General features: G+C 39.2%; 14 protein-coding genes across 18 annotated transcripts; 6 read left to right on the top strand and 8 right to left on the bottom strand.

Moving 5' to 3' along the window:
- The first annotated feature begins 31,582 nt into the window (after positions 1 to 31,582).
- LOC106094684 (actin-related protein 2/3 complex subunit 4) lies at positions 31,583 to 32,504 on the top strand. The gene has a single exon (XM_013261918.2). The coding sequence runs from the start codon at positions 31,717 to 31,719 to the stop codon at positions 32,221 to 32,223; it is 507 nt and encodes a 168-aa protein (XP_013117372.1). The 5' UTR covers positions 31,583 to 31,716; the 3' UTR covers positions 32,224 to 32,504.
- Positions 32,505 to 33,846: 1,342 nt separating this feature from the next.
- Positions 33,847 to 36,199, bottom strand: LOC106094683 (telomerase Cajal body protein 1 homolog). The gene is made up of 6 exons (XM_013261917.2): positions 35,981 to 36,199; positions 35,206 to 35,913; positions 34,977 to 35,142; positions 34,731 to 34,919; positions 34,233 to 34,665; positions 33,847 to 34,168 (listed from the first exon to the last, which is right to left on the bottom strand). Exons 1-6 carry the CDS (start codon positions 36,018 to 36,020, stop codon positions 33,968 to 33,970), a joined length of 1,737 nt encoding a protein of 578 aa, XP_013117371.2. The 5' UTR covers positions 36,021 to 36,199; the 3' UTR covers positions 33,847 to 33,967.
- Positions 36,200 to 36,914: 715 nt separating this feature from the next.
- LOC106094687 (G patch domain-containing protein 11) lies at positions 36,915 to 38,609 on the top strand. The gene is made up of 3 exons (XM_013261920.2): positions 36,915 to 37,021; positions 37,077 to 37,562; positions 37,618 to 38,609. Exons 1-3 carry the CDS (start codon positions 36,978 to 36,980, stop codon positions 37,922 to 37,924), a joined length of 837 nt encoding a protein of 278 aa, XP_013117374.1. The 5' UTR covers positions 36,915 to 36,977; the 3' UTR covers positions 37,925 to 38,609.
- Positions 38,610 to 38,637: 28 nt separating this feature from the next.
- On the bottom strand, positions 38,638 to 40,613 carry LOC106094685 (serine/threonine-protein kinase 16). Its single transcript, XM_013261919.2, has 4 exons — positions 40,380 to 40,613; positions 39,705 to 40,299; positions 39,512 to 39,646; positions 38,638 to 38,848 (listed from the first exon to the last, which is right to left on the bottom strand). Exons 1-4 carry the CDS (start codon positions 40,487 to 40,489, stop codon positions 38,732 to 38,734), a joined length of 957 nt encoding a protein of 318 aa, XP_013117373.1. The 5' UTR covers positions 40,490 to 40,613; the 3' UTR covers positions 38,638 to 38,731.
- Positions 40,614 to 40,743: 130 nt separating this feature from the next.
- On the top strand, positions 40,744 to 41,895 carry LOC106094675 (uncharacterized). The gene has a single exon (XM_013261906.2). The coding sequence runs from the start codon at positions 40,783 to 40,785 to the stop codon at positions 41,731 to 41,733; it is 951 nt and encodes a 316-aa protein (XP_013117360.1). The 5' UTR covers positions 40,744 to 40,782; the 3' UTR covers positions 41,734 to 41,895.
- Positions 41,896 to 43,581: 1,686 nt separating this feature from the next.
- On the bottom strand, positions 43,582 to 50,086 carry LOC106094679 (structure-specific endonuclease subunit SLX1 homolog). Its single transcript, XM_013261909.2, has 4 exons — positions 49,999 to 50,086; positions 45,107 to 45,374; positions 44,843 to 45,037; positions 43,582 to 44,777 (listed from the first exon to the last, which is right to left on the bottom strand). Exons 2-4 carry the CDS (start codon positions 45,362 to 45,364, stop codon positions 44,328 to 44,330), a joined length of 903 nt encoding a protein of 300 aa, XP_013117363.1. The 5' UTR covers positions 45,365 to 45,374; positions 49,999 to 50,086; the 3' UTR covers positions 43,582 to 44,327.
- On the bottom strand, positions 45,501 to 50,109 carry LOC106094680 (mediator of RNA polymerase II transcription subunit 31). Of its 2 annotated transcripts, XM_013261910.2 has the most exons (4): positions 49,999 to 50,082; positions 49,443 to 49,756; positions 49,040 to 49,129; positions 45,501 to 46,190 (listed from the first exon to the last, which is right to left on the bottom strand). In XM_013261910.2, exons 2-4 carry the CDS (start codon positions 49,468 to 49,470, stop codon positions 45,664 to 45,666), a joined length of 645 nt encoding a protein of 214 aa, XP_013117364.1. In that variant the 5' UTR covers positions 49,471 to 49,756; positions 49,999 to 50,082; the 3' UTR covers positions 45,501 to 45,663. The 2 variants fall into 2 exon arrangements, with proteins under 2 accessions (XP_013117364.1, XP_013117366.1); XM_013261912.2 differs by lacking the exon at positions 49,443 to 49,756 and having other exon boundaries at positions 49,999 to 50,109.
- Positions 50,110 to 50,959: 850 nt separating this feature from the next.
- On the top strand, positions 50,960 to 52,142 carry LOC106094678 (lymphokine-activated killer T-cell-originated protein kinase). Its single transcript, XM_013261908.2, has one exon. It carries the CDS (start codon positions 51,036 to 51,038, stop codon positions 52,047 to 52,049), a length of 1,014 nt encoding a protein of 337 aa, XP_013117362.2. The 5' UTR covers positions 50,960 to 51,035; the 3' UTR covers positions 52,050 to 52,142.
- Positions 52,143 to 52,474: 332 nt separating this feature from the next.
- LOC106094676 (activating signal cointegrator 1 complex subunit 2) lies at positions 52,475 to 55,323 on the bottom strand. Its single transcript, XM_013261907.2, has 6 exons — positions 55,199 to 55,323; positions 55,055 to 55,138; positions 54,842 to 54,999; positions 54,021 to 54,779; positions 53,803 to 53,943; positions 52,475 to 53,652 (listed from the first exon to the last, which is right to left on the bottom strand). Exons 1-6 carry the CDS (start codon positions 55,229 to 55,231, stop codon positions 52,611 to 52,613), a joined length of 2,217 nt encoding a protein of 738 aa, XP_013117361.1. The 5' UTR covers positions 55,232 to 55,323; the 3' UTR covers positions 52,475 to 52,610.
- A 1,200-nt stretch (positions 55,324 to 56,523) lies between these two features.
- On the top strand, positions 56,524 to 64,894 carry LOC106094681 (transcription initiation factor TFIID subunit 11). 3 transcript variants are annotated; one of them, XM_013261915.2, is made up of 5 exons: positions 56,524 to 56,850; positions 57,457 to 57,785; positions 57,855 to 58,091; positions 58,350 to 59,094; positions 63,680 to 64,894. In XM_013261915.2, the coding sequence occupies exons 1-5, from the start codon at positions 56,670 to 56,672 to the stop codon at positions 63,733 to 63,735; spliced, it is 1,548 nt and encodes a 515-aa protein (XP_013117369.2). In that variant the 5' UTR covers positions 56,524 to 56,669; the 3' UTR covers positions 63,736 to 64,894. The 3 variants fall into 3 exon arrangements, with proteins under 3 accessions (XP_013117369.2, XP_013117368.2, XP_013117367.2); XM_013261914.2 differs by having other exon boundaries at positions 57,855 to 58,118; XM_013261913.2 differs by having other exon boundaries at positions 57,855 to 59,094.
- Positions 64,895 to 64,905: 11 nt separating this feature from the next.
- Positions 64,906 to 67,631, bottom strand: LOC106094682 (uncharacterized). Of its 2 annotated transcripts, XM_013261916.2 has the most exons (4): positions 67,554 to 67,631; positions 66,425 to 66,619; positions 65,968 to 66,370; positions 64,906 to 65,903 (listed from the first exon to the last, which is right to left on the bottom strand). In XM_013261916.2, exons 2-4 carry the CDS (start codon positions 66,596 to 66,598, stop codon positions 65,086 to 65,088), a joined length of 1,395 nt encoding a protein of 464 aa, XP_013117370.2. In that variant the 5' UTR covers positions 66,599 to 66,619; positions 67,554 to 67,631; the 3' UTR covers positions 64,906 to 65,085. The 2 variants fall into 2 exon arrangements, with proteins under 2 accessions (XP_013117370.2, XP_059218275.1); XM_059362292.1 differs by lacking the exon at positions 67,554 to 67,631 and having other exon boundaries at positions 64,914 to 65,903; positions 66,425 to 67,126.
- Positions 67,632 to 67,960: 329 nt separating this feature from the next.
- Positions 67,961 to 101,324, top strand: LOC106084792 (mitochondrial glutamate carrier 1). Its single transcript, XM_013248714.2, has 6 exons — positions 67,961 to 68,195; positions 84,260 to 84,301; positions 94,473 to 94,607; positions 94,681 to 95,166; positions 100,591 to 100,731; positions 100,794 to 101,324. The coding sequence occupies exons 2-6, from the start codon at positions 84,261 to 84,263 to the stop codon at positions 100,936 to 100,938; spliced, it is 948 nt and encodes a 315-aa protein (XP_013104168.1). The 5' UTR covers positions 67,961 to 68,195; position 84,260; the 3' UTR covers positions 100,939 to 101,324.
- A 6,748-nt stretch (positions 101,325 to 108,072) lies between these two features.
- Positions 108,073 to 113,224, bottom strand: LOC106084794 (solute carrier family 35 member F6). Its single transcript, XM_013248717.2, has 5 exons — positions 112,992 to 113,224; positions 112,845 to 112,905; positions 112,674 to 112,760; positions 112,434 to 112,587; positions 108,073 to 109,143 (listed from the first exon to the last, which is right to left on the bottom strand). Exons 1-5 carry the CDS (start codon positions 113,051 to 113,053, stop codon positions 108,347 to 108,349), a joined length of 1,161 nt encoding a protein of 386 aa, XP_013104171.2. The 5' UTR covers positions 113,054 to 113,224; the 3' UTR covers positions 108,073 to 108,346.
- A 3,187-nt stretch (positions 113,225 to 116,411) lies between these two features.
- Positions 116,412 to 117,096, bottom strand: LOC106084781 (uncharacterized). Its single transcript, XM_013248698.2, has 3 exons — positions 116,828 to 117,096; positions 116,598 to 116,760; positions 116,412 to 116,534 (listed from the first exon to the last, which is right to left on the bottom strand). Exons 1-3 carry the CDS (start codon positions 117,094 to 117,096, stop codon positions 116,412 to 116,414), a joined length of 555 nt encoding a protein of 184 aa, XP_013104152.1.
- Positions 117,097 to 134,833: the final 17,737 nt, after the last annotated feature.

The following is a 134,833-nucleotide window of genomic DNA, read 5'->3' as shown; positions in this document are numbered from 1 at the left end:
TGTCCAAGATCACACCTAAATATTTAACATTGTCAGATGTGGAAATCATCTTATTGAGGAAACGTGGTGCGTTAAATTGGCCTACCTTCGTCTTTCTCGTGAACAGGCATATTTCAGTCTTCTCTGGGTTAACATTGAGACCTCTGGGTCTACCCCAGTCATATGATATATACAAGACACTTTCGGCCCTTCTCCATATCTCGTTTGGATCTTTACCCCTTAGAAGTACTATAACATCGTATGCGTAACAGACTGGTTCAAATCCCTCCTCAATCAGCAGCCGTAATAGGTCATTTATGGTGGTCACCCATAGGGGTGACTATGAATGGACTATGAATTTTACTCGGAGGGTTTAATGTCATTTAAGTTTGAATGTTAGATGTACTCCACTCTTAAAAGACTTTATTTCAGCCCAATATTCTCATGATGTCAAATTTAGGTGTGTTTTCGGGGGTGGGGTGGTGCCCCAGACACTGAAAAAAGATCACCCTGAAAAAATATCAGCATCTTGCTCTTCTCTCAAATATCATTTATTTATACCCCAAATTACCATTGATTTAAGGAGAGTTAATAGGATGAGGCAAACACTGGACCCCAAAAAATTGGTTATAAAATTTGTTTTCTTATCTCAAATATCTTTTATTTAAACCACATATTGGCATGGCCGGTAAAGAGGGAAAGCGGTAGACCCCCAGAAAATTGGTCATGAAAGTGGGTATCAATTTCGAGCTCTACTCCCCAATACCTTTCATTTGAGCCCCACATCGACATGGTCGGTAAATATGCCCGATTTAAGGGTATTTTGGGAAGTGGGGATATCCCCCAAACCTTTTGCACTGAAAATATATCAGCATCTCTATTCTCATATACCGATACATCATTTATTTGAACCCCATATTGCCATTGGCCTCGAAATTGGATTTCAAATTCGTTTTCTAATCTCACATACCTTTCATTTAAACCCCTTATTGCAAAAGTCAGCAAATATTTCCGGTTTGGGGTATGGACCCTAAAAGCTATCAGAATCGAGCTCTACTGTAGCTCATGGCGAGCTAATACGTTCTACTTGGGGGTTTTTATGATGTTGGGACGTCCCCTAGACAGTTGGTCTCGAATGTTGATATCAGATTTGTGGTCTACTCCCAAATACCTTTCATTTGCGCCCCATATTTCCACAGTCGGCAAACATGACCGGTTTGGGGGATGAGTCGGCCACTCAGTGACTGGGCCTTGAAAATATTTATCAGATTCGTGGCCTACTCTAATATACCTCTTATTTGAACCCCATATTGCAATGGTCAGCAAATACTTCCTATAAGAGTGGTGTTATGGGGGTGGGGTGGCCCCATAGAAACTTTTCCCGAATATTGATATCAGATTCGTGCTTAACCAAAGGCCTTTAATTTGAGCTCCATATTGATATGGTCGTAACTTTGTCCTCTTTGGGCATGTTTTTGTGGTGGGACGGCCCCCCAAACACTTGGTCCCACATTTGGATATCAGATTCGTATTCTACACTCAAATAGATTTTATTTAAGCCCCATATTGCCATGGTCAGTAAATATGTCCGATGGGGGATGTTTTGGGGGTTGTGGTGGTCCCCCAAGCACTCAGTCCGACAATTGAATATCAGATTCATTTTCTAATCTTAAATACCTTTCATTTGAGTCCCATATTGTCGTGATTGGTCTTTAGATATATTTGGAAGCTTTGGGGGTGGGGCGGTTCCCCTAGGTACCCCATTCGCAATTTGGGCATGTTTTTGAGGAGGGGCGGCCCCCCCAAACACTTGGTCCCACATTTGGATATCAGATTCATATTCTACACTCAAATAGCTTTTATTTAAGCCCTATAGTGCCATGGTCAGTAAATAAGTCCTGTTTGGGGGTGTTTTGGGAAGGGGCTGGAGCCCTTGGTCCCACATTTGGATATCAGATTCGTATTCTACTCGCTAATACCTTTCATTTGAGTCCCATATTGCCATTGTTGGTAAATATATCCGATTGAGGGATGTTTTGGGGGTTGGGGTGGGCCCCCAAGCACTCAGTCCGACAATTGGATATCAGATACATTTTCTAATCTGAAATACCTTTCATTTGAGTCCCATATTGTCGTGATTGGTCTATATATATATTTTGTAGGTTTGGGGTGGGGCGGTCCCCTTAGGTACCCCATCCGAAATTTGGATACCGAATTTTTGTTTTTAGGTTACTATAAGGGAGCACACAAAAATTTCGCTTAAATCCCGCCACCCATCTCCGAGATCTGACGTTTCTGAAAATTAGGGTCAGGGGGAGGGTCCGCCCCCCCTTCAGATATCAAAAAATTTAGTACCCAGTGAAAATTTCAAGAAAATCGGTTCAGCCGTTTTTGAGTATATGAGGAACACACAAACAAACAATTCGACAAAATCTGGAAAAATCTGAATGTATTGGGTTGCCCAAAAAGTAATTGCGGATTTTTCATATAGTCGGCGTTGACAAATTTTTTCACAGCTTGTGACTCTGTAATTGCATTCTTTCTTCTGTCAGTTATCAGCTGTTAATTTAAGATTGCTTTAGAAAAAAAGTGTAAAAAAAGTATATTTGATTAAAGTTCATTCTAAGTTTTATTAAAAATGCATTTACTTTCTTTTAAAAAATCCGCAATTATTTTTTGGGCAACCCAATATAACATAATCCAAGATTGAAACTGTTAACTCTTCAATTAGATCGCTGGTCTATAGAGCCAAATATATTTCAAGAAGTCTTTTTTTCCATTCTCTGCAAGGCCAATTTAAATATTTTTAATATTTTCGGTCGTTTCTCAAGTTTTTTATGTCGAATTTCTAAAACAAACCACCTTATCTACATGAAATATAAATTACACTAAGATTTTATGAGCCAATCGCTTAAGCGAGTTAATTTTAAAACTTGTTATCTATAGAAAACAATTGCTTTCCTATTGATTGTTCTTCTCGGCTTACATAAATCAATTTATTGACAACTTTTAAAGTAACTATGACCGGTGCAATTAAAACGTGCGATTAGTAGCCCCAATAGTGGTCCAATGAAAATTGTTATGGTTTAAATGTAATTTTTTCAAGAGTTAAACAATTCAATTAAACTCCGACTGAATCTTAAATTCTCTTCACATGCTCCCTTTGACATCATGTCTTCAAATATGGTAAATTTTTGGCGATCGCTAAAATCGTAATTTATGAATAAATTTTGCCCAACCATGGGTTTAAAACAAAATCCAGCTTTGGGGTTTTAGCGACAAAATCGGAACTTTGATTAACATGGGGCAAAAAATTTAAGTAAGCCTTAAAAACCCGTAACTACTTGGTAGGCAGTGATGCCAACTATTTACCAACAAAAAGCGTTACGAAAATCGTAAAAAGGAGTAAATTTTGTTGTTGTTGTTGTTGTTGTTGTAGCAGTTTATTGTGTTCTATCTTTCGTCTGCTTGATTCTGTTGAGTGTCAAGACCCAGGAACTCTGCGACTAGGATGGGGTGTGTCCAGAGGGATCTGGGTCTGAGTCGAGTGGGTCTGGCCGGGCAGTTAAACAGGTGACGTGTATCGTGCGGTCCCTGGTTACAATCGGGACATACATCTTGCACGTCGGCATCAATCCTAACTCTGTGGGAATTGAGGCGGCTGCATCTGCTGGATCGCAATTAAGCCAGAACTACTCTGGTTTGCCGGGGAAGGTCGATTTCTTCTTGTGCAATGGGTGGCGGTCGTTCTCCAAGGACTATATTCACCCGGTAGATATTTACCGCATCTGCTACCGTGTCTGCATGAATGTTGTCTATACCGCTTGATCTAGAGGTTCTCTCTTGTAGCGCTGAACCTCACGCTCTAGATCATGTAGATCTACCTTAAGGCTTCTAGGCGGTGGATACCTATCCGCAAGATGATGAATTGGATGGTCTTTGCGATAACAGCGCAAAAGGTATTACTAAGACAGCATGTAGTTATGTCTTCGCACTGGTAGGATCTTTGTCTCCTGAAGGAGGTGGTCCACATGAGAAAGGAGGAGACAGACCCTCACAGTTAGGAGGGCGGCATTCTGACAGATCTGAATATTATTCCACTGCGTGTCACAAAGCTGACGAGAATACACTGGCGCTGCATAACTTGACCGGCCAATTGTACGTGGTCAACAAGGTTTTTTTGTTGTTGTGCTGCCAGCAAGTGACTTGAGGACCTTGTTTCTACTTTTGACTTTGAAAAGCCGTCAAATGTGACGCCAAGAATTTTGGGACACTTAATGGTCGGAATCATTTCTCCATCGACCATCCCAGTCAGCTCAGTATTGACCTCACGCGTATTTGTAGTGAACAATGTGGCCTCACGCATTCCGTGGCAGATATCTTCAGATTTCTTGCAGCGAAATATGAGGCAAGTTCGTTGAGGTAGACGTTCAACCTATCGCAGATGTCAACAATGGGTTGGGGGCCTGATGCCTTGATCGTACAATCGTCCACATATGATACGACCTCTATGCCGTCTGGAGGGTCATCGTCTGCGAGTACCACTGCCTGCGCCGGGAAATTAGGCCGTACTTGGGGTATTCGACCGGCTGGTATATACCGATGATACCGAAAGCTATACTGACCTCCTTCTAACTTCATTTCAGTAATAGCCTCGTCTTCTCACGATCTGGATCTCCCCATAGGATTTTCACCATCTTACCAACCGTTTTCCTTGTTCCACAGGGTACATGCGCATTCGTAGTCCACGCCCTTAACTCGGACTGCGTCGACCCGAAAGGCTTCGGGTTAACCAAGTTTATGACGGCACTTCTCTGACCTTCACTGCCAATTCTTTTGATTTTTCATTCCACCTTATTCCGCTATGGCCCTTCGCCTAAATGATGTGGAGCGTGCCATCCTCAGAGAAGGAGTTAATCTCCTTCCTACTCTCCAAGACTTATCGTTGTTATTGCCCTTATGGCCATTTTACTGTTCGTAAAGATGCTCACACTCGACGTCCTCGAGTTAGCACCACACCACCTCAGCCATTCCCTGATCGCCCGAATATCCACCTGCAGGACCGTATTATGGTCAGGCAGTCTAAAACAGATCTCAGACCCTGGGTTCTCAATATAGACTTCCAGGCCCACTCTGTTCTCTAGCTTTGATCTATCCTTGTAACATGATCTTCCAGATGACAATACTAGGGTTCCGTCAGTCCAAGTCTGTGCAACTGGCAGCAGTGCCTCGCACTCGACCTCAACTGTCGTCCCAGGTACCCGATCGGAAACCTCTTCCCTTCCTTCCAGGTTTCCTATCGTCGCCTCGATTATACCGCTATGGTATAATCTCCCATCCTCAAGCCATTCTCCCATCGCTTTAAGTCTCATACCCGCAGTGGCTTAATCTGTATGTCAATGGGCCGGATATCTATAATAGTCTGCAGTGCCCTAGTGGGCGTGGTCCTCATCGCTCCGCCTATCCCAACACAACATTTTCTTGAACCTGTTGTATTATCCGCACTTTTTTTCATAGCAGTCCACCAAACTACTGAGGCGTAAGTAAGTATTGGTCTAATAACGCTATTGTAAAGCCAGTGGACTATCCTCGGATTCAGGCACTGTTGCGAGCCTATGCAGACGGGCTACATAGTGCCCAACATCTGTGAGCCTTCTCAGTACGCTCCTGAATGTAACACTTCCAATTATGTTTCCTATCCAAGATCACTCCTAAGTATTTGGTCTTGTCAGATATCGAAATCGTTTTGTTGGGGAAGCGTGGTGCATCAAATTGACCCACCTTCCTCTTCCTCGTGAACAGGCATATTTCAGTCTTCTCTGGGTTAACATTGAGACCCCTGGGCTTAGCCCAGTCATATTACATATGCAAGATTTTTCGATCCTTCTGCATAGCTGGTTCGGATCCTAACCCCTAAGGAGTATTATAACATCGTCTGCATAGCAGACGGGTTCAACTCCCTCCTCAGTTAGCATCCGTAATAGGTTATTTGTGGTCACCCCAAGTAGTGGCGATAAAATGCCCCCTGTGGCGTGCCCTGTGCCACTTTCTCTCTTATATTTATATCAAGGGACTAGCAATTTATCTACTTATTCCTTAGCATATGATTTATCCAGTCTCTAAGGACCCGGTACTGGTCTAAGGATTCGATCAGTGTGTCAGTCCGAACATTGTTAAACACCCCTTCAATGTCAATGCATACCGCCAGTGTGTACGTCTTGGCATCGAAGGATTATTCTTTTTTATGCACAACCTCGTGCAGGGCAGTCTCCAACGACCTTCCCTTGACATAGCCATGCTGTTTGTATTTGCACAGTTCGCTGGATGTCCTACTCTTTATCGTAGTATCCACAATACGTTCCACGGTTTTGAGTAGAAAGAACGTAAAGATTATAGGTCTGTAGGCCTTTGGTGTGCCATAACTTGCCGGGCTTGGGTACAAATACCACGCTTTTGGAGTATATGCAAGTCTTAGGCACGCTGTGAAAATACAGGCCGGATGGGACGCCAGATAGTCCGCCACCTTCTGTAGCAACGACGGAAACCAATCTGGGATCTTGACGTCTTGAGCCTCTAGAGGGCGCAATTCTTATCTGCTTTGGCAGAAATTTTGCATGACGTATAATTTTAAGATTTCCAACAACTGTGCCAAGTATGGTTCAAATCGGTCCATAACCTGATATAGCTGTCATATAAACCGATCTGGGATCTTCAATTTTTGAGCCTCTAGAGGGCGCAATTCTTATCCGATTTGGCTGAAATATAAACCGATCGTGGATCTTGACTTCTTGAGCCTCTAGAAGATGCAATTATTATCCGATTTAACTGAAATTTTGTGCAACAGCTTGTCCCATGACCTTTAATATACTTGGCAAATATCGTCTGAATCGGTCTAAACAGCTCTCGTATAACCGATACCCCGATTTTACTTTCTAAAATCGGGCGCAATTCTTAATGCAGGTCCTCGGTCGAATACCATCGTAAGCACTGAATAATTGATAGTTGATGTGGTTCACTCCAGAAACTTTGTTCTGGGTCATCCATGGTTCCTGAATTAAGACATGAATCTTGCTCTTGCTGATTTTCTCCATCAGAGCATGAGTAGCTCTGTCGCTCCGGTAGAGGTTCATCTGGATGACCTCAATCATTGGTCCTCCATTAGATGGACTTCTTGGGAGTTGGTGATGGTCTCATCGTCTGCTGCATTTTCTTTGGGCTGCTTTGAGTTTTCCGTCACTGCTGATTTCTAATAATTATATTATCGGTTTATATAATATTATCGGTTTATATAATTCTAATAATTATATAAACCGATCGGGGATCTTGACTTCTTGATCCACTAGAGGGCGCAATCTTTATTCGATTTGGCTGAAATTTAGCATGACATGTTTTGTTATGATTTCCAATAATTGTGTCGGGTATGGTTCAAACCGGTCCATAACCTGATATAGATGCCATATAAGCCGATCGGGGAGCTTGATTTCTTGAGCCTCTAGAGGGCGCAATTATTATCCGATTTAGCTGAATTTTTGTACAACGCAATCGCTCTATAGCCTGATATAGCTCTTATATAAACCGATCTCCCGATGGTGTTTTGTTATGACTCCCAACTACTTTGCAATGTATGATGTAAATCAGCCAATAATCTGATATAGCTCCCATATAAACCGATGTCCCGATTACATTTCTTGAGCTTCTAGAGGGCGCAATTTCGCTTATCCAATTTGGTTGATTGGCATATGTCGACAATTTTGCCAATGTGCTTTTGGTATGACTTTCAACAACTGTTCAAAGTATGGTCAAAATCATTTGATAACCTGATATAACTGCCATATAAAGCGATCTGCCAATTTGTCATTTGGATGTGGTGTTTTTCTATGACTTCAAACAGCCATGACAAGTACGATCCCTATCGGTCATTCAAAGAACTTGGCAAATGCAATCCATGGTGGAGGGCATATAAGATTCGGCCCGGCCGAACTTGGCACGCTTTTACTTGTTGTTATAAAAGTCATTAAGACAGCCCTCAGACATTATATTCATAATGCATATTATGGACATAAAGACTGAGAGCTGTAATTGCTAAAAGTAGTCTTGAGTGTTCCTTGCTAAAGTCAATAACGTTTACTTACGAAGTGAGTCAGTATGTCTCATTCAAGGTAATTATAGCCACCTTTGACACCTCATTTAAATGTATTTAGAATCTGGTATTACCCGTGATCTCAACTTTGTTATTCTTATTCATAGACAGGTAAAGATACAAGAAATCTGACGAAATTTGATTTTTATCGAAACTTAGTCAAAATTACATTTTCATAGAAATTTAGATTTTCATTGGAAATTAAGTCCAAATCGGATTTTTATAATGAGAAATTTAATATTTTTTAAATGGTTTTTAATCAAAAAAAAAATCTCAAATTTGAAATTTTCACAGTAAATATGGTAAAATTTATATTTCATAAAAAAAAATCTAAATTTAATTTTTATAGATTTTTAGACCTACCACCGAAGGATGGGGGAATATTCATTTTGTCATTCCGTTTGCAACACATATGTACTTTGCGACCCTATATATAAAGTATATATATTCCGGATCTTCGTAAAAATCTAAGACAATCTAGCCATGCCCGTCCGTCCGTCGGTTTGTTAAAATAACGCTACAGGCTTTAAACATTAAGATAATTAGCTGTAACTTTGCACAGATTCCATTTTTGTCCATAGGCAGATTAAGTTCGAAGATGGGTTGTATCGACCTTTATCTTAATATACACTCATATATAGAACGATCTTCCAAATTAAGGTTTTAGGTTAATTAAGGCCACATGTATTATCCGATTTCGCTGAAATTTGGCACAATGCTTTGCGTTACGCTCCGCAACACTCGTACTGAGTATGGTAAAGATCAGGCTACATTTGGATATAGCTGCCATATAGACTGACCTCCCGATTTAGGGGCTTGGGTCCAAAAAAGGCGCATTTATCACCTGATTTCGCTTAAATATGGCACAAGGATCTACGTTTGGCTTTCCGACATCCGTTCTCTATATTGTTCAGATCGGGCTATATTTAGATATAGCTGCCATAAATACCGATCTTCCGATTTAAGGTATTAGGCCCATAAAAGGAGCATTTATTACCCGATTTTGCTGGAATTTTGCACAGTAGACTGTGTTAGATCCTTCAACATCTGTATACAATATAGCCCCCATCGACTTTTACCTTTCCTTACAGGTTGTTAATTTGTTTTTTTTTTATAGAAAAATGTTGACCAAATTTAAATTGTTCATAATACAATAAATTAGCAAAATTTAAATTTTAACAAAAATGTCTCTAAATTCGGGTTTTATAGAAAAATTTATTTTCTATTGCAAAACTTCTTCCGTTGTAGTTTACATATTCGCGGGCTCAAATTCCAGTTCCGATGTCATTGTTAAAAGTGCATTGTGGAAAGTAAATAAATCAAATAAAAACAAGTTAAAGCGGCCTGGCCGAATCTTTTATACCATTCACCATGGATCGCATGATAATGAAGTACTTTCAAAAATAAGGAGATTGGTTTATAAGGAAGCTGAAGGCTGTTAGTAGTCATAACAAAACACAACGTGCGAACTTCAATCAAATCGAATAATAACATAATTGAGCCTTCTAGAGTCTTAAAAAGCTAAATCGAGAAATTACTTTTTATGGGAGCTACGTCAGGTTCATAACGCTCAGGAAGGCCGACATAAACACTTCGTAAAAAAATTAAAATCAAATCGAAAAATAGCGGCCTCTGTTAGCTCAAATTTGAAGATCGGTTTATATGGGAGCAATTTCAGGTTATAGATTGATTTGGCCCATACCTGACAGTTGTTGGTCAAAGTCAAAACAGGAATCATTTAGCTAGATTGGTGTACAATTGCGCCTTCTAGGGGTTAAAGGATCCTAAGACAGAAGCTATATCCAAACATGGACAAATCTGGTCCACTTACAATTCCAATTGACCTACATAAAATTTCAAAGTGGCTCGCTTCAGCTGTTCGAGAGACAAACAGACGGACAGACAGGACTAGATAGACATAAAATGTCCTGAGAATCAAGAATCCGTATATACTCCATAGGATCATATACCAATATTTCGCGGTGTTACAAAAGAAATGACGAAGTTAGTTATTCAATGATGATAGGTATAAGAAGTAAAAGCGTGCTAAGTTCGGCCGGGTCGAATCTTGGGAACCCACCGCCATAATTCTATTCTACATACCAAAATTCTGTCAAACCAGCGAAAATTAAAGCTTCTAGGAACCGAACAAGGATAATCGGGAAACCGGTTTATAAGAGAGCTATATCAGGATATAGACTGATTGATTGATGAACCAAACTTGGCACAGTTGTTGGAAGTCGTAACAGAACACCGCATGCCAAATTTCAGTCTAATCGTACAAAAATTGCGGCTTTTCAAGACTCAAGAAGTCAAATCGGCAGATTGGTTTATGTGGAAGCTATTGACAGATTTGGACCGTATTTGGCACAGTTATTGGAAGTCATAGAACACTATATGCAAAATTTCAGCCAAATTGGGTAAAAATCGCGGCTTGTCAAATCGGTTTATTTGGGAGCTATATTATGTTCTTGACCGATTTAAACCGTACGTGTCACAGTTGTTGGGAGTCATAACAGAACACCATATACAAATTTTCAGCGAAATCGGATGAAAATTGGGGCTTCAAGGTGTTAAAGAAATCAAATCTGGAGATCGGTTTATCAGGTTATAGGCCGATTTGAACCGTACTTGGCACAGTTGTTGGAAGTTGTAACAGAACACTTTGTTCAAAATTCCAGCCAAATCGAAGAAAAATTGTGGCTTGTAAGTGGTCAAGAAGTCGAATCGGGCGATCGGTTTATATGGGAGCTATATCAAGTTATAGATCGATTTGGACTGTACTTAACACAGTTGTTGGAAGTTGTAACAGAACACTTTGTGCAAAATTTCAGCCACATCTGACAAAAAAATGCGGCTTCCAGTGGCTCGAAGAAGTCAAATCGGGACATCGGTTTATATGGGAGCTATATCAGGTTATAGGCCGATATTGGCCGTACCTCGCACAATTGTTGGAAGTCGTAACAGAACACCGCATGCCAAATTTCAGTCAAATCGTATAAAAATTGCGGCTTTTAAGGGCTCAAGAAGTCAAATCGGGAGATCGGTTTATATGGGAGCTATATCAGGTTATAGGCCGATTTGAACCGTACTTGGCACAGTTGTTGGAAGTCATAAGAGAACACTATGTGCAAAATTAAAAAAAAAAATTGTGGCTTCCAGGTACTCAAGAAGTCAAATCGGGAGAACGGTTTATATGGGAGCCATATCCAAATCTGAACTCATATGGCCCATTTGCAATCCCCAACGACCTACATCAATTAGAAGTATTGGTACAAAATTTCAAGCGGCTAGCTTTACGCGTTCAACCACTAACGTGATTTCGGCAGACGGACGGACGGACATGGCTAGATCGATTCAGAATGTCGAGACGATGGGGTCTTAGACGAATGTTTCGAGGTGTTACAAACAGAATTACTAGATTAGTATACCCCCATCCAATGGTGTTGGGTATAAAAAACCATAACTGAACTGAATACAATATTCAATTCATATCGTCTTATAATATGTTTGTTTGATGTGTAGGGTTTACTATTTTAACATTGTAAAAACACACACAAAATTAAAACAATTATTTAATAAGCTAGGAAAAATGTTCACTAAGTTGTTGTATAGTAGTTTAAACCGCCGTCATTACTGGATTGTGACGGTCAAGGTTGAGATTTAAACTTAGCTAACATTAACTACTACTCTATTTTGATATTTTGTGTGTAGTTAAACACAAGTTTGTGCCATTAACTAAACTGGTCTTAATAACATTATTCGCTGCCTTGCAATATTATTGCTATGCTCATCCCGAGAAAGTGCTAGTGCGGTGTGCATGGGTGTATAATTGTTATGAATAATTTAAAATTTTCCTAGCAGGCCGCGTCGTCAAGAAATCTGAAGTTGAAGACATATAGCCGATAGCCCATACAAATCGTTGATGACATTTTCATATAGTTATCGCGAAAATCATGCATGACATTTTAAGCGACATTGTGAACGAACATGTCATCATGTTTCATGATAATTCAAGTGACAGGTCTGTTACGATGTCCCTAAGAGAGCGTCCGTTTTTCGAAGAAAAAAACAAATAAAATTTTAAATTTCTTTATAAAAAAAAAATTTGCTGACTTGTTCGAGGACAAGGTTAGTGAATTTGTCAACATTCAAATTTTATAATAGACAATTCGTTAGACACCTCAGCAGATATGCCATGTCGGTGACAAAATTCAAATCGTCTTAAAGAAGTAATTGAGAACATTGTCATGGTCAACATTTGGACTACTGGGTTGTGCTATTCTAAGAAATTAAAATTTTTTTTTGATGAATTCCTATAACATTAAATAGCATTTATCGACAATAAGGTGGAAAGAAAAGGAAGGGTGATTTATATCTGCTTAGCCCCCATCGCAAGAATTTTTAACCTTCTTTTAAATTCTTACACCCACTATTATGGACTACATACATTTTTTCCTTTGCCACAGATTAAAGTGAGCGAGAGTCTATCTGTCGGTTCTTGAAAATACATTATAGCGGTCGAGCTGAAACTTGACACGAACGCACCTACCTTAGATGTCCGTTTTGTTGGGCAACAGTCAGTCGAATATCCCAGGTGAATCCCCATTTCAGTTAAAGCAGTGGAACTCGCAAGAATGATGGGATTCATCACATGCATCTTAATAACTTTAAAATCAGGGCACTGAATCTGGAAAAAAATCAGGGCACTGAATCCAAAGGGGATGGTTAACTAACATACGCGGATTTTATGGCTAGAGCACTTAAAGCACGGGGGTCACCCTAGCATGACTCTGAACGCCTGGGTTCAAATCCTAGCGAGAACATTAGAAAAAATTCTGCGGTGGTTATAACCTTCAAATGCTGGCAACATTTATAAAGTACTATGCCATGCATAGAAGCCATGTAAAAACTTCTCCCCAAAGTGGTGTCACACTGCAGCATTCCGCTGCCGTGGATTCCGTTCGGATTCCGCTATAAAAATAGCATTTTTTTATCCGATTTCGATCAAATTTGGCACAGCGCGATCTGGAAGACCCGTCCATCTATTTGTTGATATGGTCCATATCGGACCATATTTGGACATAGCTGCCATACAGACCGATCTTTCGATATAGAGTATTGAGCTCATAAGAGGAGTGCATTTTTCACCCGATTTCGACAGAATTTGGCCCAGTGAGTTTTGATAATACTCTAAACCTTTTTGTTCAATATCGTCCAGATCGGACCATATTTGGATATATTGGGTTGCCCAAAAAAGTAATTGTCGGTAATATAGTAGTAATATAGTCGTCGTTGAAAAATTTTTTCAACGGCTTGTGACTCTGTAATTGCATTCTTTCTTCTGTCAGTTATCAGCTGTTACTTTTAGCTTGCTTTAGAAAAAAGTGCGCGAAATTTTGTTTACATTTGTTTGTTTGGCGTCAATTTTAATATGGGTACCACATGTATTGAAAGAAATTCATTTAACAAACCGAATCAACGCTTGTGATATGCACCTTAAACGAAATGAATTCGATCCGTTTTTAAAACGAATCATAACTGGAGATGAAAAATGGATTGTTTACAACAACGTTAGTCGAAAACGATCATGGTCTAAGCATGGTGAACCAGCTCAAACCTCTTCAAAGGCTGATATCCACCAAAAGAAGGTTATGCTGTCTGTTTGGTGGGATTGGAAGGGTGTGGTATATTTTGAGCTGCTTCCAAGGAACCAAACGATTAATTCGGATGTTTACTGTCAACAATTGGACAAATTGAATACAGCCATCAAGGAGAAGCGACCAGAATTGGTCAATCGTAAAGGTGTCATATTCCACCAGGACAACGCTAGACCGCACACATCTTTGGTCACTCGCCAAAAACTGAGTGAGCTTGGCTGGGAACTTTTGATGCATCCACATATAGCCCTGACCTTGCACCATCAGACTACCATTTATTTCGATCTTTGCGGAACTCCTTAAATGGTAAAACTTTTGGCAACGATGAGGCTATAAAATCGCACTTGGTTCAGTTTTTTGCAGATAAAGGCCAGAAGTTCTATGAGCGTGAAATACTAAATTTGCCAGGAAGATGGCAAAAGGTTATCGAACAAAATGGCAATTATATATTTGATTAAAGTTCATTCTAAGTTTTATTAAAAATGAATTTACTTTCTTTTAAAAATCCGCAATTACTTTTTAGGCAATCCAATAGCTGCCATATAGACCAATCTCCTGATATAGAGTATTGAGGAGCATTTTTCATCCGATTTTGATGAAATTTGAAACATCGATTTTGATAGACCTCTACACCTTTGCGTCGAACACCGTCCAGATCGGAGTATATTTGAATATAGCTGCCATATAGACTGATATCCCGATATAGAGTAATGAGCCCATAAAAGGCCCATCAGATTTGGATGAAATTTGAAACAGTGCGTTTTGGTACCCCTCTAAACCTTTTTTGTTCAATATCGTCCAGATCGAACCATATTTGGCTATAGCTGTCATATAGACCGACCTCCCGATATAGAGTTCCCCCTACCCATTCCACATTTGACAGGAATGGGTAGGGGGAACTCACTGCGCCAAATTACATCGAATTCGGGTATTAAATCGGGAGATCGAGCGGTCGGTCTATATGGCAGCTATATCTAAATATAGTCATTGAACTCCGTAAATAATTAAACACCAATGAGCAAACAAATAATTATAATAATAATCTTCTTTTCCTCATCCCATCAGTTCTGTTCCAGAAATGTTCGTGAGAATTACTTGTATTTTTTTATTATATTGTATTTACTACTCAAACAGTATGAATCCGTGCGTAATAATTTTTTTTATAATCTTTGTTTTTGTGACGCACCAATGCTTTTTGCTTTGTTATGGTTAATAATCAGATTGAAATTGTGACGACATTTTCCACAGTCTAAATACATTTGGGAGTGGATGATGTTGTAACAAATAAAAACAAGTAAGAGCGTGCTAAGTTCGGCCGGGCTGAATCTTGTATACCCTCCACCATGGATCGCATTTGTCGAGTTCTTTGCGCTGTGTCTCTTTTCAGGCAAACAAAGAATAATGGATAAGAATTGTTATGCTGTTTATCAAGTTATAGTCCTATTCGGACCATTAATGAATTGAATGTTGAAGACTAAAGTAGAAGTCATTGGGTAATATTTCAGCTCATTCGGATAAGAATTGCGCCTTATAGGGGGTCAAGAAGCATAATCGGGAGATCGGTTTATATGGGAGCTGTATCAAGCTATAGATGGTAACGTATGTTGAAGGCCATGGGAGAAGCCATTGTACAAAATTTCTGCCAAATCAGATGAGAATTGCGCCCTCTAGAGGCTCAAGAAGTCAAGATCCCAGATCGGTTTATATGGCAGCGATATCAGGTTATGTACTGATTTGCGTCATACTAAGCACAGTTATTGAAAGTCATAACAAAACAAATTTCAGCCAAATGGGATAGGAATTGCGCACTCTAGCGGCTCAAGAAGTCAAGATCCAAGATCGGTTCATATGGCAGCTATACCAGGTTATGAACCGATCTGAACCATACTTAACACAGTTGTTGGAAGTAATACCAAAACACTAGGTGCAAAATTTCAGTCAAATCGGACGAGAATTGCGCCCTCTAGAGGCTGCAAAATTTCAGGCGAATCGGACGAGAATTGCACCCTCTAAAAGCTGAAGAAGTCAAGACCCCAGATCGGTTTCTATGGCAGCTATATCAGTTTATCAACCGATTTGAACCATACTTAGCACTGTTGTTGGAAGTGATACCAAAACACTAGGTGCAAAATTTCAGTCAAATCGGACGAGAATTGCGCCCTCTAGAGGCTTAAGAAGTCAAGACCCAAGATCGGTTTTTATGGCAGCTATATCAAAACATGGACCGATATGGCCCATTTACATTCCCAACCGACCTACACTAATAAAAAGTATTTGTGTAAAATTCAAGCGCCTAGCTTTAATCCTTCGAAAGTTAGCGTGCTTTCGACAGACAGGCGGATGGACGGACGTACATGGCTAGATCGACTTAAAATGACATGACGATCAAGAATATATATACGTTAATGGGTCTTAGACGCACATTTCAAGGTGTTACAAACAGAATGACGAAATTAGTATACCCCCATCCCATGGTGAAGGGTATAAAAAACATACGTCGTAACCACGAGAGACAGCAAATCTTCCGTTGACTAAGGTATTTTCAAACTTATCATGTCTATCTGATGTATTTTAATAATAACTTATTGATAAGATTGATTTTATCAGCACTTTTCGAGGAATTTTATCTCTCTCCTTCATTTTTATTTTGAAATATCAACGGTCAAGGCAGATATTTTCTCAGTGTATTGAAAAACACATATTAAATTAACTTGAAAACCAAGAATTATTTCCTATTAAACAAGTCTTTCTATTCGTATGTCAGTAATAAATAAAACAATAAATGATTGTGAGATTGGATGTAGCCCCTATGAGTTATATCTGTATCATTTGTATATCCGACAGCATGAAATGGGGCGTATAATACTATAGAAATGTCTACTCTAGACTTTATCTCCTCGAAAAATAAAAATGTTACAAACGGACTTGATTTCCTGAGACCACACAGGTTAGGTTTAAGTCACTTAGACGTTTTCGTCGTAGTGATACCACAGGAACAGAAGAAGGAAGCTCCTACCGTTGAACCGAACCATCCAGATCGCTTGCGATGGTTCACATCCGCTAAATCAGACTGGTTCTCAAAGAAATGAGAAACTAAAGTAGAACTCCTTTTGACTGTCAGTGCAGAACACGCACACAGAAGGTGTTCTATAGTCACTTCTTCCTCGTTGTCCTCACAGCTTCTGCAAAAGTCGTTACTGGCAACCTTCAGTCTGTCAGCATGTTTTCTGATTAGACAGTGACCTGTCATGACGGACACAATGACTGAGCAAAGCGATAGACCTCTGCAAGTCCAGATTAGGCCACGTAGTTTTGGAATGCTCACAGCCCCCTCTTTGTGACCATATATCATTCGTTGTCCTTCGGGCCTGGTCCTAAAAATGTAGCTTACATGTCACTAGAGGCATGCCCACAGATTCCAGTGTCCCTGGAATCAAGCTCGTCCGCTTTACAACTCCCTGGGATAACTCTGTGGCCCGGCACCCAGAACAGGTGAATTTTGAACTGTTCAGCCATCTCGTTGAGAGATCTGCGACAGTCGAGGGCGGTTTTTGTGTTCAGAAATACGTTTCCCAGCGACAGTCGGGGCGGTTTTTGTGTTCAGAAATACGTTCTCCAGGAATTTAATGGCTGTCTGAGAATATTTTTATGCCAATCGTCGTTTAGAAATTATATTTTATCCACTCCACCACCTCCTAAATTTCAAGAATCTCCGCTTGATACACACTGCAGTGGTCGGGTAACCTTTTCGATATGACCAGTTCTAGATCTGTAGAGTACACTCCAAGCCGACTTGGTCGTCTAGTTTGGAACCATCCGTATAGAAGTATATATAACTTCTATTACCAGGGATAGGGTAGTTCCAATCAGTTCTAACAAGAATAATGATACAGGACCTTCTTGCAAAAAAGCGGCTCAGATAGCGTGTAATCCACACTGCCTGGAACATCGGGCATTGTATCAAGGATAACACAGTGTTCGTAGCCGCCACATGACCAAAGGGAAAGCTCCCTTAGCCTCACGGCAGTGGTCGCAGCAATTTGTCTAGCCACAATGTCCAGAGCCATTAGAGGTAGCATTAAATTCAGTGCATCAGATGGTATCATCCTCAGTGCGGCTGCGATGCACAAACAAGCTATCCTTTGGATCCGGTTGACTGGCAACTGCAGTATATACCCAATGCATGACGCGCGGTCTAAACCACTAACTTTTGCCAATGGCTGTCTTTTTCTGCACTTTCCAAAATGTTGGATTTGAAGTTCATTTTCCTGTCCAGCAAAACACCCAAGCACTGTAGGCAACTTGTATCTACTGCTGAAAAGAACAACTTCTGTCTTGCACGGATTTACACCTGGACCACTTTCCGTACCCCACTTCGCTGTTGCACGTAGAGCTTCCTAAAGTATATCCCTTAGAGTTTTGGCAAACTTCCCCTAACCGGAATTGCCACGTCATCAGCCTACGCGACTACTTTTCTTCCGGAGACAATAATATATTAGGAGACAGTACACCTCCTTGAGATCCACAGATCCCAAGCCTGTCGTAATGCATCTTTTAGTAAGTAAGTTATTAATAAACATTCTTACGGTATAGTTGATGCCTAGAAACTTCAACCTCTTCATGGTTGACATCGGTTTTACATTCAGTGTCAAGAAATGCTACCATTGTATATTCCTTGACAACGAGAGAACCTTTTATGTAGCGGACTAGAACGTGAAAGGCTGTTTCAGTGGATTTGCCAAAAAAATGCTACCATTGTATATTCCTTGACAACGAGAGAACCTTTTACGTAGCGGACTAGAACGTAAAAGGCAGTTTCAGTGGATTTGCCTTTACTATATGCACGCTGCTGCCGCGACAGACGATCTCCAGGGATCTTTGCCTTAAGATATGTTTCTATCTACCTCTTCAGCATAAATAATGACAAACTCATAGGACAAAAATATTTCGCCTTCGTTTGGTAAGGTTTTCCTGCTTTCGGAATTGGTGTTTTTTTCCAACTGAGAATTCAAGAGTTATTGGATTTGACCAATGTTAAAGCTAATGTTTTACCTGTTTTACTCCCACTTATGGCCCGGCCGACACGGGATAACTGTGAGCACCACACAGGCTGAAACTTTGAGCTGCGACTTGTGTGGTGACCATCGTTACCACGGGAAGCTTGGCTGAAAGCTACCGGGCGCGCCCACAGGTTGCGGATGGTGGAAAGCCCCGTTTTTTTCGGAGTAGCTGCAGGTGCGTCCGCGGGGAGTCAGCGATTTTCGGGAGCAGAGTCTCAGTGAGGAGTCAGGTGGCACTGGCTCTTAATTAAATACTGAGTGCCAATGATACTCGCACAAAACCTCTGCGGTTGAGGCGCTATGACAGTAACCCGCCCCCGGAAAACTATGAGAACTACTATGAGAAACAAAGGAATAGTCAAAACGGACCTCCCCCCCCAACGCTGACTACCCACGCAAACGAAAACAGGACCATGATTTGCTGTTTTCACCTGGAATCTCCGCACTCTTTATAGAGAAGGTGCAGTATACGCGCTGGCGGATGTTTTAGAGAAGTACAAGACAGATATTACCGCCTTACAGAAAGTGCGATGGGAATGGCGTCACTACCACACCAAACGGTGATGAACTATACTATGGCTGTCATAACACGAGGCATGAATTTGGCTGTGGATTTGTGGTTAGTCGAAGACTGAAACACCTTGTCTTCAGCTTTACTCCGATGGATATAAGGCTATCCCCAATCTGCATAAAAGCCAAATTCTTCAACATCAGCCTTATTTGTGCCCATGCCCCGACGGAAGACAAGGACGAGCAGACCAAGGATATTTTCTACGAGCGCCTAGAGAGAGAATATGATCGCTGCCCCGCCCATGATATTAATATCGTTCTGGGAGATTTTAATGCGAAGATAGTGAAGGAATACATCCGTGGTCCAACAGTCGGAAAGTTAAGCCTCTACGAGATAACTTTCAGTAATGGCTTGAGGCTGATAGATTTCGCAGCGTCAAAAACATGGTAGTTAGTAGCACCAGATTTTAACATAAAAATTTTTCACAAAGCCACATGGCAGTCACCTGATTAAAACATGAGGGACCAAATTGATCACGTTGTGATAGGTGGAAGGAATTCATCCAGCGTGTTAGATGTACGATCGATCCGTGGAGCGAATATAAATTCGGATCATTACCATGTTGGCGGCGAAGAGGATACCGCAGAACCAATCAATGAGATGATATAGAATGTTTACCTCCTAGTCAGAATGAGGTCCAAGTAGCAGTGACCCGACTGAAGAACAACAAGGCAGCAGGAGCCGACGGGTTACCCACTGAACTATTTAAGACTGGAGGCGACACGCTGATAAGGCGTATGCATCAACTTATCTGCGCAATCTGGCTAGAAGAACGCATACCCGATGATTGGAACCTCAGTATACTATGTCCCGTACACAAGAAAGAAGACAAGACGGAATGTGCCAACTACAGAGGAATAAGTCTCCTCCCCATCGCATACAAGATACTCTCGAGCGTACTGTGTGAAAGATTAAAACCTAAAGTCAATGAGATAATTGGGCCCTATCAAAGCGGCTTTAGATTTGGTAAATCCACCCTGAAAAAGACCCGAGAAGGACAAATCAACACCTACCATCTCTTTGTTGACTACAAAGCCGACTTCGATACTCCTTTAGGTACAAAGGTATTTCAAGCCATGTCTGAATTTAATAAGACTCTTCAGGATGACATTTGCTGATACGCGTTCCTCAATAAGAAAAGGAAAGAATCTCTCCGAACCATTTAATACCAAACGAGGTTTCAGACAAGAAGACAGCCTATATTAAAGAGATAACACTTTAATATCCTGCTGCAGAAGATTATACGAGATGCAGATGTGTATGGATATGGCACACTAATCACAAGGCAACACATGCTACTAGCCTATGCCGACGACATCGACACTATAGGTCGGTGACCGGAAGTAGTAACTGCAACCTTTGAAAGAATCGAATGAGAGTCAGTCAAAATGGGTCTGGCAGCAAATGGAGACAAGACGAATTGGATGCTTTCAACTCCCAAAACGCCTTGTACAACCGAGCAGATAAAGAAAATGGAGAAAGTTGGGAACCACAACTTTGAGATAGTCAGCAACTTTGTTTACCTCGGCACCGCCGTAACTGAAACGAGTGACACCAGTTTTGAGATAAAGCGAAGAATAATACTGGTAAAAGATGCCACTTTGGATTATGTTAGCTGTTTAGAAACAAGGCTACCTCTCGACTGACGAAGATTACACTATACAAGACACTGACTCTACCCGTGTTGTTATATGGTTCTGAGGCATGGATACTTGTGAAAGCAGATGAGGCAGTGCTTGGAGTATTTGAGAGAAAGGTTCTTCGTAAAATATATGGACCAGTTTGCATTAATGGAGAATATAGGCGACGTATGAACCACGAGTTCATGAGCTGTACGACGACAATAGCATAGTTACACGCATTAAAATACAACGGCTGTGTTGGCTAGGTCATGTTGTCAGAATGGATGAAGAAGCTCCAGCAAAGAAGTCACCAGCAATATTTGGTTGCTGTTTTACTTTCCTGGATTTTTTCACAGCGAATAATCTGTGGAGATGGTTGGGCCTAGATTTTGAAATTCTCTTTCAATTTGACTTTCTTTTAAATTTTTTAAAAGTTTTTTAGAGTTCAGATGTCGCCTTATTAAAATTTCGTTTATCTTCAGATGATTGACTTATCTGCTACTGCTTTTTTGCTTTTCTTTTTTTTAGGCTTTTTTTCTAAACTGTGGTGGGATATTTTGGGTGATTGTTAAAGCTTCTTTCTGGCGTGGAGTTCCATGAGGCTTGTTGTATAGTGCAGGTTAGGTGCTCTACCGCTTCTGTTATTTCTTCAGCAGTTTTTAATGAAAGTTTAGGGTTAATAGTAGTGCTGATTTGGTGTCGGAAATGTTGCCAGCTAGTTTTTTTGTTATTGACGTGCAAGATGTATGTCCCGATTGTGACCAGGGACCACACGATACACGTCACATGTTTAACTGCCCAGCCAGACCCACTCGACTCTGACCAAGATCACTCTGGACGCACTCCATCTTGGTCGCAGAGTTTCTGGATCTGTACACTCTACAGAATCAAGCAGACGAAAGATATAAAACAACAAACTGCTACAACAACCTCACAAGTATCGCCGGGATTTGAACTTAACCGTTCGGCGTCAAAGGCGGACATGCTTATCTCTCAGCTAAGGTTATATTTGGATTATTTTAAGGAAAGCTTGTGAATTACTGTGTCTTTAACAAGTTGTTGTCTATCTATTCTCATTTTCAAAGGGTAGCATTATTCGTTCAAACTCTTGCGCTATTGTTGCGATCCTCGTCATGCTCCTGTAGGTGAGCAAGCTCGTTTCGATCCAAAGGACCGATCACCGCGGGACCAAGTTGGCCATTGGTTATTTAAAGGCGCCAACAACTCACCTTGTCATATCGAGCATCAGAGGCACTCAGTATTTGTTCAAGAGCCGGTGCCGCCCGACCTCTCACTGAGACTCTCCGCTCGATACCGCTGATTGTCCCGGACTGCTGTTGCAGCTACTACGTATGGATCATTCCACTATACGCAACCGGTGGACGCGCCCGGTAGCTCGCAGCTAAGCTTCTCGTCCCAGCAGTGAACACCACACAGATCGGACCTCAATGATCCAGCCTGTGTGGTCCTCATAGCAAACCCGTGTCGTGCTGTCGTGATTTCGACAGGCAGAAATGTATTCTTTATAGGTTTGCTGATCGATATTTCGAGATGTTGCAAACAGAATGTCTCCATGCTCCACGGTGGTGAGTATAAAAATGGGAACATCACTTTTGGAAAGTATACATAAATCTTAAAAATAAATGTATTAAACTTAAAATTTTAACGTAGGAAATTGTATATATCTGGCCCTTGACAAAAGCATTGAAATCTATTCCGGAAAATCTGCAAATAGTCGACTTCATGTTCTTCTATTAAATTGATAATACGTACTTTCTTCGGTTTCATAATTGTATGGCTTGATTTTCGAAGTTATCAATGAACTTTGTTCGTAATCGCAGTAGCACAACTAACGTAAGAACAATCCAATACCTAAGGTGATTAGGTGGTAGAAGTCGTCGGTTGTTGGCATTTCCAACAGAAGCCATTTGATAAGGTCCATCATAAAAAAGGCCAATAATCAGTAGTAGGCAAAAAATACTATGCAAATATTTTACAAATGAAGGCCATGGCCTGCCGTGAAACGTACCAAGGGGTTTAGGATTTTAGTTCGTTAGATGTCGTCAAGTTCCAAGAACTCAGTAGTTATCAGTTGAAGAATTATTTTAATCTAATAGAATTCTGGAACAAACTAAGGCGGTATTTTTCACATTTCTATGCATTTCTATGAATATGCGTCGAATATATCGGAGTCATGCAGCAGTTGACATTAAAAGCGTGCCAAATATAAATTAATGCTTGATTAAATAACCAAATAGGATTGTACGAACAATCCATTAGAGAATAAAAAGGGGCAGGAACACTATCTTTATATCAATTAGTGCTATAAAAGGCTATAAAAACACATTGGAGGATAGGTGTATTGTCTAAAATGAATGAAATTTTTTCTAAAGACCAAATTTCAAAGAAATTTTTTCTAAAGACAAAATTTCAATGAAATTTTTTTTAAGGACAAAATTTAAATTTTTTCTAGGGACGAAATTTCTGTGAAATTTTTTCTAAAGACGAAATTTCTGTGAAATTTTTTCTAAAGACAAAATTTCAATGAAATTCAATTTTTCAATGAAATTTTTTCTAAAGACAAAATTTGAATGAAATTTTTTTTAAAGACAAAATTTTAGTGAAGTTTTTTCTAAAGACAAAATTTTTATGAAATATTTTCTAAAGACGAAATTTCTGTGAAATTTTTTCTAAAGACGAAATTTCCATGAAATTTATTCTAAAGACGAAATTTTCAATGAAATTTTTTCTAAAGACGAAATTTCATTGAAATTTTTTCTAAAGACAAAATTTTCATGAAATTTTTTCTAAAGACAAAATTTTCATGAAATTTTTTCTAAAGACAAAATTTCAATGAAATTTTTTCTAAAGACAAAATTTTCATGAAATTTTTTCTAAAGACAAAATTTCAATGAAATTTTTTCTAAAGACAAAATTTCAATGAAATTTTTTTAAAACAAAATTTCCAGGAAATTTTTTCTAAAGACAAAATTTCAATGAAATTTTTCTAAAGACAAAATTTCAATGAAATTTTTCTAAAGACAAAATTTCAATGAAATTTTTTCTAAAGGCAAAATTTCAATGAAATTTTTTCTAAAGACGAAATTTCCATGAAATTTTTTCTAAAGACAAAATTTTCATGAAATTTTTTCTAAAGACAAAATTTCAATGAAATGTTTTCTAAAGACAAAATTTCAATAAAATTTTTTCTAAACACAAAATTTCAATGAAATTTTTTCTAAACACAAAATTTCAATGAAATTTTTTCTAAACACAAAATTTCAATGAAATTTTTTCTAAACACAAAATTTCAATGAAATTTTTTCTAAAGACAAAATTTCAGTGAAATTATTTCTAAAAAATTTCAACGAAATTTTTTCTAAAGACAAAATTTCAATGAAATTTTTTCTAATGACCAAATTTTTTCTAAAGACAAAATTTCAATAAAATTTCAATGAAATTTTTTCTAAGGACAAAATTTCTTTGAATTTTTTCTAAAGACAAAATTTCTATGAATTTTTTCTAAAGACAAAATTTCAATGAAATTTTTGTAAAGACAAAATTTCAATGAAATTTTTGTAAAGACAAAATTTCAATGAAATTTTTCTAAAGACAAAATTTCAAAAAAAAATTTTCTAAAGACAAATTTAAAATTTTTTCTTAAGACGAAATTTCTGTGAAATTTTTTCTAAAGACGAAATTTCCATGAAATTTTTTCTAAAGACAAAAATTTCAATTGCATTTTTTCTAAAAATAAAAGTTCCATAAAATTTTTCTAAAGACAAAATTTCCAGGAAATTTTTTCTAAAGACAAAAATTTCAATGAAATTTTTTCTTAAGGCGAAATTTCAATGAAATTTTTTTAAGGACGAAATTTTAATGAAATTTTTTCTAAAGGCAAAATTTCAATGAAATTTTTTCTAAAGACGAAATTTCAATAAAATTTTTTCAAAAGACAAAATTTCAATGATATATTTTCTAAAACAAAATTTCAAATGAATTGATATTTTTGCAATAAAATTTAAGCGACCTTCAAGACATAAAATATTTATGAATAATCATTAGCGGATATCTTGGAAATTCCGACTACGCATATTGCTAAGTAGATTTAAAATATAATTGCGTTGCGCAATTACGAAGTTCTCTTTCTATCAATTTGACTAGTTCAAACCATATGCACATAATCCTATTAACATACGTTTTGTCTATCTACCAATTTTTTTAACTAATTTTGCAATATTTTCAAATATGCAAAACCAATTAAAATTTTTGAAGTATTTCCAGTTCCAGTTCAACAATAGTTGAATGTTTAACGTCTTTAAATATAAATAAAACTTGTGATATTGGGTTGCCCAAAAAGTAATTGCGGATTTTTTAAAAGAAAGTAAATGCATTTTTAATAAAACTTAGAATGAACTTTAATCAAATATACTTTTTTTACACTTTTTTTCTAAAGCAAGCTAAAAGTAACAGCTGATAACTGACAGAAGAAAGAATGCAATTACAGAGTCACGAGCTGTGAAAAAATTTGTCAACGCCGACTATATGATAAATCCTCAATTACTTTTTGGGCAACCCAATATAAGTTCACTTGCTGGGTAACAAAATGTGTATCCTTGAATATTTGTTGTACACGAAAAAGAAAAGAAATTTCGTCTGAATTATGTTAAATGTTTTAAAAGATTGCGTTGAAATTAAATTTTTGTAAAAAACTAGCAGAAGGGCTGAGCTGCACCTTTTATGCAATGCATTTTTAGTATAAATATACTAAATCTATTCTATTGTTCAAAAGCTTTTGCATAACATTTCTCGGACCTATGAGTCCGTCTTTGGATTAACATCGAGTATCTTTGACTCCCCTCAATGCAAAATATATTCCGATCAGCACAATATGGAACTCAAATGAAAGGTATTTCAGAGTAGAAAACGAATCTGATATACACTTTTGGGGAAAAGTGTTTGTGGGACCGCCCACTCCAAAAATGAGTAGAGCACGAATCCGCTATTCACTTCTGGAACCAGTTATCTGGGGCCGCCCACCCCCAACACGGAACTTATTTACCTACCATGACAATATGGGCGTCAAAAGAAAGATATTTGAGAGTAGAGCTCGAGTCTGCTGACCTTTTTTTCCGAGCCAAGACTCTGGAATCCGCTTACCCCCAAAGCACCCCCCAGCTCAGACATACTTATGTAGCGAACATGGCAATATCGACCTGAAATGAAAAGTATTTAGGAATAGAGCACGATTTTTAAATCACCTTTAGGCGCCAAGTGTCTGGAAAGGAATATTTAAAACCCTGGATGGCTGTGGGCATCACAGGGGTTGAAACTCTGAGCTCAGATCGCACAACTCTGTGTGTTGGTGGAAAGGAGTATCAAGGCAGAGCACATGATAAAGGAGAGGAAGAAGCTCTGGACAGTAAAATTAATTGAATCCGGTTGATATGCAAACCTGGATCGGTTGGCATATTATCCAACAAGCGAATGAAGGCAGTACCCTCAACCAAATGGCTTTAAGAATTATAAATTTACTGTTCTCTATACACACGAAATGGCGAAAAGTTGGAATAGCATCTATACCAACGGCAAAAAATCAAACAACTTGTATACTTCTTCTCACATTACGGGTCTATCAATTAACAGTGCCCTCCATGATGTGATGGGTTACATGGGAGGGAATTTAGGGAAAGGCGATTCAACTTTGACTCCTCAGGGCGGAGTCACACATTCTGTGGTTCGTAGTTATGAATGGGAAAGAAAGAGTGAAAGTTGTTGCCGATTGGGTTAGGTTAGATTGAAAAGAGGGTGCAAATATTAATCCGCCCCATGCCACTATGGACATACAAATGCAAATTGCAAATTTTGCCATGAACATTCCATTAAGAAACTGGGGCAAACTTCTTACAAATCAATGAGTGCTGTCCGATTCAATTTTAAACTCAATGATAGGGGGCCTCCTTTTTATAGCCCAAACGGCGTGCCCCAGAGCAGCACCTCTTTGGGAAGAAGTTTTTACATGGCAAAGTACCTCACAAATGTCGCCAGCATTAGGAGGAGATAACCACCGCTAAAAAAAATTTCCGATGTACCTGCCAGCATTCGAACCCAGCGTCAGCATCATAGGCGGACATGCTTACCTCTGCGCTACATTGAACTCCACTACGGATATACACTTAAACCAGTAATCGGCCTGTTGTGTGCTCTAAAAACTAAAAAGTAACCTCGAAAAAGAAAATTTTAAGTTAGGAATTCGGTGCTTCTTGCAAAATTGTTTTCCATACCACTCCCGTAAGTTAGTTCATGTCTGGTATTGTGTCCCCACCTAAGTACCGGTGTATGTTAGCCGCGAAAGCCAGCCAATGACATAAGAAATCCTTCAACGTCTCATCAACTTTCCCACATGCTATCACTTGCCGCACCGATTTTGCATAAGTCAGCTCATAGTCCTATGTGTCCCGTTAGGACACCAAAAGCTATACTGACCTCCTTCTTACTTCCTTTCAGTAATAGCGTCGTCTTCTTGTTATCCGGATCACCCCATAGGATTTTCGCCGTTCTACCGACTGTTTCGCTGCTCCAGTTTGTCTCCCACACCCTTAAATCGGACTGCTTTGACCGGAAAGGCTTCGGGTTAACCATTTTTATTGACGGCAGTTCTCTGGCCTTCGCTGCCAAATCGTTTCCCCTTACATCCCCCCTTACACCGTTATGGCCCGGCACCTAAACGATGCGGATTGTGCCATCCTCAGACAAGGCCTTAATCTTCTTCTTAGTTAGAAATGGAACCCCGATTGGGCGATGTATAGTACCCCGAGGGAAGTTTTTGGCACTTACTCGGTTTTATTGCTTAACATTTGTAAATTCAATGTACGGCAGTTAGAGTGAAAGAGTCTATAAGCCCCTCGGAGGTCGGACTACATAATTGCCCTTCGGTTAGAACATAGTTTTTATAGACGAGACACTAGCCGATCAGACGATCTATGTGGAAACTTAAGTGAAACTCTGTATTAGAGTCATCTAAGGTCAAAGCTTTTTAGGGAGTGCAAGAAACCACAATGTTCAAGGATGTGTGGTGATCACAGCAATGCCGTGCCGGGAAATAGGTTGGTGTACGCGTGTAATTTTTTTCAGGCATAGGTCTTGGCGATTCCGCAGGCATTGGTGACGATATCCGATGCGAGAAGGTTTCCCGATCAGACTTTTATGATTTACGTGAACAGTCGGGCGCTCAAAGCTTAAGCGTCGAGCTAGGTGAGTTCGAGACTAATTAGTAAGAAAGTTGGGAAAGTTGTCAAGCACCACTAAGTCCTTGGTTATCATGCAGTGGCAGGGAACGAAGCGACCTACGAATAGGCCAAGTATGGATTGTAAATGCATACTACTATGGATTGTAGATGTGCGCCGATTGTTTTACTGATTCAGTGAATCCTCCCATATGCGAGCTTCTTGGTAGGGTGGACGCTTTCTAAAGGGTGATTTTTTTGAGGTTAGGATTTTCATGCATTAGTATTTGACAGATCACGTGGGATTTCAGACATGGTGTCAAAGAGAAAGATGCTCAGTATGCTTTGACATTTCATCATGAATAGACTTACTAACGAGCAACGCTTGCAAATCATTGAATTTTATTACCAAAATCAGTGTTCGGTTCGAAATGTGTTCATTCACCGTAACGTTGCGTCCAACAGCATCTTTGAAAAAATACGGTCCAATGATTCCACCAGCGTACACACCACACCAAACAGTGCATTTTTCGGGATGCATGGGCAGTTCTTGAACGGCTTCTGGTTGCTCTTCACTCCAAATGCGGCAATTTTGCTTATTTACGTAGCCATTCAACCAGAAATGAGCTGAACAAAATTTGAACACATTTCGAACCGAACACTGATTTTGGTAATAAAATTCAATGATTTGCAAGCGTTGCTCGTTAGTAAGTCTATTCATGATGAAATGTCAAAGCATACTGAGCATCTTTCTCTTTGACACCATGTATGAAATCCCACGTGATCTGTCAAATACTAATGCATGAAAATCCTAACCTCAAAAAAATCACCCTTTACGATAACCTCGCGAATGGGACCTTTGGTTACGTTAATGCTCCCACCAGACACTTACCCCTCTCTCCATTCTGGGCCACTGCATAAGCCTCAAATAGCTTTCACATATGAGATCTCCACTCTGGTCAGCCTGATTTCCTTCGTTTTTATACCATCCACCATAAGAGAGGGGGTATACTAATTTCGTCATACCGTTTATAACACCTCGAAATATGCATCTAAGATCCCATAAAGTATATAAATTCTTGATCATCATGACAATTTAAGTCGATCTAGCCATGTCCGTCCGTCTGTCTGTCGAAAGCACGCTAATTTTCGAAGAAGAAAAGCTAGGCGCTTGAACTTTTGTACAAATACTGATTATTAGGTCGGTTGGGCAAATGGAATAAATCGGTCCTTTTTTTGATATAGCTGCCTTATAAACCGATCTTGGTTCTTGAGCTTCTAGAGGTCGCAATTCTTATCCGATTTGGCTGAAGTTTGGCACGTGGTGTTTTGGTATGACTTGAAAAAATTATGCTCAGTATAGTTCAAATCGGTTTATAACCTGATATAGCTGCCATATAAACCGATCCCCCGATTATATTTCTTGAGCTTCTAGAGAGCTAAATTCTTATCCGATTTTGGCTGAAATATTGCAACTATCGTTTTGGTATAACCTTCAACAACTGTGCCAAGTATGGTCTAAATTAGTCCATAACCTGATATAGCCGCCATATAAACGGATCTCACGATTAGATTTCTTGAGCTTCTAGAGTGCTCAATTCTTATCCGATTTGGCTAAAATATTGCACATATCGTTTTGGTATGACTTTCGAAAACTGTTCCAAGTATGGTCTAAATCGCTTAATAAGCTGATATAGCTGCCTTATAAACGGATCTCCAAATTTGATTTTCTGAGCCTCTGGAGGCCGCAATTTTTATCCGATTTGTCTGAAATTTTGGAGTAGGTGTTTTTCTATGACTTCTACAGCCATGACAAGTACGATCCATATCGGTCAATAACTTGATATAACTCATATATATTTGAAAAAAGTCATTCAAAGAACTTGACAAATACGATCCTTGGTGGAGAGTAGAAAAGATTCGGCCCGGCCAAACTTAGCACGTGCTCTTTTGTACTTTTTTTTTCTTCCCCGTCTGTTCTTTTTTCGCACTACTGATGTGCACCATACTTGTACTATAGTAAATCACTATCTGTATGTCTATTCTTCCCGGCACGGGGGGTTGTAACTTTCCTCTCCGGTCTAGGTGGTGTTCATGGTTATCATTAGAAGCTCTACTAATAGCTACGGGGCGCATTAACAGGTTGCAGATAGTGGAATGGTCCATACGCCATACGGAATAACTGTAATTGTAGGCGTGGGTAATCATCGGTATCGGGTGGAGAGTCTCCGTAAAAGGCCGGGCGGCACCAGCACTGAGTGCCTATGATGCTCGACATGACAAATCGAGTTATTGGCGCTTATAAATAACCAATGGCCATAGCGTTCCTGCGGCGGTGCGTCTTATGGACCGGAACGAAATTGCTCATCTAAGTGAGCTTGCCAAGGATTGCTACCTTTACTAACCAATGTCTACTACAAAGAATACTATCTGTTTTCTTCATCTTCTTTTTGTCCTCTCTTTTTTAGAGCAAACGCAATGCTCGAAAGGTTGTCGTTGTTGTTGTAGCAGTGTGTTGTAAATGAGGCGGCAGCCCTCGCCAATGAAGGAATCTATCGGATCATTCCGGTGCGTACAACCGGATGCCATGGGATTGATGCACCAAAGGTATTTGAGTCAAGCAGCAAATAACCAAGGTTGCTAGTCGCATGCCCTTCAACCTAACCTAATCTAGAGCTGGCAAACTATAGATAATTGCACCATTCGATATTTTCAAAATATCTAATAATGAATATCGAAACTATCGTTAATTTTCCATCACCTATATTCACCTATCGCCTATTTTAGTTCAATTTTGCAAAAACTTGAAATTTGCCGATAGTGTCTTTAGGAAAAATATCAATTGATATTCACACAAAATATAAAATATTGACGGTATCGATAGTGCCATCGAAATTTTGCCAGATCTAACCTAATTTTACTTCCTGATTTTATTGAATATTCTTATTTCAATTGGATTATGTAGAAAGTTTGCATATATATTTATGTAAGTATTGGTATTTCTATTTGTGATTGTATTCTTAGTAATGTGTTTTTAGCCGCAACTTAAATAAATTAAAAAAAAATGTGCATCTGATTAACACATGTTTACCAAATTTCTTCCAAATCGGGAGTGTGCAATATAAAGTGTTGTTTTCTAAAGTATACGAACAAAGCTTATTTCATGCTACATGCGGACATCATTTATCTTATCGATACATTTTCCAATTTCAAAATTAAGTTGAACGATTTTAGCATAAAAAATTGATCCGAAAAGTCGTACAATTTATCATGCATTGTCAACAAACCATTAAGCCGCCGTCCGAATATGTTAAAAACGCCCAAAATTCTACATCGGCTTTGCACTCTGCTCGCAAAATTGGTAAACACCTTTGGCAGTGATTAAGTGATTCATTTTTCATAAATATTATTAAATTCTTGATAGAACATAAGATTTATCTAATATTTAATTAACCACTATGGCTGCCACTTTAAAACCATACCTTACCGCTGTACGCCACTCCCTTACAGCAGCGATGTGCTTACAAGACTTCCCCTCCCAAGTGGTGGAACGTCACAATAAACCTGAAGTGGAAGTATGTTCCAGTAAGGAATTGGTTCTAACACACATTGTCATTTCCCGCAACGAACGAGAACGTGTTTTCATCGAGCCCTCCATCAATTCAGTACGCGTCAGCATTGCTGTCAAGCAAGCCGATGAAATAGAAAAGATCCTTTGTCACAAATTCACCCGATTTATGATGCGCCGTGCTGAATCATTTATCATTTTAAGGCGCAAACCCATCGAAGGGTATGACATTAGTTTCCTAATAACTAACTTCCATACAGAACAAATGTATAAGCATAAGTTGGTAGACTTTGTCATTAGCTTCATGGAGGAAATAGATAAAGAGATCAGTGAAATGAAGTTGGCCGTAAACGCTAGAGCTCGTACTTGCGCTGAGGAATTCTTAAAAAGATTCTGAACTAACATCGAAGAGATAAAGCAACCTTACCACCAGTCCGTATTATATATGAATATGTGTAGATGGGTGGAGGTTGAAAGAGCATTCATCAACACAAGTATTCCATTAGCATATGTTTGTTTTGTGTGTTTCAGTTTTCTTTTTTCATAAATTTTATATTCTTTTTTTTTAATGTAAATGTACAAGACAATTTTTAAAAATTTCTTCTGCTAAAATAAAATTAAATAAATTGTTTCCTTACTTTTTCGATATTTATGAATTAAGTAAAGAGATAAAAAGTTCGAATTGGTTTTTGGATTAATAGGAAAGCATTTTTCTGGGATCATATTGGAAGATTTTAAAAATTCCCTGATTCAATAAAAAATAATAAAGCCAATTACATTAAAAATCAAATAGAAAAGCATTTTTCTGGGTTCATATTGGAAAAGATTTTTAAAATTCCCCGATTCAATAAAAATAATAAAGCCGATTACATTAAAAATCAAACATGACAAACATGTCTTGTGAACTATAAAGAGGTGTCGCTTTCCAGCACACCGTTCGAACTAGGTTATAACCCGGCACTCGATAACTACGAGCACCACTCTGATTGTTATTTTGATTTATGTGCTATTAATCGTTATCATAAGAAGCTTAGCTGAGAGCTACCCGTGTCGTCCACAGTTTGCGGATATTGGAATGCTCTATGAGTATACACAGTAGCATCAGCTGCAGTCGCAGACAATCGGCGGTATATGGTATCCAATAAGTGAGTGTCCATTATGCTCGATATGGCAAGGCGAGTTATTGGCGCCTTTAAATAACCAAAGCTCATCGCAGCGGTGGGTCCTAAGAACTAAAACGACTTTGATCACATAAAAGAATCTTTACAAGGATCGCTTTTAAAAAAGGAGAATGCCTATTACTGAGCTCGAACTTCAATGGAACATCACTCATTTATATTAAAGAAGTCTGCCTATTGTTCCAGTTTGCCCCTGTTTCTTAGTGAAACGTTCATGGACAAAATTTTCATGTTATGGAAAAATATGCAAATTTCCACGTCAAAGACGAGAAGCATACATTTTCAGAAAAAAATTAAGACCTTATATTGTTAAAAGAACTAAATAGATTGAAGATTATAGACGCTAAACTTTTATTATCTAAATATACAAGGGCTCCAAGACTTGCAGAACAAAAAAGGTTCAAATTATTGCGAGAACATAAATAAACTAGCCGTGGTTATGCCTTACACATCTTACATCGTGTATCGGAGATTACCAAATACACTTAGGTTAGGTTAGGTTGAAAAGAGGGAGCAGATATTAATCCGCTCCATGCCACTATGGACATTTACCTAAGCCAGTAGGTGTATACCTAATACACTTAGTGTTTAAGTTAATACCTTGTGGTACAAAGCTTCTTGAGTTTTGCTGCTTAAATGAAATTTTGATAACTTATTCGCGATAGACAACTTTTGACAATAGAAGATATTCTGTTTAGCGGCGAAATGGCAAATGAAACCATGAACAGACCCGCACATATTTATAAAACATATGTCAATAGGAACTTGTCCGAGGAAATGATAGGGCGTATTATTGAGCAAAAAATTGAGTCGGGTAACAAAATGCTTCTATATTCAACGCATAACTAAAACTTTCAGTTTTATAAATTAAATTTTAAATAACATCGAGTTATAAAACTAAATATTAAGTGCCTATCCAAAGACACAACTTTTCCTTTTCAATAATTAATTAATAATAAATGGTTAGACTGCAGGCTTTGAAGGTCCAAACCATAGAAACAATACAGAATTTTCATAACTTATTACCTTTTCAATTGCATTATCGCTTGATTTTCTTAAATTGCCGTCTATATCGTTGAAGTGAAATTGACCTGAACTTGTTGATAGGATGGGTAAAGAAGGATGAAAACTTACTCCATTACAACAATCGGAATGTAAAGGTATCTAAATGTGTGTAATAAAAGAAAAAATGAACAAATTTGTGGAATTCTTTTAAATCTTAACCCACCTGTAGATTTTCTTCATTCATGTTGCCATCTGTGTCCCATATTCGTAACAAACCTTTGGTATCCCCACTTATAAGCCACTTGTGCATAGGGCTCAAATCAAAATATATTCTTTGATTTGTCGACACATTTCTTTTAAATGTCGTCACTGGCTGCTGATAATTACGCATATCCCACTTTAGTATCCTGTCGTCTCTCCTTGCTCCGCTAAACAAATACCAGCTATCTGTGTTGTATGATGAATACTTGAGCCACGTTATACCTCCCGTATGGTCACCCAAAACGAAAAGTGGACCCAATTTAGGTGCTCGCAAATCATAATGATAAATATGACTGTTCCAAGAACCGGTGGTAACACAATTATCATTTTGATTGGTAAAAGCAAAACATGAGACAGTTTGTTTCACAGGCACTGTGGTATATTCACGCCCAGGGCTTTGCAAAAATAGTAGAAATGTCAAAATGTCATGTCATGAAATCATAATACTGGTAATGCTTACATGTTGGTGTCAAATATCTTTATATTTTTCTTATAACCACCTACGACTTTTTGTCCATCATTGCTAAAGGCTATGGAAATTGCAGCTTCGACTTCATCAACATCATCATAGCCTCGATAGGAACAACGCAACTCTCCGGTAAATGCATCCCACATTTGGATGGGTTCATGCTGTCTGGTGGCCAACCAGCTATAAAAGAAGCGAAACATCATTAAACTCATTCGACCATATGACAAATTTACTCACCAACATGTGGCCGGATCTGTGCTATTCATAAAGGGATACCATGAACAATCATAAACCATACCACCTTCTTTTACATGTACCGCTGTACTGAGGGCACTTAATTCTCGGTTTGTGTCTATTTCTTGCATAGTATACAAATCCGTGGGCAATTCTATGACATGCATTCCTATGGAAGGTAAATATTGCGATAGCACATTTTAAGCCCAAAGTACTTTTTTGTTTTGCTTACCATCCATATGAATTGGCACCAATAAACATGTGCCATCTGGAGACCACAAACAACCCTTTGTATAACACTGTTTTTGGTCGTTGGATTTCCACAATCTCCTACCCAATTCTATAAAAGGATTTCTAAAAAATTGACTCTCATCTGGCATAGTTTCCAAAGGATCTTCTTCAATGTAAGATTCTTCCTGAATTTCTTCCTTTTCATTTGCAGCATCATTTTCTACCTCCATTGGGGCTTCAGTAGTCAAGTTTTGCTTGCCGGGCTGCAAATGCGAAAACATTTGTCTTTCAATATTTTCAACACTAGAATCCTTCAATGTACTCTCATCTGCCGTTTGTTCGTCTTCAACTGGTATAATGCTTTCCTCTTCTTCGTCATTGCCCCTGCTATCATTACTCTTATTTGTAGTTTCAGTATCATTTTTATCTGTCTCCTGTGTACTAATGGACTTGTTGAAGTGACCACTTGTATTACTTAGCTCACGGAGAAGTGAATCACTTCGTAAATGTCTCCCTTTTTGTTGTTTAAGTAATTCTTTTTCCTCTTGGTCCATTGTTATACTTAATTTGGGCACGGTTATATTTGTGCTGGCCTCCTCCTCTAAAGTATCGTTTTCTGTGGGCAAAGTAAGGTCCAAGCTGCAAATCTTGGCGTTGTTATTAAGAACTGAAGCGTCTTCCTCGCCAGCAGAAAATAACGAAAGCGAGGCTGCGAATGTGTGGAATTGTATATTTAAAACAGTATTTCATTAGCAAATAATTATGGAATCACTTACATCTATATTCTGCCGTATTTAATCGATCACTGCAATCCATGCTTATATCTAGAAGCCTTTTTCAATAAATAAACCGAATTCGCAAACACCGGCAATCAAAACAGCGCAAGAAATGCAGCTAGTGTTGCCATTTCTTTTGATGTGCAGAACTTTGTATTAGGCCGTATCTGAAATTAGTGCATAACATTTAAATAAAATAGAAAAATTTTAAATATTAGAATTTTGATTTTACTGCTTGAAAGTTCTTGTTATCTACTATATTTTTTATTCATTATTATTTTTAAATAGAAAACGATGTGATGTTTATATCTGGCCGAAACAACTGCTGTGTTTTATTTACCGGTTCAGCGGATTCGCTAGCTTATAGATAAATAAAACGCTCCTCCTGCTAATGCTTCATACTTTGCGAAAATATGGGTTTTCAAAGGTGAAAAACAAACATCATACCAGCCATTCATGGCGAAACAATTAAAGGTGGTCTCATTTGTACAACAACCACAAATCATATGGCGCAATCTGCCGTCTTGTCATCAAGCTGATCGTACTTTTGCCAACACACGCAAAGAAATTTGTGTGCGTGTGCGTACATTAGCAGAGAATATGCGAGAAAGATTTTAACAACAAAGAGAATGCAAACAAAATCTGTCATCTTAATACCGTCAAGCCTGGCCAGCTGTTAACAGCTGTTCGCGTGAGACCTCCTTATTAAATCGGGGTTGCCAGCCATTCAAGGCGCACACGTGCACAAACACGCACACAAATTTCTTTGAGTGGTTGGTAAAACGTCGATCAGTTGATGGCAAGATGGCGGATTGCACCAAAATCAACTCACGACACGTATACGATAGAATCACCACGTCTCTTTGTAGAAACGGTCAGTTCAGCTGATTCTTTAAGACGTTACGTCTGCGTCAACAATAATTCTGTAGTTATTGGTACATGGTAGGCATTTTGTTTAATTTTAATATAAACAAATTTAGAAGCATAACTGTCCATCATGTCTGATGATGATGATTACATGTCTGATAAATTTTTAACCGCGTAAGTGATATAGTTACCTCAAACGATCAGAAAAGAATAAGAGATTTATTTGTAGAGTTGCTGATGTTCGTCCCAGTTTAATAAACAATCGCGCAAAGAAGCGCGAATTGACCATTGTGGCCAAACAAAAGGATAACACAAAAAAACAACGAGAGACTAGGAACATATCTTCTGCAGTTGTAAACAATGAAAAACTACAGGAAGCTTTAAGTAAGCCTTTAGAGTCGGATAACAAAGGCTTCAAATTGTTAGCTAAAATGGGATACACGCCAGGACAGGCGCTTGGTAAAGTTGTAAATAATAGTAATAACACAACAGACCTATCCGATCAATGTAGAATCGTAGAACCGATAGGAATAACCATCAAATCTGATCGTCAAGGTTTGGGTAGAGAAACTGCTCTTAAAGAACTTTTGCAAAGAAAATCAGAACTACGCAGACAACGGCTTGAAAAGGAAAGAGGAGGTGAAACGTCCATAGAGGAGTTTCGAAGAAGAACAACTCAAAAAGTGGAAGAAAGATTTGTAGCACAATCGTTAAGGTATGATCAGACTACATATTGTAAATACAAATTTCACTATAGCTTGCCATTTCAGTCGCTGTCAAAAGGTGTGTCAAAATTTAGATTTGGATACAGACATGCCCGAACCAGCTATGTCGTGGTTTTGGCCCCAAAAACCTAAAGGTGCCAATGATGACGCAGCAGAAGAGCCAAATACTAAACAAACAGACGAGGAATACGACGATGAGGAAGAAGACGACTTTAGTAATGTTGAAAAGTTGGAAATGTTGACAAATTATATTCGCACTTCATATAATTTTTGCTTTTGGTGTGGAATACGATATGAAAATCTAAATGATCTTAATGACAATTGTCCAGGACCTGGAAAAGATGATCACTAATCAAAAAAAAAAAAAAACTACGAGTTAAGCAATCACCGTAGCTCAAAGGCTAGAGGAGAAAAACTTTTCAGCGGTGGTCATTCCTTCCTGGCACTGGCGACACTTGTAGTCAGCCGTGTAAACTTCTCTAGAAAGTGTTGTCGCTCTGCGGCAAAACCTTTTTATTGCCGAGTTCGAATGGCTTGCTCCTGATCAATATGCTTAAACTTGTATGGGATAGCAACCATTAATATTAGAGAAGTTCCGTAATGAAATTATCATGGGCAAATTAATTACTTGCACGAGTTAAGAAATATGTTCCTAATCTCATTATCGAAATTGCTTGAGGTTTTTTTGTGTAATATTCCCTTTAACCATTTTTAGGGTTTTGTTCAAAACATTTTGTTTAAGCAGTTTGAACCCCATTCACTAAAAAATTCTATTATACATATATATCTATCTATCTAAGATCACAGGAGAAGACAATATAATCACCATTGCAGTCGGGGGTATGTACAGGCTCATTCTATTAGAAACGGAGGTTCTGCTTGATTATAAAATATAACTCTTTTGTTAATTAATGAGCAATCTTATGCATAGTCATAAAAATTTGTTTATTTGTTACAACATATAAGTTTTCCGTATATAAATAAAAAATGAGAAATAATTTTGAATAAAATAATAATGTTAACTTTAATATCATAAATTTAACTAAGCTTTTGAATAGTTAAATATATAATGTAAACTTAGTAAACGGAATATTCCTTGAAAAGGTGTATGTATGCATTTAATGGAGATAATAACACATGTGCCAGCTATTGGAATGTGCTAAACACGACCTTCAAGCTTTTGTATCAGATCGTGGCATTTCTCAATCACACTATAAATAAATGGTCTCTCCATGGGGTCCATACGCAGCATGTAGTTAATAAGTTCATGCATATCCTAAAAGAAAATAAAAAATGGTATTTAAAATTGATTTGCTAAAATATTAGAAAAGTAAAACTTAGACTTTGCTTCACTTTCGCCTCAAGAAAACTAAGGTTTTTAATTTAAGCAAGCAAAATGACAAAATTTATTGCTCTGATGAGAGCTACCGGGTCCACAGGTTGCGGATAATAGAATGCTCCGTGGGTAAACAGGGTATCAAACAATTGCTGTCGCGTGGAATCAGCGGAATCCAGTGGAGAGTCTCAGTGAAAGGTCGTGGGAAACTGGCCCTAGCTTAAATATTTAGTGCCTATGATACTCGATATGACAAATAAGTTCTACCGATCGCTACCTACACATGTATGCGGTTACTACACCAACGACAAATTTTATTTCTTACGAAAACTTTTGATATTTTGGCCTTTTACCTGCGATAAAATCTCGAATTGTTTCTAGAGTATGAAAGGGAAGTAAAACCAAGAATACTCAGTTTTCTGCTTTAACAAACTATCTTAAAAATATGCAAATAATGTTTCTCTTTAAAAAATTGTTTAAATAAGAATTATTATAAGTAAATTGAAAATTTACCGTCTAGGTTATCTAAAATAGGATAGTCTCCTCCTAGACTTGACTAGACTAGAGCGCGACTTGTTGCCAATATAACCTTAAGTTACTCACCTGTGAATATATTGAACTTTCAGGAATGTTAATGTTACCACTTAGTACCGCCAATGCTACACTATCACCTTTTTCATAAATAGGATCAAATGGACAGTGGAAAAAACACATAGCATACAATACACAACCCAGGCTCTGAAAATAGAATAAGAAAATATAAATAGACATACTTTTATATATACACATGCCATACCCATATATCGCTCCTTTCGTCCACAGTACAATACGATTTTACGCTAAATAGCTCCGGAGCCCTGTAAACAATGGAACTGCGTTCCTCAGCCTCATCCTGTAGTCGTTGAGCTTCGCTTTGACCGCAAATTTGCAGACGAGCCTGTGTCATCGAACCTAAATCGACGATGATTGGTTCAAAGGAATCTGACAAGCATATATTCGCAGTCTTCAGATCACGGTGGGCCAAAGGCACTGGTTTAGCATCATGAATCGCCCTTAGGCCCTCACAGATTCCAAGAAATATTTGCATTATTTGCGACTCTGGCATATGGTCCTGCCTTTTCGCTCGCATTTGCAGGTGGTCGTGCAAAGAGCCATTCTTGTAGTATGGCAATACAATGTATAAAGAACTCGTTGTGTTTATCACAATATCTGCTGATCCCTTTAGCTCGTAGTCAATAACTTTAATAACATTTTCCGAATCTATGCGACGGCAATTTTCAATTTCCCTTAGGGCTATGTTCTGGTCGTCAATGCTGTGACATGTAATTCGTTTTACAGCATACAACTTTCTCGTTATATTATTTTCGGCGAGATCTATCAAGCTGAAACCACTGCAAAGGAAAAATAATTTATTATCCAAAAATGTCTGTGATATTCTCATCCGATAAGATTTTTGTCTTTCCCCACTTACCCTTGCGCCAGTCTGTCTTTTATTGTATATTTGGTCCCACTTATTGTTAATGTCTCTTTTGAGCAGAAGCATCCACGTTTTATTATTAAAGCCCATCCTAAACTATTCATATTTTATTTAATTAATGTACAAATTAAGGGTTACTTATTTTTCTTTTTTTTTTATTCTGCAAATGTTGTTTTTTGTTGTTGTGAAAGGTAGAAAGTGAAATCAGTGCCAACAGCCACCGTAGTGGGGGAAGAAACAGCTGTTATTTATATTCCATGCGATTATAACTGTGAACGCGACGTATCATTTATCATCATCACAATACGATCCTCGACTAATTATAGTTTATTCTATTCACTAGCTTCGTTGGCGTCGTTGTTTGTTTACACTTTAATTTACTTTTGTTAAAAAAAAAATGTCTTTAAGAACCTGCGCTTACAGGAATTGCGATAATTTTGTTAGTGATTTTGATAGAAATTGTCGCAGCAAGCCAGATGTAACATTATTTAAATTTCCCAAGGATCCTGAGAGGCGACAAAAATGGATTGAGCTGGGAAAAGCCCCATCAAATTTGTTACCCCACTATAGCTATTATTGTTCCGACCATTTTGATGGGCGCTTTTTGAATGTGGGTCCTAGGCGAACTATGCTGGTAGGTGAAGCTGTTCCATATGCCTACAATGAGAAAAGCGAACCGCACAAAAATTCGGAAGAAATTGAACTTGTGGAAGAAGAAGATTTATACTTGTATCACATTAAAGGTGACGAAGTTACACCAGGTTCAACACAAGAATCACAACAGGCCACCACAGAAATATTAGTGGAATCAACAACAAATGGAAATGAGATTTTGGAATTTCTCAGACACGATTTAGACTTGGATGATGAAGATCAAAGTCAGCCACAAATTGTGAGCACCAAGAAAGAATCATCTGTTAAACACTATGTAGTAAACCCGTTCAAAAGAAAATTGTGCAACAGCAGCAATGCCTCATCTTCAACAACAAACCCAAATTTGAAAGGTACTTCTTTGAAAAATCAACAGTTAACCAAAAATATTTCAATCACTAAACACTCTTCTGATGAACCTTCTCCAAAAAAAGTTAATGAAGTGGAGGTGCAAAAGAATACCACAAATGTTAAAGAATCTAAGAATCCATGTTCAGTAGTGAATGATAATGAAATAGACGAAGAAGATGATGCTCTTATTGATAGCAGCAGCATCACCACTTTCATATACAAAGGTGAGGAATATATACAAATGCCAAAAAGGCAATACCGTGAAGAAAAATTAAATATGATGCGGAAGATAAAAAAGATGGAACAAGTTATTCATAACATAAAGAACGAACTGCAGCATTTTTGATTTATGCACCCATTTCAGGATATTTGAAAAAATCAAACTTTTTTTTCATCTGATTAAATATTATAATTAAGTACTTAATTATATTATTAATTTGACTAAAAAATAGTTTTAAGTATAATTACCAAAAAAAAAACGCAAATGTACTGGAATGATAATGCCATATTCCTATGATTCTTCATTTATATTAAGAACAATTAAGGTGAATTTTTATTATTTACCCAGGTTTCAGATGAATTTCATATGCATTGGAATATAACCAAACTCGTGAGGAAATTCATGAATTTAATAATTTTTGTTTGATTCGTTATACATTCACATGGTTCGGTTGCGTTTTAAGATGCACTGAAACTTGTTATATAAAATTATTGTTGTTGCATATGATAAAAAAACGTGATGAGCCGGAAGGAACGTACAAGAAATCTCATCGATGAGAGCTACTTCCAGTTAGCTATATCAAACCCCTTCTATAGTCTAGCATGACGAGAGGGCTATGTTGCTAAAGAGTGTCCAGAGGCGTTTATCCATAATCCTGTACATTTTTCCCGCATTTGCGGGGTTGAAACAAAAAAGGTGATCGAACGTTTCCAACACCAACAGCTTAACTTGATGGGCCAGACATTGCTATGGCCTGTCAGTCATCCCGAGCTCATGCTTTTTCAGACTCAGGGTATTTGGTATCTTGCTTCGGAAAATACGGCAACAGAGCCTTGGTCAACCTGTCCGTAATCCCGAGCTCATGCTTTTTCAGACTCAGGGTATTTGGTGTCTTATTTTGGAAATACGGCCACATAACCTTGGTCAACCTGTAACGTACGCCATCAGATCGCGACCCTTTGGCGGCATCTTTTTGCAAAGCATATACATCACTGATATTGTAGTATGATCAGCACTTATCAGCGATCAATAACAGGCCAGCTCGTCAGACGCCTCGTTCACTGACTCCACTTTATGGTCCGGTGGATCCAAAGCATGATAGCCTAACCGATGGTTCAAAGATGCTTTTTACATCACTTAACCAGTCTCGACCTCATAAGGCCCTAGCTAGAGCCTTCAGCACCGCTTGATTGCCCAGGTATGTTTTGACAGTGCTATGGCGTTGCCCCTCCTGCACCGTAACCGTCTTCATGGCCGCGTAGGTCCCTGCCCAAATACACTACACCCTTAAGAAGCCTACATGAATTCCTAATTTTCAGGAACTCTTAGGGATAGGTATAACCTATGCCTGATAACCTTCGCCATGTTTCGAAAATGCTCTTTGCATATCCTAACCTGTCTCGACCTCACATGATCCGACGTCACATGACTGCTGTTGTTGTGTTGTACACTGTGCACGTCCGATGAGGCATCGAAATCATCTTCAGGACCATGAAAATTTTCACCTGAAATACGATATACTCCAAATTTGCCCAAGACCATTCCACTAAGGAATAAGTGCTGTCCGTTTCAAGTTTAAAGCGCAATGATAAGGGGCCTCCTTTTTATAGCCGAGTCCAAACGGCATGCCGCAGTGCGAAACCTTTTTAGGAAGATGTTTCTACATTGCATAGTACCTCACAAATAATGCCAGCATTTGGAGGAGATAACCACCGCTGAAATTTTATTTCTTTTGATGTTCTCGCCAGGATTCGAATCTGGGTGTTCTCGCCAGGATTCGAATCTGGGCGTTCAGCATCATAGGCGGATATACTAACCTACTAATGCTACGGTGGCCTCAGGTACTATACACTAGCCTATATAAATATGAAAGATTAACAACCGCTGAAAGTTTATTCCCACGTGTTTTCGGCCTAGGTGTTGTTGTTGTAGCAGTGTTGCACACTGAGGCGGGAGCCCTTGCCCATGGAGGATTTCATGGGATCAATCTGATACGTAGAACCGGCTGCCATGGGATTGGGGCCAGGTGTTGATGGTCATAGGCGCTATGCCTACCTTTGCAGCATTCTGATAGGTGCAAAGACAACTTGCCTCAACTAGCGAATTCATAGCTGCATAGTTTTCAACATATCAGACGATTGCCATATAACTGTTATTGTTGTTGCAGTTTATTGTGTTCTATCTTCGGTCTGCTTGATTCTGTTGAGTGTCAAGACCCAGGAACTCTGCGACTAAGATGTGGTGCGTCCACAGCGATCTGGGTCTGGCTGGGCAGTTATTGTGCGGTCCCTGGTTACAATCGGGACATACATCTTGCACGTCGGCATCAATCCTTGCTCTGTAGGAGTTGAAGCGGCTGCATCTGCCGGAATGTAATTGAGCCAGAACTACTCTGGTTAGCCGGGGGAGGTCAATTTCTTCAGGTGCAATGGAAGGCGGTCGTTCTCCAAGGACTACATTCACCCGGTAGCCATTTACCGCATCTTCTACCGGGTCTGCATGAATGTCACGAAGGTTTGTTTGTTTGTCTGCTGCCGGTTTGTGGTTGGCTGGCACCTTATGTTCAAAATTTTGTTTGGTTTTGTCTTATTATTGCTTTTGGTCCCTTGACTCGTCTCACTTTACTTGCAAATTTTCATTCATTTTATAAATTGTAACATTTTATTTTTTGTAAATATAAATAGCAATGAACAATTAACCATACACTGTTGCCGTATGTCTCATAGAAACTCATCACCATCATCGAAACTTATCTCTTCAACATCACTGTTACTGCCACTGCTGCTAGCACCCCCTTCGCTATCATAATCCTGTTCTTCACCAATTCCTTGCATTCTACGTTTCCTTTGTAATAACTCAATCCAGAGTAGGGGAGTCTCACATAGCGGGCACTCACCCGAAATTGGTATATAGTGTCCCCTTTGCTTTGCATCCGATGACAAGAGGTGATTGGCCAAACATATTATGTGACAGGTAAGCTTACACAAATTATTTACACAACCAATTCGTGATTGTTCAACATTGTGAATGGGTTCCATGCACAAATGACACTCTGGAGCCCATATTGCTTTGGGTAAAGGCTCATCTGTTTGCGTTTTCTTTTTAGTTTTCTTCTCCAAAGTAATTTTTCCGCTTACAATTCTCATGTGATTTGGGGGTAAGCTGGTGATCTTATGGGGGGGAGGGAGGTTAAAAAAAGTTACAAGGAAAAAAATGAATGCAAAAAGTTACTTACATCAAAATCACATTCGTATTCATTCTCTAACCATTGTATTATCAATGGCAAGCGTTCCCAAGGTCCAACATTGAGCATTCGGCTAAGAATACGAAAATTATATTGAAAATATGTTTCCTTGGGCAGTTTTCTTTTTAACTCGGGAAATAGTTTTAAACGCGATGATAAAGTGGGTTGTTGCCAGGCCCATTCAAACTTTAAGATATGATGATGAAAAATGAAATTGACTTTAGACTTAGTCTTAATATAATACACAGAACAGACCTGCAGAGCTGCTATATTGTTGGGAAATCCATGAATAATCATAACCATCTTCCAAGGACCCTTCTGACTAGTTTTCTTAGCACCCCCAAAGTCTTTTCCTCGATTATGTTGTTTAATTCTTCGATTGGGATTCACAGTAAATCCTATGTAACATTTGCCCTTGTAGCGTTTTTCAGTACTATGACTGCATAAAAGGTAAACACCATAAAAACGAGATTTCAAATTATCAACAGCATTTGTAGTGGCCATGGTGGTCATAGACAACAATCTGTAAAAATACAATGGGACATTTTTAAATTATAGCACGAACTGTACAGAGTACAGAGGTCATGTAATCAATAAAAAAAAGTACATTTACTGCAGTTTCCATGAAAAACAACTCTAAGGCACAAACTTCATTTACAAAATCTATATTTATATAATAAATTAGTTGAACTTGTACATATCACTTACATTATACAATATTCAAAATAAAGATACATACACGTAAAAATACTTATTCTATATTATTATTATTATTAAAAAAAAAAGGTTTTGAATAAAAAAAAAAACAATCATTAAATTTTCTGCATCAAGGGAGCGCCTGCGTTGCTTTGATTTGGAACAATGGAAGAATTCGAGGAGTTGCCATTTAATTGTTGCTGCCCTGTTTGTTGTTGGCCAATTTGACTTTGTTGAGAATTACTGGAGGTCACAGTGCCATTTTGCATATTCCCACCCAAGGCATTCGTAGACGCCTGCCCACCTTGTTGTGGTTGCGGTTGTTGTTGCTCAACCATGCCATCAATATTGTTGCCACTCGTTGAATTAATTTGGCTACTAGCATTTCCATTGACTGCATTCAGCATTCGTATGCGTTTGCGTGTATAATGCTGCCACTGTAGTATAGCTTGGTCATCAATAAACTTGCAACATTGTGAATTGACAATTTCTCTGCGAAAGTGTTCATACTGCAGGAGATCAAGAAAGTACAAGCACATGGGGTACATCAAGTATTTAGCATATTCTGGCTCTTTCCAATATTGTAGATATTTAAGGTAGTTTATAAAGGCTTGGTCCTTAAAGTAACCACGCTGCGCCAGAACTGTAAAATGGAAAAGGAATAATATGGTAAGTTGAGATGACATGCAACAAAAATGTGTAACAGAATCGCTTTTTAAAAAGTTTCTAAAATCACAAAAAAAACAATGGTCTGCGACAAATCTTTACATGCATACAGCGCAAATTTGGTTGAAATTTCAAGACCTTCGAGAAATGCGTTGTTTGGATCAACGACGGGATCACAGCTAAAAATAAAAACGCAGCGCAGATGTTTGCTTGTTGTTGTTATTGTTATAGCTGTTGTTCGTCTGCTTGATTCTGTTGAGAGTCAAGACCCAGGAACTCTGCGACTAAGATGGGGTGCGTCCACAGGGATCTGAGTCTGGCTGGGCAGTTATTGTGCGGTCCCTGGTTACAATCGGGACATACATCTTGCACGTCGGCATCAATCCTTGCTCTGTAGGAGTTGAGGCGGCTGCATCTGCCGGAACGTAATAGGGCCAGAACTACTCTGATTTGCAGGGTGAGGTAAATTTCTTCAGCTGCAACGGGAGGCGGTCGTTCTCCAAGGACTACATTCACCCGGTAGCCATTTATCACATCTGCTACCGTGTTTGCATGAATGTTGTCTAGACCTGCTTGAAATGCCGCTTGATCTAGAGGTTCTCTCTTGTAGCGCTGAACCTCACGCTCTAGATCATGTAGATCTACCTTAATGGTTTCTGGGAGGTGGATGATGATTTGGAGGATGGTCTCTGCGATAACAGCCCAAAAGGTATTGCTTAGCCAGCATGTAGTTATATCTATGCACTGGTAGGATCTTAGTCTCCTGATGGAGGTGGTCTAGGCACATGGCCTGGGCTGATTGAAGGCACGGCAAATGTGTGCAGTGATGGCATGCAAAGCTGTTGCTGTGCTATGTAGTCTTCGAAATCTACGTTGATGCTCGAAGAATGGAAATTGTCCTATGAGGCTCGGGAGGAGTAATGCCTCATGCGCCTTTGCTGCTGGTGAGAGAAGGGAGATCGGTCTGTACGACTCACCCAAACTCGGTCTTTTCCAGGCTTCAGTAGCGGGATCACTCTGTCCATTTTCCAGACATCGGGAACTATAAGAGTGTTCAAAGACATGTTGAGGACAGTAGTAAGGTACTTAACTCTAGGTGAATTCAATTTCTTCAACATTGGATGATTTGGCACCACGGATGACATTCGTAACTTCTCCCAAGGTAAATTGTGATGGCTGTTCATCGGCTCGGAGACCACGAATACGGCGAATGGTTCTTCTCCTTGCCCTGTCGATCTCAGGATACACAATAATTTGACGGATGAACAACCTGACGCATCTCTTCGGATCAGTCATGGTTATTTCGCCAAAAGTGGCTGAGGTCCTGTCATCCCGTCTACCGGGTTCGAGACTGACTTAAGAGTAGGCCACAGCTTGCCTGATCCGGTGCCTAAGTTACATTGCTCCAAGTGTTCCAGCCACAAATTCCGCTTATTTTCGTTGACTAACCTGTTTATATCCAGATTCAGCTCGCTGATTCTGGGGTTAGTGGGGTCCGTACAACGAATCCCATCACGCTCGTCTGCGAGTACCACTGCCTTGCGCCGAGAAATTGAGCCGCACTTGGGGTATTCGACCGGCTGGTATAAAGCGAGCGGCTGCTACGTTAATGATGTCTCGGAATTTCCCCTCGGCAACTGGCATATCCGAGGGGGGTGGGAGTTCTCTGAAGCCAGCCCAATCGGCATTCTTCTGATTGATAAACGTTCGGCGCTCAGGTGTTATGAAGTCGGGTGGTCGGTCGATGCTGAGAATAATGGGGAGGTGGTCTGACCCCAAAGAGATGACGGCTTGCTAAGATACGTCACTCAGGAGATCTAGGAATGCAATGGAAATGTTCAGCGAGCTACTGCTCCTCCTCGTAATCCTCATTCACCGTGCAAAACGTGTAGCCTTCAATCTGCTCTGCCAAAGCTATGCCACGCTGGTCGTTAGATGGGGGAAAATGCCATGAAGTGTGATGCGCATTTAAGTCCCCTAGAACCAGACGATTATGGCCAGATAGTAACGCACTTATGTCGGGGTTGTAAGCTTGTACATACCGGCGGTATGTACACCATATAACGTGTTCATACCGCCGGATGTTTGCTTGTGTTTCTATGATGCTGAACGCCTGGATGGAAAACCTAGCAAGAACATACAAAAAATGTTCAGAGGTGGTTATCTCCTCCTAATGCTCCCGGCACGGTATAGCAGTAAGCACCACACAGGCCAGAACATGGAGGTCCGATCTCTGTGGTGTTCATTGCTATCACGGGAAGCTTAGCTGCGAGCTTCCGGGCCTGTCTCCAGGTTGCGGATAGTGGAATGCTCCATACGGAGTAGCTACAATGACAGTCGCGGACAATCAACGGTGCTCGATATGAAAAGGCGTGTTATTGGCGCCTTTACATAACCAATGGCCACCCTGTTCCCGCGGCGATCGATCCTTTGAACCGAAACGAGCTTGCTCACCTATAGGAGGTTGACTAGGATCGCCACCTTCACATGAATATGTGACTACAACAACAACAACCCTCCCAATGCTGGCGACGTTTGTGAGGGACAACGCCATGTAACAATTTCTCCCCACTGCGGCACGCCTTTCGGACTCGGTTATAAAAAGGAGGCCTCTTATCACTATGTTCAAACTTGAATCGGACAAAGCTCATTGAAATGCGCGAGTATATGTGACCTGGTTCCTAATAAGATCTTCGTGGTTTACCTTAGTTTCGCTAAACCAATCTATATTTAGGTCACCTTGCAGTGTCCAGCAAAAAACCTGTTGTCTATTTAATTTAAAAAGAAGATTCTTATTACATTTATCAACTGATTATAAAAACTTACAGTTCAAATAGTTAGGATTCGCTAGACATTGAACAAACTCCAATTCCACTTGCCATCGTAATTTCTGCTGTTCCTCCGATTCTATGGCGGCTAAGATACGGAAAAAGAATAAAAAAAAGAATATAATTAAAATTCTTAGAGTAAGCGTACACATAAGATATATAAGTGTGTTCATACAGTAGTCAATTTAAATTTAAATAAAAAAAAAAACTTTTAATAGCAAAATAAAATAAAGCTGGCCAAACATTGGTTATTTTTTTTTTTTTTAATTTCGTGTAAAGCTTTTATCAAATGATAATTGTGAGATGATAGATATCAAATTCATTTCTACTTTAAACTACAATTAAGCTTTTATCTAATTATTTTTTTGTAATTTGAATGTGTTCAAAATTCGTATACTTACTCTTACCCTTTCCATACATTTTGGCCATATTGCATGGAAGGGCTTGCTTGCGCGCTTTCAGTTTGGTTGCTGTTTTTTTAAATGCTCCTTGGCAATACTTATGATTAAAATCGTGTTTCTGTCTGTCTTTGACTTGTTTTGAGATTTACAATAATGGGCTTAGCTTGTGTTTTTTGAGGAATATCGTTAAGGATGCTTCCCTTAGTGTAGTAGTAGTATATATTTTTTGGTATATTTGGCAATCTACTGCGTTATGACTGTATGATTGATTTTGTATCTTTTTTTAATTAAATTTACACTTTGTAACACAAAAACTAAAAAGAATAAACGAAAGTTAAAAAACAATCCACACTATTTACACATTAATGAGGAGAAATCAAAACTTATGAATTTGGTCGCTTGGCAGGTAGGGTCAATATATAAATGGAAAAAATTGCTATAGCGGCGCTGATGAGGGGCTGAGCAATTTTGTGCATATATTTTTTGTGGCATTTCTTGGGGGGTCGCAAACGCAAGTAGTATATAAGAAAATGTATGTTTTATATGAAATACAAACCGTAAGTGCTCATTAGAATATGCTTTAGAAATATATTGTTTAGTTTCCTTTATTTAATTAACTAAGGTAAAATTTTATTGAAGTTGAGTTGACAGCTAAAGGACTGATGAAGAAAAAATAACAAATGAGAAGAGAAATGAACAGAGCTGCCAACTCGGTGATGTTACACCCAGCAATAAGTGACATTTGTATACAGCTGTACCACCTAAAAAATAAGCGTTCCAGCATGAAGTTTGGTTAGGATTTCATAAAGGTAAAACAGATGATCGAACCCTTAAAACGCCTGAGATCGAATTCTGGCAGTACATCAGAAAAATTTTCAGCGGTGGTTATCCCCTCCTAATGCTGGCAACATTTGTGAGCTAGTTTGACAGTTGTTCACAAAAAAAAGCCGAAAAGAGTCCCAACCCTTTAGCTTAAACTCCTTTTACACGATCAGACATGTCATATGTGATTACAAAAATAGTAAATCTGAAAGTTGTACACATCGTGTGATACTTACAAAAAATTTTTATGGCAAATAGATTTTGGAATAAATCTGCAACTTAATCGATTAAATCGAGCTTCTATTTCATCGATACAAAAAAAGTACAATACATTTGAATATAAATGCCGATTAGAGCGCGCCCTATTCGTATCTGACGTAAATAAGATAAGTCTTATGAGTACAGGAAGTTACAGGTCATATGACATGTCTGATCATATAAGAAGGAAGAAACAACAAAGAGAATGTAAATAATGGTTTGGAACCGTAATAACGTCAAACAACCTTTTAAATGAGCCATGAGGGGTACACGTTATTTTGACCAATGCATTAAAAATAATACTGATACTGACTAAGATGTATTGTTTGTATTGCCCTTTCAAAGCAATGGTGAATTTTTATATTTGGCGCCATCTGCTGTGTCTAACGTCAAAAGTTCAACGGCGTCTCTTATGTTAACAGACAGACTTGTGAGGTATTGAGTGATTTTTAAAACATTAAAACGACGCGCCTTGTATATTTCACAATTCTTATTAAAAGATATATGTTATAAATGGAGACGCCAAGAAAACCTTTGAGAAACATTTCATTGGAGGCCAATACGCCATTTAAAGTACCAGCTTCACCAATGATGAAAGCTCTTGGTTACGGTACTGGGGTCAATGTTTATTGCATGGAAAGATCACCCAAAGCCAGTGGTCCGCGTTCTCCCTGGGCAATAAAAAGAGTGTCTCAAAGAATTCGTGCCACAAATCAAGAAAATTCAAAAATATTCAATGAACGCATAGTCAAGGAGGCGACTATTTTGCGTCAATTGAAACACCCAAACATAGTCGGGTTCCGGGCTCTTTCAAAGCAACAGGGAGATCTTGATAGTTTAGCTTTAGAATGTTGTGAAACCTCATTGGGCTCTATTCTGGAACAACGACTTGATAATGGCGGATCTGCATTACCTGCAAAGCACATTAAGAAAATGTTATTAGATATATCAAATGCTTTGCACTATCTTCATACAGAAGCCAAGCTTTTACATGGTGACATGAAATCCCACAACGTATTGGTAAAGGGCTCTGACTTTGAAGTGTGTAAGTTGTGTGATTTTGGTGTAAGCCTGCCATTGGATGTCGAGGGAAAGGTCGATTTTCGCAAAAATCCTGAATTACGTTATGTAGGTACCACATTATGGTGTGCCCCGGAAGTTATTGCCGAAGAGGATGTAATTGACAGCAAAGCGGATATATTTAGCCTTGGCCTTATAATATACGAGACTATAGCCTTGACACCTCCTCATATGTTAGCTAGAGACGATTCTGAAAGTTATTTGGAAACGTCTACAGAGGAGGATATGTTGAACGAAGCTGATACGGAAGGAAACGAAACGACTGAAATGTCTCTGAGTGACTTGGCATACGGAACTAGACCGCAAATACCACAAGCTTTGGAATTAAGCGATGACTATAATATAGTAATGGAGTTATTTTATCTATGCACCAACAATCTGCCAATAGACAGACCAACGGCCAAAATTATATTCAGTTCTTTAAACCAGCACAATACGAAAAATTAATTTTTCTTCTTTAGATATAACAATTAAAATTAATAAATTATGATAATTGTAACGCTTTACTTTTCACATAAATAAAATATAGATTTTAAATGATCCAACTTTTGAATGAATGAATAAGGCTACCTACAAGCCGATAAGGTTAGTTTGTATGGCATGCGAAAAGCAGCATCGATTATAAATCCAACCCTTTATAAAATTATATACCTATACATACATGGGCCGGTTCGAATACTTTATGGGCTCACATTCGCCTTGTCCATGGGCCACAGCCATATAGCTAAAAAAAACATGTTGCAATGATTTGTTTCTTATAGAGGCTCAAGAAGTCAGATGGGTTTAAGGAACCTATATCTAATCCCACCCCGAGTTTGCCACGTTAACCGATATCAATAAAAATTATTTTGAGAAATTAAAGATTAAACAAATTTAATGGTATCTAAGAATTTTAATTTCAATTGATTCAGTTTACCCCTAAGCTGTTGCTAAAGATATAAAAAGCTATTTAATTTCTTCCAGAGAAAAATTAGTATTGATTGATCTATTGGAAAACTATGTATATGTTTACAACATTCCTTTGCTGCGTTTAAAGGCTGCACCTGCCTTGCGATTGTGATTCGCTCTTGAAGATTTATTTGCCTCTTTCTTTTGCCGATTGCGCAATGTTTCCTTGTCTTGACCTTGACCCTTTGATTTTCCCACCACATCGTGATTCTGTTGCTGAGGTACATTGACCCCCTTTTTAGACCATTTTGCTTGACGACGTGCCTCATAGCGAGCTCTAATATCTTCGGGATTTTCGCAGAAGTTTTGTGATTTTCGTTGATTTTCTTTTTGACTGGAGTCTTCTTCCTCGGATTCACTCTCTTCGTCTTCAGATTCGTCGGCAACATCAGCCAAAACTTTTTTCAAATCCTTAGATTTCACCACACGCGTTTCACTTTCCAGCAATGCTTCGTAGCTGTCGTCGTATTCGTCATTGTATTCTTCACCTTCGCTATTTTCATTTCCTTCGGTTACCAAGGCATACTCTTGATATCTATGTCTTACTGATGCCAATTCTCTTTTATCGTCTAATAGTTGAGCAGCATTTTTAGGTGCATTTGGCATGCCCTTGCCTTTCTTTATGACACACTGCGGATTGTCTTGTGTCATTACATCATACTTGTCGCCATCGTATATATTAAAGTGTTTAATTCCTGTCTCTTGGTATACTTTATCCTGCGGGTCTGGCGGTATATATACCTCGGTTTGGTCGGCTTGCGATAGATCAGGCGGTAAATTATTTTCCAAAAGAGCTGATATGGCCTCCTCTGTGTTTTCATAGCGTGCAAGTATACGTCTTACAAATCCTGTGCCCAAATGTGGCATACAGTCCAAAACTATTGTTACTTCCAATTCTAAATCTCGCTGAGGTTTATTGGCTGGTGCTTCCAATGCTTTTGCTACTTCGGGAACATTGTTGATTGAATCATTTTCTCTTGGGCGGGGAGGAATACCGTTGGTAATATGAGGTTGTGAATCCGTAGCTGGAGTTAGATCTACTGCAGCTGCTGCACACTCTGTCCGATAGCCATCCACAACAAAATCGGCCTTGAAGTTATCCCTTTTAATTGAGCAATATGCATTAGGATCATTCAACCATTTTTTAATATGTTTTTAGTGTAGATCTGTATGCTATTAAAGATTCCCTAGCTTATCTTGTCTTTATTTAACCAACTTATTTAGGCTTGCATAAATTATTATGTTTACTTACAAATCTGGACAAAATTGTTTTAATATCTCCATATCCAGGCTCAAGGAATAGTGCCGTTCATAGTCTACAACAAATGTTTGCTCCGATAGGCATTCAGTCATTAGTCCAATATATTCTTCTGCTTTCAAGACACTTGTTTCCCTACAAATAAAATAAAAAAAATATATATACATACAAAAATTCGTCTATTTAAATTTTTTCTTTTCCAATTTACTTACGGTTTAGCCATAATTGCTTCAACATAGGAATATGCAACACTTCGAAAGGTTTTCAAAAATTGCACTCGGGCATGATTTAACCACATTAAACTTTTTGAGCCATCATTTATAAGGAATATGTTTTTGTAAAGGAATGGCAGTGTATTGTCATAGAAATTTGCAATAGTTTGTGGCAATTTTATCTCTATAGCTATTTGTTTGGCTATGGGGCACACATCCAAGAGGACACCTAATGTAAATGCACAGTCCAAGGTGTAGAGGGCAACATCATCAAATGGTGTCTCACAACTTTCATCGGGCATACCTCCACCAGCACCCTCAAAACCTTCATTTTCCGTTTGCGTGTGTATTGAACGAAATGCCGCACGGAAGAACGAAAGAGCATGGTGTAGATCTTGTTTATAATTCGGCTCAATGGTTAAAACCGTATCAATTATTTTGTGCAATAGTTGGGAGTTTTCTTTACCAACATTACCCACAGCTACCAGCAAATCGAAAACCATTGGAATGGATATAAGAAAATTCTTATAAATCAAGCCCTTTAGATCTTCCTTTTTTAGCCATGAATCACTGGACTCTTTGGGAGATAGTATGCGGCATATAATGCGTAAAACCAAATTTAAAATTTCCTCATAAATTTGCAAAACTTCCTGAGGGGGAGTATCAGCAAATATATTCATATAGAACGGTGTAGCTTTCTGTAGAAAAGAAACAACAGCACCTAAGGCAGCCTGCTGGTACAACAGGTAGGACCAAAATCTAACAAGTACAAATACATCAAAATAATGCTTAGAATACAAACTTTTACTAAAACTCCTTACTCATGTTGGCTTAGGCTAAGGAGAAATTCCATATCTTTTTTAAAAGTATGAGCTTCATGTTTCCATTCGTCCAAGGCTGCCCCCGACTTAAAGTGACCACCCGATACCAAAAGTCCAGTATAATTAGAGAATATAGAACGTGGTGCCCAGTGTTTGTCCTAAAGAAAAAAAAAAGATAAATAAAATTTCTCATCAAGCAATAGAAATATTTACCAAAGCTGGAATGTTGCGTTTCACTCCGTCATCGTCTATCACTGTGAAATGTAGTTCCATCAGAGATTTTTTATCCGGATTCATCTACAAGAAATTAGTTGAAAAATAAAAATTTTCCAATGTTGAAGAAATCGTTTTTCCTACCTTCTGGACTCTACTCTCATTAGCTGGAGGCATTTTAATTATATTTGGAAAATAAAATCTACACAGCCCTATCAGCTGAAATATACTTTTCCAACAAGAAAAATATGTCCAGTGTTGCCGTTCTTAGTTTTTTCTATCAAATTTGGTCGGATGGGTTTTCAGTAAAGGTTGGTACCATGACACAACTACCAGGTAGAAGTGTACCGTAAACAGCTGGATACATATCTTCCTCGCGAAATGCACTATCTGTCAACGAGTTTTGGTTGTGTGTGTGTGTGTATTATACTCAAGAACCATAATACACAGAAACAATAAAAAATGGAGCGAACTAGTAACAAATAAACGCGATCGCATTTATTTTACGTAAGAAACGACTTGCTGCGCAGCGACAGTGGTTTTGCTCTTTTTGGGCGTCGTGAAATTTAAAGTTCCCCTAGATGAAAAAACATGTTATAGCGAAATGAAAACTTTTCATCAACATTTACGCTCACTATTTTTATATGGAGTTTCACCGCGAAAACCCAATATAGTACCAACAAATATATATTCATTTACAGGTAGTGACAGTTGCCCAACAACAAAATATTGAGAGCACAATCTGTCAAAATCAGTGATTAGTGCAACTCTAATTTTGTGTATATTATTAGTATGCACCATTTTTCGTTGCATGTGTGTGTTATAGCTCTAAACTTTAATACACATACACAACCAAAACTCGTTGAAAGATAGTGCACTTCGCGAGAAAAAATTGTACTCAACTGTTTACGGTACACTACCCACCATGCAATTTTTTTTTTTAATTTTTGGCAGTACTTGGTATTGAGGACGTCAACGTATCTCTTTTTACATACATTCTTTGTTTACGTTTTCTCCTATTTGATGACATTTTCAATCGGCCGATTTGACATCCTTTATAATGGTCATGGGGCCTCGCCACATTATGTTTTCGCAAGTGACTCCTGGGAACCATTAAAAAGTAAAACAATTTTTAACTTTGACGCCTAAAAACACTTCTTCACCTAAAGCAACACGGAACGATCGATCAGTCGTCAACGTTGAAAATTCTTTAAATTTTGCGTGTTGCTTTTGTGGGATTTGTTTGCAAATTTCCATTCTTCAACGTAACGCTCAAAAACAAAACTAACAAATTCTGTTTTGGATTTTATACAATAGTAATAAAAATTTCGCCAGAGGTGCATACTGAGCTTTAGCATCAAAATAAAATGCGCGTTGACCAATAAACGAGTACAACCGTTATGTTGAACTACAAATTATCATAAGTTTCGCAATGCTTCGTTTAGTAAGAACTCCCTAATATGAATGTCATTTAACAGCTGATGAGATTACTACAGAGAACAGATAGTTGAAAAGTTTTTCTCTGAAATTAAATTAAAAAAATAAAAGAATTTTATGCAATTGTTTTTTTAAAAGCTACAAGTTGGTGCAATTTATAAAGCTGGATAAAAGGAAGATGAGTGGTACACGTTTCGCCCGAACAGGGCGATGCAGATACCTTGTGTGTGTTTGCATATTGGTCCTTATGGTTGGAATGGTGGCCATCTTTCACAGCTCCCAGATACAATTGGATGAATCAAGAGAAGAGCGCCTGCGATGTGAGAAGCAGCAGGAAGCCCTAAATGAACGGCTTACAAGTAAGTTTTAAAGAAAGAGGGAAAATTAACTACCAATCCTTATATTGCGTTGATGTCGCATCTGTGTGGAGTCCTCGTTGTGTTGTTACAGTTACACATAACTGTATTTTCATTTTACTGGCCGCGGGGCTACAGTATGATGTTTTTTTAAAGCTTGGTCGTTTATTTATGTACAGTTACACATAACAGTGTATTCGTGTGTTTTTTTTCAATAGGTGTTAATTTTATATCGTTAGATATCAAGAGATCATTTACAAAGAAACTGGATACCCTATCATTTATGTTTTAATTTATTAACTGGATACCCTGGCAATATGAGAGTCATTTGACTCCGCCAACAAATAAATTATAGAAAAAAATTCGGGACATAGGAATGCAATAATACAATTACAGAAATTAGACAGTATTTATTTGAAAGCAATGGAGTACTATAGTTGACATAAATGATGGAAAGTGGGTTTTGTTTGCATCAAACAATGTATCCCCATAAGGGCCATAATGTATAGCATTTGTGAAGGATTTTAACTTAAGTTAGGAAAGTCATTCTAAGTGACATGGAACAGGTGGAGGTCTAACAATGTGTGTTTTTTTTTCATTTTCTTTAAGCCTTGGTCGAACAAAAGATTCATTTGGAAAAGAATCAGGAGCGCGAACGTACCGAATTTCTGGAAACCAAGCGTAATCTTGAACAAAAAATAAAAAACCTTGACGAAAAATATCAGAAAGAACAGGTGGAGGCACAAATGAATTATGAGAAATTGGAGCAAGCCCACAAATTGTTGCAAAGCAAACACAAGGATTTAAAAGAGGCAAATATAAAATCGAACCGGCAAAATTTGGATAACATTAATGGCTTGGAAAGCAAAGTACAATCACTAAAGTCCGAATTGAAAAAAGAGAAATCCAATAAATCTGGAGAAGTTTATTTGTGGAAGGTTAGTGCATCACCTTCAATAAGAAAAAATTCAAGTGTGCATATATTTTTTTTTTTTTTAATTTTTTAGGAAAAATATGATGCTGCAGAACGAGAAAAATCACGATTAGAAGAATTGATCTCAACCAAAGATACACATCAACAGTTGGAACGCGTAAAAGTGTTGGAGCAACAACTAAAACAATACGAATCGCAGTGCGATTTGAAATCAAAGGAAATGCAAAGGAATCCCGTTGTTCCCAAACCCAATATTTCCGATAATAACAATCCCAGTACAAGCCAAAAAACGTTTAATCTACAGGAGCCAGTGAGTGATGGCGTTTACCGTATAACGGTAAACACAACTAATAATAGTAGAACTAATAATATGGGTGAAGGTGGTGGTGGTGGTGGTACACATCAGGAGATAACACCCATTAATCCAGTGGATTTTGAAGAGAACAAAAAAATAACCGCAACTACTAAACAAGATATAGAATTAACAAATACTAATGCAATGTTTAAGCCCTTGATAACAAAACATTATAATGGTAGTTTAATTCTAAATTCCGTTGAAAATTTTCAGATTGTACCCAAACCAGTTAAAAGAATTCCTGAAGAAGAGGAAGCAGCAAATGTAGTTCAAAAACCTGCTGTGGAAGAAAATAAAAATCAAGTGGCACCTCTGGGAGCCCCGAAGCACAAAACTTCTTCGCCTGCAACAAAGTCCGAACCCCAAATGGTTGCTGCAGCAGCTTCAAATGCCACTTCAGCTAATGCTCGCAATGGTGCAGGCAAAAGCAGCAGCAGCAGCAGCACAAGCAATTCACCACCTTTAGCTTTGCCTCCAAATCAGAAAAAACTGCCCGAAAATGTGGCCCCTTATCCGGAAAACTTTGAAGATTTATTACAGAAAACCAACAATGAACAGTCTAAAAACGATGATGCCGGCGATTTGAACCAGCCAAAAGCTTCAGCATTAAAGGCTCCACCAAATAATAATTTTGATTTTGGAGCCCATGAGGTTAATGACAACATTAACGATGACTCCAATCTACCCCATGATGAAGATAACAATTTCTTTGATGCCGACAATGATGCGGCAAAGCATCCCAAGGATAATGTAAATAATGATGATGATGAAGCTGGCCTCTTGGCCGGCGATAACGAAGTTGAGGGCGGTGCTGCAGCTGGAGATATTGCTGTGAAGCATAATCAACAATTATTGGAGAATCTAAAAAATGAAGTAGCCGAGGATCAAGGCAAAGAATTTGCAGATGGCTTGCGTTTAGATGAAGGCGAAGGTGGTGCTTTAGAAGAAGACGATGATGGTAAAATTTATTAAATGTTTTTTTTTTTATTATTTTTAATATGTACATATATACGATTTTATTTCATTTAACTATTCATTTCATTTATTGCACATAAATTCTTGGTCATATAAAATTCATGTTTTTATTTGAAACTCAAGGCATAGAAAGCCTAAAAATAACGATGAAAAAACTAGACAGTTTACTAAAAAAACATCTTTATGAATTTATAAATTAATTTTTATTTTTTTATGGGTTTATGTTAAGTCGATAAATGATAAAGAAATAGGCAGATATTTGATTATTTGGCACCTCTAACTTTTCTTCGCACCTAAATGTTTTTATGATTCATGATATTCCGTATAATTACGTATAAGTTTGTATTAGATTATTAACAGTAACCTGCAATATTCTTATGTGACTTTTGGAATATGAAGACTATAAGGGGCCGTGTCCTAAAGTTAACAGCTTTACGCTTTTATAAAGATATGATTTTCTATTTGCTAAACGGCTACTTGAATAGTATAAAAAGTGACTTTGATATGCCAAGTCATTTGAAATCGAATTTGTGTTCGCTCATTGTTCTATGGAAAAATTTAATCCTGATAGAAAAGTCTGTGATCTTTGGGCTAAGTGCGTATAGATAATGCAGGCACGGAAACCAATTATCCTGTATTTTCTCGCAATTGCGAGGCACTCACATACAAGGTTTTCGACTGTCTCCAACTACTCCTCGTCACCACACAAACTGCATAATTCCGCCTCTCCCTGTGTTTATTTTAAAGTCAAAGTTCTGAGATTGCAATGACTAGCCTATATATACCTATCAGCTGCTCGAGATAATGCTTTTACATCCCCCGTATAACAGATGTCCTGTTTCCAAAAGGTCTTTGCCACTATGCAACACACAGTAACAAATCTTCGCGTCATTCGCGGGGAAAGTTTCACTGATTCCGTAGCATGATCTACGTTCAAGAGCGATCCAGCTCTTCGGCCGCCTCAATCCCAGCAAACCCTCAATGGTTCGATGAAGGTCCTTACATACCTACTCGAACACCAGGCATCCTTACGTGAGAATCATCCGAATTACTAACGTAAACATCCAGTATACTCCCAACTCCTTTCTCCGAAGTTTCGACAGTAGGAGAGCACATTCAGTCCCCTTTCCCTGAAGTTCCTTCTCCAGCGTAGTCTCTGTTCAACAATCCCGACCAGGTACTAGGACTCAAGTGAGAGCGGTAGTTCTTCCCAATATAGGACAAGTTTCTTAAAAACAGTCAGCTTTCGCCTCCATTGTAAAAAGTACTACCATTGTTTCGGGGGTTTATGCTTAGGTTGTTGTTTTTGTTGTTATTTTTGTAGCAGTGTATTGTACACTGAGGCGGCTGCCCTTACCAATGAAGGACTTCATCGGGTCAATCTGGTTCGTACAACCGTCTGTTTACGCTTAGGCCTTTGGCCTCGCTCACCCACACAGTTTCCTCAACGCTTACTGAACGAGTTTCGTAATAGTATAGATAAATAGGCTGCCCATTTTGATGAAGACCTTATACGAGTAGGCAATGACGTTACCCTCTCGAAAAATCTGAAAATCCCTTTGATAGACAAAACTTAGCTTTCCCGCCTTTGACGCTGAATGCTTGGGTTCGAATCCTGGCAGGAAAATCAGACAATTTTTCAGCGGTGGTTATCCGCTCTTAATGCTGGCGACATTTGTGAGGTGCTTTGCTTTGTAAAAACTTCTCCCCAAAGAGGTGTCGCTCTACGGCACGCCGTTCGGACTCGGCTATAAAAAGGAGGTCCCTTATCATTGAGCTTAAAATTGAATCGAACAGCACTTATTAATTTGTAAGAAGTTTGCCCTAGTTCCTTAATGGAATGTTCATGGGCAAATTTGCATTTGCAACCACAACTCATCTAAACCTAACCTAACTTCCATCGTCCGTGAAGGCCTTGGGTTGAACATAGCAATCAGCGGATCACTCCTTGTTGCAAAAATAAGCACTGCTGCTATAACTTGTACCTTATCGGTTATATTGCGGAGATCACATTTGTCCAGAGCCCGCTCCCACACCAGACATCCATAGATTAAAATCTGCCGAAACACGGCCGTTAATATTCTGTGTATTGTCCTCGGCCTAAACACTCAACTCCAACACTTTCCTATTGAATTGCGACAGGAGTAGAGTGCAATTCAGTTCCCCCGGCACGGTCAAACTATAAGCACCACACAGGCTGGCACTCTGTGCTCCAATCGGAGTAGCTGAAACTGCAGTCGCGAACAATCAGCGGTATCGAGCGGTAATCTCAGTGAGAGGCCGGGTGGAACCGGCTCTTGCATAAATACTGAGTGCCTATGATGCTCGATATGACAAGGCGAGTTATTGGCTCCCTTAAATTACCCATTGGCATCATGTTCCCGCGGCAATCGGTCGTATAGACCGGAATGGGAATTGACCGCCTATACAACGATCCCATCTGTTATCATATCCGGAAGCAAAGACAGGGACTGGGCACTATGTTGTAAAACAACGGTGCCATATGGATACGTCTACTCTTCGATTATGAATGAAAAGTGAGTCGCAATCAGTAGCTCGAACGTCTCTTAAAATGCTCCTAAGGGAGCATTCTCTCCTCTTCTTCCAAGAGGATACTAAGAGAAAACCCTGCGCAACATGAAAGATTCATTTGCTCGCTCTATCGAGTCGCAAAAACATAGTGGTTACGTTCTCTTGGACAACTTCACCTCGCTCATTTACTTATTTAGGGATTTCCTAAACAGATCCCAGTTCGCACGTATCTGGGTTTTCGTCCTCTAGTGCCTCCAAGTAGTCTTGTCGCTGAGACTCTCCACTCGATACTGCTGATTGTCCGTGATTGCAATTGCAGCTGAGAACATCAAGAAACATTTTCAGACTACAATTGTGAAGTATTTAACTTGGGCCCTTCTGCATAGCTGATTCGTAGGTAAGGATCGGTATCAGCTATGCAGAAGGGCTGAAAGTGTCTGGCAGATGGCATACGACTGGGCTAAACCTATGGGACTCGATGTTAACCCAGAAAAGACTTATCTGCCTATTCACGAGTAAAACGAAGGTCGACCAATTTGACACATTGCGTTTCCTTAATAGTACGATTTCGATATCTGACAAGGTCAAATACTTAGGAGTGATTTTGAACAGAAAACTTAATTAGAAGTGTCACATTCAGGAACGTACTGAGAAGGTTCTATGAATGAATTAGAAGAGGTTTCCGATCGGATACCTGAGTTGCAGCTTGAGGTCAAGTGCAAGACACTGCTGCCAGAGGCAAAGTCGTGGATTGACGGAACTCTGGTATTGCCATTTGGGAGATCATGCTATTCAGATGAATCAAAGCTAGAGGGCAGAATGGCCATGGTGGTCTACTACAGAACCCGGCGACTGAGATCTGTTTTCGACTGCCTGACCATAATACGATTCTGCAGGCAGAGCTACGGGCGACCACGGAAAGCGTGAGGTGATGTGGTGTTAACGCGAGTACGTTGAGTGTGCACGTTTTTACGGACAGTGAATTGGCCATCAAGGCAATAACAACCAGGACGGTCACGACCAGTTTTGGAGTGTAAGAAGGGGATCAAGTAGCACAGAATTTCTAACTTAAATTTTCTTTTTCGAGGCTACTTTTTAGTATTAAGAGCGCACAACAAGCCGATTACAAGCTAAGGTGTATAGTCATAGTGGCATGGAGTGGGTTAATATCCGCACCCTCTTTTCAACCTATCCTAACCTAATTTATGGACAACAGCCAATTTGTAGGGATGAAATTTAAGGTCTTAAGTGAGGATTTGTCGAACAGTGGAGTCAGAAATTCCCATAGCATCTGCGTGCTTTGGGAGCCGAACGCAGGGAAGAACGCAAAACAGACTGCCTAGCTCTTTCGACATTTTCCGGAGTTCTGATGATCCGTCGAAGTCCATTTCTGGGTTAAGCGACACTTCCACACTCACGAAATGAGTGAATCCATGACAGAATCGAATTACGGCCAGGAACGAGTCTGTGAGAGGGAATTTCAAAGCGAACGCGGAAGGCACGTTGCTAGCAACAAGTGAGAGACCCTTGACAAGGAAGCTCTCGACGGCGAAGACCCACTGCTCCCTAGACCGGTACATGATGGCAATTGACGGAAGAGAGAAACAAACTAGAAGCTTCCCACTCCAGATGCGCCACCACATGACCCCCTCCCCTTCCAACTCACTGTTCGGATGTTTTTTTCAACGATGCCAATTAAGTTTCTCTGGCGCACCCTGTATGATACTGGACTTGAACCAACTTAGGGACATAGATTAGAAAACTATTAGTGATTATGTGAGTAGCAAGAGTTTATTGAAATTGATTTGACTTTTAATGGCTTAGGCTTGTGTGGTTTTTTTCTTTTCTGTAATCAAAAAATAGATTCTTTAATAATGTTCTTGGTTCAATTAGATTAACTCCTCAATACCCTTTGTATCGAGTTTGCTTTTGAATCATTTTGATTAACAGTCTACATATTCTAGTTCCAACAAGTCTCTACCCTCCAGTAATATATCTTTAAACTTTACTTTGTTTTATTTTTTGTTTTCTTACAGATGATTACTCGAATCCATCGGCCCGCAAAAAAGCTGACAAAGCTATACGGCATTAGAATATATGCACCTACACACACATACACACACAACTTGTAACAACAATTTGGAAAACTATTATCGAATATAATTTATATTTTAAGTATAGGCTTATATCTAGTATTAAGATATTATTCATTTGCCCTTCTCATCGAATGTATTTACTGTGTGATTTTTTTAATTTCATATTTACATACTTTTAAGACTTATGACGCTAGCATTTATGGCTACGTTCCCCAGCAGTGACAGCAAATCATTCATAACACACTGGTCTTGGACTTACTCTTACATTTAATGCACCCAAAAAATTAGTAGTTTTTGCGAACACGTGAGTCAACACCATAGTAGCTTGGAACTCACTTCAAATCAACTGATCTCCAAGAATATGGCACACCAAAATATATACAAAGGATCCTTTTTCCTGCGAAGAGAGGAAAGAGCCGCTCCAGTGAAAGGTTTTACTTAAGCCTCACATGTGAAATCAAGAACAAACCACAACATCCATACATAGTAAATTACCATATGGGAAAACAGTAGTGGCTTTAATCAAGTTCCTTGAGTTGTTTTTTTAATTTATAACAACAATAGGCTGTTGGTTGCTGCAACAAATTTGAAGGGTTTGAATAATGTATGATATATAGCTTAGCTCTCTACCATGCCGATTGCATCGTATGATGTAATCCATCACATGTTTCTTGGGCTTACTACACAGAAGCCCTAATTGAATAACCATTTTTACTTTAGTTGTCAAAATTATTTTTGCATTTTTCGAATTTACTTCATTACTTTTCGGTATTATCTATACAATCATTGCCATTTGTTTAGGATTTGAGGGACTATATTATATCCGATTCAGCAAAGATTGCTATTGCTTCTATTACTGTGATAATGCTAATGTGCAACAAAGTACTTTTGTAAAGGACTCTTCATTGTTGTAAGAGAATTCCGTATAAATTTGGCCTTGGAACAAACACAATGTAACTTTCAAATGTCTTGCAAAATTATTATTTAAAATAAAAACAAAATCCTCTCTACAAGACATGTCTTATGTAGGCATGCATGTATATTAAATTAAGATATTTTAATTTTTTTCACACCATCGTTCTTATTTTTTTTTTCATATGTAATTTTATTGAAATCTAATTAAAAGAAAACTTAAATAAATTTATAAAAAAATAATTGTTCTTTGAAACATAGAAAAAACATAGCAAATAGAGAAATTAACAATTAAAATTATAAGGTTGGTGTGCGTGCGTGTGTTACAATGATGATGGCACTCACAAAAAAATTGATAAATTAATAATGAAATATTGTGGTATGTTTAATATATATCAGTCAATCAGTTAGTTCAACATGCAACACGTCAATCACTACTGAGTGTGGGCCAATATCCAAGGATGCATAAGCACTTGGTCTAATGGCAAGCGCTGTTGGGGATTTAGCACCAATAGCTTCGATATGAAATGGGCTGCAGCTTTTGTCACATGATCGGGTAATTTATAATCGACTGTGATTATCTTCTTGTATGTACCATCATAGTCAGTAGCCAGAAAAGGTGCACGGCCCACCAGCAGCTCATAGCATAATACACCCAAACTCCAAAGATCCACATTCTTTGTGTGTGGTTTACCCTTAACCATTTCGGGCGGCAAGTAGTCCAAGGTGCCACACAAAGTTGTGCGCATAGAATGTGGTTCATGCACTGACCACCCAAAATCGGCTATTTTTAAATCACCCTTATGGCCCAGTAGTAAATTTTCTGGTTTTATATCACGATGTATTACATCTCTTTCATGTAGATACTGCAAAGCAGAGGCTAACGATTTTATATATATTGCCGATTGCCGTTCCTCGAATCGTTTTAAGGGCTGAGATTGCAATTCTTTAAACAGTGTACCCTTTGGAGCATATTCCAATATTAAATATATGCGTGCTTCATCGTGAAAATATCCATATAGCCGTAGAATGTGCGGATGTCGCAAATGCGATTGTATTTCAATTTCTCGACGTACCTGATGCTCCACATTTGATTCATGTATTTGTTGCTTGAACAAAACTTTGAGGGCTACCACAAATTTTGATTCCTTTTCTCGGGCCAGATAAACATTACCAAATTTGCCACGACCCAGCGGACGTCCGATGTCAAAATTTGCCAGAGACCATACTTTTTTATTATCCTTTTTTGGTTCTATGGGTAGATTATTAAAAAAAACACGATTTTTTTAAACAAATATCCTTCATCATGTACGTACCATTCTTATTTCCTTCACCACTGCAACTTGCGATAGTCCCTTTTTCATTGCCCATATCATGAGGTTTTGCATTATTTTCCTTAGAAGTTGCTGCTTTACTTGTCCCTGTCTGCACTTGCGCAGCATTCTTCCTCCATGCATCACCCACCACAGCTTTGGAATTTACCGCCTTGTGCTCTTCCTTATTTGAACTGTTTGTCTCGGATATATTCTCCTTATTTTGTGATTTACCCACCGTAGTCGCAGCTTGTGCCGAAGGTAGATTTTTTCTCCAACCCTCAACTTTTGCTACCGACGATGTTGTTTTGGATGTTGAAGGCACATTCCTCTGAACATTGGTAGACGAGGATTTGCTACATTGCCCAACATTATTAGCACTTGTTTTGGTTACTATTTCTGGTGGCTGTAAAAAAAAATGCAAAATTGGTTATTCTCCAAAACGAAATCATGTACCTACCTTTTTATTATTAGTACTTCGCTGGCTTTGATGGTTGCTTGAAATACTACTCCCGCCAATATGATTCTTGTTTGCCATTTGCCCTGCTGAATGGGTTTGATAATCCGATGAAATGGCATGTCCGGCTTTATTTTTCAGCTGATCCCTGAGGCCAGAGCTTGGGGCTTTGTACATTTTCTAGGGAAAATGTTATTCCTTGAATATAGGTAAATTGGAAAATGTAGTAAGAGATGTCTGCACAAGAAAATGAACCGTTTGAAAATGATATTCAAACACATAGATGAATGTGTGCGTGAAATGCTATGGAAATGTCAAAAAATCGGAATGCCACCTAGACGTAGAGGATAGGGATGTCATACAAAGACTAGGCAGGGTACTCTCATATTTATAGGAGAAGTCGATTTCCCAAAATAAGAACTGGCATATAATTTTGCAGTGTTTTATTTTAGTCCTCAAGGCGGATTTAAATAGGTGGTCTCACGCGAACAGCTGTAAACAGCCGGTCAGAATTGACGGTATTAAGATGCCAGATTTTTGTTTGTATTCTCTTTGTTGTTATTTTCTTTTTCACATATTCTATGCTCATGTACGCACAAGCATAAACATTATCAATCGATAATAACCGCTTAGGCCCAAAGTAGCAAACACATGGAGACAAAAATCAATGCATTCGTCTGGCCAATCTGCCGCACATTTTGGCGTGGCGCAAAAATGAAAGCAATATTATTTAAGCCTTTTAATTTCACCCTGTAAAAGAAAGCAAACCGAAAATTACGCTTAGTTTATGTCAATGCATTTCTTATGGCAACGCAAATTTCGCTTGACGTGATACCTGTGGTACAATTAAAATGTAGCGTTATTAAACCCCGTTTACACTGCTCATTAAATCCGGATTTAAGGCTCTCGTCAGCTGATTTTATAAAGGGAAAACAGATGATCGAGCCATTAAATCCGGATTTAAAGAGCTATGGGTTTTAGGTCTATTTGTGTAATTTTTGTTTTTTTTTTTTTTTTTTTTTTTTTTTTTTTTTTTTTGCTGGAGAGTAAGAATTGCCTTTACTCTCCATTGCTATTGATTTGAATTAAATAGCTGATTTTGATGAAAAAGATCAAAATAAAAAAATTTTACTCTGCTGTTCGCATGTTCAATTGATGGCGGTCGTTTTCCAAGAACAACGTTCGCTGTTCACCGCATTTGCTACCGTGTATGTATGAATGTTATCTGGACCCGATGGATATGCCACTCCTCTCAGTCATGTAGATTCGACGATACCTTCTGCGGGTTTTTATTTACCTTCATGGCTTAATACCGCCAAATCTGGCTGACTGTTAACAGCATTTCGCAAAACACAACCTTTAAATAATTCAGTCATGATTTCCCATATGAAATGTATGTAACCAAATTGACGCTGACTCTTGACTATTTGATTGGGTTGGTCTCTGACTCACAACAAGAATCGACTAAAATATCGATTTTTGAAATACATTGAAATTCATCATCGACTTTTTGATATTAAAAGTCGATTAATCTAGTCGACCTCTAGATTATCAGTTGAACGGCTGATTTTCGGCTGAAAATTTTCCCAAGTGGGGAGCATTGTTATTATATTTTTTCTTGGTGGTGGTGTGTGTGTGTGGGTCAATGGATAAGTGGATATAAAGATTAAATAAAATAAATTAAAAAATTACCACAAAATATACCTATAGGAATATAAAGTCAATTAATAAGCCGAAAATCATCCCTTGCCAAATTTTCATAGAAAACAAGAAAGTAAGTCATTATAAAAATTAAGCCCAACAAAGAAACTGCTAAATGCTATTTTTTTTGTTTATTCTTTGTTGAGTATTAGTATGCCTGAATGCATGCATGTTTGTTATATACAATGTGTGCATTATATATATGTATAATATAGCGAAATTCATATAGCAAAAATTAATATAAAATAATGGATATGCCAATTACGTAAATTTCAAATTTTGCCAACAGTAGCGAAGGGGGTAATGTGAGAGGTGCCCGTAATCTGAGCTTGCTTGTTGCTTTTTTCGAAGTGCGATTGCTCTGTTGTTTTTGTTTTTTTTTTATGTGTTAACAACAAGAACAAGAGGTCGATTGATTTTTGTTTTGCTGCTTTGATTCTGTCCATCATATTTTATAATAACTGGTTTGTCCCAAAAATTTTAGCTGCTATCAGTTTTCTATAGAACTTTGAGTTTGCCGCTGTTGCCTGGAGTTGCAAAGGTTTCTTAGTCGGCTGATATCTTTATGCTTTTATGCTAAGCAACAAAATAATTATGATAAAAGTTAAAGAAATGTTCTAAAGGTGGGTAAGGTTAATTTTCAGATAAAAAACAGTTCAAAAATAGAAATCATTTGTCATGACATGCCGCTACAACTGTAGGATACTTTCCTACTAAAGGAATGTTAAGGCAACAAAGTTTCGAACAGTGTCGCTTTCTGGTACATATATTGGGTTGCCCAAAAAGTAATTGCGGATTTTTCATACAGTCGGCGTTGACAAATTTTTTCATAGCTTGTGACTCTGTAATTGCATTCTTTCTTCTGTCAGTTATCAGCTGTTACTTTTAGCTTGCTTTAGAAAAAAAGTGTAACAAAAGTATATTTGATTAAAGTTCATTCTAAGTTTAATTAAAAATGCATTTACTTTTTTTAAAAAATCCGCAATTACTTTTTGGGCAACCTAATATATTAAATTTCTTGCAACAAAATAAGCGCTAAGTATCGACAAGGTAGACTTTAACCTACTGCAGATTTCATCAACGTAGGACCCTGAAGCCACTATTTTACGATTTTCCGCATGTGATTCGATCTCGATGCAGTCTGAAAGATTTAGCCCCTTTTCTAAATACTGTTATATTTAGAAAAGGGGCTATCACCTCCTCTTAGGGAACTCGAAACTGGAGTTGTCTGAGTAAAGGTCACCGATGTGCTCGTCTTAAAATTCTAAGACGATTTCACGATGTCCGAATGTCTTTCCGTCCGCCGGTTGTAATCACGCCACAGCCTTTGAAAATGAAGTTATTGTGCTGAAATTTTAAGACGGATTCCTGTCTTGGTCAAACGTTGGTTGAATACTTGAACGGGCTCAATCGAACAACAATTGGATACGCATATTTGTCATTTATTATGCGACTTCGCCGAAATTTTTACTATTTAACTGTATGAAACCCCTTGACATCCTTACCGAATATGGATGGAGTTATTTAGACCCATCACCAGCCTCGAGCAATATGGCTCGTATTAGTCATATTTGGATTTAGATGCCATATAGACTTATCTGCAATGAGGTACGGGATTACTAATAGCATTACACAGGCTGCTTCTTTGAGTTCCGATCTATGTGGCGTTCATCGATATCACGAGAAGCATAGGTGAGAGTGGGTCTGGCTGGGCAGTTAAACTGCTGACGTGTATCGTATGGTCCCAGGTCGCAATGGGGGCACACATCGTGCACGTTGGCATCAGTCCTTGCTGTGTAGGAGTTTAGGCGGCTGCATGTGCCGCATCGTTATTGAGCCAGAACTACTTTGGTTCGCCCATGGAGGTCGTTCTCCAAGAACCACATTCACCCGGTAGCTATTCACCGCACTTGCTACTGTGTCTGCATGAATGTTGCCTAGACCCGCTTGATCTAGAGATTCTCTCTTGTAACGCCGAACCTCTTGCCTTAGATCATGTAGATCCATCTTAAGGCTGCTGGGCGTTGGATACCTTTCTACAAGAGGATGATTTGGATGTTCCCTGTGATAACAGTCCAGAAGTTATTGCTTGGACAGCACAGAGGTATGTCTTCACATGGGCTTGATCTTTGTTGTTGTTGTTTTTGTAGCAGTGTGTTTTACACTGAGGTAACAGCCATTGTCGATGAAAGACTCCATCGGACCAATCCGGAACGTAGAACCGGCTACCATGGAATTGTCTTCTGATGGAAGTTGTCCACGTGAGAACTGATGAGACAGCAAGGGTTCGCAGTTTGAAGGGCGGCAATCTGACGAATTTGAATATTATTTCACTGCGTTTCACATAGCTAATGAGACCACACTTACCACTGCACTTACCAAGCGCTGGCGGCAATTGATTTTAAGGCCTTGTTTCTATATCTGACCTTATCGTAGTTTCATATGAGGAGAATTTATAAGAGCTGTCAAATGTGACACCAGGTATTTTGGGATGCTTGATTGTTGCACCCTCGATCATCACATTCAGCTACCTACCCACCTCATGCGTGTTTGAAGTGAACAATGAGGCTGAAGATTTGCTGGCAGATATCATGCGGTGAAATAAGCGGCAAGTTCGTAGAGGTAGACGTTTAATTTATCGCAGATGTTAACAATGCATGGGGGTTTGATGCCATGTTTGTACAATCGATCTCTATACCGTCTGGAGGGGGTGGAATGGAGGAGAGGTAGAGGTTAAACACTCCCTGTTTCACTCGCCGGTGTTTCGACTTCTTATTCCTAAATTCCACAAATGACTGGCGACCGCGCAGATAATTCGCGACCCAGCGTTTCAGGCCTTGTTGTTGTAACCGTTTTGTATGTGAAAGTGACGATCCTCGTGAAGCAACTGTAGGTGAGCAAGCTCGATCCGGTAAAAGGAACGATCGCCGCGGGAAAATGGTGGTTTAAAGTGGCCAATAACTCGCCTTGCCATATTGAACATCATAGGCACACAGTATTTATGCAAGAGCCGGCGCCGCCCGGCCTCTCACTGAGACTTCCACTCGATACCGCTGATTATCCGCGACTGCAGTTGCAGTTACTCCATATGGAGCATTCCACTTTACACAACCTGTGGACGCGCCCGGTAGCTCGCGGCTAAGCTTCTCGTGACAGTTATGGGCACCACACAGATTTGGGTTCGAAGTTCCAGCCTTTGTGGTGCTCACAGCCATCACGTGCCAGGTCTGCTGGAGGGACGTTGTTGTTGTTGTTGCAGCAGTGTGTTATATACTGAGGCGGCAGCCCGATGAAGAACTCAATCGGGTCAAACCGGTATATACAACCGGCTGCGAAGGGGTCTCTTGACCCCGTAATGGCGATGTGCTCATATAGATTGGCCTGTCGAATGCCTTCAATAGGATTCAGTGCCAAGAGCACCGATTATACTGATTGAAGCCACGGCAAACATGTGCGGTGATGGCATGCAAAGCACTTGTTATGCTATGCAGTCTTCGGAATGAACGCCACCGTAAGATAGAGGTTAGCATGTCAGCCAATAATGCTGACGCCTGGTTTCGAATCCTGCCGAGCACATCGGTGGTTTTCCCCTACTAATGCTGACGACATTTGTGAGGTACCATGCCATGTCAAAACTTCTTCCCAAAGAGGTGTCGCATTCCAGCACGCAGTTCGGACTCTGCTATAAAAAGGATGCCCCTTTTCAGCTGACACTTGGATCAGACATCACTCGGTGATATGTGAGAAGTATGCCCTTGTTCCTTAATGGAATGTTCATGGATAAATTTGTATTTTGAGTCTTCGAAATCCATGCTGATGCTCGGCGATTGGAAATTCTGCAACGAGTTTCGGTAGGAGTAGTCCCTCAAGCGTTTTGGCTACTAGTGAGAACAGGTTGAGTCTACTATTTTAAAGTGCAGAAAATGTATCCATGCTGGTGGGTATCAAAAGTTCAGCTTGACCGAACTTAAGCGTTTTTACTTTTTTGGTTTTTGGCTAGCGTTGTCATGTCCACTCTGTTTACAAGAGTAAGAGCAAGCATATTTAATTTATTACACTTATTAATGACACAAGTAATCTAATCTGATAAGACTCATCGTTACAGGCTACATACGTATATATGTACATACATCCATGAAATTTTAGTTTTTATGGCATTTTGGATGGTATGAAATGATGTATATATCGATGGGTGACTATAAAAAGGAACTAACTCGATTTTTTGTTACCTTACACAAGGAAGAAAACATTTCTTTGGCCTTATTGTTGAAATCGTAATAAATCTGTTATTTGCAAATGTACCCATCTAATATTTTGAAGCAAGGGGAAACTGACATTTGTCTTCCAGAATAAATATAAACCGCTTATTCAATTTTTGTTACCTTCCAGGAGAACGAAAGTACTTGACTCAGGCCGTTTTTTGTAAGAGTTATAGGTAAATCTGTTATTTGCAATTGTATCCACCTAAAATTTGGAGGCAATTTGCAACCGCAATTTTGCAAAAACTGACTAAACTTTTTATACCCTCCACCATGGGATGGGTGTATACTAATTTCCCCATACTGTTTGTAACTCCTCGAAATATTCCTCTGAGACCCCATAAAGTATATATATTCTTGATCGTCATGACATTTTAAATCGATCTGGCAATGTCCGTCTGTCTGTCTCTCGAAAGCACGCTAACTTTCGAAGGAGTAAAGCTAGCCGCTTGAAATTTTGCACGATTGCTTCTTATTAGTGTAGGTCGGTTGGGATTATAAATGGGCCATATCGGCCCATGTTTTGATAGTTGCCGTATACACCGATCTTGGATCTTGATTTCTTGAGTCACTAGAGGCTGAAATGTTGCTTGAGGTGTTTTTTTGTGTTTTCCAATAACTGTGCTAAGTGTGTTTCAAATCGGTTCATAACTTGATATAGCTGTCATATAAACCGATCAGGGGTCTTGACTTCTTGAGCCTCTAGAGGGCGCAATTCCTGTCCGATTTGGCTGAAATTTTGCATGAGCTGTTTTGTTGTGACTTCCGATATTGAATCTTGACTTCTTGAGACACTAGAGAGCGCAATTCTTATCCGATTTGGCTGAAATTTTGCATGTAGTGTTTTGTTATGACTTTCAACAACTGTGCCTAGTACGGTGCAAATCGGTCTTTAACCTGATATAGCTGCCATATAAACCGATCTCCCGATTTGACTTTTTGAGCCCCTGAAAACCGCAATTTTTGTCCGATTAGGCTGCATTTTTGCATGTGGTGTTCAGTTATGACTTCCAACAACTGTGCCAAGTACGAGTCGAATCGGCCTATAACGTTATATAGCTCCCATATAAAACGATCTTCCGATTTGACTTCTTGAGTCCCTACAAGCCTCGATTTTTGTCCGATTTGGCTGAAATTTTGCATGTAATGTTTTGTTATGACTTTCAACAACTGTACCAAGTACGGTGCAAATCGGTCTTTAATCTGATATACAATAGCTCCCATATAAACCGATCTCCCGATTTGACTTCTTGAAGCCGCAATTTTTGTCCGACTTGGTTAAAATTTTGCATATAATGTTCTGCTATAACTTTCAACAACTGGGTCTATAACCAGATATAGCTCCCATATTTTAGCAGAATCCATGCTAGTGGGTTCCTAAGATTCGGACCGGGCGAACTTAGCACGCTTTTATTTGTTTAGCTTAAGGCAGTAGGGAGATTTCAACAAACAGACGGACGCGGTTGTCTAGATCCTGTACGAATAACGACGATCCAGTACTTCGTAGAGTTGAAAATGTACATAATGTAATTTGATGTGTTCAAAATGGAATGTCAAAATGGCCAACTGTTCGGCAGTGGCTAAAAATACATGCTATTGTAGAACATTTGGTAGGTTTTCGTTTGGTTTGGTAGGAAATAATTTTCTTGGGTGGCAACACTGCTCGTAATAGAGATTAGGTCGAAAACATTTGTTGCTAGAAACTAAATAGTACTTGTATATTTATTGTCATAATTTATTATGATAATAAATTTTCTTAAATAAAACAAATAAATTTGAAAGGCGTGTCTTATCCGATTTTTTTAATCTTTAAAACTAGACAGTTTTATACTTATCTAGAATGTGTGTTAATTGAAATTCGATCTCAGGAGAACATGGTGAAAGTGTTATGGAGCAAGGGTGAATACATAAATTACGGCCCTGCGCTTATAGTCCATATATCTATGTATTTGTTTTATTATTAAAAGGTGATTGTAAGCGTCACGTTCAAAAACGTGTGTTAAACATCGAAATATTGCAAATAATCTCAGTTATACATGATATTGACATATTGATATTGACGTTTTACTTGAACTAAATTCTGTTAGTCGGCTTTCCGAAGACATTCAAGCTTTCAGAACTATAATTGTTTGTTTGCACAATTAGCACCTATAAACTAAACAGCTAATAGGTACATATATCCAAATGTACATAACTATATGTATATAAAAGTTTAGTGGAAAAATATACGCATGTATAATCCCAGATATATATATGTCTACATTAAGCAAAGTAAATATACATATAAACTATTGTGTGCTATAGACCATATATATTCTTTCTTTATATTTGATTATTGTTTTTGTTAAATACTTTAGAAATATCACAATGGAATAGTCTAAATAAATTTCTCATGATAACAAATAGTAGAGAAATGAGGAATGTAAAGTTTCAATTAGCTATTTTTTTGAGTGATATATTGTATACATATATAGAAATAGTAGTATTGGGTTGCCCAAAAAGTAATTGCTGATTTTTAAAAAGAAAGTAAAGGCATTTTTAATAGAACTTAGAATGAACTTTAATTAAATATACATTTTTACACTTTTTTTCTAAAGCAAGCTAAAAGTAACAGCTGATAACTGACAGAAGAAAGAATGTAATTACAGAGTCACAAGCTGTGAAAAAATTTGTCAACGCCGACTATATGAAAAATCCGCAAATACTTTTTGGGCAACCCAATATATGATATATAGAAATAGTAGAGAAATGAGGAATGTAAAGATTCAATTAGCTATTTTTTTGAGAGTGACATATGGAATAGACGTGAAGCAAAGTAAAAGTTCAATGATTAGTTTTAACTTGGAAACATTAAGAGATATCATGGCTGCTTTATTATTTCAACTAAGGACAGCAACATGCAATCCCATGGCAGCCGGTTATATGTACCGAATTGACCCGATAGAGTCTTTCATCGACAAGAGCTGCCACCTCAGTGTACAACTCAATGCTACAACAACAACAACAACAACATCTAGGTCATCTGTTACAATATAAAATCAGCGTTTTGTTTCGCATATAAACCCACAAAAACAAAAAAATTCTTAAGCTGCTATTACACGATAAGATTTGTAATATGAGCTGTCACTTTCTGTATTCATAAGACTTGTTTTAGGCTATGACTTGTCTTGCTCTCCATTAGGCATGTATTCTTTTTTATACCCACCACCGTAGGATAGAGGGTCATTTAGTCATTCCGTTTGCAACACACCGAAATATCAATTTTCGACCCAACAAAGTATATATATTTCGGATCGTCGTAAAATTCTAAGACGATATAACCATGTCCTTATGTCTGTCCGTCCGTATGTTGTAATCACACTAGAGCCTTCAAAAATTGAGATATTGAGCTGAAATTTGGCACAAATACGTCTTTTTGATGCACGCTGGTAAAGTTCTTGAACGGACCAAATCGGACCATATTAGGATATAGCTGCTATATAGACCGATCTGCTGAAATTTGAAACAGTGAGTAGTTTAAGGCTTCCCGACAACTGACCCTAATATGGTTCAGATCGGACTGTATTTAGATATAGCTGCCATATAGACAGATCTCCCGATAAAGGGTCTGAAGACCATAAAAGCTTTATTTATTACCCGATTTTGCTGAAACTTGCAACAGTGAGTTATTTTAAGCCTCCCAACAGAGGACCCAAATATGGCTCAGATCGGACTATATTTAGATATAGCTGCCATATAGACCGATCTCCCGATAAGGGGTCTGAAGGCCATAAAAGCTTTATTTTTTATCCGATTTCGCTGAAATTTTAAGTAGTGCGCAGTTATAAGCCTCTCAACATCCGATCCAAATATGGTACAGATCGGACTATATTTAGATATAGCTGTCATATAGACCGATCTCCATATAAAGGGTCTGAAGACCATAAAAACTTTATTTATTACCTGATTTCGCTGAAACTTGCAACAGTGGGTTATTTTCCCGACATCTGACCTAAATATGGTTCAGATCGGACTATATTTAGAAATAGCTGCCATATAACCGATCTCCCAATAAAGGGTCTGAAGCCATAAAAGCTTTATTTATTACTCGATTATTTTTTATCCGATTTCGCTGAAATTTTAAGTAGTGCGCAGTTATAAGCCTCCCAACATCCGACCCAAATATGGTTCAGATTGGACTATATTTAGAAATGGCTGTTATATAGACCGATCTGCCGATAAAGGGTCTGAAGATAAAGGGTCTGAAGGTCACAAAAGCTTTATTTTTTATCCGATTTCGCTGGAATTTGGAACACTGCGTTTTAAGCCTCCCAACATACGACCCAAATTTGGTACGGATCGGACTATATTTAGATATAGCTGTCATATAGACCGATCTGTCGATAAAGGGTCTGAAGGCCACAGAAGCTTTATTTTTTATCCGATTTCGCTGAAATTTTAAACTGTGCATAATTTTAAGACCTCCCAACATCCGACCTAAATATGGTTCGAATGGGACTATATTTAGATATAGCTGCCATATAGACCGATCTGCAAATAAGAGAACTGAAGCCCATTAAAGCTTTATTTATTACCCAATTTCGCTGAAAACTGAAACAGTGGGTTTTTCTGAGCCTCTCGATATCCGACTTTAATATGGTTCAGATCGGTTTATAATTGGATATATCTGCCATAAAGACCAATATTTTGTTCTACAAAATTCAATAGTGACATATATATTAGACCACTTAATGTCCGTGCCGAATTTGGATGCTTAAGTTATCCCATTTTCACCGGATTGTGACGAAATGGGGTTTACAAATATACCCTAGGTGGTGGGTATCCTAAGTTCGCTCCGACCGAACTTAATGCCTGTTTACTTGTTATATTTTCAACTTCAACTTCATGCCGTGCAATAGAGCCTTTAGCGGCCATGTTATGCAATCTTCATTTATGAATACTAGATTAGGTTGAAAAGGGGATATTAATCCACCCATACCACTATGGACATACACCTAAGTCTGTAAGCGGCTTGTTGTGTGATCTAAATATTAAAAGTAACCACGAAAGGGAAAGCCGGGCAATGACATAGGAAATGCTCCAACGTCTACCCTTCTTCCTCGTATGCCCTACACATGCTATAACTTGAAAGATTTTCTGACCTCCTGCTTCCTTCCTTTCAGTAGTAGCATCGTCTTCTCACAATCCTGGCCTCCCCACGGGATTTACGTCGTCCTGCCTACCCTTTCGCTGTTCCACAGTGTTACATGCGGGTTCGTAGCCCATGCTCTTAACTCAGACTTCGTCGACCCGAAAGGGAGCGGGTTAACCAAATCATCTGGTTTTCCTTTACCCTGCTATGGCCATTCTCAGAGAAGGCGTTAATCTCCGAACACTATGAATATTAAGAATTCAACAATTTTTCACGACTTCTTCTAACTGATCGACAAGTTTTTCGACGCGCATTCACCAGAAATTGTCAGTTTTGGACTTGAGGAAGCTGCTTATTAAGATCCTCCTTCTTGTCGAAGCTAAAAACGACACATTTGGTTGTTCAGCGATGGGAAAAATGTTTTTGTCAGTGTGTTGGATACTTTGGGACCTTCGATTGAAGTTTCAGGACAGTGGTTATGATGACATTTGTCAATTGGGGCAGAGCGTTGTCATTAAGAACTATTACTCATTGGGGATTGTTTCTTGCGTCGTACAATTTAAGGATTGATTGAGAGATGTCCGCGTTCGTCCGTCTGTCCTTCTATCAGTCGTAATTACGTTACTATTCCTTAATGGAATGTTCATTGGCAAATTTGAAATTATCCTTCTTAAGTGTAAACCCCCAAGTCCCCAAAACGAACTTCATATTCGCGTTCTTTATATTCATGCCCTAATTACGCAAAAATATTTTTTTGCGGTTTCCCCCTACTGCTGTTGTTAAGCCGCTTCAATCATACATAATTTCAGTTCATATCAACAATTTGTCCATATTCAATTGCAAATTTTGCCGATTAGGCTTTGTGAGAATAACTCAATGAACTTAATTTGACTTTATTTTTATCGGTCATCGTTGAGTTCTTTGAACTCCAATTTTTTAAAAATTTTTCAATCAAACCATTTTTATTTTTCGATTACGTATGAAATTCAGTACCTCTGGGATTTAAGATAGAAGAAATCACAAGTGTTTTGCTACTCTGTTTCAAATATAATATATAAAATTTATCATCGCATAAAGCCAGATGCAAATTCTATATTCACCTGTTGTTTAATAATATTTCTGGTTTCTTAAAGAAACTACTAATAAATACTTGCTTTGTTGGTACCCCCTAAAAGCTCATTAGCATGCAGACGTATTGGCAATGCATTTTGAAATTTTACATAATTTGTAGATTGTGAGCAAAAAAGAACAACATACACAAGGGTATATCACACAAGTAAAAACTTATTAAGCTGCCATCATGGACTTAAATATAGAGCTGGCAAAATATCGATGGCTCTATACGATACTATCGATATCTAATTTTTTGGCTGAATATCGATTGATATTTTTACGATTTTAAATTTTTTGAAAAACTACAATAAATAAAAATTTGCAATCCGACAATGATTTTATCTTTTAAGATACATAGCGCCTATAGAGGGGGCAATTTTCATGGTCTATGCATTGATATTGCTTCTATATAAATCGATCTCCCGATGTTTACTTCTCATTTTCGTTCGAAAGGTGATGGGAAATTCACGATATTATCGATGCTATTGACATTTATTATTACAACTATCGAAAATATCGAATGTTGCGATTATCGATAGTTTGGCAGCTCCACTTAAATAGGCTAATTTAATAAAAACTTTGTTGACTTGCTATGTCTGTTTATAAGCCAAATCTGGCAAGGTTTAAAGTTGCCACTAAGGCCAATAACACAAATCAAGGATTCGCCTTAATGAACGCTATATCTTTGTATGAACCTATGTGGGCCATTTCATGTGCACTTCTTTAATTTTAGGTATAAAGTGCATGAGTGTACTGTACATACCGAATATTACTTAAATAGACAAAAAATTGAGGGTTTTAAGGTTAAAAAATCAAATCGCAAAAAGCGTCTAATGAGATATTTGGATATATGTATGTTCAGAAGTAGACTGCCCAATACTGACATACATTTTGTCAGTAGTGTTATTGACTTAAATGAGAGATTTATAAATAACCAACTGAATGTTATAGGTGATATGAATTTCTTTCTTTCTTCATTATCGGCGAACGAAAGGATTTCCTTTACTTGTATAACCAGTGAGACACTATTTTCTGCATTTTCGTTCATAAAATCAAGTGTCCCTGAAAATTGTGGTTTTCCTCGTAAATTCTACAGGGTTGTATTACCTTTCATTTCGGAGCACTTTCTTCATTTAGTTAACACTCTCATTTTGACATCCAGAAATAACCTACTAGATGTTATAGGTGACATGAGTTCTTTTCTTTCTTCGGTGGCAAACGAAGGTTTCTCTTTTACTTGTATAACCAGTGAGGACCTATTTTCTGGATTTTCGTTTATAAAATCCCCCTGAAAATTATGGTTCTCCTCTTGAATTCTACAGGATTGTATTACCTTTCATTTCCAAGCACTTTCTTCATTTAGTTATTTAGGAGTGGAAAACTGCTAGGATTAATCCTATAAAGGAAAAGTCAAATTCCGACGAATATAGACCCTTCGCGCTTATTCCTTTTTTGTCCAAGGTGGTTAAGTATGTTTTAAAGAAATAGCTCGTTGATTACCTGAAACGTTGCAGATTACTTTCTGACTCTCAATCTGGTTTCAAGAGTCAGGGGAGCACATCTATGCTACTGTTGGGATTAACAGACTCCATTAGAGAACATTTTTCTCATGATAAAATATGCCTTCTGCTATCGTTGGCTTTGGTAAAGGCTTTCGGTCGCGTTGACAATTATGTCTTGGTTAGAAAAATTCAGCGGTACTTTGGGCTTGGTCTAGATGCCTGTAAATTGGTTTGCTTATACCTTTTTAGCCGATCAAAATATGTGCAGATGGGGATCGGTCGAATATTTTGCCAGTAAGAAGAGGAGTCCCTCAGGGCTCCATTCTTTGGTCACTTCTTTTCATAATTTGTATACCTACCACCATAGGATGGGGATATACTAATCAAGTCACTCTGTTTGTAACACCTCGAAATATTGATAGGACCTTATAAAGACGTCATTCATCGAAAACAGATCAAATGATTTTGATTTTTCAGCCATGACTGATGGTTATGTGTTAATGTGACGAATACACTTTTGTTTTCACCAATACTATTACAATGACCATACATCAGATGTGCCATGTAAGCTCAGCATTAGGAATTGAGAAGTAAAGTAAATTGAGAAGTATGAAAGAAAAAATCGTACCGTTTTTGGCAAAACCTGTAATCAACACGTATACACGATGAGTACGATCATGATGTGCCGTCTAAAAGGATCATTATAGCTTAAAAGATTTTTCGATATCAGATAACACCTATCGAAAAAGATTACTCCGTAATTTGGCAACACCTACATAACGGCAACACCTACAATTACCGTTATGTAGATGTTGCCAAATAACGGAGTAATCTTTTTCGATAGGTGTTTTCTGATATCGAAAAATCTTTTAAGTTATTATTTAAATACATGATAATATGTTTACGTTTTTTTTTTTCTTCTTTTTCCATATTTTTTATACCGAGCGCACTTACGATATATAAGTCTACAAATGTGTAATAGAGAAGAAAAAACTATTTTGGATCTAAAAGTGCAGAATACCCTAATATACACACAATTCTCATTAAAATACTACTGGTATCACAACGGCTACAAACATATGGCTCTAAGTGTAAACCAGTATTCATTAATTTATTATTTAAATTAAATATCTGTATTTTAATAACCTTTTGTGCTACCAACCCAGACTTGAATTTATTGTTAACCATGGCAAACTTGGTAAGCAGCAATACCTCCTACAAACTGGCATTTCAGTTTCTAATCAAATTAGAAAAGGAAATTTTAAACTTTTTGGCCTAGTGTCTATAAGGCATGAATACGATTCGAGGATTGCTATATACATTTAGGTATGTTTGTGCGTTCTTGACCAACTTGACGAAATATGTATTGAATAAGAATGTTTACAGTACATTTGGGTTTTTCATTATGCTGTAACCCACTTATGAACAATGATGCACATACTTACGAAAATGTAGGTACACAATGTACACCACACAATTGACACATATATCGCTCTTTATATAAGAACAGATTATTTATGTTTATATTGCTGCTTATCGCATATTAATGGCTTATCGTAAGTTGTCACGAACTAAAGGCACTAATATAACACCGTAGTACAAAAGATCTAAAATTCATAGACAATTTGTTTGAAAAACAAAAAGTTTTTTTAGCTTTAGAAAAAAAGTTATGAGTTTCTTGTCACAGATGTATAGCGTGGTTAGCATCGATACTACTTATACGGCATTTACTGGTATTCACCCTATATGCGACAGTTTTGCTTGTTATATGCATCAGTCTAGGAAGGGGGTATATTCATTTGTCATTCCATTTGTAACACATCGTAGTATCCATTTTCGATCCTACAAAGAATACATATTCTTGATCATGGTAAAACTCTAAGACGATTTAATGATGTCCGTGAGTCTGGCCGTCCGCCTATTGTAATCACACTACAGCCTTCAAAAATTTAGATATTGTGCTGACATCTTGCACAGATTCGTATTTTGTTCATACGCAGGTTATTGTTTTTATCATCGATGCGATTAGGTGTACTCCACTTATTTTGTACCTTTGAAGTCGTTGGCATGTTATTTGATGTGGTTAGAGATGTGCACGTGAGTGAATTTTCACTCATGCTCACGAGAAAAAAATTTTCTTACGCATGACTTTTTATGTCGACTCACGTTAAAGCACGCTCACGAGACAAACAATTTTACTCACGCATGACTCACAAGATGTTTACGACTCAAGAGAAAAATTACGACTCACGAAACACACATGAGTCATGGGACATTAACGACTCACGAAACATTCACGCCTCACGAGACAATCACGACTCATGAAACACTCCAGACTCACGAAAAAAATCACGGTTGAAATTATATTTTTCCATGAAACTAATAAAATTTTTAACCAAGCCTCTTAAATCGTGCGGTATTTTAACGTACGTAATTTAATATAAAAAATGTTTCACCCCTGCATACTCACTTTTTTGTTCTTTTAATTTTTATGCATCTGTTGGCAGAAATTGTTTCTACTTCTTCCATACTTTTCCAATAGTGAGACGTTAAAATACCGTATGATTTGAAACGCATGCAAAAAATTGTGTTGCTTTCGATATTCTCCAACTGTTAGTAGTGATTTTCTCGTGAGTTGTGAGTGTCTCGTGATGAGTGTCGTGAGAAGGATTTCAGTCACGCTCTCGCACGAGAAACTTTAATTCAATCACGGTCACGCACGACCAAGTGACTGAATTAGATCTCACTCATGAATCATGTGACTTACTCCTGACACGTCAACTCACGACTCACCTGCGCACCTCTATTCGTGGGAGTCACTACTATTCTTGACCTGCTAAGCTTATTCAGCTTATCCGCGTTTTTTCGGTTTCGGCAGTAGCTTACTATGATGTCCAAGAGTTCTTCTATCTTTGCCACACCATTTTGTACATCCCTGCTGATATTTTTCTGCCTGCCTATGGCCAGTTGCATTTGGCGAGAACTTTCTTTGCATATTTCTCTGCTGGCGTACAGTCTAACGCCATAGTTTTCACTTCCTTTTCTTCCCGACACTGGGTCCGGAGGCTTGTGAAGAATTCACCGGTGATCGGTGTACTTTCGATCCCCTTCCAAAAATCGATCCCATCTCTCTGCTTCTGCGTTGGTCGGTGTCTCCAGTTTGATTGGATCCCGACTTTGAGCCGTTATCTATTTTCGAAAATGTAGTCGCCATTTTTGCTGACCGAGGTGTCTTTGCAAGCAGTGAGGTTCTCGTGGAGGCCGCGGTGATTGGGAAACTTTCCCCTAACCGCAATTGCCACGTCATCAGCATACTCGACCTCTTTTACGTCTTTTTCTTCCAGAGACAATAATATATTATTAATGGCTATATTCCAAGATAGAGGAGACAGTACACCTCCTTGAGTTCCTCTGCTGACCCATCTTTTTAGATATAATCTGCGTTAATATGTGCTACGGAGGCCAACGTAGCGCAAAGGTTAGCATTTCCACCTATGACGCTGAACGCCTGTGTTCGAATCCTGGCGAGAACATCAGAAAAACATTTTAGCGGTGGTTTTCCCCTCCTAATGCTGGCGACTTTTGTGAGGAACTATGCCATGCATAGAAATGATGTAAAAACTTCTCCCGAAAGAGGTACCGCACTGCTGTGCTCCGTTCAAACTGGCTATAAAAAAGAGTTCCATTATCATTGTGCATAAACTTGAATTGAACATACCTCATTGAAGTTTGCCCCTGTTCCTTAATGGAATGTTCATGGGCAAAATTAGAATCATGTTCACTTATAAACACAATATGGGGACTAATCTATATCACACATAAGACTTAACCCTCAAATAAATCTTAGCACGTTACTTTTAAACAAATATTGAATTATGTATTAATCAGTTTTTTTGATTATAGATACCATATCTATATACGAGGCATACACACACTTTTAAATATGTTCAAATTAGTTTAAAAATCGATTAACTGTATTAAATTAGTTTATATTAACTATTGTTTATGATAAAGAGGCCCATATGAATTATTTTTAAACCTAGTATTTAATTCCTCTCCTGTTTGCACTCTCTCTCACTCTCTCACACTCCCTCTATCGCTCACTAAAAACATTTTTTTTATATATTTTCAGAATGGCCCAACAACAAGATCAAGCACAACAACAGCAATTCGCGTAAGTTTTTAATAAATTGGAGGGAATATTTATTCAATGTTGCCTTATTTTGTTAAAAGGTTATCAAAATGCACGTGATTCACAATTATTATTTTGTTTTCTTTTTCAAAATGAATGCAAAGACCCCCGACAATTTTTTCTTAATGTCTGTTCCACTTTCGGCAAAAAATTCTAAAAATAGTTTTTATTTGCAAAAAAAATAATAATAATGAAAGTGCTTGTGTTTCTCTATATGTATACCTATTTATGTATCATCAAAAGCATAACAACATATCTATTAGGTTTGTGGTTGTATTTAGCCGCATTTTGATAAAACATCGCACAAGGTCAATGAATGTCGCTTTTGAATACAAAATTATTACTATACGTGGCTTGAGTCAAAAGTTTTTAGTCCATATAGGTATGTAGGTGAATCATATAATGCACTACATTGCATACTCGTACAGTGACTCATAGAAGTATTCGTTGCAAGAAGTCATGCAATTCATGTAAAGAAACTTTTCATATCTACGATCATGAATGGCCATGTAAAAGAAAATGTATACAAAGGCCAAGGCGCAAGGCTTATCTATTAAACACGCCTTGTGCTCTGCTTTAAGCCTAGTACTGAATTTGACTTTTCACACAAACAACAGTCAAAACGCACTATAAAACAACTTATAGTCCGATTCGAACCATAAATGAATTGAATGCTAAACATAATAGAAGTCATGTGTAATATTTCAGTCCATTTGGATAAGAATTGCGCCTTGTAGGGGCTCAAGAAGAAAAATCGGAAAATCGGTTTATATGGGAGCTTCATCAAGCTATAGATCGGTTCAGACCATATTTCACATGTATGTTGAAGGTCATGGGAGAAGCCGTTGTATGAAATTTCAGCAAAATTGAATAATAACTGCGCCCTCTAGAGGCTCAAGAAGTAAAGATCCCAAATCGGTTGATTTAGCAGCTATATCAGATTATTTGCCGATTTGCGCCATACAGTTGTTGGAAGTCATAACAAAACACCAAATGCAAAATTTCAGCAAAATCGTATGAGAATTGAGCCCTCTAGTGGCTCAAGACGTCAAGATTCAAGATCGGTTTATATGGCAGCTATACCAAGTTATTAACCGTTTTAAACCATACTTAGCACAATGGTTGGAAGTGACACCAAAACACCACGTACAAAATTACAGGCAAATCGGATAAGAATTGCGCCCTCTATAAGCTGAATAAGTCAAGACCCAAGATCGGTTAATATGGCAGCTATATCTGGCTATAAAGCGATTTGTTGGAAGTGATACCAAAACACAACGTGCAATATTTAAGTCAAATCGGGCGATAATTGCGCCCTCTAGATGCTCAAGAAGTCAAGACCCAAGATCGGTTTATATGGCAGCTATATCAATACATGGACCTATTTGGCCCGATTACAATTTCAACCGACCTATTCTAACAAAAAGTATTTTTGCAAAATTTCAAGTGCTTAGCTTTACTCCTTCGAAAATTAGCGTGACAGACAGGCTGACGGACGGACATGACTTGATCGACTTAAAATGTCATGACGATCAAGAATATATATACTTTATGGGGTCTTGGACGCATATTTTGAGGTGTTACAAACAGAATGACAAAATTAGTATCCTATCCTATCCTATCCTATGGTGGAGGGTATAAAAATGGTGACGAAGATAATGCGAACACATTCCGTAAAAATGGTACTGAGTTCTATGAGCAAAATATTATAGTAGAGCCATGTCGCGGCATCAGGATAAATTTCGCACAATTTTAATTGCAAATGTAATAAATGCTCGCGAAATGCACCGAATCAACTTTGCTTGTGTGTTGTTGTTTGAGTTTTGTTTGTGTTCTGGCAAAGAAAGGAGTCCGTCGGATTTTGCAATAATTTTATAGGGATTTTCGCTGTGAATGAGTCAGTACTAGGCTTAAGATAAATCATCGATTAATAAGTTAATAGACAAGCACTTTCGGGTTTGTTCGATTAATCGTTATGCAGAGTTTACATGATACATCTGATGTATGTTCATTGTGATAGAATTGGTGAAAACAAAGGTGTATGCATCACATATACACATAATGCTGAGTTGACATGGCACATCTGATGTATGGTCATTGTAATAGTATTGGCGAAAACAAAGATGTATTCGTCACATGTACACATACACATCAAAATCATTTGATTTTTTTCGTTGAATGACGTCTATCGATTACCGTTTACAAAGAAATGTGTAATCATTAATTGACAGATATTCTGTGGCAAGAAGTAAAGTATGAAAAATTAAATAAAATCAAAGAGAAGAGAAAAAACATCGATGCACCGTTTTTGGCAATACCTGTAATCATTACGTATACATGATGAGTACGATCATGATGTGCTATGTAAACTCTGCTTAACCATCAGTCATGGCTGAAAAATCAAAATCATTTGATTTTTTTCGATGAATGGCGCCTATCGATTACCGTTTACAAAGAAATGTGTAATCATTAGTTGACAGATATTGAAAAATTCTGTGTCAAGTAAAGTTATGCTGAGTTTACATGGCACATCTGATGTATGGTCATTGCAATAGTATTAGTGAAAACATAGGTGTATGCATCACATGAACACATAACCATCAGTCATGACAGAAAAATCGTAATCATTTAATTATTTTCGATGAATGACGTCTATCGATTACCGTTTACAAAGAAATGTGTAATCATTAATTGACAGATATTCAAAAACACCTTCTGTGACAAATGTGACAAATAAGGTTAAGAAGTGAGAAGTAAGGTATGAAAAATTAAATAAAATCAAAGTGTTCATAAAAATATGAACACAATCTATACATTAGAATAATCTTAAGGTGGAGTAATAAAATATCTTAAGCATACTTTTCTTATCAAAATAGTTCAGGTCATTAGGATCATTTATCCCAACTCTTTCAATAGAGATTGTTTATCTCTTTACAGTTTATGGTTTCTTAATGCATATCTAATGTAGCCATAAAGTAAATGAGTTTACAAGCGATAATTGTTTAGGGTTTTCCTGCCGCGCATATGGAAGACGCTTAGGTAGTTTATGACCGGCTTATCACTTAAAAGGGACGCTGTAATTAGGTACTGTTGTTATTCGTCTAATAAGGAAGATAAGATTGTTCGCTTAGTGTAGTTTAAGAATTAGTTGGTAAGATAGTATATAAACAGGATTGAATGGCATAATAAATTAGATTTGAAGATACAACCAAACCGTACGGGTGTTTTCATTTCTCCTACTTCAACATTGGTCCTTCGAGAGAAAGAGATCAGCGGCCGTAAAAAATATAGAAACAATATATTATAAATAAAACAGGAAAAGAAAAAGCCAAAAGGGCTGAACCAAGAATCATAAGAGCCAAGAATAAAGGCAACTACAAAACAAAAAAAAAATAAAAAAAAAACAGCGCTAAGAAAATATATATGTAAAAAAAAATACAAATAGCCAAAAAAAAAGAAGGCAAAAACAAAAATTAAAAAAAAAAAATATATCAAAAAAAAAACAAAACCAATTAATAACAGCTAAAAGGCAAATACTAAAAAAAAAAAAAACAAATAATAAAAATGTCGGCAGATAGACATATTCTTTACAAAATTCAAAATAAAATCCTTAAGGAAATCATTGAGATTTCTGGAAAACTAAAGACGGAGAAGTTCAGAAAGGCTACATTGGAAAGTACGTCCAAGTCGCTAGAGAATAAAATGGAGGAAGCAAAGCTAAATAATTATAAATTAGAGCAACTTGGGCCGAATAGCGATGTCTACTTCAAGGACAACATCTGGGAGAGAATTGAGAGTTCCTATGAAAAATGCAAGGAACACATGCAACAAATTAGAGAGGAGCCCGAAAATGAGGAAACCGGAAGCGAAAAAGTGGAGCTTGCGCTACTGACAAATCCTACAACGACAACTGAGCACGAAAAGGGTGCAAGGAAAAAAGAGAACCAAGGAGCAGTAATGGAACAATTTCGGGCATTACAGGAAAACATGCTACTTCAATTTCAAACACAGCAGGAGCAACTGAAGAGACAGCAGGAGATATTTCAAAAGAAAATGGAGCAGATGCTACAAGAGCAATTATATGAGAAGAAGAGAGAAGTCACCCAGCAAGTAGAAGAGCGAGCAGCGTTGAAGGAATTGACCATAGCCACCCCACATACCAATAGTGAGAGAAAAAATGCAGTGCTGTCTCAATTCCGCAGAAGGATCATGAAGTTTTCCGATGCCATGGAAGCAGATATTTCTGGGGTCTCCATATATGCTCTAGAAAATATGAAGTCTATGTGGGAAAAACAATTCGACGACATCAAGCGGCTTCATTTGGAATTAACCACAGAACATGGAATGGAAGAAGTGGATGAAGAACTGGAAGACATAGAAGAAAAAATGAACACAAAAATACAAAATATAATTGTAAAGATGAGTGGCTTGAAAGAAGAATCACAGACTGTGGAATTAAAAAGGATAGAGATTCCATGCTTCAATGGAAATGTGGAGGATTGGAATTCCTTTCATGACCTGTTTAAGAAAATGGTAGATGGAAACTCTCAATTATCCGAAGTTCAAAAACTGTACTACCTAAAAACGAATTTAAGAGGAGATGCCTTCCGTTTAATTCAGCATCTGCAAGTCACAGACGCAAATTATAAAGCAGCATGGGAATTGCTGGAGAAGAGATATAATAATAAAAGAATTTTGTTCACGAAACTAGTGGACAAGATTCTGGATCACCCAAGTATAAACAGCCAAGTGGCGGTGGGTCTAAGAAAATTGCTAGACAGCGTGAATGAGAGTATTCATGCTTTAAAAGCAATGGATATTCCTTTAGACCATGCGGATCCAATTTTAGCCCGAATTATCATACGTAAACTCGATAAGGAGGGGCTTATTCAGTATGAGCAAAATGTAAAAAAATCTAAAGAGATTCAAAGACTGGCAGATGTGTTGGACTTTCTGGAACAGCAGTATCAAGCACTGGAGGCCTCAACAAGCAGAAAACAATTCAGTTCCCAGGGGTGCCGACGGTCTAGAATGTTTATTTGCCGGCCGGGAGAATGTTCATAAAAATATGAACACAATCTATACATTAGAATAATCTTAAGGTGGAGTAATAAAATATCTTAAGCATACTTTTCTTATCAAAATAGTTCAGGTCATTAGGATCATTTATCCCAACTCTTTCAATAGAGATTGTTTATCTCTTTACAGTTTATGGTTTCTTAATGCATATCTAATGTAGCCATAAAGTAAATGAGTTTACAAGCGATAATTGTTTAGGGTTTTCCTGCCGCGCATATGGAAGACGCTTAGGTAGTTTATGACCGGCTTATCACTTAAAAGGGACGCTGTAATTAGGTACTGTTGTTATTCGTCTAATAAGGAAGATAAGATTGTTCGCTTAGTGTAGTTTAAGAATTAGTTGGTAAGATAGTATATAAACAGGATTGAATGGCATAATAAATTAGATTTGAAGATACAACCAAACCGTACGGGTGTTTTCATTTCTCCTACTTCAACACAAAGAAAAGAAAAAATCGAAGTACCGTTTTTGGCAATACCTGTAATCAACACGTACACACGATGAGTACGATCATGATGTGCCGTCTGAAAGGGCCATTATAAAAGAAGAAGTAAAGTATGAAAAATTAAATTAAATCAAAGAAAAGAAAAACTCGATGTACCATTTTTGGCAAAAGCTCTAATCAACACGTACACACGATGAGTGCGACCATGATGTGCCGTCTAAAAGGACCATTAAATCTGCATTTTCAAATAAACTATTATTCGAATTATCCGAACATTTAAATAAATTTACACGCTACATACCCCACTGTTGTGCTTTCAATTTTAACCTATGGCTCACTGGTCTGTTGCTAGGTGTATTTGAAAAATCCATCTCATTGATACAATGTAACGGGCCAGCTAAATATACCCCATCATAATGTCAACCATTTATTTTTGTTGATGTTTCCATGGGAAAACATATTATTGACTAAATAAATCCCTAGAAAAAATATGGACATTTAATTAGCAGTAACGAAAACAGATTTAAAACATTTGTAATTATATTTCTGTTGATTGATTAACATATGCCATTAATTAACATTAAATAAGTTTAATAGAAAAAAATACACATCTACCAACATATGTACATGAGTAAATGTCAATGTTTATCAATTCTTATTTTATTTTTTATCAATTGCTTTGCTCATTAAACACATTTGAATTCACGCCAATTGCAAACAGAAGAAATTTTGTGAATCTTGATACGTTGCCCTTTAAAGACATTGATAGGATTGTCAGTTGTTTTGGGGGGGCGCTAACATTTTTTTGAGTTTCCTTGGCATTGAATTTCACCATTCGATTCTTCTCTATGGGGGAAAAACAATAACAAAGTTTAGAAATTTGGCAATGAGAAGATTTTGTAAACATTTGTGTTAAGCAAGCAATTCACTCGCGTGCCCCCTATTATTTTGGTATTTTTCTTTTTTTAGTTTTGGTTAGAGGGTGACAATCGAAAATTAATCACATGCATGTGGATATGTACAGGGCAATACGAACGAACGTACGTACGCCACTCTGTCTGTCTGCCTTTCATAAAGTTCAAATTGTCACATATTAATTGGTCTGTCTGGATATGACAACAAGCAAAACAAACAAAATAAATAGGTTGTGGATAATTTGAGGAAATAGATGTTAAGCAGACATTTTTGAAATTTGACATTGTCATTTAATAACATCAGCATGAATTATGTTATTTATGTCAACTAATTATTATCATAATAATGATAATATTTTTAAGCCAGAGTTTCTCAAACCGCAATTTGAATGATACAAAGATAAGGGAGAAAGTGGCACAGGGCACCCCAATGCGTGACCACCCAGGAATCACTAATAGAAGGTTAGGTCACTTGCGAAAACATAAAGTGGATAGGCCCCATGAACATCATTAAGGATGTCAAACTGCCGATTGAAAGAGTCATCAAATAGGAGAAACCCGTTAACAAAGAATGAATATAAAAAGAGAACAAGTTGACATCCTCAGTGCCAAGTACTGCCAAAAATTAACAAAAATTTTATGTCGGCTGATCGCTTGGCTTAACCTTATTCAGTAAATCCTGGTGACCACCGTACAAGGGGAACCCTGTAGATCAAACGGGTCTAGACAACATTCATGCAGCACGGTAGCAGATGCGGTGAACAGCTACCGGGTGAATGTGGTCCTTGGAGACTGGTTTGCTGGGGGAAGTCAATTTCTTCAGGTGCAATGGGAGGCGGTCGTTCTCCATAAACATAAAGTGCATAGGCCCCATGAACATCATTAAGGATGTCAAACTGCCGATTGAAAGTGTCATCAAATAGGAGAAAACGTAAACAAAGAATGAATGTAAAAAGAGTTGACATCCTCAATGCCAAGTACTACCAAAAATTAAAAAAAATTGTATGTCGGCTGATCGTTTGGCTTAACCTTATTCAGTAAATCCTGGTGACCACCGTACAAGAGAAAACCTGTAGATCAAGCGGGTCTAGACAACATTCACGCAGCACGGTAGCAGATGCGGTGAATAGCTACCGGGTGAATGTGGTCCTTGGAGAACGACCGCCTCCCCTTGCACTTGAAGAAATTGACCTCCCCAAGCAAACCAGAGTAGTTCTGTAGTAGTTCCCAATTGTGTCCAGGGATAAAACGACACACGTCACCTTTAACTGCCCAGACAGACCCACGCGACTCAGACCCAGATCCCTCCCTCTTGACGCATCTCATCTTAGCCGCAGAGTTCCTAGATCTGGATTCTAAACAAAATCAAGCAGAGGAAAGATAGAACAAAACACACTGCTACAACAACAACAACCACCATAAATTACCTATTATGGAAGCCGACAGAGGAGGGATTTGAACCCGTCTGCCTAGCGTGTATTTACGCCTCCACTAATTCGCGTTCGTCCCCTAATAAATACTTCCCGGGAAAAGGTGACCAGCCTTGCAACAGTCGTTTCGTCTTCAGGGGCCCTACTGAAACCTCACACCGCCCCGCTAATCCCTATCGCGCCTAAATCTCTAATGTCTGTATGTAACGGACATTTCGCAGCTAGTTCTCAGGTCGCCCACAGTCGCATAAATCAGTCGCGGACAAATTCCTCTGATGCAGAAAAGCATTAAAGGAGCCATGTATCGTCAGTATGAAAACCAGACTAAGGCCGAAGCCAAAGTCCGGGTGGTCCTAACGAATGTCGCGCCACGAATACATTCGTAAGTCACCTGACACTCTCACCAACAATCAAAGTTCACACTTCCCCAGCTCGAGAACAATTGACGTTCTCGTTCCGGCATAAATCAGTCGCGGACAAATTCCTCTGATGCAGAAAAGCATTAAAGGAGCCATATCCCGTCAGTATGAAAACTAGATTAAGACCGAAGCCAAAGTTCGGGCGGTCCCGTACGAATGTCGCGGTACGAATACATTCGTAAGTCGCCCGACACTCTCACCAACTATCAAAGTTCACGCTTTCCCAGCTCGAGAACAATCCGCGTTCCGGTGAATTTCGGCTACTCTGCAGTCTACAGCGCCAGCCAACGAGTCAGCACATTCACCAGAGTACAAATCCACAAAATCCAAAACAGTTAACATAAAACAGGGTTCAGCAACGGTGTCGCACGGATCCACGGATGTGAACATTCGCAAGTAATTGGGCTTTTTAAAGCGATCTGAATGGTCCAACTGTCGGAACTAGAAAGCACTGTCCTTCTTCTGTTCCTGTTGTATCACAATGGACGAAAACGTCTAAGTGAGTCTGTGGCAGACTGCCACTTAAACCTAACCTCACCTACCCGCCACCCCTTGACGGCAGGCCCCGCAGCTAAGGCCTTAAGACCCCTCTGATTGTCCACATAAATCGTGACAGTCTGAGAGGACCGCCGCTCCAGACTCAGGATCACATCCAAGGCCCTGAGGATCACGAAAACCTCTGCCTGAAAGACACTACACCCATTCAGAAGTCTATGTGACTCTCCAGGAATTCAACCAAAATCTCTTTCCCGGTGCACTCATCCAGCTTGGACCCATCTGTGTAGCAAGAGGAACACAAAAATCGCGATACGCTTCTAGACCAAAGCTTCCCCACCAGGAACACGACCGCTATGTAACTCTGTAATTCCTAGGAATTCAACCAAAACTCCTGTCCCGGTGCCCTCATCCAGCTTAGACACATCAATGTAGCACGAGGAACCCAAGAACGGCAGTAGGCCCCCAGATCAAAGCTCCCTCCACGGTTAGACAACCTCCAGATCGCCATCGAAGAAAGATCATCCCGGCAAGAAGTTTTTCCGTAACAGCGGCCTTTAGCAGAACCGACGAATGTTCGAAATTCGATGTCGTATAATTCACATATAAGTGCAGAGGTCTCAGGTCAAGTATCGCATTTAAGGTCTTCCTCGGAACACTTCTTGCCCCCGATGTCAGCACCGTCTCACCTGGTCTAAGTCCCCAACTACTTCTTATCGATGAGCGACAAGACTAGAGCACATTCAGCCACTGTTTGACTCTCCAGTTAAAACTCTGGGTCAAGTATAACACCCAATTAGTTTGCCTCCCGAGAGAGCGGCAGTTTCAATCCATTCAGATTCAGTCAGTCCCTTGAACTCGCCATACCTCCTCCTTCTGGTGAACAGCACCAGCTCAATATTTCTGGCGCTTATGCTAAGCCCATTGTTTCTCGCACATTTAAATAGCTTTCTTTGCGCAACCTCAAGATACTTGATTGTAGAGAGAGTGGGAGAGAGAGTGTGAGGGAGGGAGAAGGAAAGAGAGGGAGGGAGAGGGAGAAGGAGAGAGGGAGGGAGAGGGAGAAGGGGAGAGGGAGGGAGGGAGAGAGAGAGAGGGAGAGAGAGGGAGGGAGAGGGAGGGAGAGAGGGAGAGAGAGAGGGAGAGAGAGAGAGAGAGGGAGAGAGAGAGGGAGGAAGGGAGAGAGAGGGAGTGCGACCTGATAATGTTATCGAAATGCGATTTTTCATAGAAAACTTGAAACAAAACTTAAATTTCATAGACATTTTTTCGAAATTAGGTTTTCATAGCCGCATTTCCATGAACTTTAATCTTTATTTTTTGGTTATTTTACTATTTTTTTATTTTTTTTTGCTTATTCTTCCTTTCAGTTTACTCCCTAAAATCATCAATGGAGGTATTGCTGGCATCATTGGTGTATCATGTGTGTTCCCCTTGGATTTGGTTAAAACTCGTCTGCAAAACCAACAAGTGGGACCAAATGGCGAGAAAATGTACAAGAATATGTGAGTATTTGAACAATGTCGGCTTGTATTTAAAATTTCTTATCTTATTTTTGTTTTTGCCTTATCTTTAAAGGTTCGATTGCTTCCGAAAAACATATCGTGCTGAAGGCTATTTTGGCATGTACCGTGGCTCCGGTGTCAATATCCTTCTCATTACACCCGAAAAGGCTATTAAACTGACTGCCAATGATTATTTCCGTCACAAATTAACCACCAAGGATGGTAAACTACCAATGACAAGTCAAATGGTTGCTGGTGGTTTAGCCGGTGCATTCCAGATTATTGTAACAACTCCCATGGAATTGTTGAAGATTCAAATGCAAGACGCCGGTCGTGTTGCAGCACAGGCTAAGCAGGCTGGCAAAACTGTGGAGAAAATTTCGGCCACCAAATTGGCTTCGCAACTTTTGAAGGAGAAGGGTATCTTTGGCCTGTACAAGGGTATTGGAGCCACTGGCTTAAGAGATGTTACCTTTTCGGTGGTGTACTTCCCCTTGTTTGCTACTCTAAATACCTTTGGACCTAGACGTAATGATGGCTCAGGAGAAGCTGTTTTCTGGTACGTAAATGTAAAGACTTTAAAGTAAATCTAGTAATCATAAGACATTATTTGGAAAAGCTGAAACTACATAGAGGCTCAATTGACATTCCAATAGAATTGCAAACGAATAACAAGAAGCCTTTCCCAGAGAGCATAGTTTTACATTGCCTCAAGAAACTAAAATTTAGAATTCATTTGAAGGTACTTTCTCTCACAGCAAATGTGGAGCTTGTAAATGGATTGGTTTTGTGTTGTCGGATCGAGTCCCTAAACACCCAGATACTCCTTGTGACATGTTCGGCGGGGGTTCTATCTTAGTGAGTGGTGTTTCTTGGGGTGGCAGCTCAGGAGATACATTAAAAGATAAGCTCACTATTCCGGCACTGGATAACTATGAGCGCCATAGGCTGGAATGTTGAGCTTCGATCTGTGTGGGGTTCATTATTATCAGTAGAAGCTCAGTTGGGAGCTACTGGTCGCTTCCACAGGTTATGGATTATGGAATGCTCCATACGGAATAGCTGCAACTGCAGTCGCGGACAATCAGCGTTATCGAGTCGAGCGACACCGGTTCTTGTTTAAATACTAAGTGCCAATAAAAGTGTTCACGTACTCAAAAATTTGTTCAAATTTTCACTTGGAGGCGTTCGCGTACTTTTTTTTGCCAGCAAAAGAGACCGAAAGAGTCTGTGAGAGCGAACAAAATTTTCAAAGTTTGGTAATTGAGAGCTTGCAAATTTTTGCGGCAGGGTTTTTTTCCCAAAAATTTGCAAGCATCGAACAGATGTAATTTGAGAATCAGCTGTTTTATTCCAATAAATAGCAAAGGAGAGTAAATGCTGGAAAAGTACTCGAACAGACCTTTTGATGCTTGGTATGAAAAAGTGAGTTATTGACATCATGACCGCCGGGAGCGATTCTATGGACTGCAATCAGTTCCTTTACCTGAAGGGCTTGACGAGGATCATTCGAATATGTGGCTACTACAACAATGACAAGCTCACTATGCTCTTCGACTTTATCGTTGTCATCTGGCAACCCCTTTTCGTTGTCATCTGTTTTGACAGGTCTGTAGGTTTCTATACTGCGTACTGTTTACTTCTGCAGTCTACGTAGGTCTAATTTCTTGAATGGGCCACATCGGACTATATTTGGATATAGCTGCCATATAGACCGATCTGACAATTTTGGGTCTTAGGCCTATAACAGGCACATTTATTACCCGACTACGGTGAAATTTGGAAAAGTGAGTTGTATAAAGAGTCCCAACATCTGTCCCGAATATGGTCCAGATCGGGATTTATTTGGATATAGCTGCCATAGAGTCCTTTCTTCAGCCTTAGGGTCTTAAGACCATAAAAGGCGTATGTATTCGTGTCTTAAGCCTATAACAGCTTCATGTACTAACCAAACTGAAATTTGAGTTTTATTAGGCTCGCCGATATCCGAAGCAAAAAAATGGTCCAGATTGCAACATATTTGGATATAGCTGGGTTGGGTTTTAGGCCTATACCAGGCTCATTTATTACCCGGCTTCGCTTAAATTTGGAACAGTGAGTTGTATTAAGACTACCAACATCTGTCCCGAATATGGTCCAGATCGGGCTATATTTAGATATTGCTGCCAAAGAGCCCTTTTTGTCAGCTTTAGAGTCTATAAACGATAAAAGGCGCATTTATTCGGGTCTAAAGCCTATAACAGTCGCATTTACTACCCAATTTCACTGAAATTTGGCGTAGTGAGTTTTATTGTGCCCGTCAATATCCGAACCAAAGATAGTCTAGATCGCAATATATTTGGATATAGCTGGAGTGGGTTTTAGGCCTTTGCCAGGCTCATTTATTACCCGACTTCGCTTAAAATCGGAACAGTGAGTTGTATTAAGACTACCAATAACTGTCCCGAATATGGTCCAGATCGGGCTATATTTAGATATTGCTGCTGAAGAGCCCTTTCTTCAGTTTTAGGGTCTATAGACCATAAAAAAGCGCATTTATTCAGGTCTTAAGCCTATAACCGCCGCATTTACTACCCAATTTCACTGAAATTGGGCGTGGTTAGTTTTATTGTGCCCGTCAATATCCGAACCAAAGATAGTCCAGATCGCAATAAATTTGGATATAGCTGGGTTGGGTTTTAGGCCTACACCAGGCTCATTTTTTACCCGACTTCGCTGAAATATGGAACAGTGAGTTGTATTAAGACTACCAACATCAGTCCCGAATATGGTCCATATCAGGCTATATTTAAATTTTGCTGCCATAGAGCCCTTTCTTCAGCTTTAGGGTCTATAAACAACAGGCGCAATTACTACCCAATTTCGCTGAAATTTGGCGTAGTGAGTTTTATTATGCCCGTCAACATCCGAAACAAAGATGGTCCAGAAGGGAGCATATTTGTATATAGGTGTCATATATACCGACCGGCTGCCATAGAGACCAATCTTCAGATTTAATGCTTTATAGGTGGTAAATACTGTCGCTGGGAAAATCCTTGTTTAACTCTAGGAACTTTGATTTCACGATTTTAAACTCTACATATGACTGCCGACCGCGTATGTAATTCACAATCAACCTCTTTGTCGAGATCAGACGCAATGATGTCATTAATAAGGGTGGAGTGGCTAACCGCATCGAATGCCTTTGAAAGATCAATGGTAACGAGAACGGTTTTTGGCATGTCCGTTTTTGGTCCACGCCATGGCTGATATGTGTGCTGGGAGCAGTAAGTCCCGTTATTGTTGTTGTTGTCGTCACCACATTTTCATGTGGAGGTGGCGTCCTCATCAAGCTCATGTAGGTGAGCAAGCTCGTTCCGGTCCAAAGGACCGATCGCCGCGGGAACATAATGGCCATTGGTTATTTAAAGGTGCCAATAACTCGCCTTGTCATATCGAGCATCATAGGCACTGAGTATTTGTGCAAAAGCCGGTGCCACCCGACCTCTCACTGAAACTCTCCCCTTGATACCACTGATTGTCCGCGACTGCAGTTACAGCTACCCCGGATGGAGCATTCCTCTATCCGCAAACTGTGGACGGTAGCTCGCAGCTAAGCTTCTCGTGTCAGCAATGAAAACCACACAAATTGGAGCTTAATGTTCCAGCCTGTGTGGTGCTCACAGCTATCCCGTGGCGGGACTGTTGTTCGAGCCTCGGGTGCGTTAGCTGATCCTGGTGTCTCTGCGCCCTCGGTTGGCGATGTGAGGCGGTGATCCTGACACTGATTTGGATTTAACACAGCATGCGTCTAGATAATTTACATTCCAGTCTCTAGCTTCAGGAAGGCCCGAACCAATCCCATGGCAGTCGGTTGTACGTACTGAATCTGCCCGATGGTGTCTTTCATCGACAAGGGCTGCCGCCTCAGTGTACAACACACTGCTATAACAAAAACAACAGGAAGGCCCGAACAATTTTTATATCCACCACCATAGGATGGGGGTATACTAATCTAGTCATTCCGTTTGTAACAATAACAAAATTTACCCTTGAACGTTCCACTAAGGAACAGGGGCAAATTTCTCACATATCAATGAGTGCAGTCCGACTAAAGTTTAAGCTCAATGATAAGAGACCTCCTTCTTATAGCCGAGTCCGAAAGGCGTGCCGCAGTGCGACACCTATTTGGAGAAAAGTTTTACATGGCACAGTACCTCACAAATGTTGCCAGCATTAGGAGGGAAAAACCACCGCTGAAAATTTTTTCTGATGGTTTCGACAGGATTCGAACCCAGGTATTCAGCGCCATTCCCATTCCGTTTGTAAAACCTCGAAATATTGATCTAGGACACCATAAAGTATATATATTCTTGATCGTCTCGAAATTCTGATTCGAACTAGCCATGTCCGTCCGTCCGCCTGTCGAAATCACAATAGAGGTCGAACGCCTAGAGCTACCCGCTTGAAATTTTGCACAGATACTTGATATTGATGTAGCTCGTTGGGGATTGCAAATGCGTCATATCGGCTTGGATACAGCCGATACAGCTCCCATATAAACCCATCTCCCGATTTGACTTCTTGAGCCCCTGCAAGCCTCAATTTTCATGCAATTCAGCTGAAATTTTGCACATAGTATTCTGTTATGACTCCCAACATCTGTGCCGTGTACGTTTCAAATCGTTTTATAATCTGATATAGCTCCCATATAAACCGATCTCCCGATTTGACTTCTCGAGCCCTTACAAGCCACAATTTGTGTCGGATTTGGCTGAAATTTTGCACATAGTGTTCTGGTATGACTTCTAACAACTGTGCCAAGTACAGTCCAAATCGGTCAAGAAACTGATGTAGGTCCCATATAAAATGATCTCCCAATTTAACTTTTGGAGCCCTGCAAGCCTCAATTTTCATTCAATTTGGCTGGTACATGGTGTTCTGTTATGACTCCCAAAAACTGTATTAAGTACGGTTTAAATCGGTCAAGAAAATGATATAGCTCCCATATAAACCGATCTCCTGATTTGACTTCTTGAACCCTTACAAGCAGCAATTTTTTCCGATTTGTCTGAAATTTTGCATATAGTGTTCTGTTATGACTCTCAACAACTACGCCAAGTACGGTCCAAATCGGTCTATATCCAGATATAGCTCCCATATTTTAGCAGAATGCATGGTGGTGGGTTCCCAAGATTTGGAACTTAGCACGATTTTACTTGTTATTCCTATAGTTTTTCTAGCCATTGTATGTAACCGATTATGAGCACGTACACGTACACTGAGACGGCAGCCCTTGCCGATGTGGATTCCATCGGGTCAATCCGGTGCGTACAACCGGCTGCCATGGGATTGAACGACCGCCACCCATTGCACCCGAAAAAATCGACCTCTCCCGGCAAACCAGAGTGGTTCTGGCTCAATTACGTTCCGGCAGATGCAGCCGCCTCAATTCCCACAGAGCTAGGATTGATGCCGACGCGCAAGATGTATGTCCCGATTGTAACCAGGGACCGCACGATACACGTCACCTGTTTAACTGCCCGCCCAGACCCACTCGACTCAGACCCAGATCCCTGTAGACGCACCCCATCTTAGTCGCGGAGTTCCTGGGTCTCGACACTCAACAGAATCAAGCAGACGAAAGATAGAATACAATAAACTGCTACAACAACAACAACAACCGATTATGAGCATATCTGCTCGCCACCTACACTACAGGGGTATGGTATGGGATTGATCTCAACTCCAGTTCGGATCAGAGAAATTTGAAGCAGGTTAGCTGAATATTCTCAGCTCTGAAACCGAAAAGAAATAATGAATATTGGCTAATTGCATTTGGGGGTTGTCATACCGGGTTAACCGATCGCTGTGGGAAAGCCTGGTTGTTGGGTTAGCTGATGTTGATGTATGTTGCAATGTCTGTAGAGGATATGAAGGAGTAGGATGAGTTGTTGTGCTGGACTTTTTACCAATTTCTTTGTCTTTTTTTTTCTCTTTCTAGGGTCTCCTTCTTGTCTGGCCTGGCTGCTGGTTCATTTGCTGCTCTCTTTGTCAATCCCTTCGATGTGGTAAAGACACGTTTGCAGGCTATTAAAAAGGCCGATGGTGAGAAGGAATTCAAGGGCATTATGGATTGTATATCGTAAGTATGGAAAATTATACCTCGGTACACACATCTAAAGAGGCATTTTTTTGTATTTTTAGAAAAACCATGAAATACGAGGGTCCAACAGCATTCTTCAAGGGTGGCTTGTGCCGTATGATAGTCATTGCCCCACTCTTTGGCATTGCCCAGACGGTATACTTCTTGGGTGTGGCCGAGGGTCTGTTGGGCATTAAGAAATCTTAAGAAGCCAGTTACAAATTTAAGGAAACTATAGCATTTCCATTGAATGTCGTCCTCTGTAACAAAAACAAAAAAAAAAAAAACAATGCTGTATAGTCAAAGTGTTATTTGTGGAGCTCAATTCGCCTTGTTATCGCCTAAAGGAAAACTAACAACACCTCATTTGTTTTGTTTGATTTGTTTTAGTTGTAGTTTAATTAAGAATACAGGATATGCTTTTAAAAAGTGTCACATTACGTTCCCCCCCTTTGATTTTTTCTAAAGATACCAACACCATTTTTTATGTTTTTTTTTTTTTTTGAATATTTTTCTTTTTCTTTGTCAATTTTAAGACATTCCAACTTGATGTGGGAAAATCAAATCAAATAAATTGTTGTTTTGTCTCTCTATATATTGTTGTTGTTGTTGTTGTTTCGGTATAAGTAGCACCATCACAGCTTCCTTGCAGGTGCAAAATTATACCCACATATATAACCTGCATTATATTGGGTTGCCCAAAAAGTAACTGCGGATTTTTCGTATTGTCGGCGTTGACAAATTTTTTCACAGCTTGTGACTCTGTAATTGCATTCTTTCTTCTGTCAATTATCAGCTGTTACTTTTAGCTTGCTTTAGAAAAAAAGTGTAAAAAAAGTATTTTTGATTAAAGTTCATTCTAAGTTTTATTAAAAATGCATTTACTTTCTTTTAAAAAATCCGCAATTACTTTTTGGGCAACCCAATATATTCAAAAAAAAAGTCTTATACTGTATGTTCTCTTTAGGAAGCGATTTGATGTGTGAAAAGATATATAAACATATAAATACAATATAATTGTTATGCCAGTTAAAAACTTTAGAAATTCCATGTGGAAGTCTTCTGTAAGCCGCAGATAAAAAGCAACAACATTTCATTGCGTTGTTGTATCACCATGACAGTTTTAAACGAAAAAATATCAAAAATGGATTAAAATCAAAATTTATGAAATTTTTTTGTTTCCAAACATCATATTTGAAAATTAGTCATTTGAAACAAAATTTTATAAAATTTCTTAAAAATGATTTTTAATATTTAGTTGTTATTTTTTTTAATAATTGATAATTGCGTTTCAAACTTAAATTATTCCCAAAATATCTACAAGGAAATTGAAAAAATGATGAATTAACAAATATTAACAACTTATAATCTATTAACAAATAACCTATAACAAAGACAATAATAATCCCTGAAATGTTTTGACCAATCCCATGCCAATTGCCTAATCAAATTTTCTTGTTTTTCCTAACGTACACCGGGTTTTCATTTACCCTCATACCCTGATTATTAAAAGCAAACTACCCTTCCCCTCAGCATAATAGAAACAATGAACTGTATTTAAAATACACATATGCGTTGACCAGTTCCATAATAATCTTATGCCAAACCATAAATAATCCATAGTTCCACATCCATTGAGCCCTAAAAGCCAAAGGAATTTCAAATTGACACACCATAGAAAGTCAACCAACCTATCAACTAACCAACCAATCTTTATAAACAGTTTTATATTTTGCATTTTTTTCTTCTCTTCTTTTTTTTTTTTGTTCGATTTTAATGAGCAAATATTAAATGTCTTTCTATGTTGCCATTTTCGTGTGTATTTTCTCCTATTAACTAGAAAACAAAACAAAAAAATAGCTAAGTTAATAATTGTGTGTTATTGTAATCAATTTTAATTATGTGGATTCATTTGCAACTTGATATTGAATATTATAGAATATTTTTTTTCTTCTGTGAACATGAGATAGTGTAATAATGCCAATTACTGAATATACATAAGTAAAGAAATACGATTATTGAAGTATAAAATTGTAGTTTTTTTTATTTATAAACAAGAAAAAAAGGACTCAAGAAGTCAAATCGGGGGATCCGTTTATATGGGAGCTATAACAGGGCATAGACCTATTTGGACCTTACTTGGTACAATTGTTGGAAGTCATAACAAAACACCACATGCGAAATTTCAGCCAAATCGGACAAAAATTGCGGCTTCCAGGGGCTCAGGAAGTCAAATCGGGGGATCTGTTTATATAGGAGCTATATCAGGGTATAGACCGATTTGGACCGTACTTGGCACAGTTGTTGGAAATCATAACGGAACACCACATGAGAAATTTCAGACAAATCGGAGAAAAATTGCGGATTCTAGGGGCTCAAGAAGTCAAATCGGGGGATCGGTTTATATGGGAGCTTTAACAGGGTATAGACCGATTTGGACCGTACTTGGCACAGTTGTTGAAAGTCATAACAGAACACTGCATGCGAAATTTCAGCCAAATCGGACAAAAATTGCGGCTTCCAGGGGCTCAAGAAGTCAAATCGGGGAATTGGTCTATATGGGAGCTATATCAGGGTATAAACCGATTTGGACCGTACTTGGCACAGTTGTTGAAAGTCATAACAGAACACTACATGCGAAATTTTAGCCAAATCGGACAAAAAATGCGGCTTCTAGGGGCTCAAGAAGTCAAATCGGGAGATCGGTCTATATGGGAGCTATATCAGGTTATAGACCGATTTGGACCGTACTTCGCACAGTTGTTACAGAACACTACATGCGAAATTTCAGTCAAATCGGACAAAAGTTGCTGCTTCCAGGGGCTCAAGAAGTTAAATCGGGCGATCGGTTTATATGGGAGCTGTATCAGATTATAGACCGATTTGGACCTTACTTGGTATAATTGTAGGAAGTCATAATGGAACACTACATGCAAAATTTCAGCCAAATCGGACAAAAATAGCGGCTTTCAGGGGCTCAAGAAGTCAAATTGGGGGAACGGTCTATATGGGAGCTATATCAGGGTATAGACCGATTTGGACCGTACTTGGCACAGTTGTTGAAAGACATTACAGAACATTACAGGCGAAATTTCAGCCAAATCGGACGTTCCGGCTTGTAATGTCACAAGAAGTCAAATCGGGAGATCGGTTTATATGGGAGCTATATCAGGTTAAAGGCCGATTTGGACCGAACTTGGCATATTTGTTGGAAGTCTTAATAGAACACCGTAAACAAAATTTCGGCAATATCGGACAAAAATTGCGGCTTGTAAGCGCTCAAGAAGTCAAATCGGGAGATCGGTTTCTATGTAAGCTATATCTGGTTATAAATCGATTTGGACCGTACTTGGCACAGTTGTTGGAAGTCATAACGGAACACCACATGCAAAATTTCAGCCAAATCGGACAAAAATTGCTGCTTCCAGGGGCTCAAGAAGTCAAATCTTGATATCGGTTTATATGGGAGCTATTCAGGTTATAGACTGATGTGGACCGTAATTGGCACAGATGTTGGAAGTAATAACGGAACACCACAAACATTTCATCCAAATCGGAAAAAATTGCGGCTTGTAAGGGCTCAAGGGTCCCCATGGAACACTCTTTCTCTGACAATGCTACATTAGAACTGGACAAAATTCGGAAGGCTACTTAGAAGAAGACTTGGTCAAGATAATTTAGATTGTCCAAGCATAGAAGACATTGACGAAAATGTCAACAGGAATATGACTGCACTGGTGGGTCGCGGATCTTCGAAGATAGTTGTCCTCTTCGGGAAAGAAATCAGCCCAAGGAAAACCCTGGATGACCGGGAAGATTCGCAATATTGGGAAAGAGGTCCACAGACTTTTTAACAAAACACGTCGTAAAAAAGCGGAAGTTTATTGGGTTGTGTATTACACACGGCTTATGGAATACAATAAGATTACCAGAGCGGCAAAACATGCCTTCTGGAAGCTTTGCTGCGAACAGGTCGATAGTGTTAGTGACGCCGCCAAGATAAATAAGTTTCTCTCAAAGAAACCATGTGCAAACTGAAACTTTGGTAGACGACATGGGAGTGAGAGCAGAGACAACGGAGGACATGTTGAGGCTTTTGATGAAAACCCATTTTTCACAGGATACGACAGGACTCACGGAGACAGCAGAATCTTGGAATAATGACGTTGATCGAAGGTTCATAATTACGGAATTTATGATGAAGAAATCCTTGAGGAGCCTCAAATCATTTAAGTCAACTGGACCTGATGGAATATTTCCGGCGGTACTACATAAAGAGGTAGACTATCTGGCGCCTCATCTGGTCAATATTTTCACAGCGTGCCTGGGACCCATAAGCATTACGTCCTTTCTACTGAAAACCATGAAACGTTTTGTGGACACCATGACAAAGAGAAGGACATGCAACGAACTGCCCAAATACAAACAGCACGCCTATGTCAAGGGAAGGTCGGTGGAGAGTACCCTGCACGAGGTTGTGCATAAAATATAGAAGAATCCTTCGGAACCAGCTATGCAGAAGGACCGAAAAGGTCTTGCATATGGCATATGATTTGGCTAGACCCCTGGGGTCTCAACGTTAACCCAGAGAAGGCTGAAATATGCTTGTTCATGAGGAAGACGAAGGCGGGCCAATTTGAAGCACCACGTTTCCTCAATAAGACGATTTCGATATCGGACAAGATCAAAGTATTCTGGCAAGGTCAAATACTTTGATGTTGAATAGGAAATTTAATTGGAAGTGTCACATTCAAGAGCTTACTGAGAAGGTTCATAGATGTTGGGCACCATATAGAAGGGCTGTAGGCTCGAAATGGGGCCTGAATCTGTGAATAGTCCACTGGCTATACAGAATCATTGATTGGACCAATTCTTTCCTACGCCTCAGTAGTTTGATGGACTGCGATGGAGAAAAAGTGCAACGTTAGGACCATACAACAAATTCAGAGAACTTGTTTTCTTGGCGTAGGCGGAGCGATGAGAACCACACCCACTAGGGCGCTGGAGACTATTCTAGATATCCGACCCATTGACATACAGATTAAATGTGAGGCGGCCACTGCAGCTATGAGACTTAAGGTGATGGGAGAATGGATTGAGGATGGGAGCAGCTCATACCATCGCGGTATAATCGAGGCGACGATAGGAAAATTAGGGGAAAGGGAAGAGGTTTCCGATCGGATACCTTGATACGACTCTTGAGGTCGAGGGCGAGGCACTGCTGCCAGCGGCACAGTCTTGGATTGATGGAACCTTGGTATTGCCATCTGGAAGATCATGTTACACGGATAGATCAAAGCTAGAGGACAGAGTGGGCCTGGGGGTCTACATTGAGAACCCAGGGACTGAGATCTGTTTTAGACTGCCTGACCAGATCCGGGCGAATGCGTGAGGTGGTGTGGTACTAACGCGAGGACGTCGAGTGTGAACATCTTTACGTATAGTAAAATATCCATAAGCACAATAACACCCAGGACGGTAAGGTCACGAACAGTCTTGCAGTGTAAGAAGGAGATTAACGCCTTCTCTGAGGATGGCAAAATCCGCATCGTTTGGGTGCCTGGCCAAAACGGAGTAAGGGGAATGAAAGGGCAGACGATTTGGCGGTGAAGGGCAGAGGACAGCCATCAATAAACTTGGTTAACCCGAAGCCTTTCGGGTCGACGCAGTCAGAGTTAAGAGAATGGGCGACAAATGCGCATGCAACATTGTGGAACAGCTAAACGGTCGGTAGGCCGCCGAAAATCCTATGGGGGTTCCAGATCGTGAGAAAAGGAGCCTATCACTGAAAGAAAGTAAGAAGGAAGTCAGTGTAGCTATTGGCATCATAACGGGACACATAGGACTACGAGCTCACTTATGTAAAATCGGTGCAGCAGGTGATAGCATGTGTAGGACATGAGGGGAAGATGATGAGACGTTGGAGCATTTTCTTTGTCATTGCCAGGCTTTCGCGTTTATCACATACCGGCACTTAGATGGGGCCACAATACCAAACATGAACCAACTTAGGGGAGTGGTATTGAAAACAATTAAGAATTTTGTAAGTAGGATGGGATTCCTCACCTAAAATTTTCTTTTTAGAGATTAATTTATAGTTTTTAGAGGGCACAACAAGCCGCTCAAGAAGTCAAATTGGGAGATCGGTTTATATGGGAGCTATATCAGTTAACATACCTATTTGGAACCTACTTGGCATAGTCGTTGGAGGTCATTACAGAACACCGCATGCGAAATTTCAGCCAAATTTCAATCGAAAATTGTGGCTTGTAAAGGCTCAAGAAGTAAAATCGGGAGATCGGTTTATATGGGAGCTATAGCAGGTTATAGGTGATGTTGTTGTAGCAGTGTTTTGTGTTCTATCTTTCGTCTGCTTGATTCTGTTGAGTATGCAGGAACCCTGCGACTAAGATAGGGTGCGTCAAGTGGGTCTGGCTGGGCAGTTTAACAGGTGACTTGTGTCGTGTGTTCCCTGGTCACAACCGGCACATACATGCTGCACGTCGGCATCAATCCTTGCTATGTACGAGTTGCGGCGGCTGCATCTGCCGGATCGTAATTGAGTCAGAACTACTCTGGTTTGCGGAGGCAGGTCTATTTCTTCAGGTGAACCGGGAGGCGGTCGTTCTCAGAGGACCACATAGCTATTCACCCCATCTGCTATCGTTTCTGCATGCATGTTGGACCCTGGTAGAATATTGGTGTTAATGCTCAAACAATTAAATGAGATGGGAATATAATAACTTACAGATACTCACCCTGGTAATATGTGAAATATGAAAAATAAATGGAATGGTCCCTGTTCTTTACTCGGACAAACCTACGGACCAGTTGGAGGCATATAGGCCGATCTCTCAAAGATACTTGAGATACAAAGATACTATACAAAGATACTCCTGCCTGGCTTGAGTTCATTTCTACTTTCAGCAGAACATCAAAGATGATTCCTTAAAATGCACATATATTAATCCCTTTTTAGATAAGGGAAAAGACTCTGATCGAACTTTTCTGGTGGTCCTTGACCTATCAACGGCATTTGATAGGTCGATCACACAACACTCTTCAATGACATAACCGAGGTGGATACCTACAGTCTCATACGTAGAGGTTAGAAATGCAAAATCGAAGAGATGCTCCTAGAGTTTCGTTGCCTATAATTCTGTGTGACCCGTTTAGACACCAAAAGCGGTATCAATCTCCCTCCTACTTCAGTATACGTCTTGTCTTGTTCCGGTCTGAGTCTCCCAGGGATTTTTCCTTCCTTCCGACAGCCTGTCAGTTTTACAAACAGACTCTCTTCCAATCAATGCACCATATGAGCCATGAAGGATAATACAAAGGTTTATTTTGTTTTTGTTTACTACTTAATTTATTCGACATATCAGTTTCACAAACAAGTCTTATTTTCTTGCCATTACAAGTGTACACATCTCATCTCGACAATAACTACGCTTAATATTTTGCATGTAGTATGCTTGTAAATTATTTCATGGGGTTATTATAGTTTTTCAGAAACTCTTCATTTATCACAATTAACAATTACAAATAAAATCAAATTGGAGAAGTACATTTTTGTTCCATCGAAGAATCAATCAACGCGAAACACAAAATTTGCTTATATTACATCAGCCGCACGATTGGTGGGTACACCAGTGCCTCCCATGCCCTCCGAAGGATCGACGGACATTTCAGCATAGCGATTACGTGCTATATGCAATATGATGGAACGATACCATTCCATTATGACGGCCTTGCGATATGTTATCAATCCCAACATCAGTATAATGTAGCCGATAATAGTTACAAAATAGAGCTGCTCCCATTCCAAGAGGCAAGCCCATAACCAAACTAAATACGAACCAATGCTTTCTGCCAATATAAGATTGGCCGATGATGAGAAACGTATGATGGACAGTGCCGTATAGCCATGTACCGCAGTGGTGAAGACCATAATGCAAAGAGCCGCCACTAGCCATTGGTTGCTTTGGATTTGAGTGAAAATGTCCTGCAAATCATCGTAGACTTTGCGTGAACTGTCATTGAATGGCGACATGGGTGTGGGTAAAAAGTTCGTGCAAATGGCCAAGCAGCTGGTAATCACCAATCCAAAGATACCCTGCCAACCCAGAGCTTGTAATATGGGTACATTGCACGCCTTGACATATTTCTCGTGATAAATCATTTTGGCCGCTTGAAATATGGTAGCACATAAAATCAAGAGATCACCGGCAAGTATGGCATTTTTATTTGGATGCGACAATGATGTGTTGTCAAAGACCACACGTTGCATATCGGTGGAAATGATTATAGTCAGAGCACAAACAATAATGACAATGGCAGACCAATGACGTCCAATCAAGGTTTGATTTAAGTATATCGAACCAAATAGGCCGATAAAAATAATCGTAGAACCTGAAAAACAAAAAAAAAAACGTAATTTATTAAGGAACAAATTAGAAATTTTAAGGGTTAGTAGGTAGACTTGCTTATGGTGGCAGTACAAGCCTCAAGGCAAGCAATACGAGTGCGAGAAGGTAGCAGTTCTAACGATGCCGTTGACATATTGAAACTCTGGGTCGATTATGGACTTGCAACTTAACTATAGTTGCGTTGCCATGGGATAAAACGATGAGATAAAAATTGGTGTAAAGTTGGAAATTGTTGTCAGTTTAATGCAATATCAGTATTTTGAACGTTCAGCTTCTAAGTAAATTGTAAAAAATTAGTTATTCTATACAGAAATGGAAATTTGTATAACAAATATGGTCTCTGGCAATGCAACAGGGTTGCAATCTCTTATCCATCCATTAGACGGTAGCCGGAAGAGAATTAAACGATGTCAGTGTTGTACAAAAGAGCTAAATGCCAAACTCCCTAAAATGTCCCCTGGAATACCAAAGTTTATGCGGTTGTTAAAAACTCCATTCTTTAAGGCCCCACGTGGCCGTTCACTTTTTTATATTGTTCTACTCAAAATGTTGTTTAATTTGAGCCCAACATTGCCTATATTCGGCAATATCCACTTGTGTGGGAAAGGGGGCCGTTGTGGGCCCCAGGGTCGAACCCTAAAAACGGACTTCATATTCGTGTTCCTGCGGACATGTTAGGGGGTATGCAAAAAAACGTTTTTTCCCAATTTTCCCTGTAAACTACACTTTAGCTGAATGAGAATGTCACCAACAGAACTATGGATGCTTGCAGCAGTTCGCCAGATATCTTCATTGATATTTTAAAGAAAATATTCTGGCAACTCGTTATACGCATGTATAACAATCAGAAGAAATCCGAATGGGAAAATACACCAACCGCCCAATCAGTGAGTTACCGCCATCCTCAGACGAGATGAGAATGTTGCTGACATGAAATTCTGATACTTCATTAACCTAGCAGCCGCTCGCTTGTTATTGTTGTTGTTGCCACATATATGCATATGGACGCAGCGGTTCTCGTTGAGCTTCTGTAGCTGAGCAAGGTCGTTTCGGTCCATAGGAACCATCGCCGCACATTTTCATGTGAAGGTGGCAATTCTCGACAAGCTCCTGTAGATGAACTCCGGCCTCCCACTGAGACTCTCCGCTCGATACCGCTGATTGTGCACGACAGCCATTACAGGTACTCCGTATGAACACCGCTCATCGGACCTCAATGTTGCTCAGAGCTATCCCGAGTCGGCTTTTATAGTGGTCAACCGTAAAAGTGGAGATTAAATGCCCCCTGTGGAGTCCCCTGCGCAATCTCCCTCATCTTTATAACATGGGACAATTTATCTACCTGTTCCTTAGCATATGATTTGTCCAGTCTCTAAGGACCCGATCCACCCGGCACTGGGCTAAGAATTTAATCAGTGTGTCGATCTTCACACTGTTAAAAGACCCCTCGATGCATAGGCATCCTCCTCATCCAATGTATAGGCATGCTGTTTGTATTTGAGCGGTTCGCTGGATGTCCTCCTTTTTAACATGGTATCCTCAATACGTTCCATGGTTTTGAAAAGAAAGGACGTTAGGCTCATATGCCTTTGTCGTAACATAACTTGCCTTACCGAGCTTGTCCTTGCCTAATGCCAAGCTTTAGAAGTATATGCAATTCCTAAGCACGCTTTGAAAATAGCGGAGAGATGGGGCGCCGCCTCCTTCTGTAGTTACGCCGGAAATATTCCATTTGGTCCGGGTGACTTAAATGGTTAGAAGCTTCTCAAGGATTCCTTTGCCATAAAGTCTGTAATGATAAAGCTTCAACCAACCTCATGGTTTCAAGATTTCTGCATCTCCAAAAATCCCGTGGAAAATGCGTTTTCATGGGAAGCCTCAACATGTCGTTCGTAGTCTCTGCTCTTAATCCCATGTTGTCTGCTGACGTTTCAGTTTGAACATGGCATTGTGAGAGAAACGCTATCGACCTGTTCGCAGAAAACTTTCAGTATTGCCGCTCTTATTTTCGTATTGTATTGTTGTTGTTGTAGAAGTGTGTTATACACTGAGGCGGCAGTCCTTGCCGATGAAGAACTCTATTGGGTGAATCCGGTACGTACAACCGGTTGCCATGGGATTGATCTTATTGTATTGCTTCAGCCATGTGTTACACAAAGGTTCTTCTTGGGTTGATTTCCTTTATAGAAGAGGAAAACTATCTTCGAAAGACCTCACTATGTAATTCTGTCGACATTGTCGTCAATGTCTTCTATGCTTGAGCAATCCAAATTATGTTGCTGTTGTAGCCACATTTTCTTGTAGAGGTGGCAATCCTCATCAAGCTCCTTTAGGTGAGCAAGCTTGTTCCGGTCCAAAGGGCCGATCGCCGTGGGAACGAGGTGGCCATTGGTTATTTAAATGCTCCAATAACTCACCTTGTCATATTGAGTGAGCATCATAGGCACTCAGTATTTGTGCAAGAGCAGTTGCCACCCAACCTCCCACTGAGACTCTCCGCTCTATAGTGCTCATTGTTCGCGACTGCCGTTGCAGCATTCCACTATCCGGTTGCTCGCAACTTAGCTTCTCGTGACAGCAATGAACACCACACAGATAGGAGCTCAATTTTCCAGCCTGTGTGGTGCTCACAGCAATCCCATTCCGGGAATCCAAATTATCATGGTAAAGTATTCCTTAGAATAGTCTTTCGACCACCGTAGCGCAGAGGTTAGATTGTCCGCCTATGACGCTGAACGCCTGGGTTCGAATCCAGGCGAGACCATCAAGCAAATGTTCAGCGGTGGTTTCCACTCCTAATGCTGGCAACATTTGTGAGGAACTATGCCATGTAAAACTTCTCTCTAAAGAGGTGTCGCACTGCAGCACGCCGTTCGGACTCGGCTATAAAAAGGAGGCCCCTTATCATTGAGCTTAAAATTGAATCGGACTGCACTCATTGATATGTGAGAAGTTTGCCCCTGTTCCTTAGTGGAATGTTCGTGGGCAAAATTTGCAAATTTGCATTTGCATTTTAGTCTTTCGAATTTTATCCCCTTGGTTATAACACTTCTCTTTTGTCATAAACGCTGCTTCCCCTACTAAACTACCTAGGATTTGCCCATACTTATTTGTTTTACGTAAGCTCAAGCTAACTCAATGCATTTCAGGCGCTCAGCATAGTTATCATGTCCCAAGTTACACAGAATACTTATAGATATCATGTGAAAACATGTATGTACTTTGCACTGTAAAAAAATAAAATAAGACCATTGTGGTTAAGTGCCTACTTACATCTTATAGCTTGAAAACTGGATGCATAGGTAAGATAAATGCCAGACACAAAAAGTATGGTTGCAATGGTATTCAAAAATGCCGGCAAAAGCATATCCATGGGTCGAAATTCACGATCACCACTTGTTAAAAGATTTGAATCTTCCGAACCATTCTAGAAAACAAAAAAGAAATATTGCTGTAAACAACCGCAATAACAACAACAACAACATCAAGAGGCAAGCGGGTAAGTTCTCTTACATTTCTTCTACGCAGGAAGCAATAGGCAATTTTATAGATAACAAGACATAGACATTCACCCAAAAACATAAGGAAGGTTAGAAAAACCTGTGGAATACAGATAATACAAGTTGGTGATGGTGGTTAGAAAGAATATATTTTGATGTTCATGAAATTTCAGTTTTCACTCACTGGATGCTGGAAATAACGCCATTCGCCATCGGAACATTTTCCTTGCAATATGGTTGTCCATCTTTAAGTGACGCAGTGGAATTATAGACAAGTTGATTAGTTTATAATATAATTAGTGCAGTAGCATATATGTATGTAGGTACTAACTTGATTAGGAAGACATTACAGGAACCGAAGATAAGAAATGCCAATATAATCATCGTTTGCATTATGATGCGCTTTATGGGCTACTTCAATGGATTTCGGAGAGTTTGCTTTTTTCGCATTTAGTTGTAGCCGAATAAACCAATCCAAAGATCAAGTTGCAATTGCAGCACAAAACAAAAACTTATCACAAATAAACAAAAGAAGGCGATGCCAAGGGTTGCCAAATAGTAATTATTTGTAAAAGGTGCTCATAAAGGCATAAAAGGTATTTTAATGAATAGGGCTAAACACAACCACCAGTTAGTGTTTATTAATATTACTAATTAATCCCAACTGTTTGTCGCAAATGACTATGAAAAATTATTTTTTTGGATACTGTGAGCAGTCTATAACAAAATTATTGCTCATTTTTATATTTCTTTTTCCATAAATATTAAAACGGCAACACTGGAAATGTGCAACGATGGGTGGGTACTGAATACCCGCTATGATGTTGTTGCGACACAGCATTTTCACTCAGCGCCATGCAATGGCGCTTTGTTATGATTTTTAATTAGAAGACGGCAGTTGAAAAAAAATCGTTTGATTGTGCACAGCTTTTATTTTATATCTACAATAAAAATGTTTTTTTAGACAAGCTGGCACTTTGCATTTAGAATTCGTCTGAAGCGGACGCTTCGGGATTCGATGCTTAGTCATCGTTATACACAGTACAGTTATAACTGTACATTGGTTTTAATTCTGTATTTTTAATACACGTGTTTTAATTTACAGTTGGTGGGGACACCAACTTCGGAAGTACAACCTGGCATATAGAGTCGTACTCTGCCATTTCGATTAAAGTCCAAAAAAAAAAAAAAAAAAAAAAAAAAAAAAAAATAGACAAGCTGGGCGATAAGCTGACTTAAAGAAAAGTTGAAAATCACTCACCGGTAAGTGCAGTCTACTATATATAAAATTAATACGAAAAAATAAAAATGTAAACCAAACACAATAAAATAAGAAATTTTGCTTTGAAATGAATGCGGCTCGATGTTCCTACCAACCAATTCAATTAAATTCTTCCTAATATTTGTATGATGGATGACTTAGGGGATGAGGAATACCAAGCAACTATTCTGAGTGGCCTCAACTTAGCAAAGCCCATGCCTATATGGCCCTTTCCTCAACTCAAATGTGGACAATGACTTTGCATGGTGTCAACTGGCTAGGTTAGGTTATGTTTAGTTGGCAATCTGTTATCCAAACCATTTGGACATTTCAATCCATTGTAGTGCCACAGGAATAGGAGAATGGAAGATGCTATTTAATTCCTACAGTTTAAACAGCCAGATTGCTGTAAAAAGCATAGTGAAACAAGAAAAAGCTTGGTAAGTTCGGCCGGGCCGAATCTTGGGAACCCAACACCATGGATTCTGCTAAAAATGTATACCAAACAAATTTAGTTGAAGGGCATAATTTTATTTTATATACCAAACTTCTGTTAAACCAGCAAAAATTAAAACTTCTAGGAACCGAACAAAGATGATCGAGAGACCGGTTTACATGGGAGCTATATCAGGTTATAGACTGATTTTGGATTTTGGCATAGTTGTTGTAAGTCATAGCAGAACACTATGTGCAAAATTTCAGCAAAATCGGATGAAACTTAAGGTCTCCAGAGCTTAAGATGTCTAATCGGGAGATCGGTTTATATGGGAGCTATATCAGGTTCTTGCCCTATTTAGACGGTACTTAGCACAGTTGTTGGAAGTCATAACACTATGCGCAAAAGTTCAGCCAAATCGGACAAAAATTGTGGCTTCCAGGCGCTCAATAAATCAAATCGGGAGATCGGTTTATATGGGAGCTATATCCAAATCCAAACCGATATTGCCCATTTGCAATCCCCAACGACCTACAGATTTACCTATGAACATTCCATTAACGAACAGGGTCAAACATCTTACATGTCAATGAGTGTTGTCCGATGCAAGCTTTAGTGATAGCGACCTCATTTTTATAGCCGACTCTGAACGACGTTTCACAGGGCCACACCTCTTTGGCGAAAAGCTTTTTATACAGCTTCAATGCATGGCGTAGTACCTCACATATGTCGCCAGCATAAGTGAGAATAACTAACCACCGGTGGAATTTTCTTTTTCTGATGTTCTTGCCACTCTCCGTTAAGCCTTTGGGGTGCACCATCGTGAAATTTTCACAGATGGTGCACAATGACCCCGTGGTGAAAATAGGGTACTACATTTTTTGAAATCTGAAGGGGGGGCGGACCCTCCCCCTTACCCTAATTTTCAGAAACGCCAGATCTTGGAGATGGGTGGTGAGATTTAAGCGAAATTTTGTGTGCTCTCATATAGTATCCTAAAAACTAAAAATTTGGTATCCAAATTTCGGGTGGGGTACCTAGGGGGGCTGCCCCACGCTAAAACCTACCAAACATATATTTAGACCAATCACTACAATATGGGACTCAAATGAAAGGTATTTAGGATGAGAAAACGTATCTGATATCTAATTGATGGACCAAGTGCTAGGGGGACCACCCCAAGCCCCAAAACACCCCTAAACCGGACTTATTTACCGACCATGGCAATATGGGACTCAAATGAAAGGTATTTGCGAGTAGAATACGAATCTGATATCCAAATGTGGGACTACGTTTCTGGGGGTCCACCCTTTCCCCAAACCATCCCCCAAACTGGACTTATTTACTGACCATGGGAATATGGGCCTTCAATAAAAGGTATTTGGATGTAGAATACGAATCTGATATCCAAATATGGGACCAAGTGTTTGGGGGCCGCATCTCACCAAAAACATCGCCTAAAGGGGGAATATTTGCGACCATAGCAATATGGGGCTCAAATGAATTGTCTTTGGGAGTAAAGCACGAATTTGATATCAACATTCGGGAAAAGTGTCTATGGGGCCACGCCACCCCCACAACACCACCCAAATAGTAAGTATTTTCTGACTATTGCAATATGAGGTTCAAATAAGAGGGTTTTTAAAGTGGAACACGAATCCGATGTAAAAGAAGGCGCAGTGGAGCGTGCCCGGGTCAGCTAGTTTTACATATATCGCTGAAATTTGGAAAAAGAAATTGAACTAGGTCGCAAGATATCCGAAACGGATTTTTCCAGATCGGACTGATGAGCTCAATTTAGAGAGATAGGCTGCAAATCTCATTCCAGGGATGCCCTCATATGAGACATATTTCTCTTCTCTTGATTTATGAGATTTTTGTGGACATCCCTTGGACATCCCAAAAATCATTTTGGTTTCTTAAAGAATTCTACGAAGAAGCTTTCATTTGACAATGTTGTTTTTCGATTTTAAGCCATTTAACCACAAACAAGTCTTCCAATAAGCCTTTATAAAAAATGGTTTTTTACCGGATATTTTGCCATATTTATTTAACTATTCTTTAGATTTGATTTTTTGTGGTAAACTCGTTTTGTTGGGTAAATAGCAGCTGGCCAAAAGCCTTTTATTAAAAGTCATACGCGGTGGTTGCCATGGGATACGAGCTTCTGGTATTATCTGAAAGGAATTCACTGACATTGAACAAATCACTATGCACAACTGTAAAAGGTCTTAACATACTGTTATCTTCTTTTCCGGACGACCGTTACAGGTGGGACATCTGGGATTGCGTTTAATCAAATCATTGGCTGGACATTCCGGTGCAGCACTCTCCATGGGGGACCACCAATTGTGGTAAGCACTTTTGGCACGGGTTTCAAATAGTTTTTCACGACCCAAAAAACTGAAAATTTTACATTTTAAGCTTAAAACTTTCTTATTGCCCATAAGATTAAGTCTTTACAACTTACTTGGGCCTGGGTTCACGCCAGAAGTCCGGCATGCGTTTGCTTCTCATAATGTCAGCCAGACTTTGCAGCAGACGCACATTCTCTGCCTCCACATGTAGAGTGCGTTCCCGTTCTGATTGCTGTTTCTTGGCCTTTTGTACAACATGCGGATAAAAAATGGGTGGTGAACGATCTATGGCCGCTTTGGCCGATTTCACTTTTTCTCGATGCTGTTCAAAACGTCTCTGTTCCCAAGGATGGATTAGCAGCTTATCCCTACGTGATATCATGACCAATGGATGGATGGATAGATGGATGAATGGATGTTTGAAGTGCTGAACGTATTGCTATGCGTTGTGCTGTATTCTGTTGTGCGTTCTATTCTGATGGGTGAGGTGTTGCTGCAAACATTTTACCTTGGAATTTATTGTTGGTCATGCATAGACCACCGTTGCTTTGGTTATTCTATTTGCCATGGAGGTGAAGTGTGTAAAGGACAAAATGCAGGGAGGGATATTGTTTGTTTGTTTGTTGTTGCTCCACATTAGGTTGTTATATAAACGATGAGTGTTATATAAATCACTTCCATGGTGATGGCTAATTATTGTTAATATTTCATGGTGTCTGTCTGCCGTTTCGCGTATCTATGAATTAGACCAAGTCAGCCGCCTAACGATGTTTGGGGTCTGTCTGCATAGTTTGTGAAGTTATGATAAATAGTATTTAAATTTCTCCATTGAAAGTTCTAGGTCAGTGCAATTGATCAAAACTGCCCAGATCTATTAGGTAAGCTCAGGTTAGGCTAAAAAGAGAGATTATGGATTCTTATTCCCCCATGCCACTAAAGACATAAACCTAAGCCATTAATCATCATGTATTGTGTGCTCTAAATCCGAAAAGTATTCCCTTTTGCACCGTAGCGCAGACGCTCATAACGGAACACCACATGTGAAATTTCAGCCAAATCGGACGAAAATTGCGGCTTTAAGGACTCAAGAAGTCAAATCGGGAGATCGGTTTATATGGGAGCTATATCAGGTCATAGACTAATTTGGACCGTTTTGGCACAGCTGTTGGAAGTCGTAACAGAATACCGCATGCAAAATTTCAGCCAAATCGGGCAAAAAAGGCGTCTTATAAGGGCTCAAGAAGTCAAATCCGGAGATCGGTTTATATGGGAGCTATGAGAGGTTATAAACCGATTTGGACCGTTCTTGGCACATTTGTTGGAAGTCATAACAGAACACCACATGCTTAATTTCAGCCAAATCGGACAAAAATTGCTGTTTGTATGGGTTCAAGAAGCCAAATCGGGAGATCGGTTTATACGGGTGCTATATCAGTTTATAGACCGATTCAGACCGTACTGGGCACAGTTGTTAAAAGTCATAACAAAACACTTCATGCACAATTTCAGCCAAATCGGACAAAAATTGCGGGTTGTAAGGAGCCAAGAAGTCAAATCGGTAGATCGGTTTATATGGAACCTATATCATGTTATATACCGATTTGGACCGTACTTGGTGCAGTTTGTTGAAAGTCATAACGGAAAGCCACATGCTCAATTTCAGCCAAATCGGTCGAAAATTGAGGCTTTTAAGGGCTCAAGAGTATAAATCTGGAGATCGGTTTATATGGGAGCTATATCACGCGATAGACCGATTTGGACCGTACTTTGCACAGTTGTTGAAAGTCACAATAGAATACTGCATACTAAATTTCATCCACATCGGACAAATATTGCGGCTTGTAAGGGCTCAGGAAGCCAAATCGGGAGATCGGTTTATATGGGAGCTAAATCAGGTTATAGACTGATTTGGACCGTATTTGGCACAACTGTTGGAAGTCATAACAGAACACTACATGTAAAATTTCAGCCAATCGGACAAAAATGGCGACTTGTAAGGGCTCAAGAAGTTAAATCAGGACATCGGTTTATATGGGAGCTATATGAAGTTATAGACCGATTTGGACCATACTTGGCACAATTGTTGTTGAAAATCATATCAAAGCACTGCATGCGTAATTTTAGCGAAATCGGACAAAAATTGCGGCTTGTAAGGACTCAAGAAGTCAAATCGGGAGATCGGCTTGTATGGAAGCTATATCAGGTTATAGACCGATTCGGACCGTACTGGGCACAGTTATTGGAAGTCATAACGCAACACTTTGTGCAAAATTTCTTCCAAATCGGATGAAAATTGAGGCTTCTAGGGGTTTAAGAAATCAAATCCGGATATCGGTTTACATGGGAGCTATATCCAAATCTGAACCGATTTGGCCCATTTGCGATCTCCAACGACCTACTTCAATATTAAGTATCTGTGCAAAATTTCAAGCAGAATTTCAACCGCTATCGTGATTTCGACAGACGGGCATGGCTAGATCGACCCAGGATTTCGAGACGATCCAGAACATAGGTACTTCATGCGGTCTTTGACGAATATTTCGAGGTGACGGAATGACTAGATTAGTATACCCCCATCCTATGGTGGTGGGTATAAAAAATCAACAAAATTTTGCTAAAAAAAACATTTTGAAGAATATATCCCAAAACAAAATCCACTATGAAAATCACATTTCAGGCTTATTGGCTAAAACAAAAATTTACTAAATGTTTTCCTTATATATGTACATATTGGGTTGCCCAAAAAGTAATTGCGGATTTTTCATATAGTCGGCGTTGAAAAATTTTTTCACAGCTTGTGACTCTGTAATTGCATTCTTTCTTCTGTCAGTTATCAGCTGTTACTTTTAGCTTGCTTTAGAAAAAAAGTGTAAAAAAAGTATATTTGATTAAAGTTCATTCTAAGTTTTATTAAAAATGCATTTACTTTCTTTTAAAAAATCCGCAATTTCTTTTGGGCAACCCAATATATCATTTGAACTTGCAAACGTTTATATCGCTTCTGCCCATCCCGCCCCTAAGCAACGGCTGAAAATTTATTCTCATATTGCAAAATATATGGACAACATTATGTTAATGTAAAACACTCTCTCCCGCTAATAGACCATGTTCTATTTCTAAGAATAATGTTGGTCGTATAAAAAATCATCCCAAAAACCCCACAAAAACGAAAAACAAAAGTAAACGCTAAGCAACAACAATTCAAGAAAAAAAGGATTCTTTTGTTTCCCGGAATTGTCTTTATCACATATTTAAACGGCTGTGAATATTTGTATCTCTTGGGAAGAACTAAAATTGTGGCAAAGGAAGAGATAGACAATGGATTTGGCTTTGGCCAACAACAATAAACCACAACCACACACACACATCTATGGAGATTTAGAAAAAAGCATCATGACTTGAATAAATAGGGTATAGAATAAAAATAAAAGTTAAAGAATTAGGTTATGTGGCATTTTCAAATTTTCACTAAACATCAATTTTTACCCAACTTTCCAAAAAATGTGTGATTTTTTTTTTTTTAGAAATTTTAACAAATTTACAGTTAATTAATTCGAAAAAATTGTGATTTAAATAATTTAATTTTAATTTTAAGAACTTAAAATGCTTGTATTTCCTAAATAGTAGTATGTATTTCCTAAATAGTAGTATGTATTTCCTAAATAGTAAATATTATATCCTAATAAGTTTCTTCTTATCTTAAGCCTAGTACTGACTTCGAGTTTTCGTCTGAACAACTTTCAAAAGGACCTATAAATAAACTTTTGCGAAATGACTACGAAATTTGTTCAAAAAGGTTGTACTTACATAGTTCTTTTTGCGAAATAATTTCAACATGTCAAATTTTGCAGATTTTAAATGTACATCTCTATTAATACCGGCGAACAATGACAATCAGCTGTTAAAAAATTTGTTAGTTTCAAACGTTGTCTCCTTAATTTGTTTTGTTATGAATAATGAAAGACACTGCTCCCGTCCAGAATTCTATGTGACTCCATAAACTGTAAGAATTCAACAAAAACCCCTGCTCCAGTGTCCTCATTCAATTTGGATCCATCCATGCAAATAGAGGGACCGGAGAAGTTCGGGACACTGCCAGCCCAAAGCGCCTCTCTCCGGGAAGACCAACTCCAAGTCGCCATCGGAGAAAGATCCGCCCGGCATACAGTGCATCGCATCGCCAAAGTCACGTAATCATTCCACTCCAGCGGCCTTTCACAGAACAAACGAATGTCTGAAATCGGAAGAATGTCATGTCCCTGACTCCCTCAGTTAGAAGGCAGACGACCTCTTCATAAAAGTGTAAAGGCCTGGTGTCGCGTTAAGTGCTGCTCTCGGGGCATTCTTACTCGCCCCCGATATCAGCACTGCCTTAATAGGTTCTTCATCATACCGCGTAGACTCACCCTCTCCAGAGCCAGGTGCTACACTAAGAGCCCATAGGTAAGGATCAGCCAAGCCAAAGAAGTGTGTATCCACTGGACCGCCCCTGGTCCAAGTTCTCAAATCCTGGCTATTGAGTTGTGGCATGATTAGAGCGCACTCAGTCTCCGTTTAACTCTCTCCTCAACGTTCATTCTCCATTTATATTAATGGTCAAAAATTATGCCCACGTATATAGCCTCCCTCACTCCTTCCAGGATCGGTCCCATGAATTTGCCATGCTGTCTCCTTCTAGTGAACAACATCAGCTCTGCCTTTCTGTGTTTTACGCCAAACACATTGGCCATTGCCGATCTAGGCAGGAAGTCCTTTCTTGTTAACGGTGGAGATGTCATTTCCTGAAAAGGTAACTCGCCGATGGAGGTATCTCGCCCTCCCCGAGAGCTTCTGTACTCCGTTAAACAAGGCATATAGGCTTTTGGACATGTACAACGTTTTGGTGGTCCTGAAGACATTGGAGATAATGTAAATATGGGAGTGGACAATCAGTCGTTGCCAAAGGCTCTAGCGACGAACTAGGTAAAGTTGAGACTGGTAGAAGATGCAAAGAGCTTCTTTGAACCATAGGAAGGGCTGTCAGTCTCAGGGCTGCGGAGTCGGATTTAGCGGCTAGCAGTTGAGCATGCTTGCCCTGACTTCCACTTGAGGTCGGAGATCGGAAAAAAGACATATGGCGGGTTTCGTGTGATCCTAGGTCACAATCGGGACACACATCCCGCACGTTGGTATTAATCAGGATTTTAATCAGCCCCATGCCACTATGGGTGTATATATACCCAGTAATTGGTTTGCTGTGCGCTCTCAATCCGAAAATTATTCCCGAAGAGATCAAATTACAGCGTTACCCATGAACATTTATTTAAGAAACAGGGGCAAACTTACACATATATCAATGAGTGGTGTCCGATTCAATTTAAGCAATGACAGGGGAACTCCTTTTTATAGCCGATTTCCAACGGCTTGCCGCAATGCGACACTTCCTTGGGGAGAAGTTTGTATATAGCTTCCATGCATGTCGTAGTACCTCACAAATGTCGCCAGCAATAGAAGAGAATAACCAACGCTGAAAATGTTTTAGATGTTCTTGCCAGAATTCGTACCTAGGCGTTCAGCGGACATGCTAGCCTCTGCGCTAAGATGGTCTCAAAATTTCTGCATAGGTGCGTCTGTAGTCATATGTGACCCGTAATGATACCGAAAACCATACTGGCCTCCCTGTTATTTCCTTTTAGCAATAGCCTCTTCTTCTCACGATCCGGATCTCTCCATAGGAGATCCCTTAAGGATCGGACTGTGCCGCCCCGAAATAACTCGCGTCAATCTCCTTCTTACACTCCAAGCCTGTTCGTGACCTTACCGTCCAGTACCTACCTTACACTAAATCTGTATGTGCAGGGGTTGAATATCCAGAATAGTCACGCCTAGTTGGCGTGGTGTTCATTGCTTCGCTTATGGCAAGACAACATGTCCACCAAACTATTGAGGCCTAAGTAAGTATTGGTCCAATCACGGTCCTGTAAAACCTGTGGATTATGCTCGGATTCAGGCGCCATTTCGAGCCTACGGCCAGTCTATGAGACTTTTCAGTACGCTGCCGGGTGTGAGATTTACAGTTCAGTTTCCCGACTAAGATTACTCCCAAGTATTTGACATCGTTAAATATCGAAGTCCTTTTTTGTTGAGAAAACGTGACGCGGGAAAATGGCTCACCTTCGTTTTCCTCTTGAACCGGTACATTTTAGTTTTCTCGGTGTTAACATAACGCCTAGGTCTAGCCCAGTTGAATGCCATCTCCAAGACAAAAACGTTTTATTATATCCTCTGCGTAGCAGACGGGTTCATATCCCTCCTGAGTCATAATACGTATTAGGTCATTAATGGAGGCCGTCTTTAACAGTGGCGTTAAAATGTCCAGCTGTGGCGTGCCCTGTTCAACTTTCTCCCTTATCTTTATGTCATGGGACTCTCTATTTATCAACCTGTTCCTTAGGATATGGTTTGTCCAATCTCTAAGGACCCGGTCCACTAGATGCTTATCTAAGGATGTGATCAGTGTGTTTGTCCTCACAGTCAAAAGCCCCCTTGATGTCAATGCAAACTGCTAATTTTTGCGTCTTGGCATTGAAGAATTCTTCTTTTAATTGCACAACCTCTTGCAGGGTTGTCTTTACCAATCTTCCCTTGACATATGCAATCTTCTTGTATCCCAACTATCCGCTGTATGTCTTATTTTTTACCATGGTATCCACAATACATTGAAGAATTGAAGAATTCTTCTATTCCATGGTTTTGTTGGAAAGAACGTGGGGCTTATAGGTCTATAGGCGTAGTCACTTCTGGGATAGAAGAGCTTGTGTGCTAGCGATACGATTTGGAAGGATATTGAGCGAGGCTGTCCTCTGGATAAATATGTGCTCTTTATGTTTTGGAACCTTGTGATGGGCTATTAAATCAGTGAAAATACGTATGATATGTACATCGCAGTTGAAGAAGAGTCCAAGAAAGCGCTGGAAACTCGTAGTGATGGGTATTGTGTGCGAACATTCCATATTGCCCCAAATTTGGCTTGGAGCTGGTATCAGAAACGTAGCACTTGGATCGGGTGTAGAAGAGAATGACTGGAGTACCCGGAATGGTTAAGGGTTTTCTAATGCTTGTGGTCTTAATCGTCGTGCTGTTTGCTTTTCGTATCAGAGGGAGTTGTCCGTGATTGATTTGTATGACCGTGGACCGAAGGTTAGGTTGAAAAGAGGTTGCGTACATTAATCAGTCCTATGCCACTATGGACATACACCTAGGCCAGTAATAGGCATGTTGTGAGCTCTAAATACTAAAAGTAACCTCTTAGTTAGGAATTCTGTGCTACTTATAAAATCCTTAATTGTTTTCCATTGCATGCCCCTAAGCTGGTTCATGTCTGGTATTGTGTCCCCACCTAAGTGCCGGTATCTGTTAGCAGCGAAAGCCGAGCAATTACATAGGAAATGCTCCAACGCCTCATCATCTTCCTTACATGCCCTACACATGCTATCACTTGCCGCACCGATTTTACATAAGTGAGCTCGTAGTTCTATGTGTCCCGCTGTGTTACCGAAAGCTATACTGACCTCCTTTTTACTTCCTTTCAGTAGTATCATCGTCTTCTCACGACCTGGATCTCCCCATGGGATTTTCGCCGTCCTACCGACCATTTCACTGTTCCACAGGGTTACATGCGCATTCGTCGCCCACGCCCTTAGCTCGGACTGCGTCGACCCGAAAGGCCTCGGGTTAACCAAGTTTATTGAAGGCAATACTCTGGCTTTCACTGTCAAATCGTCTGCTGTTTCATTCCCCCTTACTCCGCTATGGCCCGACACCGAAACGATGCGAATCGTGCCATTCTCAGAGAAGGCGTTAATCTTCTTCTTACACTGTAAGACTGTTCTTGATCTTACCGTCCTGGTTGTTATTGCCCTTATGGCCTGTTAACTGTCCGAAAATACAAGACGTCCTTGCGTTAACACCACACCACCTCACACATTCCGTGATCCTCCGGATCTCCGCCTGCAGGACCGTATTATGGTCAGGAAGTCTTAAACAGATGTCAGTCTCTGGGTTCTCAATGTAGACCCCAGTTCCATTCTGTCCTCTGGCTTTGATCCATCCGTGTAATATGATCTTTTAGATGGCAAGATCGGAAATGTACCCACTCCATGCACCGGTTACACCTCATCGTCACCGACCGATGATGTATGCGTTTTTGGCAAACTGAACAGAACCAGGGTCCGGGGTTCTTTTCAATCCTGGCACGGACCAGAAGCGTGCGGAGAAGGCACTCCGGGATTTACCTCTCTCATGACGAAAAAATAACGGACACGTACACTGAGGCGGCAGCCCTTGCCGATGAAGGACTCTTGGGTCAATCCGGTGCTTACAACCGGAACGGTGCCATGGTACTCATGTGTTGGTTAGTCCATATGGGGCGTTCGTGGAGGCATTCTATGACCCTTGGACCGCGATGAGAGGCATCTGCGTTAAACATCAGTCTTCGTGGCACCCCTTGCCAAATTGGCTTTAAAAATGGGTTCACTTATCTTTGAATCGGATAGCACTCTTTTATATGAGAGAAGTATTCCTGCTGTTTCTTAATGTAATGTCTGTGGGAAAATTTTAAATTTTTTCTTAGTTACATTTTTGTATATTATATATTTTTTTTTAAATTTTGTGCAAATTGTTATCAAATTGCTTAAATTTATTCAATATTTCACGTTTTTTATTACTTAAGTAAAATTTTTCCCGTCTTTAATGTTATTTGAGATAATGCATTCATACCTTCCTCGTTTTCATAGACAAAGAATTTGTTTTTGTGCTTTTGATTGTTGATATTGGTCAAAAATGTATTCCACAACAACAACGATGCGAATTGTTCTGGTAAAGAGAATTCAAGTAGCCAAATAGTTAAGAAGTTACAGGGATCAATTGTACAACTTGGTAACATGTTTCTAATGTAACCAACGTCTATGGATGCTAGACTAAAGTTTGTAATCCATCTGGAAAAAACCCTAAGTTATTGTGTCCAATAGCAAGGATAGACCATGTGGTTTATTGCAGGAGAAATGATTAAAAATTATTTTTATTTTCTTTTGTCAAAATTGGTTTTGAAGTACATAAAATAATAATTATAAAAACTTAAAATGCTTGTATTTCCTTAATTTTATATTAGAAGGGGAAACCTGTCTTGTATCCGAATGGGGATTGTAGTGGATAATGTTATGGGTGTTGTGGCCGTTTAGCGAATTCTGGAGAGCAATTTTCAAGAAGTTTTTTTATTGTCAGAACTGTATGTGGGGGGTGTTTTGGTGGTTGGGGAGGCCACGCGGTGACTTGGCACTGAAAATACACTTTTTTAGACATTTTATGAATGTTGATATAAGTTTCGTGATCTACTCCCAAAAATCTTCCATTTGAGTCACATATTGGTATGCTCGGGAAGTTTGTCCTCTTTGCGGGAGGAGCCCTTCCTCAAACACTTTGTTCCACATTTGGATATCAGATTCGTATTCTACTTTCAAATACCTTTTATTTTAACCCCATATTGCCATGGTCAGTAAATAAGTCCTGTTTGGAGGGTGTTTTGGCCGCACCGATTTTACATAAGTGAGCTCGTAGTTCTATGTGTTCCGTTGTGATAACGAAAGCTATACTGACCTCCTTTTTACTTCCTTTCGGTAGTATCATCACGACCTGGATCTCCCCATAGGATTTTCGCCGTCCTACCGACCATTTCACTGTTCCACAGGGTTTCATACGCATTCGTAGCCCACGCCCTATTCTACTCTCAAATACCTTTTATTTTAACTCCATATTGCCATGGCCAGTAAATAAGTCCTGTTTGGGGGTGTTTTGGGGAAGTGGAGGACCCCAACAAACTTGGTCCCAACAGTGAATATAAATTTCGTTCTCTACTCCCGAATTCCTTTTATTTAAGGCCCATATTACCATGGTCGGTAAATATATGCGATTTAGGGGTTTTTTGGGGGTGGGGCGGCTCTCCAAATACTTAACTTCATATTTGAATATCAGATTCGTTTTCCACTCTCAAATACCTTTCATTTGAGTCTCATATTGTCGTGATTGGTCTATAAATATATTTAATGGATTTTTGGGTGGGGCGGCTCCCTTAGGTACCCCATCTGAAATTTGGATATCAAGTTTTTGATTTTAGATTACTATTAGTAAGACCACTGTAGCGCAGAGGTAAGCATGTCCGCCTATGACACTAAACGCCTGGGTTCGAATCCTAGCGAGACCATCAGCCAAAAATTTTCGGCGGTGGTTGATCCCTCCTAATGCTGGCAACACTTGTGAGGTACTATGCCACGTAAAACTTCTCACCCAAGAGGTGTCGCACTGCAGCACGCCGTTCGGACTCGGCTATAAAAAGGAGACCCCTTATCATTGAGCTTAAACTTGAATCGGACTGCACTCATTGATATGTGAGAAGTTTGCCCCTGTTCCTTAATGGAAAGTTCATGGGCAAATTTTGCACTTTTTATCATTAGGGAGCACACAAAATTTCGCTTAAATCGCACCACCCATCTTCGAGATCTGGCGTTTCTGAAAATTAGGGTATGGGGGAGGGTCCGCTCCCCCCTCAGATATCAAAAAAATGTAGTACCCTATTTTCAACATCTGTGAAAATTTCAAGAAAATTGGTTCAGCCGTTTTAGAGTTTTGATGATTTTTTTATATAAGATACTAGCTGGACAGGGCCCGCTCCGATGTGCCTTCTTTCACTCTCCTAACTTATCTAAGCCCTCTGCTGGCACGGTCAGGAAACTCCTGTTTGGGTGTACTGGTGCGGCCTTTCAGATATTTCGCGCCAATGTGGATATCATATTGGGGCTCTACTCCAAAATACCTTTCATTTGAGCCTTACATTGCTATGGTCGGTAAATATGTCCAGTATGGGGGTCTGGTGCACTAGTCTTAAATACCTTTCATTTGAACCAAATGTTGTCATTGTTGATTTAAATTTTCATTCGGCCACTTTAAATAAGTATACCAAATTTCTTTTTTTGAGTTATTATAAACAAACAAAATATCGTCTAAAGCGCCCCACCCATCTTCGAGATCTGGCGTTTTTGAAAATAAGGTAAAGGGAGGCTCCGCCCATTAAAGTTTGAATGTTACATCTACTTCATTCTCTTGGTTTTGGTGGTGAATTGGAGTAGCCAAATCCTTTGCCCCGAAAGTGGATATCAGATTCATACTCCCCTCCCAAAAACCACATTTGAGCTACATATTGCTATAGTCGTTATAAATATATGTGTGGTTCAGGGGGAGTGTATGAATGACATCAAACAGATGTCAGATTTGAGCCCCCTTTTTGCCAAAATCCACCAATATGTCCAGTTTGAGGGGTATACGGGGTGGGGTTGCCACCCACGCACTTAGCGCCGAAGAATTATCAGCATCGTGCTCTACTGTTAAATTCCTTTTTTTGGGCGAAATTTCTATATCAAGGCGCAATTGCAATTGAATATCAAATTTGTTTTCTACTTTCAAGTACCTATTATTTGAGCCCCTTATTGCCATAGTAGGCAAACATGGCCGGTTTGAAGGAAGTTTAGGGTACGGACCCTGAAATAATATCAGCATCGTGCTAGAGCACGATTTTGTTTGAACCCTATAATGTCAAGCATTTTGAAGGTGGCTATTAAGATATTCAGGGCAACGGGTCTCATTCAGATCCACACTAATTAATTTTTTTTCATTGGTTATCTACATTCAAAATCATATGTCAAAGCTACCCATTGGGATATCACATTTAAAAGATCGGCATGTCTATCCCAATTTGAGGGTAAAAAGTGTACTCTACTACCAAAGACTTTTTATTGCTGTCCTATGCTATCCATTGTAGGATTGGAGGAGAGGGTTTGCCCTCTGACACATCCTTTCATTTGAGTACAATATATTCTCGGTCGTCCTACATGACAGTTTGGTGTTTATTGGGAGGATAGGGTCGCTCCCCCCGACACTAAGACCCAAAAGACAATTTATTTCAGTCCTTTATTGTCGCGATATACTTGTCCTGCTGAATGGCTGGACGTGACCCAGATTCTTGAATTCGATTTCTATTGAAATAGACCTTTCTTTTAATTCACCTTGTATCACGCTCGAACTACACGTCCTATTAAAGGGTATTTAGAGGGTGGGCCGGTCCCAGACTCTATCCCAAGCATGCATACCAGATTCGTAGTCAACTACCAAAGACCTTTCTGATACTCATTTTGTGACGTTGGACATTTATGTCCGTTTAGGAGTTTTTGGGGTTGGGAAAGCCTCGTCGACACCTTGGACCAAATTCTTATAACAGATGTGTACTCAACTTCCAAACACCTTTCGACACCTTTGATATTTATATTGTCCAAATTGGTATATATGACCTGTTGGGAAGTTTTGGGGCGTGGGGAGGCCCCCTAAACATAAAGGAATACATTTTTATGTCAGATTTGTAATCTACTTTTAAATACCTTTCATTTGATACCCATATTGCCCAAAGCGATGAAAGAGCCGTGTTGGGGGGTTTTTTTGGGGGTGAGGAACCCCCCCGAACACTTTGGGCGAAATTTGTATACCAAGTTCGTACTCTTCTCTTAAATACCTTTCATTTAATACCCATATTGTCCCAATTGGTAAACATGTCCGTCCAGGTGGGTTTTGGGATGGGGCGTCCCCCCAGGTTAGTTGACCCCATTTTATACCAATTTCGTGTTTTTTTTGGGTACCTTTCATTTGATACCCATATTGTCCCAATCGGTAAACATGTCCGTCCGGGTGGGTTTTGGGATGGGGCGTTCCCCAGGTTAGTTGACCCCATTTTATACCAATTTTGTGTTTTTTTGGGGTACCATGAGGTGGCATACAAAATTTCGCTTAAATCGATGCACGCATCTCCGAGACCTGGCGTTTTTGAAAATTGAGGTATGGGGAAGGGTCCGCATATTTTCCCCGGGTCCCAAACCTTAGCATCTGTGAAAATTTAATGAAAATCGGTTCAGCCGTTTTTGAGTCTATACGGAACAGACAAACAAAGCGCAACAATTTCATTGTTATATAATAGACTAGCTGACCCGGGCCGCTCCGCTGCGCCTTCTTTTACTTTATATGGAACAAAAGTTTCCTTGAAATATTTATTTTCGACAATTAAAGGTCTTTTAGTGAAATATCATGCTACCTTGACTAACAGTTTAACAATATAAGTGCCTTTATCTGAATTCCATATGATCTTTATTGGTCTACGAATATAAGTTTGGATGTAAGGTGTACTCCATTCTTAAAATACTTAATTTCAGCCCGATATTCTCATGATGTCTGATTTAGTGGTGTTTTCGGAGGAGGGGTGGTCCACCAGATACTTGGCCCTGAAAAAACATCAGCATCGTGCTCTTCTCTCAAATACCCATATTGCCAATGGCTTAAGAGGAGTTTACAGGATGAGGCGTCCTCCAAACACATGGCCCCAAAATATGTTATCAAATTCGTTTTCTAATCTCAAATACCTTTCATTTGAGCCACATATTGGCATGGTCGAAAAATTTTTACCCTCTGGGAGGTGTCTTGGGGAAAGGGTGATTCCCTAAATACATGGTCCTACATTTGGATATCAAATTCGCATTCTACTCCCAAATACCTTTATTTGAGCCCCATATTGCGATGTTCAGTAAAAAATTGCTGTTTGTGGGGTATTTTGCGAAAGGGGCAGACCCCCAGAAAGTTGGTCCCGAAAATGGGTACCAATTCTTGCTCTACCCCCCAATACCTTTCATTTAAGCTCCACATTGACATGGTCGGTAAATATGCCCGATTTAGGAGTGTTTTGGGGATTAGGGTGGTCCCCCAAACACTAAGCCCTGAAAATATATCAGCAACGTGCTCTATTCTCATATAACTATATATGATTTATTTGAACCCCATATTGCCATTAAGCTCAAAATTGGATATCAAATTCGTTTTCTAATCTGATTTAAACTCCTTATTGCAAAATTCAGCAAATATGTCCGGTTTGGGGTATTGGCCCTAAAAACTATGAATATTTAGTTCAACTCTCTTTAAGACCCAAATTGTCTTAGTGAGCAAATACGTCCTATTTGGGGGTTGTTATGGTGGTGGGACGTCCGCTAGACAGTTGGCCCCTAATGTTGATATCAGATACGTGGTGTACTCCCACATACTTTTAATTCGAGCCCCATATTTCCATAGTTGGCAAAAATGAACGGCGTTTTGGGGGATGGGTGGCAACTCATTGAGTTGGCCTTGAAAATATATATCGGATTCGTGTTCCACTTTAAAAATCCTCTTATTTGAGACTCTTATTGCAATAGTCAGAAAATACTTACTATTTGGGTGGTGTTGTGGGGGTGGGGTGGCCCTATAGACACTTTTTCCCAAATTTTGATACCAAATTCTGACTTTACTCCCAAAGACCTTTCACTTGAGCCCCATATTGCTATGGTCGTAAATTTGTCCTCTAGGGGTTTTTTTTTGGGAGGGATCAACCCCTAGAAACTTGGTCCCACATTTGGATATCAGATTTGTATTCTACACTCAAATACCTTTTATTTAAGCCCTATATTGCCGTGGTCAGTATATAAGTCCTGTTTGGGGGTGTTTTGGGGAAGAGGCGTACCCCCATTAACTTGGTCCCACATTTGGATATCAGATTCGTATTCTGCTCGCAAATACCTTTCATTTGAGCCCCATATTGCCATGGTCGGTATATATATCCGATTTTGGGATGTTTTGGGGGTTGAGGTGGTCCCCCAAACACTTGGTCCGGCAATTGGATATCAGATTCGTTTTCTAATCTTAAAAACCATTCATTTGAGTCCCATATTGTCGTGATTGATGTATATATACATTTGGTAGGTTTTGGGGGTGGGGCGCCCCTCTAGGTACCCCATCCGAAATTTGGGTAAAATATTTTTGTTTGTAGGTAACTATAAGAGAGCACACAAAATTTCGCTTAAATAGCACCATTCATCTCCAAATTCTGGCGTTTCTAAAAATTAGGGTAAGGGGGAGGGTCCGTCCCCCCTTCAGATATCAAAGAATGTAGTACCCTATTTTCACCACGGGATCATTATGCAATTTCAAGAAAATCGGTTGAGCCGTTTCTGAGTCTATAAGGAACATACAAACAAACAAACCAACCTACAAAGAACACAAATTGTTTTTATACCCTCCACCATAGGATGGGGGGTATACTAATTTCGTCATTCTGTTTGTAACTAATCGAAATATTCGTCCATAAAGTATATACAGGGTGGCTGATGAATATTGCTACAATGATGAATATTGCTACATTTTTTTTTCGGTGTATGGAATACATTTTTCTTTTATTCATGTTAAATTAAATTATTAAATTAATTATTAAATTATTATTAATTAAATTAATTAATTAATTAATTAAATTAATTATTAAATTATTATTATTAAATAGAAAAAAAGTTATTACATTTTTTTTTGGTAGCGGCTTTCATCAGCCACCCTGTATATTCTTGATCGTCGTGACATTTTATGGCGATCTAGCCATGTCCGTCCGTCTGTCTGTCGAAAGCACGCTAACTTCCGAAGGAATAAAGCTAGCCGCTTGAAATTTTGCACAAATACTTGTTATTAGTGTAGGTCGGTTGGTATTGTAAATGGGCCATATCGGTCCATGTTTTGATATAGCTGCCATATAAACCGATCTTGGGTCTTGACTTCTTGAGCCTCTGGAGTGCGCAATTCTTATCCGATTGGAATGAAATTTTGCACGACGTGTTTTGTTATGATATCCAATAACTGTGCCAAGTATGATTCAAATCGGTCTATAACCTGATATAGCTGCCATGTAAACCGAACTTGGGTCTTGACTTCTTGAGCCTCTAGAGGGCTCAATTCTTATCCGATTGGAATGAAATTTTGCACGACGTGTTTTGTTATAATATACAACAACTGTGCTAAGTATGAATCAAATCGGTCCATAACCTGATATAGCTGCCATATAAACCGATTTTGGGTCTTGACTTCTTGAGCCTCTAGAGGGCTCAATTCTTATCCGATTGGAATGAAACTTTGTACGACGTGTTTTGTTATAATATACAACAACTGTGCCAAGTATGATTCAAATCGGTCCATAACCTGATATAGCTGCCATATAAACCGATCTTGGGTCTTGACTTCTTGAGCCTCTGGAGTGCGCAATTCTTATCCGATTGTAATGAAATTTTGCACGACGTGTTTTGTTATGATATCCAACAACTGTGTCAAGTATGGTTCAAATCGGTTCATAACCTGATATAGCTGCCATATAAACCGATCTGGGATCTTGACTTCTTGAGCCTCTAGAGATCGCAATTATTATCCGATTTGCCTGAAATTTTGTACGACGGTTTCTCTCATGACCATCAACATACGTGTTTTTTATGGTCTGAATCGGTCTATAGCCCGATACAGCTCCCATATAAATCGATCTCTCTATTTTACTTCTTGAGCCCCCAAAGGGCGCAATTCGTATTCGAATTGGCTGACATTTTACACAGGTCTCCAACATATAATTTAATTGTGGTCCAAACCGGACCATATATTGATATCGCTCTAATAGCAGAGCAAATCTTTTCTTATATCCTTTTTTGCCTAAGAAGAGATGCCGGGAAAAGAACTCGACAAATGCGATCCATGGTGGAGGGTATATGAGACTCGGCCCGGCCGAATGGTGTTCTGCCTTTCACGTCAGACAAGTGTAACATATCCTTTTAGGTGGCGTTCGATCATAGGATAACATCCTACTCTTGTGTACGTTTTTCCTTTATGTAACACCAAGCTTCTTGCTGCACTCTTTGCCACATAACTTTAATGTATGGTGAATTTTTCTTTCATAACATGTGTATGCATAAACCATATATCCTTCTGTAAGGCAATCTGTTTCAACTTCAGCATTGGCAAATTTTCGTTTAACAAACTAATAATCTATGGGGTAAAAAACTTTTCCGACGACTTACCATGCTCTATTATGTATGCATGTCCATGTCCAAGAGCGAGAGAGATGGCAATGTCTGGTCTATTAACGCAGCCAATGAATTTCAAGCAACATTTGCTCCTTTCGAATTTCAGCTCAAATTATTTCAAATGTCTTCACATACCTGTACATTAAACTTGGTATGCATTTATCATTGGACCAATTTACTATGTCTGAATTTAATGTGAAATGTCTCTTTATTTACTGTTCAAATAAATTAAAATAAAAATTGCATTCCATCATTGTGGACAAGCGGCAACAAATCACTGGCATGTAATATCAGCAGCAAGCAACCAAATATCCCACCACAGCAGCCAGGATTGTAACAACACTGAAGAGGCAAAAAGCCAAAGACAGCGTGTGTAAGTAATGTACAGTGACATCAGCATTTACAAATAAACAGTCTTGAAGACAGACATATGGGCTGCTAGTGACCAGGATAGATCGGCAGACAGACAGACATACTTAGGAGGGATACCGACCATTCAACACATTGGACAGATGGACAAAGAGAGTGAACTAAAGTGGATACTCACATAAAGTACCACTTAACATCAATCAGGCAAATGAACACCAGAACTACAGGACAGTTGACATGTGAGTAAACATTCAGTTTTGTGCGATCCGATATAGCATCCGTTGTCGTAGTCATCGACGTCTGGCTCCTCTTGTCTTCGCCGCTCAATAGCTTGCAGGCACAAAAGAAAATCTGCCGCTGTTTTATTTTTGTGCGCATCATCACATCATCGCCATTGTGGAAGTCGTCAGGATCAGCGCTCAGATACATCATTGGCAGACAATAACGCGCCAACAAAATTGCGCACCAAAATCTACGTATGGAAATAGGTATGATGACAGTGGTGAAGGGTGTTCAAGGGGGAAAAAAACTGGGATTTTTGGAAGATATTAGCGGACAGGATCAATACGACCTTTTGAAAAGACAGTCCCTGAGTTAATGTCAATTTTGCAGCATATTACCCATTTATACCAATTTAACCTATACCAAGACAACAGATGTCATAATACCGTCCTGACCCATCCGTAACATATACGGCTTGCAGACCGGTTGTTGGTAAAAACGCTACAGCATAATTTTGAATGGTTAAAATTTCGCACCTTTTCGAGATTT

The sequence above is a fragment of the Stomoxys calcitrans genome, chromosome 2, assembly GCF_963082655.1.
Source record: "Stomoxys calcitrans chromosome 2, idStoCalc2.1, whole genome shotgun sequence".
NCBI classification, from domain to species: Eukaryota; Metazoa; Arthropoda; class Insecta; order Diptera; family Muscidae; genus Stomoxys; species Stomoxys calcitrans.
Note: the sequence above shows the minus strand (reverse complement) of the source record. Positions and strands in the feature narration are given on the sequence as shown.

Excerpts from the sequence above, each read along its gene's own strand:
- LOC106094684 (XM_013261918.2), top strand. The coding sequence starts at position 31,717 with ATGGCTGCCACTTTAAAACCATACCTTACCGCTGTACGCCACTCCCTT.
- LOC106094683 (XM_013261917.2), bottom strand. The coding sequence starts at position 36,020 with ATGGATTGCAGTGATCGATTAAATACGGCAGAATATAGAT. Across the intron at positions 35,143-35,205 it reads GGTGCCAATTCATATGGATG|GAATGCATGTCATAGAATTG; the intron begins GTAAGCAAAACA and ends TACCTTCCATAG. Across the intron at positions 34,169-34,232 it reads TGAATGAAGAAAATCTACAG|ATACCTTTACATTCCGATTG; the intron begins GTGGGTTAAGAT and ends ACACACATTTAG.
- LOC106094687 (XM_013261920.2), top strand. The coding sequence starts at position 36,978 with ATGTCTGATGATGATGATTACATGTCTGATAAATTTTTAACCGC. Across the intron at positions 37,022-37,076 it reads TCTGATAAATTTTTAACCGC|AGTTGCTGATGTTCGTCCCA; the intron begins GTAAGTGATATA and ends ATTTATTTGTAG. Across the intron at positions 37,563-37,617 it reads TTTGTAGCACAATCGTTAAG|TCGCTGTCAAAAGGTGTGTC; the intron begins GTATGATCAGAC and ends TTGCCATTTCAG.
- LOC106094685 (XM_013261919.2), bottom strand. The coding sequence starts at position 40,489 with ATGAATAGTTTAGGATGGGCTTTAATAATAAAACGTGGATGCTTCTGC. Across the intron at positions 40,300-40,379 it reads AAAGACAGACTGGCGCAAGG|TGGTTTCAGCTTGATAGATC; the intron begins GTAAGTGGGGAA and ends TTTCCTTTGCAG. Across the intron at positions 39,647-39,704 it reads ACGAAAGGAGCGATATATGG|AGCCTGGGTTGTGTATTGTA; the intron begins GTATGGCATGTG and ends TTCTATTTTCAG.
- LOC106094675 (XM_013261906.2), top strand. The coding sequence starts at position 40,783 with ATGTCTTTAAGAACCTGCGCTTACAGGAATTGCGATAATTTTGTTAGT.
- LOC106094679 (XM_013261909.2), bottom strand. The coding sequence starts at position 45,364 with ATGACCACCATGGCCACTACAAATGCTGTTGATAATTTGAAATCTCGT. Across the intron at positions 45,038-45,106 it reads ACAATATAGCAGCTCTGCAG|TTTGAATGGGCCTGGCAACA; the intron begins GTCTGTTCTGTG and ends CATATCTTAAAG. Across the intron at positions 44,778-44,842 it reads AATACGAATGTGATTTTGAT|ATCACCAGCTTACCCCCAAA; the intron begins GTAAGTAACTTT and ends CCCCCCCATAAG.
- LOC106094680 (XM_013261910.2), bottom strand. The coding sequence starts at position 49,470 with ATGGCCAAAATGTATGGAAAGGGTAAGA. Across the intron at positions 49,130-49,442 it reads AATGTATGGAAAGGGTAAGA|CCGCCATAGAATCGGAGGAA; the intron begins GTAAGTATACGA and ends TCCGTATCTTAG. Across the intron at positions 46,191-49,039 it reads GAATCCTAACTATTTGAACT|TTCTGGCGCAGCGTGGTTAC; the intron begins GTAAGTTTTTAT and ends TCCATTTTACAG.
- LOC106094678 (XM_013261908.2), top strand. The coding sequence starts at position 51,036 with ATGGAGACGCCAAGAAAACCTTTGAGAAACATTTCATTGGAGGCCAAT.
- LOC106094676 (XM_013261907.2), bottom strand. The coding sequence starts at position 55,231 with ATGCCTCCAGCTAATGAGAGTAGAGTCCAGAAG. Across the intron at positions 53,944-54,020 it reads GAAGCAATTATGGCTAAACC|GGAAACAAGTGTCTTGAAAG; the intron begins GTAAGTAAATTG and ends TTTTATTTGTAG. Across the intron at positions 53,653-53,802 it reads AAACAATTTTGTCCAGATTT|GGATAACTTCAAGGCCGATT; the intron begins GTAAGTAAACAT and ends CTCAATTAAAAG.
- LOC106094681 (XM_013261913.2), top strand. The coding sequence starts at position 56,670 with ATGAGTGGTACACGTTTCGCCCGAACAGGGCGATGCAGATACCTTGTG. Across the intron at positions 56,851-57,456 it reads CCTAAATGAACGGCTTACAA|CCTTGGTCGAACAAAAGATT; the intron begins GTAAGTTTTAAA and ends ATTTTCTTTAAG. Across the intron at positions 59,095-63,679 it reads TTTAGAAGAAGACGATGATG|ATGATTACTCGAATCCATCG; the intron begins GTAAAATTTATT and ends GTTTTCTTACAG.
- LOC106094682 (XM_013261916.2), bottom strand. The coding sequence starts at position 66,598 with ATGTACAAAGCCCCAAGCTCTGGCCTCAGGGATCAGCTGAAAAATAAA. Across the intron at positions 66,371-66,424 it reads GAAGTACTAATAATAAAAAG|CCACCAGAAATAGTAACCAA; the intron begins GTAGGTACATGA and ends TTTTTTTTACAG. Across the intron at positions 65,904-65,967 it reads TGGTGAAGGAAATAAGAATG|AACCAAAAAAGGATAATAAA; the intron begins GTACGTACATGA and ends ATCTACCCATAG.
- LOC106084792 (XM_013248714.2), top strand. The coding sequence starts at position 84,261 with ATGGCCCAACAACAAGATCAAGCACAACAACAGCAATTCGC. Across the intron at positions 94,608-94,680 it reads GAGAAAATGTACAAGAATAT|GTTCGATTGCTTCCGAAAAA; the intron begins GTGAGTATTTGA and ends TTATCTTTAAAG. Across the intron at positions 100,732-100,793 it reads GGCATTATGGATTGTATATC|AAAAACCATGAAATACGAGG; the intron begins GTAAGTATGGAA and ends TTGTATTTTTAG.
- LOC106084794 (XM_013248717.2), bottom strand. The coding sequence starts at position 113,053 with ATGCAAACGATGATTATATTGGCATTTCTTATCTTCGGTTCCTGTAAT. Across the intron at positions 112,906-112,991 it reads TGTAATGTCTTCCTAATCAA|ATGGACAACCATATTGCAAG; the intron begins GTTAGTACCTAC and ends CGTCACTTAAAG. Across the intron at positions 109,144-112,433 it reads CAGTTTTCAAGCTATAAGAT|GTTCTACGATTATTTTTATC; the intron begins GTAAGTAGGCAC and ends TTTGTTTTTCAG.
- LOC106084781 (XM_013248698.2), bottom strand. The coding sequence starts at position 117,096 with ATGATATCACGTAGGGATAAGCTGCTAATCCATCCTTGGGAACAGAGA. Across the intron at positions 116,761-116,827 it reads TGGCGTGAACCCAGGCCCAA|TTTTTTGGGTCGTGAAAAAC; the intron begins GTAAGTTGTAAA and ends TAAAATTTTCAG. Across the intron at positions 116,535-116,597 it reads GTCCGGAAAAGAAGATAACA|ATAATACCAGAAGCTCGTAT; the intron begins GTATGTTAAGAC and ends AATTCCTTTCAG.